The sequence below is a fragment of the Ascaphus truei genome, chromosome 5 (genome assembly GCF_040206685.1).
Source record: "Ascaphus truei isolate aAscTru1 chromosome 5, aAscTru1.hap1, whole genome shotgun sequence".
NCBI classification, from domain to species: Eukaryota; Metazoa; Chordata; class Amphibia; order Anura; family Ascaphidae; genus Ascaphus; species Ascaphus truei.
This window is the reverse complement of record NC_134487.1, coordinates 125,667,622-125,811,800: the sequence shown is the minus strand read 5'-3', so window position 1 is coordinate 125,811,800 and position 144,179 is coordinate 125,667,622. Positions and strand designations below refer to the sequence as shown.

The 144,179-nt window shown below is 41.7% G+C and overlaps 1 long non-coding RNA gene across 1 annotated transcript; it reads right to left on the bottom strand.

Moving 5' to 3' along the window:
• Positions 1–35,114: 35,114 nt before the first annotated feature.
• On the bottom strand, positions 35,115–124,237 carry LOC142494439 (uncharacterized). Its single transcript, XR_012801437.1, has 3 exons — positions 124,195–124,237; positions 122,184–122,340; positions 35,115–36,565 (listed from the first exon to the last, which is right to left on the bottom strand). It is a non-coding gene; the product is annotated as an uncharacterized LOC142494439 (long non-coding RNA).
• Between the last annotated feature and the right edge of the window lie 19,942 nt (positions 124,238–144,179).

The following is a 144,179-nucleotide window of genomic DNA, read 5'->3' as shown; positions in this document are numbered from 1 at the left end:
CTCAGGGCCGTATCCTCTCCAATGGAAAAAGAATTGAATGGTTTTTCTAGAAATTCTTGAGTCCACAATGGTCTGAATCTCATACTCTTGTTGACCCTGAACGAGTCGAGGAGCCGGTGGTGTAGAAGAAGAATCCGGAAAACGAGTACTCTGGAAGGCGGGTTTTAAAAGGGAGACGTGAAAAATGGATGGAATCTTCATAGAGGATGGAAGTTGTAGGCGAAATGCCACTGCGTTAATTCTCTCCAAAATTGGATAAGGGCCCACGTATCTTGGTGCCAGCTTGAGTGTAGGTCCCTTTAGTCATATGTTTTTTGAGGACAACCATACCTTGTCTCCTGGCTTCAATTCCACATTTTACAAGCGATATATTGACGATTCTTTAATAATTTGGAAGGGTGATGAACACACATTATTTTCTTTCATTGATTATTTAAACACTAATGACCTAAACATTAAACTCACTTTTGAACAAAATCTTAACCACATTCACTATTTGGATTTGGTCCTGTACATTGACAACAATATGCATATACAATCAGATATTTACCGAAAGGAGAACTCCAGGAATACACTCCTATGTGCACAAAGCTGCCATCCAAGATATTTGATTAGAAACATTCCTGGAGCTCAGTTCATGAGACTAAAAAGGCTGTGCTCTGACGACGAGGTGTTTCTATCTCGATCAGGAGAGATGTCTAAAAGATTTCTCGCCAGGGGGTACTCCGCCAAAGACATTGGAGCAGCTTTTGACAAAGCAAATGCAACAGACAGAAAAACCCTTATCTGTAAAAGGAAGAAACCAGTCCCTAGTAGAAGGAATGCCAACACCTATAATGAAAGAAAAAGTCCTTATTTTATTACCACATTTAATCAACAATCTAAACAGATTTGTGACCTCATTCATAAGCATTGGCACACCCTATTGCTAGATAAAGATATACGCCCAATTGTTGAAAGTGGACCTAGGTTCACATATCGCAAAGCCAAAACATTGGCATTTCACTTGTCACCCAGCATGTATAATAGTAGGTCCGGCCTCCCAAATATTGGTATTATTCCAAAGGGATTTTTTAAATGTGGAAAATGTGCCATGTGTCAACATGCGTTTCCAACAAATAGCATCATGTGTAAATATAACCTAAATAAATATAAAATTAAGACCTTTCTAAACTGCAATACCAGTTATGTTATATATGTACTTTATTGCAAATGTGGATTAAGCTATGTGGGCCGTACAACAAGGCCGCTAAAAACAAGAATAGCAGAACATGTGCGCCTTATCAGGAAAGGTGATTTACTTCACCCAGTATCAAGACACTTTACACAATGCCTTATGGGAGGCATTGGAAATTTCACCTTTTCTGCTATCGAACACATCCATTGCCACCCTAGAGCGGGTAATAGGGAGAACACACTAAATAAGCAGGAGATGTTTTGGATATACACTCTCGATACCCTTCACCCACATGGCATAAATATCGATTGGGAGTTAAAACATTTCCTCTAGCCGTGTGGAGTGAGGGGTATAGAGGGTGTGTGTCCACGCTACTGTGATCCCACATACTGCTATTTAGACTAAAATTATATCTATATGACATAAATCAAGAATCAAGTTCTTATGATTGAATCTTTGTACTAGGTGTAATCTCCAATATACGTCCATGTAAGGATATTACACACTGTTTGCAATATAATCCTTACTAATAAGTATTTTAACTTATTAGCGAATGTATTTAGCTATTCTTATTACATATTATATATTGTCTCTTTATCAAGAAATATTGCAACTAAGATTGTAACTTTTGTTACATTATATTAGAGTATGTATAACTATTTGTCTCCATAACCATATGTGTGCTACAAAAATATTATATACTGGTCCGTGCTTTACATCCAATTGTATATTATTGTTTTTAATTATGTTTGTATGTTATTGTGTATATATATGTTTTAACCATGTATCTCACGCAGACTTGTTTTTAATTATGTTTGTATGTTATTGTGTATATATATGTTTTAACCATGTATCTCACGCAGACTCAATATATGTTTTAACCATGTATCTCACGCAGATGGTCCGTGCTTTACATCCAATTGTATATTATTGTTTTTAATTATGTTTGTATGTTATTGTGTATATATATATGTTTTAACCATGTATCTCATGCATGTATCTCACGCATAAACCCAAACACTGTTTCAACATTAACCTAATTGAGTTTCATAGTTCTTTCAATCTGAACTACCAATCAGATTGGGTCTCCACCTATTTAAGGAGTCTGTGTGATAAGGGTATTATACTCTTTGATAAAGTCCCGGAGAGGGACGAAACGCGTCAGAGTGCCCCTTCTGAGATGTACAGCATGTACTATTAAAGCTGATTTTAAGTCTACCTGTTCCTGAACTAGACTTTATTGCTGTGACCGCCTTCTACCTTTCTTGGTTTCAATATATAGAAGGTTCTTATGATCAGTTAGGATGGTGATTGGACTCTCCTTACCCTCTAACAAGTGTCTCCACTCCTCAAGAGCAAGTTTGATGGCTACTAGCTCTCGGTAACCGATGTCGTAATTCTGCTAGGTCTCAGAACATTTCTTGGAAAAGAACGCGCAGGGGTTAAGTCTAGCTTGAGGAGACTTTCTCTGAGACAAAATGGCTCCGACCCCTACGTCAGACGTGTCCACTTCTAGGGTAAACGGTAGGCTGGTGTTTGGGTGAATCAAAATGGGTGCAGAAACGAAGGCTTCCTTTAAGAGTTTGAAGGCCTGAATGGCTGTGGATGGCCATGAAGTAGCATCTGCCCTCTTCTTTGTCAAGGCAATGATGGGGGCGACTGTGGACGAAAAGTTCAGAATAAACCTACGGTAGAAGTTAGCAAAGCCCAGGAATCTTTGAATGGCTTTGAAAGAAGTACAATGTGGCCAGTCCAGGACTTCTTTAAGTTTGGTGGGGTCCATGGAGAAACCAGAATCAGAAATGATGTATCCTAAAAATGCTGTGGAGGTTTGGTGAAATTGGCATTTCTCCAACTTGGTATAGAGGTGATTCTCGCGGAGGCATACTAGTACCTGCTTGACATGGTTGATGTGTTCCAGAAGAAATTTAGAAACAATTAGGAGGTCATCGAGGTATACAATAAGGAAGTGATTGAGAAGGTCCCTGAAAAAATATAATAAAATATATAGCATATAAAAATATTACTTGTGAGCACAATCACATGTCTTAGACAGGTCTGCAACCCTGCCCTTCACCATTATCACCTAGGATACAGTGCTTCCACTGCAGAAAGTAATTCTGGGAAATGACATGCAAATGAGTACACAGTGACTCCTTTTGTTTCAAGACCACATTAACATGGTTAAACCCTTAAGCCAATGCTTACTGATTTAAACGCAGCTTTTAAACATAGCCTTGGATGAGATGCAAAGCCAGTGAACCCACTCACAGACAGACTGTTTTGACCGTGTGGGTCTCATCAGTGTGAGGTTGATTGTACTGTCTTTGCAATTTGAGACATGAGTAGGTCTTCACCACACATTATTTAGGTTATGGAGGGCGAAAAGGTGACTAAAAATCCTCCACCATATAGCATATAAAAATATTACTTGTGAGCAGTGTGCTCATTTGCATGTCATTTCCCAGAATCCCTTGCTGCAATGGAATTACTATATGCTTGGTGATATTGGCGAAAGGCAGGGTTGCACACCTGTCTAAGACATGTGAATGTGCTCACAAGTAATATTTTTATATGCTATACGGTGGAGGGTTTTTAGTCACCTTTTCCCCCACAATAACCTAAATAAATAGTATATATATATATTTGCATATTAAATGATTTTATATTTTATATTCCAAAATAAAAAAACCTTTGCACGAGTTTTGACAAAACCAAATCAAAAACCGAAACAAGGAAATATTTTAGAACCATACCCAAAACACAGGTGCACACCTTTAGTTTTTAATACATTGAAAATACGCCTTTGAACTAGACAAGCACATTTATTAATAACATGTACCAAGACTGGTAAAGGAAATACGTGGGTCCTAAAGTTAGAGAAATGAAGGCTCACTGTCTAACTTGTTACTTAGGTCTCCATTGTCTGCAACAGATTTTTTTTTTTTTAAATAAATCTTTTCATTCCCAGCTATTATTTTATTTAGAAATGTTCACGACAAGCAATTTTTAGCTATTCTTATCACATTAACTGCTTTTCATGGCTTGATGTAATTGTAACCCTTACCAGTAAATTTGCATGTCCTTAATATTATACTAGCTTGAGACAAACCACATTGATTCGTACAAACAAGAAAATAACCAAGGTTCAGCAAAGTACTATGATTCAGTGCCTAAATCAACAGTTAAAATAGTATATTACTCTTCTTAGTTGTTACTTATATTTCGAGTACTCCTCCAATGCAAACATGGCATACTAATCTATCTGGCATACTTTAATATGTTTAAGAAAGACACGTCAAGACTTGTTTTTCATGTTAGTTGAACATGTGCTAAAAAGATCGACTTAATAAAAGAAAACCTGGCATAAATATAACACATGCATGAAGACTTATAGAGACTAGAGATGGGCGTAACCGTCCAAAATCCGTTCCCCAGAATTTCCTGGACTTTGCCTTCAAAATCCGTTGGCGGTGTAAGATGCACAGACGGATTGTACCGACTTCTATCCAGGTGAATTAGTTACAATCGTCCTAAGTGGCTCTGTTGTGCGTCTTTAAATTAACCCCCCCCCCCCCGTGCAGGATTTGCATAAAGCAATTCAGCGGATTAGGTTTGTTTCTAATCCGTCGTTATACTGTAAGGAAAATGTACGATGGATTATTTCGTTGTACAGTAGGAATTTTTTAAAACCACCATCAGAGTAATCTATCATTAAAAATCATACCTGGAACAGCATCATGCCACGTGACGCGGCCATGTGGCCACACCCACTTATCTGCACAACGATTTGAGAGAGAAGATGAGACAGAACACAGACAGGAGTTGGCTGCAATGAGAGGGTGAGACACACACACACACACACACACACACAGAGAAAATCAATTTTTTGACAAATATTATTTTCTTCTTTTTTTTTTAAAAATAACTGTTTTTTTTATAATGGTGGTGGTGGTGGAAGTGGCAACCAGGGCAGGAGGGGCTCCTCACGTGAGACTGAGTAGGTCAACTGTTTTATGCGCAGTTGGCAATGTGCCAGAAGAGTCTTAGTAGTGGTTGATGTACCAGTGACTGCTCCTGGTACCGGCTGCCGGAGTATGCAGAGTACTGGGTGTCACGGGAGACCAGGTTTATCAATACCTTTTTATACTGGGATCATTGATTGAGCAAAGCAAGGCGGTAAAATAAATTGTAATTTATTTCACGAAAAGACACACACAATGTAACACAATTTAGAGGGTTAACACACTTTTACAGGGAACGGGGCTAACAAATAAATCTATCCTTTAAACGAAATTCACTAAAATGACCTCTGTAGGAGCCCTTTCCAATGAGTGGTAGGTACTCATGAAAGTCCTGGAACTGATTTCGGCATGCAATGCCAGGCGCAACCACTACGTTCTTCAGAAGTGGGACTTAGAAGAATTCTTGAGTCAAAATCTTTGAAGCCGGCTCGCGTCTATTCAGTACAGAGCATCTTTGAATTTGCCGCTGTTGGTTTTGCGATGGAATCTCCGCTTCTCATTGGCTGCAAGTCTCCTTATGGGTTTCAGCATCCCATTCACAAACCTCTACAGCCTATCAGAGCGTGGGAATTCTCCTGCCCGCCAATCATCAATTTGCCGGTATTGTAAAGCTGGAAGTGCACCTTTTTCATTCTGCAAAGGGGCATGCGCCAACCTGGCACCTCTGCCTCTTTGCATCCTGAACCCACCCGCCGTCCAGGCTCCACAGAGTCTGGGTTCTGACAAATGGTGGCCGGATAGCCCTGTGTTAGCCCAGGATCCGGGTACTCAAGCAGAACTGCAGTACCCCTCCTGTTCTAACACCTTGGCATCTCTGATGCTTTCAAGTCAAGACTCGGCACAGACCCATAGGCACCAAGCTTGGTAGCCATCTGGTCTCTCGGAATCCATGACTTGGAAATCCCACAGTTCATTTACAGGTTATAAGTACCTATCCCTATTAAATATAACTCTTTAATAAAATATACTGTGTCCTGTCTTGTGTGTGATAAAGATGTATAAGTCCCTATTCTGGTGTCAGGGATGGAGTGAGAGTATATATTTCCTACCCTCACTAGCCTTATTCTTGGCACACTTTAGAAATAACTTTTAAAACTTTTTACACACAAGAAATCACTCTCAGCTTTATCACATAGCTGGAGCATCACCATAAACCCTATACCAGGTTCAGGGTACCAGGGTATGTATCTGGGCACGTCCCCTTATACTAGGGACTCCTCTTTATACATGGACCCTGTGTATTATTGCAGGTATACATTAACCCTTTCATGCCCGTTTACCTTGTCTGGAAGATGCTGCAGCCAGAATCCTGGCGGTGAGTCTTAATAACGTAAAAAAGTTTACATATTTAATAAAAGAATAGGGAGGGGTGAAATAGGCTCACTCACAAACGGAGAATAAAATGAAGCATTAGTGAACATAATGTCACCACCAACTCTGTAAGTCCTCGGTTGAAGTCCAGGCTGCGTATATGCAGCGTTGTGGATCCCAGGATCAGCTGGGGGTTTGAAAATTTGCAGCACAAACATCGGTCATTCAGTTGTAGTGTGAAGAGCTGCTATAGTAACAACTAGCGCACTCAGCCTCCAGCAGCTCAGGACAAGATCCGGCCATGATCCAACTCGTCCTGTAGTATTGACGTAGTGACACTGCTTCTTTCCTGACGTGTATCATCACTCTTCGGCGACTTCTTCAAAGGAGTATTAATGTCTAGTGAACTTGTCGCAGTGAACTTGTGCCCCCCTTCTGCTGCCCCAGTCTGCACATGCGCAGTATGCTACTTCCGTTTCATAGGAAGTCACAACTCAACCCATTTTACCCTATGAGATTTTCCAATGAGCCACCGCCAGCTAAGAAGTTTCACTTCAAAAAAGTTATTCTACCTAAATATATCTATATCAATTGACACCAGGACAGGAATAGAGATGTATGATATATCTATATTAGGCCAATCTATGTTTCACATACAGAAGAAGTTTAGACTAAGTGATTTGCAATAGAGAATACAATTTTTCTCACATTTCATTTAGCTTCTTGTAAATATGCCAAACCATGTAGAGCTACTAGAATTAATGTATTCAGTTAATGCAATCGGACAGATTGCATATTAATTTATATTATCAACAACAGTGAACACAACCTTGAAATACAAAAACAACTGTGATGAAAATGTAATATGTAACGACTCGTTAATATTATCTATGTCAATGATTGTTGATAAAGGAAAATAGATGCAATTTGGCATATTGCATATGATTTTGAAAGTGGCCAATACTGCAGCCTTGAAATAAAAAAAACTTTATTAATTTAATTTAGCTAATAAAAATGAGGTGTAATATTTACAATGTCTATGATTGACTTTGTTTAGAATCAAAGGCCATTAACGCAACCTTCACTTGAATCATAATAGTAACCATAATTGTATGTATAAAATAAAATAACAAAATAACAAAATAATACCGGCGCCTATAAGCAATATTATAAATCACCTAATGTGATCACTGACCAATGTACAGTCCAGCCCTTTAGAATCCAGACAAGGTCACAGAAGTCTTGATAGATGTCTCATAGCATGTGGGAAAATGCAAAAGAGAATATCATAGTGGAACACTGATATAAAAACTAAAAAATAAAAAATAATAAAACGGAACACAAAAACAATAACATAAAACACAGAATAGCTAAACATATTTATTTATTTATAAAATATTTTACCAGGAAGTAATACATTGAGAGTTACCTCTCGTTTTCAAGTATGTCCTGGGCACAGAGTTAAGACAAATAATACATGTTACAAATACAGTTACATAAATGAACAGGGTATACATTATATACAAGACATTGCATGCACAGTTAAAGAAAATATATATTATGGGCGTATGAAACAGTTACAGACCCGATTAAAATGTGAGACAGCCTTAGATTTGAAAGAACTTAAACAGGTGGTGGATGTGAGAGTCTCTGGTAGGTTGTTCCAGTTTTGGGGTGCACGGTAAGAGAAGGAAGAATGGCCGGATACTTTGTTGAGCCTTGGGACCATCAACAGTCTTTTGGAGTCAGATCTCAGATGTGCTGCATGTGGTAGGGTTGAGGAGCTTGTTCAGATAGGCGGGTAGCTTGCCCATAAAGAATTTAAAGGCAAGACAGGAAAGGTGAACTTTGCGCCTAGACTCGAGTGATGACCAATCTAGTTCTTTGAGCATTTCATAGTGATGTGTGTTGTAGTTGCATATACTGTGACATTTTAATAACAATAAAAAAAATCATTTAAAACATATTTGCACAAGCTACTGGTGAACTCCTCCAGGGGGGTTAAAACGGGAATCCTACTCACAGAATTGTGGAAGGTCACCAGCATTCAGCAGCATCAGCTGCATGGGTGATTTATAATATTGCTTATAGGCGCCGGTATTATTTTGTTATTTTGTTGTATTTAATTGACTTGTATGTCACTTTTTATCAGGCTGCCTAGCTCTTTATTTTTAAGGGTAATTTGTAATCACATTCAGTAATTATATTGATAAATTTTAAGGCATTAGCGCTTTATCAAAATATTTTTCTTTTTTCATGATTGCATGTATGTATAACAGGGAATGTTCCATAAGTACCTGTTTCTCTCCACATATTTTATCTGCTGTGTAAGTCCTGTTAAGTTCCAGGCATTAGCAGGTTAATCTATGGCCAGTGCCCTCCTTTCTGCTTCCCTTGAAAGTGAAGGAAGGTAGGTGGTGACTCATGGCCCGTGTACAGCCCCCTTGTAGGTGGGTACAGTACATGAGCCTGCCCCTTTCAGAGTTTTCTTGGGGAAGTAGCCAAAAGTTTGTCGTCTTTTCCTCTGCTCCTCAAGGATTGAAAAGGGAAAGTCTTTTTCCGCAGCTCCTCAGAGAGTGAGGACAGAGAGGGTCCTTGTCCTTTGCTCCTCGGGGAGAGAGGACGGAGCTGTCAGACTTCCCCATGGCGGGGCAAGCATGCTCGTTCTAGGCTGGCTGGCCTAGAGACCACCAGGATCAGAGCCCTACTGATGGGTATGCACCCTCCAGAATTCCTGGGGTATTGGAGAAAATTATATGCTGCAAGGAAGAGCTGCTGCAGCATGTACTACAATAAAATCCGTTCGAAGATACCTCAGCCTCTGGTGTCAGTTTCTGGGCAGGAGGGGTATGATAGTGCAGTGATGGGGACTGACACCCACACCCCATGGGTTCCATCACAGCTGGAGGCGCTGAGACCAACCCAGAAGAACTCAGAGACCTGTCCGAGCCTGTCCTGTTCCTGTCTTATTACCATCTAGCAGACAACTCAGTACTCCTGTAGCCTACAAGTAGAGCACCACACACACCTGGTAATATGCCTATTCCCTATCCCGGGTCCCTAAGTGAGGTTGCGGGGGGCAGGGGGGTGGGGGGAAACCGTGTTACATATGTATATATTTATATAGTGCCATCATGTATATGGCACTTCACAGCAGTAATACATGTGACATAATAATATAACGCATAATTGAAACAAGCACTTGAGACATAAACGTAACATTAGGAAAAGGAGTCCCTGCCCCAAAGAGCTTAAAATCTAAGTGGTACGTGAGAAGAACATACAGAGACAGAAGGAGGGTGTTTTCTTAAGGGTGTCTGCAATGGGCCATGGTTGATGTATGAGGAGTATAGTATCAGCCACAGAGCTACCTACAGTATATGCTTCGTTAATGGGGTGTGTTTTAAAATGGGATTTAAAGGTGGAGAGGGAGGATACTAATCGGATATTGAGGGAAAGGGCATTCCAGAGGTGTGGGGCAGTCAGTGACAAAAGTTTCAGATGGGAGGAGGCTTGAGATTCAAAAGGGATAGACATAAGACATCCTTGAGCAAAATGCAAGAGTCAGGCAGTGTATAGCGAGAAATTAGGGCTGAGAAGTAACGAGGGGCAGACATGTCTTAAAAGTGAAGAGGAGAATTTTGTGATTAATTATGGGATTTGATAGGAAGCCAAATGAGTGATTTCAGCAGGGGAGATGCTGAGACAGTTTTAGGAGAGAGTAAAGTGATTCTAGCAGCAGTATTTGGAATAGATTGAATAGGAGACAGGTGAGATGCAGAAAGGCAGGACAGTAGACGGTTACAATAGTCAACACGGGAGAGAATGAGGGTCTGCGCTAGCGTTTTAGCACTAGAGCAACAGAGGAATGGGCATATCTTTGCAATGTTATGGAGGAAAAAACAACAGACAACTATACAAATATATTTGAAGGAGCTTTCAAATGAACTATTTAACCCAAGGACAGTGTAAATGACTCGGGTCATCCCTTAAGGCTGGAGGAAAGGAAATTTCACCAGCAACAAAGGAAAGGTTTCTTTACAGTAAGGGCAATTAAAATGTGGAATTCATTACCCATCTAGACTGTGATGGCAGATACAATAGATTTGTTTAAAAAAAGGTTGGACATCTTTTTGGAAAGGTATACAGGGATATACCAAATAAGTAAACATGGGAAGGATGTTGATCCTGGGAGTAATCCGATTGCCAATTCTTGGAGTCAAGAAGGAATTTATTTTCCCCCTTATGATACAGTATATCATTGGATGATACAGTATGTCAATGGGGTTTTTTGTTTGCCTTCCTCTGGATCAATAAGTAAGTATAGATATAGGATAAAGTATCTGTTGTTTAAATTTAGCATAAGTTGAACTTGATGGACGCATGTAACTCATCTACGATGTAACTATGTAATTGCTATGTAACTATGTAACAGGCTTTAGCTACATTGTGAATGTGAGAGGAGAATAGGAGGGAGGAGTTAAATGTGACACCTAGGCACCATGCTTGTGATACTGGGTGTATGATAGTCTGGAAACAGTCATGTAGAAACGGGCAGTAGGGCCAAGCTTGGGAGGAAGTATGAGGAGCTCCGTCTTTGACATGTTAAGTTTGAGTCGACAGAGGGCCATCCAGGATGATATAGCGGAGAGACATTCAGAGACTTTGGTCTATACAGCCGGTGTTACACAATGGATGTGATAAGAGAGAATATGTATAGAGAAAAGAGAAGAGGTCCCAGGACAAATCCCTGGGATACAACCATAGAGAGATTGATAGAGGAGGAGGAGGCGTTACCAAATGAGACACTTAAAGTACAATGGGAGAGGTAAAAGGAAATCCAGGATAGGGCTCTATTATGGATACCAAGACAAAGAAAGTACCACGGTGCTCTCTCTAAAATGATAAACAAAAATAAAACGGGTACGATACTACCGTGATAGAGGACCCTTACATGCACCCATATACTGGTGCACTACAAAGGAGTCCAATTGTTACGCTGTGCTCACCACAGACAAGTAAGGACCCCGAACCTGAGGTGAGATGGGTAACAACTGCACCCACAGCTACGGGGACACGCCTTGAAAGTGGAAAATAGGCGTCTGGAACCGTCTGGGAGTATAAGATAGAGTAAGATACTCGCCAGACGAGAAGGGAGGTTCCAGAAGATAGTTGGTACCGAGAGCCTGGGGGCCAGAGCCGGGAGGTAGGTCAGAATCTGCAAGCCGAGGTAAAGGGGTTCGGGGAGTCCAAGAGGTCAGGGTGCAAGCCAAGGGTCGAAGTCCAGAGCGGGTCCACAGCCAAGCCGGTACGGTACACAAGGGATCACTAGAGAAGACAAAAAGACAGGAACTGAGGCAGGCACGACCGTGGGTAACACAGGTCACACAAAGCTATGCTCAGCCAAAGAAGGAACGGCTGAGAAAGGTGTAAATAGGAGGAGGGACCAATAGGAAGAGGGGGAGTGACGAGGGAGCGGCCTCAGGGAAGATAGGGATTGGTGGGAAGGATATTGACACAGCTGCGCTAGATGTGAAGCTTGTGGGTGGTTCCCGCGCATCAGGCATGTGCACCGCGCGGGAGAGACGCACACGGCCTGAGCTGGGGGCGGGAACTGCTCCTGAGGGAGGACGTAAAAGTTCTCGGCCATTCAGTAGCCGCTGCGGAAAGCGGAGGAGAAGGAAGATCCCGCCCGCGGCGGCGAGGAAGCAGTGCCAGAGCGGAGGCAGGTAAAGTCACGGGAGGAACCCCCTTAGAGAGAGGTGTTCCCCCGGACCTTACAGTACCCCCCCTTGAGGAGCGGCCTCAGAACGACTCCAATATGGCTTTTGGGGAAATTTAGCGTGAAAGAGTCTCAGCAGTCTGGGAGCATGTATTTGATGGTAGGGTACCCAAGATCTTTCCTCTGGACCAAAGCCCTTACAGTGAACCAGGTTTTATACCGAACCCCTCGTCCTCCTGGAATCCAGAATAGACTGAATTTCAAACTCCTCCTGCCCCTGAACTATGACTGGCTTAGGGTCAATCGGTGTCCTATGGAACCGCGGACTGTGGGACACAGGTTTCAGCAGTGACACGTGGAACGCGGAGGGTATCCTCATGGATGGAGGAAGTTCCAGACGATATGCCACAGGATTGATCCGTTCTATTACTGAGAATGGACCGAAGAACCTGGGAGCCAGCTTGTGGCTTGGAGTCTTCAGTCTAATGTTCTTGGAGGAGAGCCAGACCTTATCCCCTGGTTTGAAGACTGGTGCCTGACGGCGGTGACGATCTGCCTGTGCCTTTTGTCTGTAAGTTGCCTTTCTTAAAGCCTCTTGGATCCTTTTCCAGGATTCCTGAAGATCCTTGATTCGGTCATCGGCCGCTGGAACCCCGGAAGGAACTGAGGTGATGGGCAGCTGACCCGTGTGAAAACCATAATTAATGAAAAAAGGGGATTTCAACGTGGAGCTGTTCTTTAAAGAGTTATGGGAGAACTCTGCCCACGGAAGTAAATCTACCCAATTGTCTTGGCTTTCTGCGATGAAGCATCGGATGTATTGCTCCAGAGTCTGATTTGTTCTCTCGGTTTGCCCATTAGTTTGGGGATGATACCCGGAAGAAAAATGGAGGGTGATATCCATTCTGCGAGCGAAGGCCCGCCAAAATTTTGAGACAAATTGTGTACCTCCATCGGATACGATGGAAAGAGGATCTCCGTGGATGCGGAATATTTCCTTAACAAAAATGTCTGCCAGGGTGGGGGAATTGGGTAGGCCTTTGAGAGGAACGAAATGGGCCTGCTTGGAAAAACGATCCACGACAACCAAAATGGTGTTCATCCCTTTAGAGGTTGGAAGTTCCACCACAAAGTCCATGGACAGATGTCTCCATGGGCGTTCTGGTATAGGGAGGGGTTGTAGAAGGCTGTACCGCTTTTTACGAGTGGTCTTAACCTGGGCACAGATTGGACAGGTTTTTACGTACTCCGAAATGTCCTGCAACATGGTTGGCCACCAAAAGGTACGACCAATGAGGTCAGAAGTCCTGCTAATGCCTGGATGACCAGCTGACCTAGAAGAATGACCCCACTCAAGAATCTTCTTAAGGAAGCGTGGAGCTGCATACAGACGGCCGACCGGCACCTTAAGGCCCCTCAGGAGATTAGATTGTGCTGCCATGACCTGATCCAGGATATCAAAAGAGTTGGCCGAAATAATATATTTGGAGGGTAAGATTGCCTCGGAGATAACTTCAGAATTGTCCTCAAACAGGAATTGACGTGAAAGTGCGTCAGCCTTTTTATTCTTTGAACCAGGAATGTAAGATATGAGATAATTAAATCTCGGGGAAAAAAGAGACCATCGAGCCTGACGTGCCCCAAGGCGACGTGCACTCTCAATGTAAAGTAAGTTTTTATGATCAGTAAAGATCGAAATTGGGGTCTCCGTTCCCTCCAGAAGATGTCTCCATTCCTGAAGGGCGAGTTTAATAGCCAGGAGCTCTCTGTTTCCGACGTCATAGTTCTGTTCTGCCGAATAATTTTTTTTTGAAAAGAACCCACAGGAATGAAGTTTGGCCTGTGGGGACTGTCTCTGAGAGAGAATGGCGCCAGCACCGACGTCGGATGCGTCTACCTCTAGGGTAAAGGGAAGCCCGGGGTCAGGGTGACGCAAAATAGGAGCAGAAGTGAAAGATTTTTTGAGAGAGTCGAAAGCTTGGAGAGCTGCAGGAGACCAGACTGCTGTGTTAACTCCCTTTTTGGTAAGGGCAGTAATGGGGCCCACAGTAGAAGAAAAATTCTTGATGAATTTACGATAGTAATTCACAAATCCCAAGAATCGCTGTATGGCTTTCAGGGAAGTGGGTTGTGGCCATTCTAAGACAGCCTCGAGTTTGACTGGGTCCATAGAGAAGCCAGTGCTAGAAATTATATATCCAAGAAAGGGAATGGAAGAAAGATGAAAAGAACATTTCTCTAGCTTAGCATAGAGGTTTTTCTCCCGAAGGCAGGACTGTCAGGAATCGACGTTCTCCTCGCTCCCCACACAGAGCACTCCCTCCCCGCAGGGAGCCCCTGGACACACAAAACAATCCTGCCTTACCGGCCTCCACGGCTCCTCGCCCCTGCCGCCGTCGCGGGATCACTCCCCTCGGCGATTCCTCTGCTCGGAGCCGGGCGCGCCCACGCCCTCCTGCACGCACACCTGCACCATCCACTGGCTCGGTTCACATGCGTACACGAGTTACGGAGCACGCTCAGTCTGCACACTCTTATTCCCGGCCCCCGGACCTCAGGCTCCGCCCCCGCACACTGCACGGGCATACTCAGGTTACTAACAAGACTCACCTGGCCTGTTATGCCTGCACCAATCTGCAGTGTCTCCCTGCAGCTCTTCCTGTCCCGCCTCCGTTCCAAATTGGACCATCCTGCTTTATCTAGCTCCTCTCTGCTCTCAGTCTTTGCTCGACATAGTCTCTGTATGGAAGTACTTCTGGATTCTCTCAGTGTTTTCACAGGTTCTGATGCAGCTCATTCGACTACCCCCTCTGGCTCTCGATCTCGGCACTCCTTGGACAACGCTCACTCTGGTAACCCCTTGAACACGGCTTGGACTACGACCTATCTCCATTCTCCACTCCCTGACTTCGGCAAAGCATCATTCACTCTATCTCTACAACCGGTACCGGCAAGTATTGTCTACCTTACTACACCTGGCCTGGCAACGCTTCATACCACACTCTGGACACGCTCCCTTTGCTGCGGGTGGGTGTATTACCACTTCCCCCTTCAGCTCAGGGGACGGGTCTGGTCTGCGGGCAGCACCGGCATAACATTATGTCGAGCCCACAAGACGCAGACCAGACCGAACTTCAACAGTTTCTCTCCAATCTGCTTCAGCAAAACCAGGCCATGGCGGATCAAATTGTGGCACTTAAACGCCAGGTCACAGTACTCTAGGACAGGGTACCGACCGCGACCCCGCCAGATGTAAGCCCCCACTCCGCAAGCGCAGTTAGCAGCTCAGATGTAAGGATTCCTCCCCCCAAGCCTTATGCAGGTGAACCGCAAGATTGTAGGGGTTTCCTAAACCAGTGTGAGGTGCAGTTTGAAATGGCCCCCCATCTCTACAATACTGATCGCAACAAGGTAGCCTACATTTATAACCTCCTCACTGGCAGCGCCCTGGCCTGGGCTTCCCCGGTTTGGGAGCGACGTTCTGACCTTACCCAAGATTACCCGGCATTTAAAGCCGAGTTTCAACAAGTATTCGATTCTCCCGCTCGTCGGCAGATGGCATCTGTTTTTCTCCTCCAGATCACTCAGGGACGGCGACTGGTGACGCAGTATGCTGTGGAATTCCGGACTCTAGCAGCCGAGACTAACTGGGGACAAGAGGCTCTTGTCTCCGTGTTCTGGCAAGGCCTGGCAGATCCCATCAAGGATGAACTCTCTCGCCAATCCATGCCGGATCAATTGGAGGTCCTCATTGATTTGGCTTTTTAGTGGATCAACGTATCCAGGTACGCCGCTCAGAACGTCAGCGCACTCGCGTCCATAACTTTCAAGTTCCGTTCTCTAGTACTCCCAGCAACACTCCTGCTCCCCCAAGTGCTACCATACCTCTTCGTCCTGCACTGGACTTGCCAGAGCCAATGCAATTGGGGGTGCAACGCATCCGCACACCGATACGGCAGTTCCGCCACACCGGGGGATTGTGTTTCTACTGCGGATCCATGGAACATCTGGTTCGGGAGTGCAGAGGGGCTCTCTCTGGGTGTAGTGTCTCCACTTCCCCTTTCTAAAGGTGAACTCCCTAAGAAACTTACATTTCCAGTCTCCCTTTCAGGCGATAAGTTCAAGACTTCTACCGCCGCTTTCATTGACTCAGGAGCTGGAGGAAACTTTGTGGATCTTGAATTCGCCAGGTTAAACCGCATACCACTCGTGAGAAAGAAGGTTCCCATCGCACTCGTCGGTATCGATGGACGTCCTCTTACCCCGGCCCACATCTCCTTAGAGATGGCTCCCTTGCTTCTGTCCTCACATCTGCACAAGGAGATCTTAGTTCTCGATGCCATTCACGCTCCTGGGATACCCATCACCCTTGGTCTTCCTTGGCTACAGCTTAACAATCCTCTCATTGACTGGACTTCTTCTGCTCCCATTTCCTGGAGGCAGAGGTCAGACGAGACTCATCAACTGCTGGCCAATACCTCTGTTCCCGAAGTTATTCTACCTTCCGTTTACCATCAATTCCGGGACATTTTCAATAAGGTACAGTCAGACCTCTTGCCGCCACACAGGACTTACGATTGTCCGATCGATCTAGTTCCAGGTTACTCCCTACCCAAGTCCAAGACCTACCCCTTGTCGTTACCAGAATCTCACGCTATGGATGAATATATCCAGGAGAATCTCAAGAAAGGCTTTATTCGTCACTCCAATTCCCCAACAGGGGCTGGGTTTTTCTTCGTCAAGAAAAAGGACGGGTCGTTGAGGCCTTGCATCGACTACAGGGGTTTAAACCACATCACTATTAAAAATCGTTACCACCTTCCCCTTATTACCGAACTGTTCGATAAATTACAGGGGGCCAAGATTTTTTCCAAGTTGGATCTGCGTGGTGCCTATAACCTGGTGCGCATCAGGAAGTGGGATGAATGGAAGACAGCCTTCAACACGCGTACTGGACACTACGAAAATCTGGTAATGCCTTTCGGCTTATGTAATGCTCCCGCTGTCTTCCAGGATTTCATCAACGACGTCTTTCGTAAGGTACTCAATATTTTTGTTATTGTATACTTGGATGATATCCTTATTTTTTCCAAGGATCTCCAGGACCATATACACCACACCTCCTACGTCCTTTCCCGTCTCCGTGAACACCATTTGTACGCCAAACTGGAGAAGTGCACCTTTCATCAGACCTCTACTCCGTTCCTGGGGTATATCATTTCCGATGAGGGGTTTATGATGGACTCCGGTAAACTTCAAGCAGTCACTGAATGGCCAAGACCCAACTCTCTCAAGGCCATACAACGTTTTTTAGGGTTCGCTAATTACTATCGTAAGTTTATACAGAGTTTTTCCACCATTGTGGCACCCCTCACTGCGCTCACCAAAAAAGGAGCTGATCCTTCTGCTTGGTCATCCTAGGCCATCTCCGCCTTCAAGACACTCAAGGAAGCCTTTATATCTGCACCTATTCTCCGTCATCCCAACATCGAACTTCCCTTCGTCCTGGAGGTCGACGCTTCTGATTGCGGCGCTGGTGCTGTTCTTTCCCAGAGACCCACGCCCCAAGATAAGTTACATCCCTGTGCATATTTTTCCAAGAAATTCTCGTCTGCCGAGAGGAACTATGACGTGGGTAACAGGGAACTTCTGGCCGTGAAGATGGCTCTTCAAGAGTGGAGACACCTGCTAGAGGGGTTGAAAGAGCCGTTTACTATTCTCACGGACCACAAGAATCTTCTTTACATAGAGAACGGTTGACGCCTTGGTCTACGACAGTCTCGTTGGGCTCTTTTTTTTTCTCGATTCGATTTTCACCTTTCCTATATCCCCGGGACCAAGAACGTAAAGGCAGACGCACTCTCACGAATACATTCTTCTGAAGAGAGGCCAGAGGAATCTTTGGAGACTATCCTTCCACATGAGAGGATTCTCGCCACGTCTTCTTTTAAGAATCTTGACAAGATTTTGCACTCCCAGAGACGCATTCCCAAGGACTTGGTCGTTCCTGACAACAAACTCTTTGTACCATCCAAATTTGTTCCAGAGGTCCTGTCTTGGGGTCACTCCTCTAAATCTGCAGGTCATCCAGGTTTTAAGAAGACTACTGATCTCATTCGTCGGAATTTCTGGTGGCCAAGGATGTCTCAAGATATTCTGGAGTTTACCCGCGCATGCCCCACGTGCGCTCAAAGCAAGACTCTCCGTCAAAAGCCTCAGGGTTTTCTGTTACCCCTTCCAGTTCCCGACCGCCCCTGGTCCCACATTTCTATGGACTTCATCGTGGAGTTGCCCAGGTCCAGAGGAATGAACACTATCTTGGTGGTCGTGGACAGGTTCTCGAAGATGTCCCATTTCATTCCACTTAAAGGATTACCCACCTCCCCCGCCCTTGCTGATATCTTTACGGAGCAGATTTTCCGGATTCATGGGATCCCTTCGTCCATTGTTTCTGACAGAGGTTCTCAGTTCGTATCCAAATTTTGGAGAGCTTTCACGAAGAGATTGGGCATCTCTTCTTCTTTCTCTTCCGCCTATCATCCTCAGTCCAATGGACAAATGGAGAGAATCAATCAATCCCTGGAGAAGTACCTGAGATGTTTTATATCTGATTTCCAGGATGATTGGGCTCAACTCCTTTCTTGGGCAGAGTATGCCATCAATTCTGCAAAAAATGAGTCCACCCGGGAGTCGCCCTTCTTTATAAATTATGGGTTCCATCCTCCCTGTCTTCCCATCCCCAACATTCCTTCTGGAGTACCAGCCGTAGATGAACGCATTTCTTCCCTCCAAACCGCATGGTCCAGGATTCAGTCTACCCTTCTCAACTCCTCCCACAGATCGAAACTACAGGCCGATCGTCGTCGTCGTTTCGGCGCCCAGTTACAAACCAGGGGATTTGGTATGGCTATCCTCTAGGAATATCCACCTCAAGGTACCATCTCCTAAACTGGCACCTAAGTTCCTGGGTCCCTTCCCTATTTGTGAACAAATCAATCCCGTGGCATTCCGGCTCCAACTACCACCCAGTATGAAGATTCCCAAGGTCTTTCATGTGTCCCTCTTAAAACCATTTATCTCCTGTCACTTCTTTCCAGATCAGACTCGTAAACTGGATCCCATTACTGTACAAAATAACGAGGAATACGAAGTTCACTCTCTTTTGGATTCTCGCCTATCCAGGGGTCAGCTCCAGTTCTTGGTGCAGTGGAAGGGCTTTGGCCCTGAAGAGAGATCCTGAGTACCTTCATAGGATATTCATGCCCCAGCCCTTCTTAAGTCCTTCAGGAAAAAGTTTCCATAGAAACCGTTCTTGGACCGTCCTGAGGCCGTTCCTGAAGAGGGGGGTACTGTCAGGAATCGGCGTTCTCCTCGCTCCCCACACAGAGCACTCCCTCCCCGCAGGGAGCCCCTGGACACACAAAACAATCCTGCCTTACCGGCCTCCATGGCTCCTCGCCCCTGCCGCCGTCGCGCCCACGCCCTCCTGCACGCACACCTGCACCATCCACTGGCTCGGTTCACACGCGTACACGAGTTACGGAGCACGCTCAGTCTGCACACTCTTATTCCTGTCACCCGGACCTCAGACTCCGCCCCCGCATACTGCACGGGCATACTCAGGTTACTAACAAGACTCACCTGGCCTGTTATGCCTGCACCAATCTGCAGTGTCTCCCTGTAGCTCTTCCTGTCCCGCCTCCGTTCCTAATTGAACCTTCCTGCTTTATCTAGCTCCTCTCTGCTCTCAGTCTTTGCTCGACATAGTCTCTGTATGGAAGTACTTCTGGATTCTCTCAGTGTTTTCACAGGTTCTGACGCAGCTCGTACGACTACCCCTCTGGCTCTCGATCTCGGCACTCCTTGGACAACGCTCACTCTGGTAACCCCTTGAACACGGCTTGGACTACGACCTATCTCCACTCTCCACTCCCTGACTTCGGCAAGGCATCATTCACTCTATCTCTACAACCGGTACCGGCAAGTATTGTCTACCTTACTACACCTGGCCTGGCAATGCTTCATACCACACTCCGGACATGCTCCCTTTGCTGCGGGTGCGTGTATTACCACTTCCCCCTTCAGCTCAGGGGATGGGTCTGGTCTGCGGGCAGCACCGGCGTAACAGGGAAAGGACTAATTTGGTGTGCTGATTGTGGTCAGAGAGGGATTTGGAAAAAATAAGGATATCATCGAGGTATACGATAACGAAGCTGTTGAGGAGATCACGGAAGATCTCGTTGACAAACTCCTGGAAGACTGCTGGGGCATTGCACAGGCCGAAAGGCATGACTAGGTATTCATAATGCCCACCCTGGGTGTTGAAGGCGGTCTTCCACTCGTCGCCCTGACGGATGCGGACAAGGTTATAGGCTCCGCGGAGATCAAGTTTGAAAAAAATTGTTTCCCCCTTTAGACGATCGAAGAGTTCGGAAATGAGTGGCAGGGGGTAACGGTTTTTGATCGTAATTTTATTAAGACCTCTGTAATCAATACAGGGCGCAAGGAACCATCCTTTTTCTTAACAAAAAAAATCCAGCTCCAGCTGGAGATGAAGAATTGCGGATGAAACCCTTCCTCAAATTATCCTGGATATACTCGGTCATGGCCTTGGTCTCGGTATGGATAGGGGATAAGAACGGCTCTTGGGTAAGGTAGCACCGGGAAGGAGATCAATAGGACAGTCAAAGTCTCTATGGGGAGGTAACACCTCAGAACGTACCTTATCAAAAACATCCGCCAGGTCCCAGTAGACCGTTGGAAGGGAAGTTTTATACTCTGCGGGTAATTCCACTCCAGCTAACATCCGTTTGGGGGGAAGACAGGTCTTAAGGCACTGGGGGGCTCCATCGTATGGGTTCTTTATTAACCCAATCTAATTGTGGGTTATGAAGTTGCAACCAGGGGAGTCCCAGAATCACATCTACCGATGGAGTGTGGATCACGTCCAAGATTATCTTCTCTTGGTGACCGTCCTCCGTGGAGAGGGATAGAGCACAAGTCTCCAGGGAAATAAAAGCTGGTTGGAGTGGATGCCCGTCTATGGCCTCCAGACCAACTAGAACATCCTTAGATCAGAAGGGAATCCCATTCCTATAGGCAAAACTCTGATCAATAAAGTTTACCTGAGACCCAGAATCTATAAATGCGGAGGCGGGATCAGGGAGTTATTCCAGGCCAGAGAGATAGGCAGCATTGTTCGAGTGGGATGTACTTTAGAAGAAGAAAGAGGATAAGAAATTACACCCAACGAGACCCTCTCATAACTTATTGGGTCTTGGCGTTTCCCGGCCGCATAGGACAGCGTACCAGCAGATGACCGGGATGACCGCAGTAATGGCACAGTCCACCATCTCGTCGACGCTGTCTCTCAGACGCGGATAGCCGATGACCTCCGAGCTACATAGGTTCAGGCTCATCCATGGGTTGGGGAACATAATGGACGAGACTGCGGCTGGTAGACCGAGAGGAGGTGGTACGAGGAAGAGCACGTTCAAGTCTTCTCTCTCGTAACCGCTGGTCCACACGGATGCAGACCGCAATGAGATCTTCCAATTTGGTGGGTCTCTCAATAGTGGCCCACTTGTCTTTGATGGCGTCCGACAGACCCTGCCAAAAAGCTGCGGAGAGTGAGTCATCGTTCCAAGAGGTCTCTGCCGTGATGGTCCGGAAGTCCAGAGCATACTCGGCAACAGGATGGGTACCCTGGGAAATATGGAAAAGAGAAGAATCGGCCGTGATTTGGCAACCAGGCGTATCAAATACTTAATAAACAAAAATTGTGAGGCGCTACTTGTGAAGGTGAAAATATATATATGAATCTCAAATATTGTGATAATTTACTAGAGTGCTCAAATATTAAGAAAAATGGCAAACTTTGCTGCTCAACCCTCTTAGGAGAAGATCCAGTTTTCTCCTATTTAGAATGGTGTGGAGAAACTTGTGGGGAGCGCAGGTATCACCATAAACATGTAAGGGAAAGAATATCAAAATAGTGCAATATGTCTAAATGAATACAGCAATCTGAACAGGAATCATGAATGGGAACTCACATTATCCCAGTGGTATTACAGCCTGTATTTGGCAGTAGATGTGGTGGGTAGATTCAGCAATGTGCAGGGGGGTCTTGCTTGTACACACTCCCAGATGATAGCAGGACGAACCCTCAATGGAAATGAAAATAAAGACAATTCTAGTGCAACACTGTATGTTCACTATGGATATATTGAAAAGGCAATAAGTATTGCACTTACATGATCAACATGTGCATCAAATACTTGCCTGAATTCTCGAAGAAAGCGAGAATAGTCACGTGTCATGGCAGGGTCCCGCTCCCAGATGCTAGGGCCTTTCCATTCAAGAGGGACATAATATAGGCCACCCTTGAGCGTGCAGTAGGAAAGCGCGAGGGAGATAATTCAAATTGAATCTCGCACTGATTGAGAAACCCTCTGCACTCGTGGGAGTCCCCTGCATAGCGGTTGGGAGCCGGGAGACGAGGATCCACAGCCACGGGAAGACTGGAGAGGGAAACGCTGCAGCTGCCATGGGAGAGGGACCTGGGGAATGCTGCAATGACGAGAGTCTAGAGAGCTCTTGCGTCATGGAGGCAAGCTGCACCTCTAGCTGGAGAAGTCGCTGCATGGGGCTTGGTTGCTCAATCTATTCGGGGTCCATGTCCATTGGGCTGAGCATAATGTTACGCTGTGCTCACCACGGACATGGAGGGACCCCGAAACTGAGGTGAGATGGGTAACAACTGCACCCACAGCTACGGGGACATGCCTGGAAAGTGGAAAATAGGCGTCTGGAACCGTCTGGGAGTATAAGATAGAGTAAGATACTCGCCAGACGAGAAGGGAGGTTCCAGAAGATAGTTGGTACCGAAAGCCTGGGGGCCAGAGCCGGGAGGTAGGTCGGAATCTGCAAGCCGAGGTAAAGGGGTTTGGGGAGTCCAAGAGGTCAGGGTGAAAGCCAAGGGTCAAAGTCCAGAGCGGGTCCACAGCCAAGCCGGTACGGTACACAAGGGATCACTAGAGAAGACAAAAAGACAAGAACTGAGGCAGGCACGACCGTGGATAACACAGGTCACACAAAGCTATGCTCAGCCAAAGAAGGAATGTCTGAGCAAGGTATAAATAGGAGGAGGGACCAATAGTAAGAGGGGGAGTGACGAGGGAGCGGCCCCAGGGAAGATAGGGATTGGTGGGAAGGATATTGCCACAGCTGTGCTAGATGTGAAGCTTGTGGGCGGTGCACGCGCTTCAGGCGTGTGCGCCGCGCGGGAGAGATGCGCTCGGCCTGAGTTGGGGGCGGGAACTGCTCCTGAGGGAGGACGTAAAAGTTCTCGGCCGTGCGCGCGCATGCGCGCATTCAGTAGCCGCCGCGGGAAGCGGAGGAGAAGGAAGATCCCGCCCGCGGCGGTGAGGAAGCAGAATCGGAGCGGAGGCAGGTAAAGTCACGGGAGGAACCCCATTAGAGAGAGGTTTTCCCCCGGACCTTACACCAATATCTGCTGCTCAACCCCAATGATCTTTCCGTGTTCCCCAAGTGGATAAAATAAATAAAGAGGAGATTGGGGGAGCGCAAAGGGGCTTGTCCTTCTGTTAGTTCTCTCTTCAGTATCTCTGCGCGCTTTCGATCCTGTGGATTCCTGACGTCTAAAGCGATCCAGTGGCGGCTGCTGTCTTCGTACTACAAGCGGTGTTCCACCTGTTCAAGCATCTTACAGCTCATCGGAAGCTAAGTATTTGCTTAGCAAAGTGATTGCTTGTAGTGAATTTTCACATGTCATCAGGAACTATGTTTATGCACACCTCAGTGGGGCTGCTGTCATCGGATTATAAGTAGTGCTCATGCCAGCTAAGTCAGCACAGCCAACACACTGTGTATTGAAGGCTTACAATTGGCATACTACTGTGATTGTACTCAGTTACCCTTCACACATGTTAAGGAATGGGACTTCTGTTTACATTCGGAGCGGCTGATGTGAACTGATTACTCTGGACGGTTGTTAATTAGTTACTCTACTTATGTGTGGCTCTTATTTTTCATGTTTGACTTACCTAAGATAGTGTTTCTTTGTTTCTTGGATTATCATTGCAGAGCCTATAGAACGAGCTTTCACAGGACCCTTGGTATAACTTTTTGTTACCGCCAGGCAGTAGTTTTAGGGTTGTGATGTTTCAGTAGCTACAGTATTTTCATGTGACCAGCTGGTCTAGGTGGTGGGAGGGTGATTGCATGCCTCACCACCTTTACATTATTGCTACCCACCACTTTCCCTGTGCCTGAGATTAGTTATAGCTAGTGGTTTGAGTCCCTATTGGGGTACTATTTTCAGTTACACATCAATTTCAGAGGTATTAGAGACTGTTTTATATTACGTGTTTCATGTGACGTGTTCATTAATAAATGCTCATACTTTTTGTATACTTCAGTGCTTATTGTGGGATACTCTTTCTTTTGCGTTACACACACACGTGTGTACACACATGCACACGCACGCATATTCTAAGTGACACCGCTTTGCATTTTGTCACAAAATGCACCGTGTGCAGTCCATTTACAAGTTGAGTGGACAAGGATATTCTTATCAAATTGGGAACTGCAACAGTGCCCGCAGCAACAACACCACAATGTTCATCACATTACTCAGCTCCTCTTTCAAATCAATACTCATCTCATCATGTCACCATTGACTGAAGTAGTAGCTGCTTCACTTGACTTTGTCTCATTCAGTCATCATCTTCTGTTTGCTGCTAATGCTACTACAACTTTTCATACAATGAGGTAGTTCAACTTGTCAATATAAGAAGTGACATAAATAATGATCTTTTCAACACCGGAGCTTTTCCTCGTCATCATCACCATGATGATGAGACATTCTTTAAAAAAAAAAAAAAAAAAAAAAAAAAAAACTACTGAGAAGCTGTGAGTAAGAGCTTGATTTCGGACTCAGTTACACATGTACCTTAATTTTATTGTACCGGTTATGGTTTTTTTGTAGGGATAGCTCCCTTGTTGTTTATGTTACTCTGTTATTTATAATAATACAAATATTTATTTTTGTAATAAAAAATGTAACATTGTCTACAGTGAGCACACTTTTTTGGACCAACATTCATATAAATGATATGCACATTCCTACTGTACATTGAGCTACTGTAGGAAACACGTTAATTAAATACACTGGCGACACACTTTATTCGAGCTCGGCTAGTCCCACGAATTCGGGTATACCCGGGTGTATTGAGGTTTGTGACTGTTTTCTGCCCGAGTGCATTGAGGTATTTTCCAGGCAGGGATTGAAGCATTTTATTCCCGCTGGCTGCAATACTGCACAGTATATATATATATACTGCATTACAATTCATGAATTTATGCCATCTGGTAGACATGCGAAGCATTGCAGCCTATTAAATCCTAATCATTATCATTTAACAGATCAGCCGCCCGTCAGCCAGGCATGAACCCAGGCTGGGAAGGCAAACGCAACGGGGCTTGTCAGAGGTGAGGAGCGGCGCATTCCAGGTATCTGCCAGGTACATACTGGGTATTTGCTCGAATAAAGTGTGTCGGTGCAGTAGGAATGTGGCAACCTTTATATGGGTTGATGGGTGTTCAATTGTGCGGACAGTGTATCTCCTTCACCTAAAGATGTGGAGGATATGCATCAATGGCAACCTTATCATCTGGGATGGGTATGAGAAATCTTTTTGTACATTTGTAACCAAATGAAATGACGTATACAATTTAAAATTTAGTGGCGTAAACAGTGTCACTGATATCCATTTTTTAGACCTGGAGTTCTATGTTGAAAATAGTTCCCTGTGTACCAAGACTCACTTTAAAGAAATACATTTCAATTCAAATATACAGTACATCCTACAAGTAGTCATGAGAAAAATGGATTGATAATATTCCATGCAGCCAATTTATCAGACTTACGAGAAATTGTACTGAACATGATCAATTTGCCGAACAAGCATTATTTTTTAAGGGTAGATTTCTACAAAAGGGTATTAAACAAAATCTTATTGATATATTACTCAATAGAGACAGTAAAATAAGTAGAAGATCAGGTAAAGCTGTAGAACAGATCACAGATACTGTATATCCATCAATTGCAAATAACATCCCATAAAAAATGTACCCATGTTGAATACTGTCAATTTAAAGGCTGTTGATGCTAAATCCAATCACCCTATATTCATTACCCAATATAATTTGGCTCACAAGGAAATTAGATGCTTAATACTTACTTAATTTAGTGTTACATATGTATATATTTATATAGTGCCATCATGTATATGGCACTTCACAGCAGTAATACACGTGACATAATAATATAACGCATAATTGAAACAAGCACTTGAGACATAAAAGTAACATTAGGAAAAGGAGTCCCTGCCCCAAAGAGCTTACAATCTAAGTGGTACGTGAGAAGAACATACAGAGACAGAAGGAGGGTGTTTTCTTAAGGGTGTCTGCAATGGGCCATGGTTGATGTATGAGGAGTATAGTATCAGCCACAGAGCTACCTACAGTATATGCTTCGTTAATGGGGTGTGTTTTAAAATGGGATTTAAAGGTGGAGAGGGAGGATACTAATCGGATATTGAGGGAAAGGGCATTCCAGAGGTGTGGGGCAGTCAGTGACAAAAGTTTCAGATGGGACGAGGCTTAAGATTCAAAAGGGATAGACATAAGACATCCTTGAGCAAAATGCAAGAGTCAGGCAGTGTATAGCGAGAAATTAGGGCTGAGAAGTAACGAGGGGCAGACATGTCTTGAAAGTGAAGAGGAGAATTTTGTGATTAATATGGGATTTGATAGGAAGCCAAATGAGTGATTTCAGCAGGGGAGATGCTGAGACAGTTTTAGGAGAGAGTAACGTGATTCTAGCAGCAGTATTTGGAATAGATTGAATAGGAGACAGGTGAGATGCAGGAAGGCAGGACAGTAGACGGTTACAATAGTCAACACGGGAGAGAATGAGGGTCTGCGTTACCGTTTTAGCACTAGAGCAACAGAGGAATGGGCATATCTTTGCAATGTTATGGGGGAAAAAGCAACAGTCAACTATACAAATATATTTGAAGGAGCTTTCAAATGAACTATTTAACCCAAGGACAGTGTAAATGACTTGGGTCATCCCTTAAGGTTGGAGGAAAGGAGATTTCACCAGCAACAAAGGAAAGGTTTCGTTACAGTAAGGGCAATTAAAATGTGGAATTCATTACCCATGGAGACTATGATGGCAGATACAATAGATTTGTTTAAAAAAAGGATGGACATCTTTTTGGAAAGGTATACAGGGATATACCAAATAAGTAAACATGGGAAGGATGTTGATCCTGGCAGTAATCCGATTGCCAATTCTTGGAGTCAGGAAGGAATTTATTTTCCCCCTTATGATACAGTATATCATTGGATGATACAGTATGTCAATGGGGTTTTTTGTTTGCCTTCCTCTTGATCAATAAGTAAGTATAGATATAGGATAAAGTATCTGTTGTTTAAATTTAGCATAAGTTGAACTTGATGGACGCATGTAACTCATCTACGATGTAACTATGTAATTGCTATGTAACTATGTAACAGGCTTTAGCTACATTGTGAATGTGAGAGGAGAATAGGAGGGAGGAGTTAAATGTGACACCTAGGCACCATGCTTGTGATACTGGGTGTATGATAGTCTGTAAACAGTCATGTAGAAACGGGCAGTAGGGCCAAGCTTGGGAGGAAGTATGAGGAGCTCCATCTTTGACATGGTAAGTTTGAGTCGACAGAGGGCCATCCAGGATGATATAGTGGGGAGACATTCAGAGACTTTGGTCTGTACAGCCGGTGTTACACAATGGATGTGATAAGAGAGAATATGTATAGAGAAAAGAGAAGAGGTCCCAGGACAAATCCCTGGGATACAACCATAGAGAGATTGATAGAGGAGGAGGAGGCGTTACCAAATGAGACACAAAGTACGATGGGAGAGGTAAAAGGAAATCCAGGATAGGGCTCTATTATGGATACCAAGACAAAGAAAGTACCACGGTGCTCTCTCTAAAATGATAAACAAAAATAAAACAGGTACGATACTACCGTAATAGAGGACCCTTACATGCACCCATATACTGGTGCACTACAACAGAGTCCAATATCTGCTGCTCAACCCCAATGATCTTTCCGTGGTCCCCAAGTGGATAAAATAATTAAAGAGGAGATTAGGGGAGCGCAAAGGGACTTGTCCTTCTGTTAGTTATCTCTTCAGTATCTCTTCGCGCTTTCCATCCTGTGGATTCCTGACGTCTAAAGCGATCCAGTGGCGGCTGCTGTCTTCGTACTACAAGCGGTGTTCCACCTGTTCAAGCATCTTACAGCTCATCGGAAGCTAAGTATTTGCTTAGCAAAGTGATTGCTTGTAGTGAATTTTCACATGTCATCAGGAACTATGTTTATGCACACCTCAGTGCGGCTGCTGTCATCGGATTATAAGTAGTGCTCATGCCAGCTAAGTCAGCACAGCCAACACACTGTGTATTGAAGGCTTACAATTGGCATACTACTGTGATTGTACTCAGTTACCCTTCACACATGTTAAGGAATGGGACTTCTGTTTACATTCGGAGTGGCTGATGTGAACTGATTACTCTGGACGGTTGTTAATTAGTTACTCTACTTATGTGTGGCTCATATTTTTCATGTTTGACTTACCTAAGATAATGTTTCTTTGTTTCTTGGATTATCATTGCAGAGCCATGTGATTCCAGCCATTTGAAATTCATGGGTATTTAATCCATTTCCAAAGACAAGGAGAAAAGAGATCTACATTTACTAAAAAGAGAACAGTTTTGGGTATATACCGTATACGTTTCAAACTAGATCTCCAGGAGGCTTCAATGATCACCCAGTTATGTAAACTCTGTCACCCTTCTGGATGATATATGACATTAATTCAATAAACTTTATTTACAAAACCATAGGGTAAAATAATGGATGTTAAAATCGAATAACAATACAGATATGATCCAAGTTACAGTACTCAATTAAGCACCGGGATCTATTGAGTATATATTGGAATTAGGGATTACCGTGCTGTCCGTGCTCCTATTGGAGTTGTTAAAATATCAGACGTAATGAACCCACGATTATATTGAGGGTAAATGGGAGAACCTGAATGCCACTTTATCTACAGTATTTGTTCAAATAGAAATTATGTAAGGCACCTAATTATGGTTGATGCTAACAGCTTTCTAAGATCTATGTGCCTACCCACACTGAAATCGTATGATATATATAACAAAGTCAATACTGTATTGTAGCTACATCCGTATAAATAGTTGGGGTCCAATAGTTGGGGAGAGACTGTGGATGTATGACAGTAGCCATGAGTCTATGCTATTGGGGCACTTAATTTAAGAGGTGAGTTTTAAGGTTTGTCGTAAAGGTGGGGAGAGAAGGAGCTTGGTGTATGCTGAGGGTGAGGGAGTTCCACAGGTAACGGGCAGTGAGGGAATTTTTTTTAAGATGGAGAGAGCAGAAGAGGTGAAAGGGGTGGAAAGGAAAAATCAAAGCTGATAATTGGGTGGAGCTGATGAGTGGAGAGCCTTTACCTTCCCCTGTTTATTCACTTAACTAGGGGGCTCCATCATTGTCGTAATGTACTGTAGCTACAGTAAAGGCCCTGTCACAGCTTCCTCAATCCTCTACATGTTGTTTCTTATTCATTGCTATCTGTTAGGCTTTGGACTATCTTTGCCAATTGTGGGGACCAATCCCAGGGCAGCAATAGGGTGTTTGCAATGGCAGAGTAGAACTCCAACTTCATGTAGGTTACTCAGCAACCCCTCATAGAGCAACCCACACAAAAGTGCTTACACTGCTACCTACCAGACACACCAATGAGGAGAGGCCAAACAGACACAGTAACCATATCCAAGGATGAGGAAAGTGAGAAACCACACAGTATTTGTGTACAAATATGATTTTATTCAACTGAAATCACTCCATACTGAAAGTAATTTGATTACTAACAAAAAATATTTTGTTTTGCAATTAGTTAGCAATGAGGTGTAAGGAGGGGCAGAAGAGTGTAAAGCTTTAAAAGTGAGGAGGAGAATTGAGTGTGAGATGCGGGATTTGATAGGAAACAAGGAGAGGGATTTCAGCAGGAGAGACACTGAGACAGATTTAGGAAAGAGTACAGTGATTCTGGCAGCAGCATTTAAGATTATAAGGGGAACAGGTGAGAGACAGGAAGGCCGGACAGCAGGAGGTTACGGTAATCGAGAAGGGAGAGAATGAGTTTTGGGATAAAATATGATGAGCTCGGTTTTTGACATGTTGAGTTTAAGGCGTCGGAAGGCCATCCAGGATGATATCGCAAAGAGACATTCAGAAACTTTGGTCTGTACAGCAGGTGTAAAGTTAGGAGTTGAAAAGTAAATTTGTGTGTCATCAGCATAGAGGTGATATTTGAACCCAAGAGATGTGATTAGATCACCTAGAGAGAGTGTGAACAGAGAGAAAAGGGGAGAGGTCACAGGACAGAGCCCGGGAGTACCCCCACAGAGAGATCAATAGAGGAGGAGGAGGTGTTAGCAGAAGAGATACTGAAAGTATGATGGGAGAGGTAAGAAGAGATCCAGGATAGAGCTTTGTTACGAATACCAAGAGTATGGAAAATGTGACGGAGGAGAGGGTGGTCCATGGTATCAAATGCTGCAGAGAGTTCTAGTAATATGAGCAGAGTGTAATGACCTCTGTCTTTGGCAGCATGGAGGTTATTAGTTATTTTAGTGAGGGCTGTTTCAGTGGGGTGAACAGTATGGAAGCCAGATTGTAGAGGTTCTAGGTGAGAATAGGTGGTGAGAAAATTGAGCAGGCGAGAGAATACAAGACGTTCAAGGAGTTTAGAGGCAAAATTCAGGAGGGAGACAGGTCGATAGTTAGAAAGACAGGTAGGGTCAAGCTTGCAGTTTTTGAGTAATGGTATGACTGTTGCATGTTTGAAGGAGGAGGGAAAGGTACCAGAGTAGATGGAGGAGTTTAAAATGTGTGTGTGCGTAGGGATTATAGTAGGAGCAAGAGGTTTTAGGAGATGGGAAGGAATGGGGTCAAGAGGGCAAGTGGTAGAGGGAGAAGAGGAGATCAACAGTGACACATCCTCCTCTGTGACAGCGGAAAAAGAGTCAAGGAAGGCAGGAGGAGAGTTAGGAAGCGGTGTAGGGTAGGAGGAGAAACAGAGGGGATGTTCTGACGTATGGATTCCACTTTTCCTTAAAATAGTCAGCAAAGTCATGAGGTGAGATGGAGGAAGAAGACGAGGCAGCCGGGGTGGTCTGAGTAGGGAGTCATAGACCAGAGAAGAGTCGACGTGGGTTAGACTTGTGCATGTTGATTAGTGAAGAAAAGTAGGTTTGTTTAGCTTGAGAAAGGGCAGAGTTGAAACAGGATAGCATACATTTGTAGTGAAGGAAGTCTGTGAGCGTGTTAAGAGGAACGAGGGCAGGAATGCAGCATGCACGTGTGGGAATTTAGCCATGGTCTGGGGTTAGAAGGGCTAGTACAGCAGAGAGAAAGCGGGGCATGTAGATCAAGAGAGGAGGATAAGGCAGAGTTGTAGTTCCTGACCAGTTTGTCAGAGTCTGGAGCAGAACTGGGAGAGGAGAGGGAGGAGCGTAAAGTGGAATCAAGAGCTGGTAGGTTAATAGAGCGCAGGTCTCTGCAGAAATTATGGGTAGATGGAGATAGAGAAGTGGAGAAGCGAGAGAGAAACTGAGATGAGGTGATTGTCAGGGAGAGGAAAGGGAGAAATCAGAGAGAAAAGTTTTTAGTGAAAACCATGTCTAGGTAGTGGCCATCCTTGTGGGTGCTAGGGGCTGTCCAAAGTTGAAGGCCAAATGAAGAGGTTAGAGAGAGAAAGTGGGAAGCACAAGGGAGAGAGTGATCATCAATGTGGCAGTTTAAGTCCCCAAGGAGAAGAACAGGGGAGTCTGAGGAGAGAAAGGAAGAGAGCCAGGATTCAAAGTGAGAGAGAAAGGCAAAATGGGGATGAGTAGAGGTAGTTGGGCAATAGGTGACCACCACGTGGACAGGGAGAGGAGAAAAGATCTGGACAGTGTAAGCCTCAAAGGAGGGAAAAGCAAGAGAGGGAGGAATAGGAAGGCAGAGAGAGGTAAGTAGGAGCCCCACTCCTCCACCCTTGCCATGTGGGAGTGTGGGAGAAAGGCCACCATAAGAGAGGGCAGCTTCCAGAGTAAGCCAAGTCTCAGTTATAGCAAAGAGGAGCAGAGAGTGAGAGAAAAAGAAGCCATGTACAGAGAGGAACTTGTTAGAGAGGGAGCGAGCATTCCAAAGGGCACAGGAGAAAGGGAGAGAGGAGGGAGGGTGACAGGGGATGGGTATGAGGTTAGCACCAGAAGGAGTAGAAGTTGCATATGGGAGGTGAGGACAAGAGCATACAGAAGAAAGGCAGGGACCAGGATTGGGAGAGATATCTCCAGAAGCAAGGAGGAGAAACATGGAAAGAAGAGAATGTGTGAAGAGGATTTGTTTTGTATGTTTTAGTGCAGGGGGTATAGCTGTGTATTTTAAGAGGGTGCAGGTAAGAAAGGAGTTCATGTGACCTGAGAAGTGTTGAAGGAAGGAGAGATGGAGATATATGAATATAGTTGGAGACATAATGAGACTGGTAGAAAGAAGTGAGCAATTTGAGAAGTGAGGTCATAGAAAATATAACTAGTAAAGGTGGCATGGCAGCAATAGTTCAGTGCTGAGATGTGCAGTCTGGTATAGATCATATCCTCCTTTCCAGTGTAGGTCAAATGCAGGAATCAGGGCCAGTAGGTGTTGTGTTGTCCACTTGTTCACTCCTTTTGAACTCCCTTTTATACTCCAGCACTGCTTGCTACTTAAAATGCGCTACTTGAAATATGGCCTGCTTTAAAATCAGGCTGCATGACAGCATAAGGCTGCTGTGCTTTTAGTTATATAGCTCTAAAAAGTTACCTGACTGAATTAAGTTCAGCCAAGCCAGCTTAATTAGCACATGTGAGGCACCTTAAAACAAATGGTATTTCTAGACAGGCTGTTGTCCTGCCAATGTGTTACAAGCTGAATTTGTTTAAGAGATATCAAGTGGTGATTGGAGACAGGATTCAAATATGGGGTTTTTACCTAGATTGTTACAAGTTTCATTTACTAAAATACACACATCAAGGGGTGATAGGAGACATGAATGACTGCAGAACTTCAGGAGAAGTCTTTGAAATGCAGCATCGTAGGCCTGCTTTGGTCATATGTAGTGTGATGAAGCCAGTTGATAATGAATGAGATTTATTAGCTACTGCAGAGTTGGTGTTCCGCTGAGGTTTTTTTTATCAGATCCTCCCCAGCTCCTGGATTCACCAAGAAGGTGGCGGGTGGGAGACAGGTCCGGAGGAGGAATAGCTATATGTTTGTGGTCTGGAGGAGTGGGAGGCAAGTGGGAGGTAAGTCCAGAAGAGTGGGGAGTGGCCAGAGGGTCAGGAGGGAGGGAGACAAATGTTTGCCTGAGACGTAGGGGAGGGTCCGGTTGAGTCCAATTGAGGTGTGGGGTAGAGGTTACAGGGTGATCCACTTGTTGATCATTTGGCAAGGGGAGATCCGGGGCAACCTGTTTGTGTGCAGCAGAGAAAGCCAGCTCCTCTGTGCACAGGACATCGAATCAGGTACTTATATGTGCACATGGACCTGTTCAGCAACTGTGTGTGTGGAGAATATTACTATTATTTAGCCTATAATTGTAATAATCCTCCCAAAATAATAGGGAATTACTGGTCATTAATGTCCTTGTTGGGTTATGCCTCCTCAATCCTGGGCATTATTGCCCAATAATGCCCTGTTGTTTAGGGATTACTAGTAATTAACCCCACCTCTGTGCTGTACATTTGATTTTAAGCTCCTCGAGCACTGAAGGGGTTAAAGTTGTATGTAGTAGAGCTACAGTTAATACCATGTTGGCACCTGCATCGTTTTTATACCACTCTTCCCTTTGCAGTGAGGAGCTCCAAAAGAACAGGTGTCTCTTCTCAGATGGTGGTCCTGCAGCTGGGTTGGCAGCAGTATCCAAAAGATCCTTATTTGTCTTATCCATGGGAAACATATGTGGACCACATGTACTAAAAAAAATTAGCATAGCCAAATTAGACTTTGGTCACACAAATCTTTTACATTTCTGGAAGGTGATCAACATTATATTCGATCCTCCTAACACATGGAAACCCCCTTATCCCAAAAGGGAAGACTTTGTGTCAGATCACACAATCACTGCCTATATTTTAATAGTTTATATCTAATGTGTGTGATTTTGTTACTGTCCTTAAGTATTATAGTGGAAAACAAGAAAAGGAAAAATATAAGTTTATACAGTGAATGACTGTACCCTTCTCTAGGCCCATATTTAACTTTTGTTTTGTTACAGAGACAGCGGATACACCGAACACCCTACAGTAGTTTTTAAAAGCTGTAACAGAACAAATAGCAACTCAGCAATATTTACATAATTATTAAAAAAGTGTTAATTCCCAATGATTTCTTCACTGTATTCAGGGCTTATGGCTAGAAAAAAATGTAACTTACTTCCACTGGTCCATTAATATTGCCGTTTGTTTACCACAGGGGCCACGGCAGAGGTAAAGATGTCAGTCAGCGCTCTGTGATTTCATAGATAGAACGCATAGTTCATTGTTTAACATGAAGTTTGATGCATTGCTCCATGTTTAATCCTTGATCGATACAATATAAATTCAAACAGAATTGTGGATATTTTTTTTATTTCTAACTAGAATAAGTAAATATTAATTTAAAAAAAATAATATTATTTATAATAGCCATACTGTGAAAACATTACATTTTGTTCACTATACTGTATATTCTAACATCTGTTCTACATTAAATAGATATTTGGTTGATACATAGCACTTAATTCTGCTCTAACAATATAAACAGATTTTTTTAAGGTTTATGCAAAGTCCATTTTGACGCACGTTATTCTTTTCTTGGGGCATATGAAAATATTTTTTGTTTTTGGACATACCATATACATCTGTGCAGTGCGCTTCTGTGCAACAAAAGAGAAAACTAACTTTTGACCCTGATGGTACATATTGAGAAATGTCATGTTGAAATGTCAATGTCAAGGAACCAAAAACATAGATTCTAATCTCATCTGGGTTTCAAATTCTTATGTGCTGCGTACCGCGCACTATACTGTAATTGTAAACTGCTTTGAGTACCATTGGGAGAAAAGCGCTATATGAAATAAAGTTATTATTATTAATACGCGCACACGCGCACACGAGAAAAAAAAGCATTTGCGACGCTTAGTTCATAGGCATCAATCATAATTGTATCTTCATCATCATTTATTTTTGTAGTAAAAACACTCCTTTTAGGGGGCTATGAAATACGTTACAGTTAGTTTAAGAACAAACTAAAATTATTCACAATTTTGTACAGTAAGTGTAAGAAATTCTATCTTCCCCCTCTTCCTCATAAGAATAGAGTGTTTGATAGATTATAGACAGATGCTCATGGCTAGTTCTATAAAAATGTAGGACTTTCAAAAGTTAGACAATGTTGATATTTCCTTATATGTACAGTAAGATGCTATGAATACAATATGTCAGATAGACAAAACAGCTTTAGTCCTTAAGGGAAAAGAAATTAAGTGGAGGCGCAGTAACAAGTAAATTCAACTTTATATTAACCTATGAAGACCATATAAACATGAAAATTGCACATAAATTACACTAGTGCATAGACACAAACTAAACAAGCACATCGATTAAATGTAGTTCTGATATAAATAGAATTGTTATAATGATCAGTTCAAGAAATGAACTGATAGTGGTGTGTAAAAGGACAGAGATATTTCCTGTTTGGGTGGATGCTGTCTGGATTGCAGCTGTTGGCTGTCAGTTCCTGTGAAGTCCTTCCTCTCTGGGGCTAACACCAGATAGTTCCTGCTTCAGGGCTGGATCGGGCGTATACACTGTTGGGACTCACTTCCTCCATGAGTAAGTGGGGGTTGTGGGTCTCCTTGGCATGCGCCGTCAGATGTACAGTCCTGGTGTCTACAGGTTACCTCCTCCGGTTAGACTTCCAGTCACTAGATTCCGGTAAGGACAGGCAGTAGGCCGGTCAGCCTAATCAGCAGCAGGATATTCACCTCACGGCTTCCTCTGTCACTCTGTACACTGGACTCAATGCTGGCTCCTCCTACGCGTTTCATCACATGATGTGACTTCGTCAGGGATTTGTAGTAAAAACACTCCTTTAAGGGGGCTATGAAATACGTTACAGTTAGTTTAAGAACAAACTAAAATTATACACAATTTTGTACAGTAAGTGTAAGAAATTCTATCTTACCCCTCTCCCTCATAAGAATAGAGTGTTTGATAGATTATAGACAGTTGCTCATGGCTAGTTCTATAAAAATGTAGGACTTTGAAAGTTAGACAATGTTGATTACCTTATATGTACAGTAAGATGCTATTAATACAATATGTCAGATAGACAAAACAGCTTTAGTCCTTATACAGAAATACACATAGAATAGGAAATACCTACGTATGTAGTATTTTCTGTATAAGAACTTAGTCTGGGATCGAAGTTAATGAGAAACATCAGAGAAGAGAAACAACAGAGAAAGGAGGAGTCACAAGAGTTACCATCTAGAAGAATAAAAAGCTTCTTTATCTGCCAACACATGAATGCTGATATTTATTAATCTCAACAGAACATAAAGAGATTTATCAGTTAGACAGGAAAAACCAGAAGGAAGACATAAGTCTTTCACCATGCCTGAAACAGTGGTACAGTCGACCTCTGAAGCCGTACATGGGAAGGCCTGTCCCCCCAGCGTTGGGTGCAGTACCCTTGGCACAGAGAAGTGGACCCTCCCTTAAGGCCTGAGATCATAACCCCCAAGCCACCAAAAGATACTGCAGATAGACAGGCCCTTGGCCTTGAAAGGTTTTAAAGGCCGTGACGGACAACTTGAACCTAGCATGGAAGATCGCTGGAAGCCAGTGCAGATCGCACAGGATGGGATTAATATGATCAAAGCGAGAAACTCATCTCAGCATCCAAGCTCCAGCATTCTGCACAAGCTGGAGCAACCTTGTCAGGCACACCTGCCCTGTTGCATATAAAGCATTCCCGTAGTCCAACCGTGTGGACCCAAAGGTATGGGCCAGTGACTCGAGGTCCATAGATGACAGAAGTGAACACAAATTCAGAAGCAGCTTCAGAAATAAAAAAAAACAGTCTTAACAACTAAAGGTGCAAAAGTTTTAAAGCTATACAAATATATTTACAAATTCACTCATTTGATATTTGGTTTACATATGGATATACAAATTAAAACCCTTTGCCCAATTACCTGTATATGAGAAAATAAAATTCTGCTTTGGTAACCAGTGTCCAGAACATATATTGCTTAACAGGTGTCAATAACAATGGCTCACTATGGCAACAGTCTCTATTTCATCTATACAGTAAATCCTCAATGATAACAGTAATGCATTTTACATACTATTTTAGCATGAGTGATATTCAGCATAGTTACCAAGAACATTCAGCATCCTCTAAATAGCCATCATTATACTAAGCAAAGTGACTGCTAAATGCATTAACAGTTTCCATGTGGCCATTAATAATGCTTCTGTCAGTGACCTACCTTGGTTAATAATTTCCTTCTGAATTGCATTAAAGTGGACTTTTTACTCACTTCCAATTTTTGCTACATGGATTTCTTTGGTTTGTAACCACAAACTAAAATATTTTTTTATTAATGACGTATGCTGGAATGTATGTGTTGGTTTGCAGTTACATTGTACTACATTAAAATTCAAGCAACCAACATTTGTTAGAAATGGTTAGCATAGACATTTGAATTTTAATCATAATTGCATATATTTTTATTCATGAAGTTAGTTTATAAATTTGAACACAATATAAAATTAGATTGTTTAACTTTAGCTGTATGTAAGAGGGAGTGTGCATGACCAGGGGGCTGGGTAGTCCTCTGGTCAGGTAGAGGTTCTTATTTAAGTAAGGGGGCAGGTGTTAGGGTGTTTAGAGAATGGGTGTCCACTTACCAGTAGAAACATGGAGGGGGATAATCATTTCCCTTGTCAAGGAGTCTGGAGGGTATTTGTCACAATTAGTACAGTGTGTGATAATACACAGTACAATAGCAGCTAAGAGTAACAACTCTCCTGAAGCTGTATTGTAATTAAATGCCATTTAGAAAACAACTTGTCAATTTGAGAAAGCCAATAATCCTATAATAATTTAGATTCCAATGTGATTGTCACAAAAACATGAATGACTGAAAAAGACACGTGGCAAGTTTTTTAATTGATGCCGTTATTTAATTATTTTAGGAAAGTTGTGTAATTATTAATACAGAATGTAATGGTAATATAAATAGCTTCCAGAAAAACTGAATGATTCACTTAAACAAACACCAGGGATTCAGTCAAATGTGATAAGGGGCATCAGAGTTTGATCTCATGTTAACTGCCTTTGACTTGTACTACAGTTAATGTCCTACTGTCTCTGCACGTTCTCCCTACCTACCAATTAGACTGTAAGCTCCTCGGGGCAGGGACTCCTCTTTCTTAATGTTACTTTTATGTCTAAAGCACTTATTCCCATGATCTGTTATTTATATTATCTGTTATTTATTTGATTACCAAATGTATTACTACTGTGAAGCGCTATGTACAATAATGGCGCTATATAAATAAAGACATACAATAAAATACAATGTGGGAGTAAACTCCCACCCCACCTATTGGAGCTTAGTGAGCCATCCTCCTGCAAAGTATCTCCATATTTATTTCCTTGATTAGTATCACATTGTACAATAGAAATAAATTATTTTATTACTAAAGTGAATTATATTTTATTAAATATTGATCAAATTAAAGCACCATAGAGATTATTTTTTTAGAGGTATGTGCTACATAAGGTATCATATAAATAAACTCTGCTTTTAAAAAAAGAGGTTGGTACATGTCCACTACTGTATTATGAAAACACCACTAAACAAATGCGAGTTCAGATAATATATTATGTAGCGCACTTTGCCCCGCCCTATGGAAGATATGGCAACTACGGTGTGTGTGGTGCGTTACCTGTTTTTCACAAAAGACCTGAACCTCTGCCGCTGGGAGTCTGGGGTGTATCTGGTTCTTATGGTGACATAGCATCCACCCGCAAGGGATTCCGACTTGGCGGGATGAACTCTTACAGGAACAATAATAATACACGCACACAAATATATATATATATGTTAACAACCTTTACTGAGCACAATAATCTTGGTACCCTGTACCCCACAGTAATAAAGCCCCCAGAGTGCTCTGGCGCGCGGCGCATGCGCGGCATACATGATTCCTATTGGTTAGATGACGCGACATGACGTCATATTGGCGCGAAAACGGGGCGGGCAGCTGCATTTAAACTGGTGATTTTACAATGTACAGCACTTCTTGAAAAAGTTCTCAGGAACGAAACGCGTTGAAGTTTGCTGCTGTCCCACATCCAGATGATTTACTAATAAAGGATTTTTATTGCAAGACCTGCTCTTTTCATCCTTGCTGTGCGCTGCAAACCCTGGCTATTTGTAATATAGCCCCCAACCTGATACCAACAGTGAGTGTCCCCAGAGTACATTGGGTGCCAGGCACCAATTCCCTGATGTCCCTTTCCCAGAGTCAAGGCCCGCCCAAAGTGTTGAAGAAAGCGCTATCCCGTGGAGTATTATTGCACTTGTTTAGGTACCTGCCCGGGGGTCCAGCACCCGGGTATTGCAGAATGACAAAGAGGATCCGTCTGATCCAACGTTGTCATCCGCGATGGCGTCCACCTCCGCGTAGGGTGAATTCCAGCATGGATAACATCACCGTACTTTCTTTACCGCGTAGCTTGTCTGGTCCTAGACCACAGGCCGCAGTCACTGCGTGGCATCTCACCGGTGCTGTACCTGACTATATGCCGCTACTGGGGAAAGGTCCCTAACTATGGGCTTTCCCTATAGCTGCCACAATCTACAGTGAATCGGGGCATAACTGGGGCCTAAGAGGGAAGATCTGGCCTAGTCCGGGGGAGCATTGCTCCCTGGACACTACCTGCTCCTCAGAGGTCCCTCTTCTGACTGGTGTGCTCCCAAACACGCCAAATGTATCAATAGTCCAGCAGGGGAGATCCTCGCAGCCCTATTGGCCTGTCCTTGACACCTGACTACATGCGCCTCTGCACTATGGGGCTTGTAGTCCCCGTGAAGCCCTATCTCCCTAATGGCCGCCTCGTGCTATTGCATTGCGCATGCGCCAGTTGGTAATGGCCGCCGGGCTCAATATGCCATGCGCGAACCTGAGCGAATGCTCTCTCACAAGATTGCAGCGCCCTATGACGGGAGCCACCGGAACCTCCGGCGAGCCCGTCGCCGGCTCACACTTGCCCGCAACACTACCCGCTTACTCACAGGTAAGGGGGAGAACCGGAGGGGGAAACCCAGGCCACATTATGTTTATCTTCCAGTAGAGAGTGTGTTCTACTTGGACTGAAACACATAACCTAGGCATAGCTTAAAGAATGAATAAGAGATGGGAAAATTAACAGGGAAAAATCCAAGGCTCACCAAATTTATCCCTAGTCTCAAAGCCAGAGCCGAAAATGAGAGAATCTCAATTCCCAGCTTTTCATCCACAGCAGCTTCTCTCCCACCTCATGATCTTCAGCTTCCCTACCAGACCTGCAAGCTCCTCCCCCAAACCGGCAAGTACTGCCCCATCCCAGAGCTCCCCTGTTTGTCCTTCTCTGTACGTCCCTTGAACAAACTCTGCATATCCCTCCATCACTCCCAGAACATTTCCCCATTTATCACCCATCTCCTTTACACATAACCCCTATCATCCCCTGTGGCACATCTCACATCCCTCATAATCTTCCCACAGACCCCTGTACAACCACTCTATGCATCACCCTACAATTTAACCCCAGATATCCCTCTGTGACGATATGGGCAATGAGTCTCTTATAATAAAGGTGAAACCTAGCCATTGACCTATTGTCTGGATGAAAATACAGGGTTGCCCTGTATATACAGTGGTGTGAAAAAGAAAGTACACCCTGTTTGAATTCTATGGTTTTACATATCAGGACATAATAACAATCACCTGTTCCTTTGCAGGTCTTAAAATTAGGTAAATACCTCAGATGAACAACAACACGTGACATATTACACGGTGTCTTGATTTATTTAACAAAAATAAAGCCAAAATGGAGAAGCCATGTGTGAAAAACTATACACCTTAAAGGCAAATGAAGCACAGCCATTCTGATTAGCTGGCATCATTCCCTTTAAGATGACGTTGCTAAATCCAAGATGGCCGGTGTCACAAGGTATTTCAGCCAATCAGAGTGTGGAATTGGTTCCCACGATCTGATTGGCTGAAATACCATGTGACGCCGGCTTCGTGACGTCATCTTAAAGGCAAATGAAGCACAGCCATTCTGATTGGCTGGCATCATTCCCTTTAAGTGATGTCATGTCAAAAAAAAAAAATTAAATTCGGAACATGGTTTTAATAGCCAATCAGATGGCTGTTAACCATTTGGAGGCCTAATGTGACGTCACAAGCCCTATTTAAGGCTGTGACGCCTCATTTGAGCCCAAGAAGACGACGAGACAACATCGGTTGGGATCTACCATGGGGCTTTTTGGATTACAACAAGAAGATAGAAGATTAAGGGCCTCATGCAGTAAGCGTCGATTATGTGAAATCGGCAATCTTACCGATTAGTCATGTTATTGGCGTTTTTTCCTCTCCGTATGCAGTAAGTGCCGAATACATTCAAAATCAACCCGAAAACAAATCCGCCCACTCTCACGATGATTAGCCGATCACACACAGGTGTATCGGCGTGCGTGGCGGGGTGCTGATAGGTTGCCCAATCACAAATCTTGCTGAATCAGGCGAAACAAGCATGTTTTGGATTGCGCGCCATATTTAAAGGCAACGTGTACTGCTATTCATTCTCTGTGTTGTTGGGAGTGAGAGAGAGAGAGACGCACAGAGCTGGCTGTTTGAACATTTGCATATTGACTGAGAGACTTGTTGTGTATTGGGTGAGCTTTGTCCATTGTTGTTTTGTTTACATCTTTGTCTTGTTTTATATGTGGAAGTGTTTCGTGTGATTGGCTGTACATTTATTGTCTGTTTTTTGTGAGTGCTGGAAGTATGCCCGCAAAGCGTGGGAAGAGTGATGCTGGTGGGAGTGGGAGTGCTACTCGTGGGAGTACGCGTCGGAGTGAACGTACTGTTCAGGGGAGTGATGTTGCTGAGAGTGAGAGTGGTGTTGCAGGGAGTGGGAGTGCTGTTGCTGGGAGTGGGAGTGCTGTTGCTGGGAGTGGGAGTGCTGTTGCTGGGAGTGGGAGTGCTGTTGCTGGGAGTGGGAGTGCTGTTGCTGGGAGTGGGAGTGCTGGTGCTGGGAGTGGGAGTGCTGTTGCTGGGAGTGGGAGTGCTGTTGCTGGGAGTGGGAGTGCTGGTGCTAGGAGTGGGAGTGCTGGTGCTGGGAGTGCTGCTGGTGGCGCAGTTGCTGATGGGGTGGATGGTGGTGGCGTGCTTGCTGGTGGGCAGCTTTTGGAGGCTCTTCCATTGGAAGAAGGAGAGTCCAGTCAGCACCAGCCAAGCTCTGACCCTAAACCTGCTCGGAAGAAACGTGTGGAGAAGCCACGTAATCCTCGCTTCAATGACCAGGAAAATACAGCTCTTGTCACTGGCATTCTGGAGCACTATGACAGTATATATGGACATTTACTAGGTAAGTGTACATTTACATTTATTATTCAAATACATGTGATCCTAGGTCATCTGAGTTTTGTTCATATGCAAATATGGCTTCACAATATCTTTCTATGTTAATTAGTCTGGAAACACAGCTTTTTATCATGCCTTACAAGGACAACTAAACACAGGCGGTCAATTTGCCATAACTGCATACAATATGAATGCAACCTTGCTTACATGTATAGGTTTAGTAGTGAATGCTCATGTGCTTCACATATTACACATAAAACAGCATGTTTGCTATCTCTTGGAACAGCTAGCAGTGTAGGAAACTGGTGCTTATATTATTATTCATTTACCTCATATATTTTATATGTTTTTCAAGGGCGGACAAGTTCAGCAAGAAGAAAAGAAATGTGGGACACAATAGTCATTGGTGTCAATGCGTGTGGGAATCATGTGAGGGACAAGCGGAATTGTCACAAGAGATTTGATGATATTAGGTCCAAATTGAAAAAGAAAATACAACACCAACGCGTGCATGCTACTGGCACTGGAGGTGGGCCCACACCACAACGTCTCATATTAAGTCCATTGGAGGAGCTGCTTCGGGCAAAATTACTTCCCGTCGTCGTGGAAGGCTTACCTGGTGACCGTGATATAGGAATTTACCCCTCACAATTTCCACCAGGTGAGAAATATTACTGTACTAGGCGTGTCGTTGCTTACAGTTATTTTGCATAGTTACACTGCTTTTTATACTGTCTTCACAATATAAGCATACCTGCATCTATATATGTATATGTCTGATTCTGTATACATATATATCTCAAAATAGACATATATGTTGTAGTCCTACTAAAAGCAGTAACTAATATAGCACGTGCCATTGCGTGGTCATTTACATGTGAATTCCCAAAATGCATTGCTGCAGTGGAAGCAATTGATGGTGGGCGAAGATGGGGAACAACAGGGTAGTACACATGTGTAACACATGTTAATGAGAAATTATTACTAGCTACAGGTACAGAACAGAAATATGTAGAATATTATTGTGTATTTTATTTATTTTACTCCGACAAACATGACATTACTGCCTATTTTAAGCATGCATCAAATATATTGCATGCAACGGCCTACAAACATCACTTGCACTAACACATCTATAGTTGTTAATGAAAAGGTCCATTTTTGATTTAAGTCATATACAGACAGCATAATGAGGCACACGTATCATATTTTATGTCATTGTTTTCATAACTTAAAAACTGCACACGACTATTTAGCTCATCTACCATTGTGTTAAAGCAGCTGCAATTAATATCTCATCACAGCATACACTTCAACAGAGGGGGTGGGGTTCAGCACACACACTAATTACAGCCTCATTTTAGGGGCAACTTAGTTCACACCATTTTCACCTGTTTCAAGTAATTTAAAGGTGTGGCTGATTAGGCTTTTTGGGGAAGGGAAAACCGTTCTTACAACCTCACTAGCACAACTGAAGTTAATCACACTCATTTGAAAGCTTCACTTTAGCTACTAAATGCCCCAACAACTCATTACTTATCAAACCGTACGTCACACATTAGTTCACTCATATCTATAGTTGAACTACTATCAACGACACATTATCACACACTGCATGTGTTGTCTTGTTTAGTCACAGCCACATTCATGTGTGCCACATCTTATATTAATGTACCACACATATCCTCTACCAAAAACAACACTTTTTGCAATATGACCACCTTCATGATAACCATTGTGAATGGTCATCTCATGATAGTTATGTACATTATGATACTGATATCACTACATAACATATGATTTTTATGTAAAAATTTAATGTATTTTTCCTCACGCATTACTGCAGAACCATAGTATGTTGTATGTTAGGGAACTCAAAACTTCTAAGTACACAGGCATGTACATTGTTATTACAACTATTTATGTTCACTTTCACACACACATTTTGGGTTAAGGAAATGATGCTGTTAGATACTCATAAATACAGAACATACAATAACTGTTTGTTCAATATTTACACATGTAAATGTAAAACTTATGTTATTGTTATATATAGTTGCCCCTGAAGGACATGTGTCACCTGAGACTGAACAAGTGTCTTCACCTGGGTCAGCCAGCTCAACACACCTAGAAGGTGAGTGTATCAGTTGGTGGCCATATAATATGTGCTCTTCTATATGTTATGTTGTCATGTTCATTATTTGTTTTGCACATCTTCTTTAAATAGGATTACTTCGTGTCAGTGAAAATGAAGTGTAAGGCAACTTGTATTGTGTTAGTGATGTTAACTATCATGTAGGAGTTTTGAGTTTACAGCAAGTTTTCATTCACTCATATTTCATACTGAGTCCAAACATTATTCTTAAGTCAAGGTAGTTTTTAATGTGAGGTTATAAAACGTATGGAAACATGTTAGTTGTTACTTATGACACAGTACAATTACATAGTAACACAGCAGAGATTAACATGACATTTAATAATTTGTACATTTATTTGTAGAACATGATGAAGAGGATTATGATGATGATGATGATGACGCCACCGCCATACACACACAAATAGAAGCAAGTGACCATGAAGACGTTCCAATTGAAACTGTTTTACCGGCAAATCGTCCAGCAAATACGACATACGATGCAATTGTAGCTTCTGAGGGAAAAATTGTGGAAGCAGAAAATCGTCGCCATTCTGACTTCATGACAGTGCTGGAAAGGATGATTGCACTGCAGGAAGAAACAGTTTCACAATTGGCACATCTCCACAGAGTCTTCATTGAAGTGCCGAAACAGTTGCAAAAAATCAACACCTCATTCGAAGCATTAGTTGTTCAGCAAACACAAGCTAATTACTGGAGAATGACTAATGTACCACAATTCAACACCTCCCAGCCAGGATCTGTTCATGCAGGTCAGTTTTCACCACATTCATCTGATATTCATTCACCAGGCCCAAATGTTACCGGTCAAGTAGCAGACATTGCTGTGCAGGTTCCTGATGACATCCTACCGCTGCCATCTGTACAAATTCAGCAGCAGACACCTACAAAGGAGCCCACAAAAACAAAACACAAGCAGTTACTACTGACCAGTTTTTGGTCAAAAACAACAAAAGACACACATGAAACAGACCAACCATCACTTGTGCAGTGTCTACCAACTTGCTCACAGTCACTACCCAAAAGCCCTGTAGGTGAGTCACTGGCCAAAAGCCCTGTAGGTGAATCGCTGCCCAAAAGCCCTGTAGGTGAGTCACTGGCCACAAGCCCCGTAGGTGAACAGTCACTGCCCAAAAGCCCTGTAGGTGAGTCACTGGCCACAAGCCCTGCTCGTGAAGTGCCAGAGGCTAGTCAAAGTGGCTCTGTTGTGCCTAAAGTTGGTGGCAAAAGAAAAAGGAAAATTCAAGAGACAACAAGCAGGCCTGTTACTCGCTCGCAAAAGGAACAAAAAAAATAAATGTTATAATTCAGAAAATATGTCTTTGGCCTTGTTTTGTTGACTTCAGATTATCTAATTACTATTGTATGTATGCTGAAGACTGTGTTGTTTCCAAACTTTCAAGTATGTTCTTGTACACGTGAAGTTTTGGAAATGTGAACACTCCTAATTAATGAATAGTGTTATAAATATTTATGTTTTAATCGTCTGTTCAGTAATGGTCCACCAGGAGCCAGTTGCTAAGTTTAGAGAAGCTGCCATTGACTTAGCAGCAAAACATTGCATTTGGGTGTGTTAATTGATGTAATCATTGCATGTGCATATTATTTTCATGCAATTATAAAAGCACCTATTTAACTGCAAACATCTTTCTTGTACGTGTGCAGCAGGATTTTGTGTTAAATATTACTTACCTTTGCTGGCCATTGTAATGTTGTCCTTTAATCATTTATGTGTTCTTGTTTCAAGAACATCTCTGAATTGATACTAATATATATGTAGTATGTATTGATATATGCACACACACACACACACACACACACAGACACACACTGTGTGTGTGTGTGTGTGTGTATATATATAGTGCTATCTAAACTGGTAAAGATGTATTTACAAAAAACATACACTTCATGCTTCCTTGTGAAAACACAGTATTTTTATAATACAGGCCTAATGTTTGACAACTATACTAAGTGTGAGCCTCTAACATTATTGGGCGCAAACAAATGTTTATTACTTAATTCACTCATGTTTATCACCATTTAAATAGGTTTCATACAAGGCCTACTTACTGCCATCAATATGTTGTGTGTACTCCAGCAATATTTAAAAAAAAAAAATATATATTACTTTTTATATACTGTATATATATAATATATATATAAAAAAAAAAAAAATAATATTTTTTTATATATAATATATATATATATATACATATACACATACACATACACATACACATACACACAATATACATATAGTACAATATACACTTTATATATATATATATATTTATGAGATAGATATATTTATATATATATATAGATACACACGTATTTAAACTCATGCAGACAGGGACTTAACCAGACTTTCAAATACACACAGAAATGTATGTGGGAAAAAAACATTTCATTTTGCAGGTGTGTGTATTTACTGATATGGCTGTCTAAGCACTATTTTCACACAGTGGTCTTTGTTATTTTGCAAGAAAACTCAATGTTACTGAATGAAAAGTGTACTAATGTTTTCAAAAACGAGATAAAAAAAAGGATACATGTTTGTCCCACATGCGGCTATCACTAACCACAAATGTTCAAGCAATTATAACTAGAAATCCAATTGGCGTTTGAAATAAGGAGTTACAGTTTATACTTTTGTTGACCTTGAAAAGGAAACACAGCAATTTGTTAGCCACTGAGCAGTTTCATTTTGATGAGCAAAGAACAGATACCTGCACACATCTTTTGTGCTACTCTGCAATGGCTGATGAATTGGTGACAATTATGAATCCGAATTTAGGTTATAAATACATGATTTCAGAAGCTATTTTATCAACTTGCGGACATCAAGCAAGCACACGCCAAATCTATGATTTGATTCGAGCAAAATATCCTTATTACCAAAACCGTCGGCATGCGCGCAATTTTAATTCATCAATAAGATTCACTTTATCAACAAATGACTTTTTTGAACGTGTGCAGGATAAGCTAGAACACAACTATGGTTTCTGGAAGATTGCCAAAGAAAAACATTTCACCGTGAAAGAAGGCACATATATTGTGGTTAAAGGCATATTTATTCCTAATGCCAATAGCAATGGATCCGCTACTACTGTTCCGTGTGAATCGATAGCTGCTGCAATATCTGCACCCTCCATTCCTGAAACCCACATTGTACATGAACATAACTACTATGATTCTGTACCAAGCCTTTCAGCTGAAAATGCATTGGAATGGGTACCCGAAGAAATGAACATACCTCCCGACCAATTGTTTGAAGAAAGCAGTGGCGATTCCTATGAGCGCTTCATGGAGGAGATGTGTTTCATACTGGATTCAGCGTTTGGGTCAAGCGTGGATGAAAATGCCTTGCATTTCTGGAGTGACCAGTTGCAGGCAGACGAAGAGTTAATTCTAGAAGAATGGTAAATATAACAATCGTTATGCGTTGACTCTGCGTTTATATTTTTTTTTTTGTCTAACCACCATTTTCCCTTTCAATGCGTGGATACAGCGTAACATAGCAGACTGCATAACATGTAGCGATCACAAACAAATTGTTTCCGAATACAATATAGTAGAACCTGAAAGAGTAGTACACATTGCTGACGGAATAAATATACGTACTTTCCTATCACTTTAAACATATTAGCAAAATTTTACCATAACTCTAACACATACCTGTTTTGTTATCATGCTACATCTACAACATTTAAAAGCGGGTCCACCACGTATGACGTGGGACCCTTGTCATGGCCCAAGGCGTCCTTAAAAAGGATTACGGATGTAAGTCCCGCCCCCAAGCGACGTGCGCGCCTCAAAGCCTATTGGCTGTCATGTTTTGTTATAGTAACGGTAACTGCAGTGTGTCATACAGTGGGGGCGTACACTGGGCGTTAGCCGAATGTTAATTGAGTGGGAGGAGTGTTAGCGTGCGTTTCACGCTGGTTTAACATGACGTCACACGTATTGCATTTGCGCATTGTGTTATCGGCCGTCCTTTCTGTCCAAACACGTCTGTTTAAAAAGAATACAGATGTACTCGTTTAGAACGAATGTAGTTTCGTATTCATTGTATTTGAAATAAAGATTGTATGTTTAATCATATTTTCAACCTGTATTGAACGCACAACGTACGCTTTGTTTTGCGCATGCGCAAACAGTTAGTGCAGCCAAGCCTGAAGTGCGTGCGCACACTAAGATGTGCGCGCACATTTTTCAGTATACAGGCAACGTTCACATCATATACATAGTTATGCCTGCTACAAATTTAAGGAAACATTACATACTGATGTACACTTGTACTTCTAAAATATAAGTGAGTGACGTGTGTATGTACACAATCATATAGAGCTGTGTAACGCGTTGTCACGGATACATATATAGTAAGGTGCCATCTTTGACCATCATGTGTTTGCTGTATTTCAGAGATGTCGGGGAAGATACAATCGGATCAATGTATGATTTCAGAAGAGTCTACCTTTATATGAGATGATTGTGAGGAGGAGCCACCGACTACTATACTACATATGGAACTAATTTTATATTGCTTGCAGCGCTTATTAACAAACAATTAAAAATGTGATACACTTATGCCTATATTGCATAAGCACTTAATTAACATAATGATGTTGCAAAATAGTGCCTCATGAATTTTTATTGAGTGTTCTTTAATGACTACTATCATTTTATGGCATGGTGTGTTTTATATATAACAACCATTCTCACTCTGCTAACACATTTGTGTATTCTATTGTGTAATGGAACGTATGACTGTCGAAACTATGTAACAATAATAATAAGAATAATAAGAATAATTATAATATGAGCATGTTCATGTATAGCGCTGCTAGTTGTACACAGCGCTTTACAGACACATTTTTCAGGCTCAGGTCCCTGGCCCGTGGAACTTACAATTTATTTTTGGCCACCTGAGGCACAGGGAGATAAAGTGATTTGGCCAAGATCACAAGGAGCCGACACCGGGAATTGAACCAGACTCCCCTGCTTCAAACTCTCAGTGCCAGTGTGTGTCTTTACTCACTGAGCCACTCCTTCTCCCAATGTAAAGGACACTTACAACCAACTAGCCCTTTATTGTTAAAAATCTCTTGTTACATGGGTATGTTGATAAAATGGTTTGGGACTGTAGCAATTAATGTTATTGGCCAGATGTTGTGGTCCCCTACAATGCATGATGTTCTGAATATGACATAAACATCATGTAATGAAGTACGTTTCTGTGTATATTTCATTAACCTAACTAACTATAGTTTACTGTGTTTATTAAACTTTCTAAAAATACATCGTATAGTCAATATGATGATATAAGCTACCATAATAAAGCTGGTGTTATCATTTGTCGGTGTTATACATGGATCCTACACAAATTGATTCAGACACAAACAGTTGTCTTAAAAAGTGTGTATATGCTAATGTGCACGTGATTGACGTTACAATTGTGAGAATACTTGATAATTATCATCATGATAATGATGAAGTGACGTGAATTATATAGCAAAAATATTACCAACATTGTCATATAGGTAAATTAGAAATGCTAAATGACAGTAACATTTGCAACAAAATAGTGTTTTCTGTTCACAGTTTTACACTTGGTACATGTAGGACACATCCACACACGTGTGACTTATACATACACATGTCACAAATTTAAATTCATGTTGACTATTAATTCCTAGCATTAAAAAACACCTACATTGCTAAATATAAGATGTAGTACGCATTGTTGTGATTACAGGCATTCATGCATGGAGTGTTATGATCAGTCAATTTCATCCGTGATGAATGAGCTCCCGTAAGTAAACAAATAAGTACAGTTATCCCCTTTTCTCCAAACAGCTCTATATTACATGAATGGAATTTATAAGGAAACATACATAAAATGTGATAAAATGTGAGTAATCATTTTCTAATACAATGCACATGAAAGCTCAAGAGTAGCTAAATGCATATACATGATACAGAAAGTACATGTATGTTACATTTGTCTTTAAAACAATATGTTGTGTTTTTACTTCAAAAAATTATAGGAAGATTGAGGTAGGCACATCTTATGAGAGATGTCAGCAAATATACATACCATGATCAGTCATACTGGAGATATACCTATAATGCAAAGGAACAATATATAAATTGCAAACATTGACATGCCATCTTCAGTACCGTAAACAACACAGCAAAGTGTGTATTTGGTGTTAAATGTGCAACACCATGTATATTTAATCACATTCAAAATGTAAATGAGCCTGGTGTACACATCATATGGATGTACATGTTACACTGCACCAATAACATTGTATGTAAGCATACTAGAAGCATGAATGAGTATGGGCATAATATGTGTATTGTGTTAGCATAAGGAACAACACAATGCTAAAATATTAGTGCTTTGTTACCCCAGTTGTATTCACATACACACAACTAAAGTACAATTGAAGAGGGATTATATAACCTGTGCAACAATAACATACCGGTGCCACATCCCTTTGTGCACACAGCAGAGAAAAGAAAGGTGTGCAACCCATATTCATCTGTGTCCTAACAGAAGGTTATATAAAAAAACATTATTGTTAAGATAACATAATGTAAGTATAAAAGTAGAACTTGGAACATATATGTTTTTACTTACAAGAAAAAAATGAATTGATGAGATTCTGGCGTGTCTGGCCACCACTGGCTGTTTGTTCATTTTCAGCAGCTACATGGGTGGGATGCTCGTCTACCAAAGGCTCAGCTAGGTCTGATTGTACATTGTGCCTGAGTGCAACATTGTGCAAAATGCAACAGGCAAGGATAATATCAGAGACTTTTTGAGGCTTGTATAGAAGAGCCCCACCAGTTCTGTCCAGACACCTAAATCTGGTCTTGAGTAGGCCAAATGTCCTCTCTATAACAGATCTTGTAGATATATGGGCTGCATTGTACCTCTCCTCTGCTTCAGTTTGAGGGTTTAGCACCGGAGTCAAGAGCCACGGCCTAATTCCGTATCCTGAGTCACCTATAATGAATGGAGCACACATAAGCTGACATTAGTGATCAAATTGTACAATGCCAACATTCCTAAATAAAAATGTGTTTTGTGTTATAACATGTAAATGTGTACTCACCCAGCAGCCAACCATGTTCAAAATGTCCCTCTTCGAACGCATGGAAGACTGAAGAGTTCCTCAGGATAGAGGAATCGTGACTGGAACCAGGGAATTTGGGTACCACATGCATTATCCTCATCGTCGCATCACATACCACCTGTACATTGAGTTCTTCCGATTGCGGTACACATGCTCACTCTGACTAGGTGCAATCAAAGCAACATGTGTGCAATCGATTGCACCCAGCACACATGGTATCCCTGCTATATTATAAAAGCCAGTCCTGACTTCCAGCCACTCTGTCGCCTCTGTAGGAAAATGAATATAATTCCTAGCGCGTCTATTGAGTGCATAGAGAAACTGGGTCAAGGCCCGCGAGAATGTAGATTGCGAGACCCCGCCCACTATGCCCACAGTTGTCTGGTATGACGCGGCAGCAAGATAATGTAATGAGCACAGCATTTTAACAAGCCCAGGGACTGCACGACCTCTGGCTGTGAAAAAATCTAAATCTCCCCTTTCTCCTGATAAAGAGCTAAGATTGCTGCTGAACTCAAACGATAGCGACTTACAATCTCCTCCTCACTCATCCCATCTAACAGGGTTCTCTCCCTGTACAGACGCGGACGAGGCACAACTTGTCTCCTCTGTCTTCTCCTCTGATCTCCTGTCCCTCTCCCTGTCCCTCGGCCTGTCCCTCTCCCTGTCCCTGTCGTATCCGCGTCACTGTCCCTGTCACTGTCCCTCGGTGTGTCCCTCCCTTGCCCTATATGATTGTCTTCATCATCAAGCATGTCATAGAAAAGAATGTTCCTCCGTCTCCTAAACAATCTCAACATTTTTAAATGAGTAGCTGTGAATGAGCAGGTAATGGGCGTCCTTTAAATAGGTATGTGATGATGTCAGGTGACATAGTAAAATGCAAGGTGTTACATTAACATAATAAAGTACTTGTGTGGCAAGCTGTGTGCAGTTGTTGTGTGTATTCTGCAGGGAATGATGATATTTGCCAATGATGTGACGTGATGCTTTGTACAAACATTGCTTGCAAATAAATAGTTGCATGTGCAATGCATGTAAAACTTGTGAACGCAAGAGTCAGTCATGTAATGAGACAAAAAGGCTGAGATTGATGTGGGAAAAGTTTTGTGTAACATGTGTAATTAGCCATGTTATTGTGACATGTTGCCAACAATGAATAGTCGTGTGCATATGCATGCATTTCTGTAATGAGGATAGTTGCTATAGAATGAGTTTACAAGGTGTCCCAATGATGAATTACTGTACATGTGCGTATAAGTTAGGTTGAAGTGCTTGTAATGCAATGGTTATAATGTAAATATGCAATGTGATTGCGCGTCCAATAAGTGACGTCATGAAAATAGGGAGGACCAAACCTAGATGTAAACATGAGAATTTAGATGTACATGAAGGTTTAAAGATGCGTGACACATTACAAGCATTGTGTAATGTAAAGGAACATGAATATACGGTGTATGTGTGACATGTGTGACATGTGTAACATCATGTAAACAATTGTCGATCAATTCAGTAAAATGTGTGCTATGATGTGAGGTTCTCCTTTAAGAGTTGAGTATAGTATTTTCCCTTGCCACATCATCACATGATGAGTAATGTGACCCGCAAATGCTGAAAACATGTAAAAGTATAATGTTATGCAAATAATACACGTCAGCCGTGACACAATGCAGGGAATGCCCCCCACACTGTAATGCAAATGACGTTTGTATTGTGAGCAATGAAACGTAAACAGTACTATACTGTTATACGTCCCCGCTCCATTGACTCCATTGATGTACAGAAGATTTTTTTTTTCTAAGTGCCGTTCCAGCAGCCTTAGCGATCGTTCTCCCGTCCAAACTGCCAACTTTAGTTGGCGGGAGAAATCGGCCATAACATCTCAATTTCGTAGTGCCGATCAGCCCCGATAAGCTGATTTTTTTTGTTGAATCCAGCCGATTTAAAAAAGTGGCGATCAGTGGCGAAAACAGGCTTATCGGCAGCCGACTGGCCATAACAAAATAATCGGCTCCGAAACCTGGCGAAATCAAGCACTTATCGGCGCTTACTGAATCTCAAACCCAATTTTGGCTATAAAATGGTGATAATTCCCTTATCAACGCTTACTGCATGAGGCCCTAAGAAGATCAAGAAATGGTTACAGATGAAGATAGAAGAAGGTGATTAAAGAAAGAAAAAAGAAGATTTGGTACCTGATCCGGATCTTCATGGCGGATGGCATTAGATGCTGTTGGAGGGCTTCAAGGTACGTGAGCTTCCTGATACCCCGGGAGTCGGAGGGCCACCGCTTCTAATGGTAAGTAATATATTGAATGTTTGTAAATGTCTCTTATTACAGGTTTATTCATTGAATGTGTTTTTTGATTTTTTGGGGGAGGCACATTGACTGATAATATATTAATCTGTACCACTTTAGGGTACAGATTAATACATTATTATGACAATATTTGGGGGGCATTTCTGGCTTGGTATTGCTGTTGGTTTTTTTAATTTCAATTTCTTATGTGGATGTGATTGTTTGTTTTTTTCCTGCTTAATGGTAATAAAATGTTTGCGATTGGTGTTCGTTTGTAGTTAATGTTGTATTATGTTAGCTAATGCGTTTTATGCGCGAGTGGATTTAACCCCCGGGCGAGTAAATATTGGCCCAAGCAGCACACGTTTGGTACTAGGTGGCGAGAAGATTTTTTTGTGTGGCGAGTAGATTTTTTGGTGATTTGTCAACCACTGTATATATATATATATATCTCAATCAATCAATCAATCAGTCAGTCCAGAAAACCAGGCACTCACATATGTGTAGATACAGGTGGTACTAGGGTGCAAATCGTTCAGGTGTCAGCAAGGCGGCACATCTGATAGATGAAAAGAGGTCATGCACTCCAAAATTCAAAGGTGATGTTTATTCATCAACGTTTCGGCTCCCAACGGTGCCTTTATCAAGGTTGATAAAGGCTCTGTTGGGAGCTGAAACATTGAGGAATAAACTTCACCTTTGAATTTTGGAATGCCTGTCCTGTTTTTTATTTATATATATAATATATCTGGAAAGTAGATAGATAGATAGATAGATAGATAGATAGATATCTACACACTTTCCAGATTCCATTTTTTCCCCCAGTTTTGTTTTCCTTTAGTGTTACGATAAACCCTGTCAGTTTTTCCGTATTTTGGGCTCCTGTCTCTTGTGCGTTTCCATGCTAACATTTGAACTGAAATTAAATAAGAGCAAATGCACATTTTGGCAACCTGAACTTGACTTTTTGGACAGATGGTTAGTAAGGAAGGCATCATGCCTATTCCAAAAATAACTAAGACGCGTTTTGGGGTATGATTATTTATTTTGTGATGTTTCAGAGGTCACCTACCTATTGAGAAAGATGCAGCATGGATCTGGGGATTAAAACAACCAAGTGCTTTAACAAAAGTCCAACATTTTATATTACAGACACCAGTTCTTACATATTTTGCTCTGAAGAAATTAAGCTTTGTCAGCGCAGATGGAAGTAGTTATAGTATTTGAGGGGTCTTACAATTGAACCTTGGAAATATGCTAAAACCAGTGACTTCTGTTTATGCACTGCTGCAGATGCTGAGAGACTTAAAAAAATGTAGTGTCTGGGCATCTGAAAAGTTCAACCAATATCTGTGTGGACTAGAGTCATACAGGCTCATCACAGATCACAAGCCACTGGTACTACTTATTAATGGTAAAATCCTGGATAAAGCACCTTTATGTTGTCAGTGTCTCTTGATTAGGATATAAAAGTTTAGTCCAAGAAAGGAAAAAATGGACCTGGGAAATATCTTTTAGTCACTGGCGCCCTTTTAAGGCATCCTAATAAATGTTTGAAAATATTAGACTTGAATGGTGACATTCAAGCTTATATTAATGCTGTGGGGACCCAATGATTGATTGCAAAGTACAGAGGGAAATAAGAAGTGCTAATAAGACAGGTAATCAGCTGCAATTGTGTGCTTAATGATGTAAGGTATGGTTGACCAAACATGCAAAACAGTGGCACCATTTGCAAGAGACTTATTTGTAGAGGAAAGATTGCTGAATCCCAAGGCCTCTAGACACATGGCTGCCAAATTGTTATTCCCAAAAGCATGAGGACACAAATATTGGATATAATTCACCAGGGCCACATAGGACTAAAAAATTGCAGCGAAAGCTACAAGAGCTCAATCTTGTGGCCAGAAATATGTAAACAAGTAAAGCAAAAGGTTATATAAGGTTAACATTGTAATACGAACAAACCCAGTCAGGGCAAAGAACCTTTCATTGAACAGTGTTACCGAAACCACCCTGGCAAAGGTTGAACGCAGACATTCGTGAACTTAAAGCAAAACATTTAATTGTTGTGATGGATTGCTATTCTAGATGGCTGGAAGCATTACATTTGCCAAAGACCTCATGTGATGCTATGATAATTAAGCTGAAAAGCATATTCAGCATACCATTAACCCTGGTAACTGACAACAGACCTCAATTCATCTCTAACCAATTTAAAGGCTTTGTTAAAATGTATGGTTTTGATTATGTGAAACACCATCCCTTACTATTCACAAGCAAATGTAATGAGCGCGAGAGCAGCAAAAACTGCATAAGCCATTTTGAAAGAACATGAGGACTACCTTGCCATGCTGAGCTAGCATGCAATACCTTTTGCTGCAATAAGAGAGAGCCCAGGAAAGCTAATAATTGGATATTATTACTTACCCCATGCAATCCCTTTAGTGCTGCCAGAGCGGTATTTTGGGGATCCCCAGAAATATCAGATATTTTTGACCCAATCTCATCTTCATTTTTTAGGCAGACCCATGTCTTTTCTTGACCCAATCATAGGTAGCATTAATTATATTCTATTTGGGAGGGGATGTGGCCACATGGGCTATCCCGTTAGTGAATTTAGACAGCCTACTGCTATACAATCTAGATCAGTTTAAAGCAGAATTTCAGCGAATGTTTGATAGACGAGCTACTGTATCGTCCTATCAGCAGATAACCAACTTCTTACCCAGTTCAATTGTTTGGAACTAGAATCCGCTTGACCTGAAGATAAAAAGGATTCCCTGTTTTAATTAGGACTCAGAGATGAGATTAAAGATATTTTTTGTCAAGTTGGTTCCGAACCCCATGACCTACTCAGGGTTAGTGGACCTAGTTCTTCAATTGGAACACCATTTAACAGAACATGAGGGATGAAAGACGGAGAAAGAACTCCAAAACTAATAAGAAAGCTTAGATTCAGTCCGACATTAAAACAATGTTGATCAAATAATAAAAACAATGTGAGTAGACGCGGTCAAAAAAATGAAAAACATCATATTAGCAAAGCTATTTGTTTCTTGACATCAAGGACGGTGGGTTAAAAATGGAATCCTACTCACGACAAATCGCTCAGTCATGAGCCAGGTAAGCAGAGGGTAGCGGTGTAAGAGCAGGGGATTCAATGAGAAGAATCCCACAGCAAATCAGATTTTCCAGATTGCCAACTGACGTTGGATTTGAATTCACACACTTTGTGACATTATCAATATTTGTCAAGCGCCATAAGAGTCGTTTTTCCAGCTCTGTTCACTTTCTGATTTCCCAAGAAAATCAGCTGACTTTTTAGGCAGCTGATGGACTAAGTTTTGGTCAAAGGACACTGAATTTTTATTTCCCGTGCACTTTGAATGTTTTTGGGCACGTATTATCTATATATGTTATAACTAGCGCCTTACACTCATTTTCACTCCACAGACATTGTACACGATCAATATCCAACACAATGTAAATTCATTGTTTACACAGATTATATTAACATCCTCAGAAGAAATAAAAGACATTTCTAGTTGATATATTAGGAGTCAGAACAGTATAAAGAGAATAAGAACTACCGCATACAGTAAGTACAGTAGAGATGACTCCAGATTAAATAAACAATATACATAGCGTTTTCAACCTAATGGAGGCTCAAGATAAAATCAGTAACATATAAACCATCTCACCTGAAGACAGCATTGTGAAAACCAGATCGGGAAGCATAGTAAAGCCAACAAAACCAATGGACTCACGGATAACGTTAATGCAGGGCCGCAGACAGACTTCCCGGGGCCCAGGACTACAGTTCTGACCGGGGTCCCCACCCCCCACCTCTGTCAGCAGTGTTTCGAGACCCATTTCACACCTCGTGAGCCACCTCATTTCACGCCCCGCGAGCCCCCTTTATTTCCCTCCCCCTTCCCATGTATTTCTTTCCCCTCCTTTTCAACTCACTCTCCCCCCATCAATTACCCCACGCTCACTCAATCCTTGCCACCCCACCTCACATGTATTTCTCTCCCCTGCATCTCACTCCCTCTTTTCCACACTCACTCACCCCCTCTCTCATCTCACTCTCCCCCCTCTGTAAATTACCCTACTCTCACTCAATCCCCCTCCTCACACAATTCCCCCCACAAAATATATACCAAAAAGCTTCCCACCCCAAATACATACAAAAAATCTCCACCCCCAAACATATACAACCCCCCACCTCCCCAAATATATGCAACCCCCCAAATACATACAAAAAAAACCACTTCCCCAATACATCTATAAAAAAAACAATATATATATATATATATATATATATATATAACTCCTCCATACATATAAAAAACCAATACATATAAAACCCACCTACATACATATCAAATCCCAATACATACTATATAAAAAAGATCCCAATATATATATATAATTCTAAGTTTTACGTTTGTTTGTATGTCAGAAGCATCGATATATCACAAACGGCACCACGTAGCACAACAAAACTTTCACTGTACATTGTGCTGCAGATTTGTAGGTCAGTGCAACTATTTTGAGCTTCCAATGTGACTCACCTCCCAAATTATGGACATTCTAATGTACAGCAAATCTCTTAGTGCAGGAGCAGGGGGCGGGGGGCGTGGCTACTAAGGGAGGGGGAGTGTCAGTGCTTCAGTGCTGTGTGTCTGATGTGAGATGTGCAGGGGAGATGTGCTGAAGGGGGGAGGGGGGAGAAAACAGAGTGCGTGGAGGGGAGAGAAAATGGAGTGAGTGGAGGGGAGAGAAAATAGAGTGAGGGGGAGAGAGAAAACGGAGTGGGGGGGAAGAAAAGAGAGTGAGTGAGTGAGGGGGGAGAAAACTGAGTGAGTGGGGGAAGGAGAAAACGGAATGAGTGTGGGGGGAGAAAACAGAGTGGGGGGAGAAAACGAAGTGAGTGGGGGGGAGAAAACGGAGTGAGGGTGGAGAAAACGGAGTGAGTGGGGGGGGGGTAACAGAATGAGTGGGGAGGGAGAAAATGGAGTGAGTGGGGGGGAGGAAACAAAGTGAGGGGGGAGAAGACAGAGTGGGGGGAGAAAACAGAGTGGGGGGAGAAAACAGAGTGGGGAAGAGAAAATGGAGTGAGTAGGGGGAGAAAACAGAGTGAGTGAGGGGGTGAGAAAGCGGAGTGAGTGAGGGGGTGAGAAAATGGAGTGAGTGAGGGGGGGAGAAAACAGAGTGAGGGGGGGAAGAAAACAGAATGAGTGAGGGGGGAAGAAAACAGAGTGAGTGAGGGGGAGGAGAAAATGGAGTGAGTGTGTGGGGGGGAAACAGAGTGAGTGGGGGAGGAGAAAATGGAGTGAGTGTGGGGGGGGGGAAACAGAGTGAGTGGGGGGGGAAACAGAGTGAGTGGGGGGGAGAAAATGGAATGAGTGGGGGGGGAAATGGAGTGAGTGGGGGAGAGAAAACAGAGGAGTGGGGGGGAAATGGAGTGAGTGGGGAGGGGGGAAACAGAGTGAGTGGGGGGGAGAAAATGGAATGAGTGGGGGGGAAATGGAGTGAGTGGGGGAGAGAAAACAGAGGAGTGGGGGGGAAATGGAGTGAGTGGGGAGGGAGAAAACAGAGTGAGTGGGGGGGAGAGAAAATGGAGTGAGTAGAGGGAGAGAAAACAGAGGAGTGGGGGAGAAACAGAGTGAGTGGGGAGGGAGAAAACAGAGTGAGTGGGGACGGAGAAAACAGAGTGAGTGGGGGAGAAAACGGAGTGAGTGGGGGAGAGAAAACAGAGTGAGGTGGGGGAAGAAAACAGTGTGAGTGAGGGGGGGAAAGAAAATGGAGTGAGTGAGGGGGGGAAAGAAAATTGAGTGAGTGAGGGGGGAAGAAAACAGAGTAGTGAGGGGGAAAGAAAACAGAGTGAGTGAGTGTGGGGGAGGAAACGGAGTGAGTGGGGGGAGAAAACGGAGTGAGTGTGGGGGGAGATAACAGAGTGAATGTGGGGGGGAGAAAATGGAGTGAGGGGGGAACGGAGTGAGGGGGGGAACAAAGTAGGAGGGGGTAAATGGAGTGAGGGGGGAACAGAGTGGGAGGGGGGAAACGGAGTGGGAGTGGGGACACAGAGTTGGAGGGGGGAGAAAGGAGAGAAGGGGATAGAGAGAGAGGGTAAGGGAGAGGAAGAGCGGGCCGGGAGAGAGGGGAGGGCGGGAGAAGGAAATGGGGGGGGTGAGAGAGAGCGAGCAATGGGGGGAGAGAGGGGAGTGAAGTTTGTAGAGGGAAAATGGAGACACAGAGAGACACACAAACACAAAGAGACACAGAGAGACACGAACACAGAGACAGACACACATAGACAGACACACACACACACACAGACACAGAGACAGCCCCCTTCCCTAATAGCCACCCCCGCTCCTGCTCTAAAAAAATTGCAGGACAGCTGATCGCTCATGCTTGGAGAGCTGGTGACGTCACCGCTCTCAAGCATGAGCGAGCTCAGCGGCAGCATGGCCGCAGCCTAAAGCAGCGTGGGGAAGTGTGCCGCCAGTGGGGGGTGGGGGTGGGGAGATGTGCCGGCAGCGAGGGGAGATGCGGCAGGAGCGGGGAGGGGCTGGGAGGTGTGTCGACAGCGAGGGGAGATGCGGCAGCAGCGTGGGGAGATGTGCCGGAAGCGGGGGGGGGGGGGTGGCTAGGGGCAGGGGTGGAGGAGATGTCCCGGCAGTGGGGGGAGATACATTCCCCGGGTACAAAAGCTAGTATATATATATATATATATATATATATATATATATATATATATATATATATATATATAAAAAAGACCCCAATGCATATTAAAAAGTCCCCAATACATATAAAAAAGCCCCAATACATATAAGAAAACAATACATATAAAAAAAACAATGCATATAAAAACAACTAATACATATAAAAAAAATATTATATGAAAAAAAGCACCAATGCATATAAAAAAACCCAATACATATTAAAACCAATACATATAAAAAATCCAATGCATATAAAAACAACTAATACATATAAAAAAACAATTTATATGAAAAAAAAGCACCAATGCATATAAAAAAAACCCAATACATATAAAATGACACCAATACATATTAAAAAAAAACAATACATATAAAAAATACATAAAAGGAGGGGGTCTTTTTAATACTTTTTTAGGGTTGGGGGTCTTTTTATATGTATTAGGGGGCTTGGAGGAATTTTTATATGCATTTGGGGCTTGGGGTATTGTTATATGTTTTGGGGGTATTGTTATATGTAGTGGGGGTATTTTTATATGTATTGGGGGCTTGGGGGAATTTTTATATGTATTGGGGGGCTTGGGGGAATTTTTATATGTATTGGGGGGGTTGGGAGAATTTTTATATGTATTGGGAGCTTGGAGGGTTTTTTATATGTATTGGGGGGGCTTTTGGGTATTTTTATATGTATTCGGAGGCTTGGGGGAATTTTTATATGTATTGGGGGGCTTGGAGGAATTTCTATATGTATTGGGGGGCTTGGGGGAATTTCTATATGTATTGGGGGGATTTATATATATATATTGGGGTGTTTGGGGGAATATTTATATGTATTGAGGGGCTTGGGGAAACTTTTATATGTATTGGGGGATTTGGGGGGATTTGTATATGTATTGCGGGTATTATTTTATGTATTCAGGGGTTTGGGGGAATTTCTATATGTATTGGGGGGCTTTGGGGAATTTCTATATATATTGGGGGGATTTATATATGTATTGGGGTGTTTGGGAAAATATTTATATGTATTAAGGGGCTTGGGAAATTTTTTATATGTATTGGGGGACTTGGTGCAGGCTGTCATCATTGCCTGGAATCAGCTGTGGAGCGTAGGGTCGGGAGCGGGACTGCAGAGAGTGCCGGGGGGCATGGCCAGAAGCCCAGAGGGGTGAATAAATTATAGCCTTGGACGCGCGCTGTGTAAGCACCTCCCGCACGCGTCCCGGCAAGATGGCGGCCGCATGACCTAACGCCGGCCGGAACGGAGCAGCATTGCGGAGAGGGTACCGCTGCGGGGGTAGAGGGGCAGCAGCAATGGCCTCCGAACAAGGTAAGGAGGGTTTCCGAGAGCCTTGCTTCCTCACACAAATGGAGCCTCAGCTTGTAGCAGTGTTTGATAGACGCTCGTCCTCGCGGTCGTGATCGCGTGTCCCAGCACCCACACTGATGATGTTACTGAAAGGCTGACTACACACCGGTCGGCAACAAAGATCGGCTCCTCCCTACGCATTTTGTAACGCTATTGGTCACTTCAAAAATAAATAGACGATACCGTTCTGTGGCTAACTAAATGCTTTTATTTGTGCGAGCTTTCGAGATCTCTGATCTGTTCTTCTGGCGATGGTACATTGAATGAAGCAAGGTTTAACGTAACAATAGGGCATATAAGAATGATATCTGTGACTGAAACCTAACACCCCCTCCCCCCCTGTGTAGTATGCGATTTACGACTTGATGTTTTAAATAGTCCCTGAATTTTAGTGATGTAAGTGTGTGTGTGTATGTATGTATGTAAATATAAATTTGTAGAGAGCCCACAGTGTTTACAGCGCTTTACAAAAGGTGTGTGTGGAGTGGGAGTGTATATCAATGGTGTGGGTAGGTGTGGAAATGTAAGAGGCTGTAGCATTACCAAAAGTGTGTGTAGATACGATGTGGTCCCTATTGGTATATAGGGATGGAATTACATAGAGTATTTGTATGTGTAGGAGACAGCTGTGTGTGCATACATATAGCACAGTATGTATAGACATGGCCTTTAGCACTCATGGGAAGAGAGTTCTCTTGTGTCAGTAGTGACTCATGAAACTGCGGTCTCAGTTTAGGCCACCACTAAATGTCCTGAACAGTTGCATAAATTCGTATTCATGCAACTGTCTCTCTTTCGGTGTTCTAAGATTACCTTTGAGCATGGCCACCTTCAGATCGTTCATCTTATGGCCAGAGTCAGAGAAATGTTCGCCAACAGGACTGTCTCTTGTCCCGCGTGTGTGCTGTGGCGAAGCAGATTCATTCTCTTGTTTAGCCCCTGTCCCGTCTCACCTATGTAGGAGCAGCCCCCTGGGCATTTAGTGCACATGATGAGGTACACAACATTGCTTGAGGGACAGGTGAACCATCCTCTGATTTTGTACTCCAGATTCCTTTGTGGTATTTGTATTGTATCCGCTGTGTGGAGCATTGCGCAGGTTTTGCCTTTTACGTCCTGGCATGGTCTTATCACACATTCAGTTGTACTGTTGAATACTTTACTCCTCACCAATATTTTCTTGCGATTATGAGGTTGTCTGTATGATAATAAGGGTGTTTCAGGGAAGACCTGTTGCAGTCTTGTATCTTCCTGGAGAATGGGTTGTAGCTCCCTGGCGAGCTTGCGTAGGGCTCCTAGGTGTGGGTTATATGTGACCACTAAAGGTACCCTGTCGCTTGTCTCTTCCTGTCTGCATTCAAGGAGATCACTTCCTGGTATTCTGGTGGCTTTGTGGATTTGCTGGTCTACAATTCTGTGGTTATATCCACGGTTTTTGAAATTCGATCTTAAGGCTGTGATATATATATATATATATAGTGTGTGTGTGTGTGTGTGTGTGTGTGTGTGTGTGTGTGTGTGTGTGTGTGTGTGTGTGTGTGTGTGTGTGTGTGTGTGTGTGTGTGTGTGTGTGTGTGTGTGTGTGTGTGTGTGTGTGTGTGTATGAGAGAGAGATTTTGTTGTTTTTTTCACTAAGTAGAATGTTTTATCAAGCAAAAAAAAACCAACCACTTTTATACATGTCTATCAGCCAAATAGTAAAGAAAACAATGAAGACAATAAGCTTTTGTAACACCTCCCAATAATTCCTAACGGGCTGTATGATGATGAATGTGTCCGCTGCTGTTTTAACCTACTTCTTAGTCTCTGAGCAAGGCAGAAGACTCTTGAGAGGACAAGGAGGAGGATTAACTGGCTTCATTTCTGAATGTGATTATGTAATTTAGTTGGTGGATTATCTGTTCTCAGCAAACTGGGGAAAGAAAGGCTTTTGGCAGCTGTTTTCTGCTCTGCAGTGAATTGTTATTATTATCTAACAAACTTAATGACATTGTAAAGAACATGAAATACTTTCAATATGTTATTGTTTAAGAGATGAGCCCATTTAATACGTTATTAATAATAAACCAACCAACCTGGTCTCGATGTTGTCTTTCATGACAAAGGAATAATTAATGATGTCTTATTATTCTCCACTGCAGAGAATACTAGTGTTATGGTTTTGCTTTGTGAGTTTTAATATCTATGTTGAGGGACATTGGTTTGTGAGAAATTGCTCCATGCTCCTAGAGACCCCTCCCTGCATGGGAAACAAACTCCAGTATTATTAAATACAGTATACAAGAGAGGAGACAGCTAACATGAAGGTTTACATTGGCACCCAAATCTTCATTTAGTTACGTCTGTTTTTTTTTTTTCGTGGAAGTTTCATGTGTCAATAAACTTCCAGGGTTATGCCCGCCCGGTAAGTCCATTATGGCATCATCCAAGACCTGCAGAGTGCACATTTAAAATAGTACAGTAAAGTATAAATTACAAAATGAAATATTTGATCTTATGCAAAGCCATGTGATTCTCGGTTCTGTCAAGATTTACATGACAAATAAAATATATTTTTTCTTATAAAGCATAGAGTTTTGCAGGCATGCCCACTAGAGCATACAACCTAATGTTAGTGCCTTGGATCACAAACAGCTGACACCAGATGTTGGACCAAGCTCCCCTGCCTCAAAATTTCTACCTGTATCAGTTGCTGTACTCATTGGGATAATCCTTCATCTCCCTCAGAATTGTGACCTCAGAACCTATAATGAAAATCCTTATTTTTATTACTAAAACAACAATGTTGTTGTTGTTTTTTTAGAAGAGCAGGACATGCTCCAGGGGCAAAATACTAATATTATAATCATCTGTATTAAATCTGGATGATTGATGCATTATTTTTTTTTTTTTTTACAAAACTCCAACTCCTACAGTATAAATACAGTATTTTAAAATATTTTTTTAAAGTATGTCTGTAAATATTGTGAGCCGAGACTTTGTAGGTGTTCGATTTCCTCTCTTTAGTGTGATTTCACTGTATTCAACAAGAGTTTGCACAGGCACAACTCCCGCCTTTCTCCCTGTCTTACCAAAAGAGAGTGGGATAAGGGTAGAGGACACACTTGATTGACAAACACTACCTCCTTCGGCAGGTTGCATACTGTAAAAAGAGGTTTTGTACTTAATTTTCAAAGAAACAAAAACAACCAAATATTTTCTTTGAGAATGGTTACATTTATTTAAGAAAGATAATTAGATTGTTGAATTCTTTTAAAAAAAATTATGCTTGGCTGACCGACTGCGTCAAATATAAGAAACTTGATGAATGCTGTAACTTTCTTTATTTAAAGCAGCTGCAAACAGAAATTATAGGTCAAGAAAAAATATACTACAGTATGGGCCAAAAAAATTTTTTCTGATCATTTTCATGGTCCTTTGGTGTCGATTCCCGGTGCTGAAAAGTGTTCATCTCTATTCAAGTGAATGGGACCAGAATACTGGATAGAAAAGGAAAACAGCTTTATGACATTTTGAACAAGGGCCATAGACCCTAGAGTTTACTTGGCAATGTTCCCTTAGTGAAGTATTCATAGGATTAGCTTATATTTGTAAAGCAGCACAATAAATTGTACTTTTTGGCTACGGCTTAATTCATTTAATTTTTTTTGCGAGTAAGGTACCAATGGTTTCCCAAGAAACTGTCTCACTTTATCTAAAAATGTATTCATTTGTTAGAGGGAGAAGAATGAGGGTTACGCATTGTAACGTGTGTTTTGGATTGCAATACAAAGAGATAAACAGTGCAGTATATAAAATCGACAGTTACTGTAAATGCACAGATGTTAAAATAAAATAGGAAGAAGTGCACACGGCTCCATAGTGTTGTAAATCAGAAATAAGTTCACATAGAGCTTATGCACTCACACGGGTAAACACTGCACCTGACGAAGGGACCACCCCCAAACATTGCCTTTTCTTTTCTGTGACTCCAATGATTCATTGATGAGTGTGAATACAGATTATTATATCCACTCACAAGAGTAAAATATATACAGTGTTTATTAATAGAGTGTGTATAAGTAATCACCGAGACTCCACCGTTGCTCAGCAGTTTCTGTCTGCTGGAGACTCCACTCCCCGGATCACAATGTGATGATGTCAGCGCTGCTCCGCAAACCCAATTTATTCGCAATGGCAACTTCATCATGTGTTGGTGGAGTCACAATATATGATCTCTTAAAGCTAATTGAAACCAATGCAACTAATTCAAGTGATGCCCCATGCAAATGATCGGCAATGTTAAGCATTATAAAAAAAAATACAAAATAAATAAACACTACACATCTATACAAACATACAGTACATTCTTTATAAATATTTAACTATACTAAGCATATAAAATGTATTTTAAAATGGTGAGAGAACAATTATAAAAATATAAAAAGAACAAATATGAGGTATAAATCCTAACAGGTATGAATCAACAGTTACTTGTATGTATTTACAGCAGGGCCCCGCTTCTCGGCACCCCACTGTTCGGCGATCCGCTGATACGGCGGCACCGAAAAAGGGCCAGCCATCTTTGATTCCGAGTCGCGCATGTGCAGAACAGGCGGTTGCGCCGGCGCGCATGCGCAGACCGTTGTCTGTGCACGCATACCGTAGTTTGCGCACGCAGACCATAGGCTGCGCATGAGCAAAACGGCGAAAACGCCGTTCTGTCCATGCAAAGAACTGAAAATCGCCGGATCCGCTTTCCGGCGATTTTCATTATACGGCGGGCCCCTGGAACGGAACCCGCCGTATACCCGGGGCCCTGCTGTATATATAATAGGGTAACCATATGTATGTATATATAATAGGGTAACCATATTTGTCCCGGGAAAAACCAAGACAAAAGTCACGCATGAGCAGTCACGAGTGCCGGGTGCGCATGTGCGATCAGTGTTTGCAGGCCGCTTATGCCCATGCATGATCGACACTTGACGGTTGCGCATGTGCACGCACAGCCGGTAAGCGCCGATCATGCATGCGCATGAGCGGCCAGCATGTGCCAATCACCACACATGCGCACAAGAGGCCGGCAAGCACCGATCACGCATGCGAAGCCAGTGTAGAGAAAACACCTGGACAGTGGCCAGAAAAGTCGGGATCCAGGACAAACAGCTAAAAACCGGGACTGGCCCACCTAAACCGGGACATCTGGTCACTCTACTATACACCTGTCACGGTTGTGCTCGCCACAAACTCGGGTCGGACCGCGTGGCTGAGGTAGGGTTGTAAAAGCACCGACCTTAAACCTCGCAGGCTGATCCGGATTGCGCAGTTCATAGTCGTACGTAGCAGGGTCTGGATTGGAGAAGACAGCATCGTCGTTGTACAAGCCAGGGTCAGGATAGGAGACGTCAGAATAAACATTGTCCAAGCAGGAGTTCGGCAACAGGGAGTCAGGAGAACCCCGCTTCGGCTTATGAGCGCGGGGGGGGGGTCTCTGCGCGTGCGGCGACCATCCCATGGTACTGGTCTCAGGAGGTGGAAGATAGACCAGATTTACACACCGCCTAGCTGCACGGTTAAACCACTGCTACAGCGCAAGAGTCCTGAGCGGGCTAGGGAATCCTCTGTAGCAGCGCAGGAACCAGGACACGGCCTCTCTAGATTAGGGAAAGAGTAGGCCCCAGGAACCAGGAAGCTGTAGATACACAGGGAGAGCTCCGCTTCAGTGTAGGAATCCAGGAGACTGAAGGACGCAGGGGTGAAACCTCCGCTTCAGTGCAGGAATCCAGGAGGCTGAAGGACGCAGGGGTGAAACCTCCGCTTCAGTGCAGGAATCCAGGAGGCTGAAGGACGCAAGGGAAAGCTCCGCTTCAGCACAAGGGGAACAGGAAGCTGAAGGACGCAAGGGAAACCTCCGCTTCAGCACAGGAGAACAAGCAAGAGCATGTGGCAGAACAGTTGGTGACATCCGGTAAGGACTATGCTCGGCAAGGAGCATTATGGGAAGGCAATACTTAAAGGCCAGCAGGCCAATCCCCAGCGGGGGTGTGAAGGTATTGCTCCAATGAATGAATGCAAGTCTAGGTTGCATAATAGGCTGCACAGCTGCAGTAGATACCAGAGGGAGTGTGTATAGCTTTGGTGAGTGAATCCAGGCTGCAGCAAACATCAGGAGAGCTGTTCCAGAACTGCACCGGTCTGCAAGGTAAGGTAACCAGTAACCCGCGGAGCGGATTCCTGACAACACCCAAGTAGTACCTTTGTAACTGATGAATAACATCGATTTTAAAAGCATTATGTACATATATACTGTACATAGAAAATACACATATACCGTATGTGCCCGATTATAGGGCACCCCTGAATATAAGACAACCCCCTCATTTCGGTAGTAGCTGGAAAGAAAAAAGTTTACACACACATATATACACACACACACACACACACACACACACACACACACACACACACACACACACACACACACACACACACACACACACACACACACACACACACACACACACACACACACACACACACACACACACACACACACACTCACAAACACACACTGTGTCTGTGTCTGTCTCTGTGTCTCTCTGTCTCTATCTCTATCTCTGTGTCTATTTCTTTGTCTCAGTGTCTGTCTCTCTGTCTCTGTGTGTCTCTGTGCCTGTCTCTGTTGTTTTGAGATTCCTGTCACAAGCAACATGGCTGCTTCAGGCCCCCAAGGTGGAGCTTCCTCCATTTTACCCTCCTATCTCATACATCCGACTGCTGATTGGCTTTATTGTTGCCTTATAATCGGACAAAAACGGTACTATATATCACAAAACATAAAGAGCTTACAGATGTCTCTAAGGACTAATCATATAAAAATAACAAATATGAGGTACTGTATAAATCCTAACAGATGTACATTAATCCACAAACAGTTCCATATATGTATATATATATATACATATAAATATACGATACCGTTCGCACGGGAATCAGCAGATAGCACTCAGGTTTGTGAAAAATAAACATATATTGTAGAAAAAATGACACAAATAACCAATTTGATTTTGTGTAATTTTTCTACAATATATGTTTATTTTTCACAAACCTGAGTGCTGTCTGCTGATTCCCGTGCGAACGGTATTGTGTATTTATCTACTTATTATGGGACATGCACCTACCTAAAAGAGTTATATTGGAGTGCCGGCTGTTCATCTTTCTCTATGTATGTATGTATGTATGTATGTATGTATGTATGTATGTATGTATGTATGTATGTATGTGTATATATATATATATATATATATATATATATATATATATATATATAACAAAGAGCAGCAGCCAGCACTCCAAGCAACAAATGTAAAGTCAAGGTGCATGCTCCATAGAAATCAATATAGAAACCCTGTCTTCCCATAAGAGAAGGCACAAAAGCAGCAACACTCAGATATAGCAAAAAGACATGTATTAGCAGTGACAAAACAGCACACTATAAACCCAACGTTTCGGTCCTGGCAGGACCTCACTCAGGGGATTGCTACAAGACAATGACACCCAGTGAACATATATACCCCATAGTTCACCATGTGAGGACAATTAGAGGCAGCTAATTGTACAATCCTGGAGCTCCACGAGTGCAATCAATGTATGAGGTAGCATGGCGGCCATCTTGGAAATCAGGAGACAGAGCAATGTATGCTATCGCACATGTGCAGATGAGTACAGGCTCCCCCGGTGGACAAAAAAATCCTAGCATCCAATGTTGCTAGGAAACGCATGTGTGGCGTCATAAAGTCCTGGGAACAGAGCTCAAAGTAAAGTTGCGCATGTGTAAGGCTCTGTGACAGCACCAGAACGTCACGCCGATCTGGTACCCCATTCAGTGTCAATTGCATCAGCGTGGCAGCTCCCTAAAGAAAATGACAGTGAAGGAACAAGTGAATCAACACATAAGGGGAATAAAAACTATTTCCAGAGCTGAGGGTGACTGTTTAAATGGCAAGGGGAGGGAGGGCAAAGGGAGGGAGGGCAAGGGGAGGGAGGGATAACAAGGAAAAGGAGGAGGTAGAGCAAAAACATGCATATAAATTAGGCAATTGTAAATGGCATACTGGTTAAATATTAATATTCAGTACTGCACCATTGGGGAACAATAATGCAAAGTCCTGGCAATGGAAACCTAATTATGATTATCTATGCATTAATGAAGAGAAAAGGACACAGAACAAAAATTCAAAAGATGCAATCACAAAAAACATCCTAATTTGAAATCTTCATTTTGTCCTCGCGGAGCCATTGTGTTCAGTTCAAAAATCATGCGAGTTTCAAGTTGTAACAGCAATTTGCCCATGTCTCTTCCACGGGGGCCAGCATGTGCTTGCATGATGGGCATGCTTGTGATCTTTAAAATGTCTCGCTACCGGTTGCAGTTTGAGATCCTCATTATTCGTACTGTCAAGTAATGCCTTCCTGATGGAGGAGCGGTGCAAGCTCATACGCTCCTTCAACATACGTGTGGTTTTACCAATATAATACAGGTCACATGGACACCGGATGATGTATACAACGAATTTACTCTCACAGTTCATGTAATCCTTTATTTTAATGTTTTTTCCACTGTGTGGATGGACAAAGCTTTTCCCCAAAATCATGTGTTGACAGTTTATACAGCCATGAATCTTCGTCAGCAGCAGGGTAGGTCCCTTGTAAACAACAGTGTCAAGAAAGACGATCTGCTCATTGCTGTAGTTGAGGGTAAATCTTATGTTTGACGGAATAGAGTTCAGGTATTCCAAAAATTGCAACAGTCTGCTTCAGAGCCATCCCATATCAGGAAGAGATCATCAATATATCTCATATATGTCCTGATATTATTAGCATATGATGAATCATACAGGATATGGGTTTGTTCATATTGAGACATAAACAGATTGGCATACAATGGGGCCATGTTAGACCCCATCGCTGTGCCCATACATTGTAGAAATAATTTTTCTCGAATTTGAAAAAAATCTTATGGAGCACAATGTCTATAAGCAGAAGTAAAAATTCTATTGGCGGATCAGTATAGCCAATGAATTTGTCTAGATGATCCTTTACTGCTTCCATACCCTCAACATGCCCAATATTCATATAAAGGCTCGAAATGTCCAATGTGACCAGGAGGCAGTTAGTAAGGTCAAAATCCAAGGCTTCCAATTTATTAATAAAGTCAGTGGTGTCTTTTATATAGCTTGGCGTACTGACCACAATCGGCTGTAGATGAAAGTCACCCCCTCTCTCAGTATATTGACTTTCATCTACAGCCGATTGTGGTCAGTACGCCAATGAGCAGATCGTCTTTCTTGACACTGTTGTTTACAAGGGACCTACCCGGCTGCTGACGAAGATTCATCATAAAGCAACGGACAGAAATACCCTACTTCTGGCCAGAAGTCACCACCCTGATGCTCTGAAGAAGGGGTTGCCGTATTCTCAATTTCTTAGGGTCTTGAGGATCACCAGTAGGAGTGACGAGTGTGAGGAAGCGCTACAGTGTATGACACACAGGTTCCTTGCAAGAGGTTATAACCACAAAGAGGTTAAAGAGGCCTTAGCCAAGGCAAGAAGGTTTTCCCATGATCAACTCCTCAAACCAACCATCTAAACCAGCACTTCAGATCGTTTTGGGATTAATACCACTTTTAGTACTTCATCATGTACTATTCGTAGAAGTATCATGAAACACTGGCACATCTTGGAAAACAACAAAAGGATTGGGAAAACTTTCACCAAACCACCATTATTCTGTTACCGCAGGGGCCGAAACATAGGTGACCTATTGACACAGGCAGATCCGGTATCCAAGTATGCCAGCCCTACGAATTGGCTCTCCAAAACTCCCGGTGTACACAAATGTCATGGCTGTATAAACTGTCAACACATAATATTGGGGAAAAGCTTTGTCCATCCACACAGTGGAAAAGCCATTAAAATAAAGGATTACAAGAACTGTGAGAGTAAATTCGTTGTATACATCATCCGGTGTCCATGTGACCTGTATTATATTGGTAAAACCACACGTATGTTGAAGGAGCGTATGAGCTTTCACCGCTCCTCCATCAGGAAGGCATTACTTGACAGTACGAATAATGAGGATCTCAAACTGCAACCGGTAGCGAGACATTTTAAAGATCACAAGCATAGCTTGGCAACGCTACGATGCATGCCCATCATGCAAGCACATGCTGGCCCCGTGGAGGAGACAGGGGCAAATTGCTGTTACAACTTGAAACTCGCATGATTTTTGAACTGAACACAATGGCTCCGCGAGGACTAAATGAAGATTTCAAATTAGGATGTTTTTTGTGATTGCATCTTTTGAATTTTTGTTCTGTGTCCTTTTCTCTTCATTAATGCATAGATGCTCATAATTAGGTTTCCATTGCCGGGACTTTGCATTATTGTTCCCCAATGGTGCAGTACTGAATATTAATATTTAACCAGTATGCCATTTACAATTGCCTAATTGATATGCATGTTTTTGTTCTACCTCCTCCTTTTCCTTGTTATCCCTCCCTCCCCTTGCCCTCCCTCGCCTTGCCCTCCCTCCCCTTGCCATTTAAACAGTCACCCTCAGCTCTGGAAATTGTTTTTATTCCCCTTAAGTGTTGATTCACTTGTTCCTTCACTGTCATTTTCTTTAGGGAGCTGCCACGCTGATGCAATTGACACTGAATGGGGTACTAGATTGGCGTGACGTTCTGGTGCTGTCACAGAGCCTTGCACATGCGCAACTTTACTTTGAGCTGACTTCCCAGGACTTTATGACGCCACACATGCGTTTCCTAGCAACATTGGATGCTAGGATTTTTTTGTCCACCGGGGGAGCCTGTACATGTGCGATAGCATACATTGCTCTGTCTCCTGATTTCCAAGATGGCCACCGTGCTACCTCATACACTGATTGCACTCGTGGAGCTCCAGGATTATACAATTAGCTGCCTCTAATTGTCCTCACATGGTGAACTATGGGTTATATATGTTCTCTGGGTGTCATTGTCTGGTAGCACCCCCCTGAGGAAGGTCCTGCCAGGACGAAACGTTGGGTTTATAGTGTGCTGTTTTGTCACTGCTAATACATGTCTTTTTGCTATATCTGAGTGTTGCTGCTTTTGTGCCTTCTCTTATGGGAAGACAGGGTTTATATATATATATATATATATATATATATATATATATATATATATATATATATATATATATGAAAAAAAGAAGAAAGAAAAAGCGCCCGATCCTTGTGTAGATTCAGATTTAAAAGGTTTTAATTTTCATAAACAGACGATTGCCAACTCACACTTTGTCAGTTTAAAATATGCAATTTATGGGACAAGCCCATGCACCACGCTGATGTCCAAGTTTCAGATGTCTTCCATCTGCATGCAAATATAGCTGCTGTGAGTCAGCTCTGCTCTGGGATATGCTGCCGGTACAACTTTTCTCCTTCACCTCTGCAGGGATAGTAGGTGTTTCTGGCTGTATTCAATCTTCCACCGATCGAGTAGCAGGATGCAGGAACTGACGTCTGTGCTCTGGAGCTTGAACTGCTTGGCCACCGTAGTTTCCTGTACCACATGACCCTACGCGTTTCATCCGTCTCAGCGGATTTCATCAGGGGATAAACACTGGTAGAGGTGACTGAATATTTATACTAATGCGATCCAATAAAATATGTAAATATCAGTCAACCTAAATCAATTATATTTAAATAGAGAACATCTGTGCTAGGTATTCTGGCCTAATAGCAGAGTATATACAAGGACATAATATATATGATTAGATGATAACATACATTTGTATATATGACAAGTAGACATAAAATATACAAAGCCATAATATAAAATAAACAAATATTATAAACGACATATATTATCAAAAGCATACATTTTACCTATAAATTGGTTTGTTTTGCTATAACTTTACTACAAAAAGAGGATTGAGGTTTACAAAAATACCTACATTTGATACAGATGTTGATTTTAAAACCAAATGGAATGATGCAATGGAATCATGTTCATTTACCTTAATAAGATTATTAATTAACTATAGGGAAGATAAATTGAATGTGATTGCAAAAGAAAAAGAAATATTCAAAAGATCATGATTCCATTTATAGAAACGGAAGAATTCCTAGAATTAGACAAATTGGTTGATTCACGAGTACTCAAATATGAGAAAGAAATCAGTGAACGTAAAAGTAATAAATATGAGAGAGATCAAACTGATTACGCCACAGATAAAGTCAGAGATTGGAGACGACATGATAGAAGAGACAGATCCAAACATTATACTCCAAATAGATATTATAAGAAAAATAATTCAGATAGATATAGAGATAATAGCAAAGATCACAGTAATACCCATGTGACACCCAAAGAAAAGGTATCAAATACTAATAAAACTGAAAGGAAAACCCAAAAATCCCAATATACCTGTCCAGTGGAAAACAAATTTGAGGTTCTCCAGGATGAAGGGGAAGCACATGGGGAAATTCTGATAGAGAAGAAAGATTCTGATAAAAGTAGCGGTACTATACCAAGGGCTCAAAATAAAGAAAATACCAAAAATAATTCAGTAAATATTATTTCTAATGTTAAATCACATACTGCTTCTTTTTTAGAGTTGGTGACACAACAAGAAAACCGAGAGAAAGGGAAATCCTATCCACTATGGGATCGAAAACCAACATACCACTCGAACACCCCACAGCGAAGAAAGAGAGGCAGCGAGGAACTCGAGGAGGGAAGCGCGAGCAAAGAAAGAAGGAGAATAAGTTAAGAGCCAGCAATCCAGAAGGTCACGGTATATTTAATTTATCCACATTTATTTTATCTAGTAATCACATATCACTTCTGGCTAAGGGGCTTTCATTTGCACCCAGTAGTCTTCCTGATAGGTTTGATCTATTTGTAGATCTAAACAAATATATCAGGAAGATTACATTAATGAGACACTTTTCAATGCAAAATAAGGAACAACAAAATGTGTTCAATGCCAAGGAAATTGCTTGTGTCGATGCAATGACTACATTACTTATAGAAAATACACAGGTAGAAAACCTAACACAAATACAAAGTCTAAGTCAACTGACAACATATGAAACTGATTGTACATTTCAATCAATAACACAATCTGATCATACGGTATCTCAACTAGTGACAACTACAGACCACATAGGGGAGCAAATCATCCAAAATTCAATACGTATTAATCAAATTGATAATGAAAAAGTAATACACTCTCCATTTACAGCTAAATCTACATTTTCCCATACCATTCTAAGGGAGCTTTTATAGAAACCTTTTATGCCATGGTACTCAAAGATTTCGAATCTGTGTGTCAAACCACAACAACTATATCGAAAAGAAATTTATCCAAAGAGGAAAATTTGGCACTGAAAGAACTTAGTAATATGAGTAATCTTGTTATCAGACAGGCAGATAAAGGAGGTGGGATAGTCCTACAAGATAGAGTGGACTATCTCACAGAAGCATATCGATTATTGGGTGATCATACCTCCTATTGTATTTTGGGTAAGGACCCTATGGAGGATTTTCAAATTCAATACAAAGATTTCCTTACGAAAGCTCTCAATATGAACATTACTAGTAAAGCAGAATTAGTTTTTTTATATATACGCTCACCACGAACACCGATATTTTATCATATTCCAAAGTTACATAAACATACTACAATACCTCCTGGTAGACCCATTGTTTCAGGGGTGGAGTCGATGACATCCAGCGTGTCACAATATGTAGACTATTTCTTACAACCTATAGTTAGCAAATTAAAATCTTACCTTAGAGACACGCTGCATGTCCTTGACTCCATCTCTGAAATTAAATGGAAACCCACATACATCTGGGCTACATGCGATATAACATCATTATATACATGTATCAAACACAATAAAGGTCTACAAGCTATAAAACATTTTTTGGATATTGAAGAAAATATATGTCCAAAACAGTCTATTTTCATTTTACAAGCAATCACTTTTATTTTAGAACACAACTATTTTCTTTTTGAAAATCTATATTATTTACAGGTCTGTGGGACGGCCATGGGCACCCAGTTTGCCCCCAGCTATGCGAACCTCTACATGGGTTTGTGGGAGGAACTCCACGTTTGGGGTGATGCGGATCTGGGGGCGAACCTGGTTTTCTATGGCCGTTACATCGACGACATTATTTTAATTTGGGATGGACCCATGGAGTGTCTGGAGAATAAACTACAATCCTTTAATCATAACGACATGGATCTCAAATTCACATTTAATATAAGTAAGAAGAATATAGTGTTTTTGGACTTGGAATTAGAAATTGGTGAGGACTGTATGATTATCAGCAAAACACATTTTAAAACAGTGGCAACCAATGGTTACCTGCATAATAGGAGTAACCATTACAAAAAATGGCTTGACAATATCCCCAGGGGCCAATTTCTCAGAGTCAGGAGAAATTGTTCTCTTGACTCTGATTTTTTGGTTCAGGGGGAATTGTTAGTCAAGAAATTTATATCTAAAGGTAACGACATTCATGTCATTCTGGAGACATTTAAACAGGTTGGTGCCCTGGATCGTATAGCTTTACTCAATAAATCCAAAAAGAATTATCAAAAAGAAATAACAACTATTGAGAAAAAAGTAGTTATACCAACAAAATCTCCTTTGTTTATTACTACATTTAATAATGCAGCAAAAAATATTAGTTCTATCCTAAACAAACATTGGAACATCATGCGAAGAGATCCAATTATTGGTTCAAAATTACCATCTAAAATTCCAAATATTTATAGGAAAGCCAGGAATATAAAAACTTTATTGGCACCTAGTCGTTTGAAACCAAATTCAGTTCCTCAAATAAAAAGGATACAAAAAAGTGGCAATTCAACATGTGGTCGAAGTAGATGTTTAACTTGCAAACATATATATAAAGAGGATAAGGTCACATTATATCATAATAAAACTACACATGTAATAAAAGGTCAAATCAATTGTCTATCCACATTTGTCATATACATGATCATATGCCCATGTGGCTATCAGTATGTGGATAGAACTACACGTACACTAAGCACGCGTTTTTTAGAACACAAACACAATATTATTAATGGTATCACGACCCACAATTTATCAAAATTTTTTTAGAAATACATAATAAAGATCCTTCTTCTATTTTGGTGATGGGGTTAGAAATGATACCCTCCACTTTGTTAAGTGGAGGTAGGTTTAAGAGATTAAATTTACATGAGACATACTGGATATACATATTAGACACCCTAAGTCCAGGTGGTCTTAATGATTGCATCGACACAAGCACTATTGTATAACACCATTTTCAGATTATACCAGTTTTGGGTGTATTCAGAGGTCTGGGTTGAACATGTTATACATGTTCCCTCTGTTTCTCCCAGATGGTGTATCTTGAATAGCACCCTTAGTCAGGTTCACATTCCTATACACATTGGTAAATTTATACATTTATTCATTCACAATCACTTATAAAATTGTACACAGATTTTCATTTACACTCAATTTTAGAATTTATATTCAATAGACATTTATCACAAATATACTATATTATCACACTAACACAAATGATATATATATATATGTATATATATATATATATATATATATATATATATATATATATATATATATATATATATATATATATATATATATATATTGTTTATTATGGCATCAACACAAATCAGTAAGTAACTGAACACTTCCATTTGATTGCTGGCTTCTTGATATTACATCTCCAGTTTAGATCTCATGCTGATTTGCTCGTGCTCTCCCTCCTCCTTCTTCTCTCCTTCTCTCTCGTTGTTTAGGGGTTCAGAATCTAACCGGTTATAGTAACTTATCCATCTCTCTGGGATAGATTCTTATCTAGTTCTCTCTCTATATCCCTAACCATTTGGTTTTGATCCAATATGCTCAATTGAGACAATCTGATTCTTTCTCTACTATCATGATATTTGCAATTGACGACTGGTTATAAATAATAAAATCAATTATTCTATCTAATGAATTTACATACACAATTTCTATTAATGAAATCTCTATCCATTATTTCATCTAGGTAAAAAGTTTAGATTACTAACCATCAAGATTCATCCTTTCCATTGCCATCTTTTAATAGATAATTAATGCTTTTATAATGTATTTAATACTAACTTAGCCTTTTTTCTATATATAATATGGTATGATTTTATTAATTATTTTATCTAATTCATTGTATAAATTTGTAGTAAAGTTATAGCAAAACAAACCAATTTATAGGTAAAATTGATGCTTTTGATAATATATGTCGTTTATAATATTTGTTTATTTTATATTATGGCTTTGTATATTTTATGTCTACTTGTCATTTATACAAATGTATGTTATCATCTAATCATATATATTATGTCCTTGTATATACTCTGCTATTAGGCCAGAATACCTAGCACAGATGTTCTCTATTTAAATATAATTGATTTAGGTTGACTGATATTTACATATTTTATTGGATCGCATTAGTATAAATATTCAGTCACCTCTACCAGTGTTTATCCCCTGATGAAATCCGCTGAGACGGATGAAACGCGTAGGGTCACGTGGTACAGGAAACTACGGTGGCCAAGCAGTTCAAGCTCCAGAGCACAGACGTCAGTTCCTGCATCCTGCTACTCGATCGGTGGAAGATTGAATACAGCCAGAAACACCTACTATCCCTGCAGAAGTGAAGGAGAAAGGTTGTACCGGCAGCATATCCCAGAGCAGAGCTGACTCACAGCAGCTATATTTGCATGCAGATGGAAGACTTCTGAAACTTGGACGTCAGCGTGGTGCATGGGCTTGTCCCATAAATTGCATATTTTAAACTGACAAAGTGTGAGTTGGCAATCGTCTGTTTATGAAAATTAAAACCTTTTAAATCTGAATCTACACAAGGATCGGGCGCTTTTTCTTTCTTCTTTTTTTCTTAGGTATCGTTGGGAGGTTGGTGAGCCCAAGAATTAAGCTGCCCAGGACTTCAAATTCAATTTTAAGGATTTGTATGGACATCATTTATATTGATTCTATTTTTGTCAACAATAGAAAAGAGACTTAGGGCCTCATGCAGTAAGCGTTGATAAGGGAATTATCACCATTTTATAGCCAAAATTGGGTTTGAGATTCAGTAAGCGCCGATAAGTGCTTGATTTCGCCAGGTTTCGGAGCCGATTATTTTGTTATGGCCAGTCGGCTGCCGATAAGCCTGTTTTCGCCACTGATCGCCACTTTTTTAAATCGGCTGGATTCAACAAAAAAAAACAGCTTATCGGGGCTGATCGGCACTACGAAATTGAGATGTTATGGCCGATTTCTCCCGCCAACTAAAGTTGGCAGTTTGGACGGGAGAACGATCGCTAAGGCTGCCGGAACGGCACTTAGAAAAAAAAAATCTTCTGTACATCAATGGAGTCAATGGAGCGGGGACGTATAACAGTATAGTACTGTTTACGTTTCATTGCTCACAATACAAACGTCATTTGCATTACAGTGTGGGGGGCATTCCCTGCATTGTGTCACGGCTGACGTGTATTATTTGCATAACATTATACTTTTACATGTTTGCAGCATTTGCGGGTCACATTACTCATCATGTGATGATGTGGCAAGGGAAAATACTATACTCCACTCTTAAAGGAGAACCTCACATCATAGCACACATTTTACTGCATTGATCGACAATTGTTTACATGATGTTACACATGTCACACATGTCACACATACACCGTATATTCATGTTCCTTTACATTACACAATGCTTGTAATGTGTCACGCATCTTTAAACGTTCATGTACATCTAAATTCTCATGTTTACATCTACGTTTGGTCCTCCCTATTTTCATGACGTCACTTATTGGACGCGCAATCACATTGCATATTTACATTATAACCGTAGCATTACAAGCACTTCAACCTAACTTATACACACATGTACAGTAATTCAGCATTGGGACACCTTGTTAACTCATTCTATACCAACTATCCTCCTTACAGAAATGCATGCATATGCACACGACTATTCATTGTTGGCAACATGTCACAATAACATGCCTAATTACACATGTTACACAAAACTTTTCCCACATCAATCTCAGCCTTTTTGTCTCATTACATGACTGACTCTTGCGTTCACAAGTTTTACATGCATTGCACATGCAACTATTTATTTGCAAGCAATGTTTCTACAAAGCATCACGTCACATCATTGGCAAATATCATCATTCCCTGCAGAATACACACAACAACTGCACACAGCTTGCCACACAAGTACTTTATTATGTTCATGTAAAACCTTGCATTTTACTACCTGTCTGCTACCAAGCGCAATCAGCGCATCTGAACAGCTTGCTACGGAGCAAATTTCAGGAGCAAGGAGGATTACGGGACACCAACATATCAAAGTGGATTAAGGGTGAGCATTTTTAGCATTGCCTCAGCCCTGGGGTACCCCCTCCTTTTTTCCCAAATCTGCCCGGGCAGTGCACAGATTGCAGGACTGAGATTTATCATCAGGCTACTCCCGTTTTTAACCCCTTGGAGACCCATCAAGTGCAATTGCACATACAGCTTCAACCACATAGTTTTTTCTTTTTTTAATAATATTATATGCATTAATTCTTATGCTGTTGTTGTCCTAGAGGTTCTGCCCTGGGACTAGATGTTTTAATAAAGTTATATAGTTTGACCTCAACCCTATACTGACTGCGCTTCTAACCTTTTCTTTGTTGCTATGTACCTAGCAGGGACTGGAGGTTCCCTGTTTTAAAGAAGCTGCTTCACCTATTGGGTAGTGTTTGTCTCACTCATATATACATCTCCTTTTGCAATACCCTATACGCACCGGACTGGTTCATGTCACATGTGTTTTTTTTTTTTTGTTTGTTTTTTATATATATATTTTTTTGTTTTTTATATATATTTCATCGTTAATCTTGCTCATTGCCCATATCAAGAGTAACACCCCATCTGGCGCATTATTATTGTTCTTTTTTGTATGTTCCCATCACCTCAAGTGCTGCCATATTGGTTGTTAATTCTGAACTATTGGGCTATTATTCCAATTGGAATATTATTAATATTATTTATTTTTTATTGAACATTTTTTAAAGGGAGAGGGGAAAAAAGTCCCTCTGTAAATATACCATTTACTAATGGCGAGTTTCAGAACAGGAAGCGATAGATTGAATAGAAGAAATAGACATCTCATTGGTGAAAAACGTATTAATACCACAACTATTGTAGAAGAAGATGTATGTGATCTCTCTTCTGAGTTTGTCAGATTAGAGAACCTCCTGAAATTGGAGGCTCGCCATTGGTGGGATGTATATTTTCTTAAAAAATACCTACAAGAGGGAAGAGCCCCACGAGGCCTTAGGCTGTTGAAAGACCCCACATTTGAAGATCCTGAATTTACAAAATCTTGGAATGAAATCTTAGATGTTAGTACTTTTGCCCTTATGAGATTATTGATCACATATAGGGAAAAGGTTTTGGAAAATTTAGCTGTGGAAATAGATCAGCTACAAAGTGAATTAAAATTGTTTAGCGATACAATTGAATTTAATGATTTAATGGAAATTACCGATATGAACTTAGAGAGATTTGAAGAAGAACTCATCTCTTCAAAAAATAATAAGTTTGATAGGGACTATATAGATTATTCCACTAACAAACAAAGGAATTGGGGGAAAAAACATGAGAAAAATTATAAATTCAAACCCAAGCAAAATATAAAAAATCAATATCATTCTCGGGGTAGGTCCTCCCAAACTCCAAACGGAAGGGCCTACCCGGTCATTGAACAATCATATAAAAATCCCAACGACCTAGGGAGGAAGGCAGCTGTCCCTCAAAAATCAAAAAGTAGAGAAACTGAGAAACCCAACCATAGGCTCTTGAATACCAAATCACTAATATCCAAGAGAGGAGTTTTTTCAACCCCTAAGGATTTAAGTCAGGATTCATTTAGACCAATCTCTGATACGTTTAGAATAAATGAGGTCTCACATATTGAAGGGAACCTAGGAGCCAGACCAAAGACAAGATCTGGCTTTGTGGAAAGTTTCAGAAATACTCCAAGTGAGTCTTTTTTAGAGAAGGGAAGGAGCGGAAAGAGGTTGGTGTACCCAAATCAAAAACAGAAGAAAGACCCAGATTTAAAAGAAGCTCGGGAGAAGGAAATGCTACTCCTGGAGAAGCGAAAGAAGCAATTAATACAAACACAGAAAGATCTAAAAAAGCTAGAAAAAGAGGTAGCAGAGGGGGCAAGGAGGTTCAAAGAAAAAGACAATACAAAATAGCCAGAGAAACATGTAAGGGAAGTATCTTTAATCTGTCTAGTGTTCCACTTACAGTGGATCAGAGTAGAGTACTGGAGAAAGGCCTCTCTTTTGCCCCTACCAGTGGACCAGTTTTATTTGATTTATTTATTGACCTACATAGGTTCACCAGGAAATTAACATTAAAGCGACATTTCTTAAAGAACGGTATCAAAGGTGTTCCTATTTACGATAGTTCTGTGCAGGCCAAAGAAATTGAATGCTTAGCTTCAATGGTTGCACTTTTGGAGGAGAATGAGGGGCCTCTGGAAACTGAGTTAAGTTTGAATTCAATGGGAAATCAAAACAGAACAATACATTCTAATTTTAAACCCAGGTCTAATTTTAACCCAACTCAATCTAAAGGTCCCAATGTTGAGGTATTTTTTAATCTAGTTCTGAAAGATCTGGAGACCCTATGTGAACACCCCCCCAAAACAAGACAAAACCTTACACCAACAGAGACAAAAGCTGTTGATGAATTAAAAAATAATCAAAATATTATTATCCGCCAAGCAGATAAAGGTGGAGGGATAGTAATTCAAGATAAAATTGATTATGTAGCTGAAGCCCTTAGAATCTTAGGAGATGGGGAGGCATATTCCACCCTCAAAACAGACCCGTTGACTATTTTTCAAAAAAATCTTTTACTCTTATTAAGGGATGGGAAAGAATTGGGTGTAATAAATCAGTCAGAGTTCAAATTTCTTTATGTGGAAAACCCTAGAACACCAATAATGTACCACCTACCAAAGATTCACAAGAGTATTACAAACCCGCCTGGTCGCCCGATTATATCGGGAATAAACTCTCTTACCTCAAACCTGTCCGAATTTGTTGACTCGTTCCTCCAAATACATGTAAAAAATTTGAAATCTTACACAAGAGATACCAAACATATTTTGGATATATTGGAGAATTTGAAATGGGCTGATGATCTAATATGGGTAACGTGTGATGTCACTGCACTGTATACAAATATCATCCATGAGAAGGGAATAGAAGCAGTTGACTATTTTTTAAAACAGGACCCTTGTATGAGCAATGAGCAACGATCGTTTATAATAAAAAGTATTGATTTTATCTTAAAAAATAATTATTTTATATTTGATAACAAATTTTACATCCAGAAAATTGGTACGGCTATGGGGACAAAGTTTGCCCCTAGCTTTGCCAATCTTTTTATGGGTAAGTGGGAAATAGAGAATATTTGGCAGAACAATCCCTTTTTTAAAAACATCTATTTTTATAAACGGTTCATAGATGACCTTTTAATAATATGGAAGGGTACAGAAGAAGAGCTTTCACAATTTTACATTTATTTAAATAATAACGAAGTAAACCTACAGTTCACTCATGAACATCATCCGGGTACTATCAATTTTTTGGATCTAGTTTTATTTAGTGAGGGGGACAAGATTTTAACCAAAACGTTTTTTAAGAAGGTAGATGCCAACAGTTACCTTGAGCGGACCAGTAACCATTCTAAGGCCTGGATCAATAATATACCCTATGGGCAATTTTTAAGAATTTTTAGAAACTGCTCAAAAGAATCAGATTTTATGGAACAAGCAGATGCACTTTATATGAAATTTTTAGCCAAAGGATATAAAAAAGATAAATTGGACGCTGCACTTTTAAAAGTGAAGGGACAAAATAGACTATGTCTGATACAGGATAAACAAATTACTGAAAATCCAGAACAGGCAACAATTAAGGATTCGAAAGATGTAGAAAACTGTTTATTCATCACAAAATACAATGGGGCCTGTAAAGATATAAAAAAGATTCTTACAAAACATTGGGGTATTATTTTAAATGATCCCATTATAGGAAAAACATTACATAACAAACCAGGAATTGTCTTTAAGAGAGCAAAAAACCTGAAGAATGTTTTAGCTCCCACTATTTTAAAACAAAATAAAATTGGACTGAATAAAATAGAAACTCAAAATACATGGTTACCGACATGCCCAGTTGGCTGTTATAAATGTGGTCGTACTAATTGTTTAACCTGCAAACACATTAAAAATAAGTGTATAGAGTTTGTGTCCAAGGCTACAGGAGAAACATTTAGAATAAAACAGTTTATTAACTGCAATACGACATATGTTGTTTATCTGCTTAGTTGTCCCTGCGGTCTTTATTATATAGGCCGCACGAAGAGAAGTTTAAAGGAACGTTTTACCGAACACAGGCGAAACATTTTAAAAGGCTTCCTTGGACATGGGGTTTCACGTCATTTTTTAACAGCCCATAATAAAGAATTAGAAGGTCTATCCATTATCGGTATCGAACACATTAACCATACAACCATGAGGGGTGACAGACTTTTAAAACTTAGGAAACAAGAAACTTACTGGATTTTTAAATTACAAACAATGAGTCCAGCAGGTCTAAATGAAGAATTGGATCTTTTAGCTTTTCAGTAACTTTTATCTGTCTCATTAACCATTTATTGTTTAATATTAAGAGTGTCTCTATGTTGAATTGATTTTAAGATGTTCTAAATTGTATCCACAAGTGTTTAATATATTATCTATCCATTTTATGCATTGATTGATATTTTTTTTTTTTTTTTTTTTTTTATTGTTGTAATAATGAAATTAGTGAGTCATTTAAGTATACATATATTTGAGGGTTATACAAGGTGTTTTATTTATTTATTTAAATTATCATAATACATATTAAGGAAGTCATTTGTTTTTACAAATACGAACACCAAAAAATCCACAATAGAATACAAGTTTAAATAATATTTTATTAACCAATTTTTAGATTTGTAAACATTTTAATATACATTGCAATTATTTTCTTTTTTTGTTTTTATGTTTTTTGTTTAAGTAGTGTTTTTTGTGACATGAACCAGTCATTTGTATCATGAGCACCAGTCCTTTAAAATAATGGCTTTATTGAATCATTATGTAAGCCTTTTATCACATTATATTGTGTCAATGTAATCAACATGGCTATAAATTAAGAAGGCACTGGTGCAAGGATATCCCTGACGAAGCCCTTTGGTGAAACGCGTAGGAGGAGGAGCAATAGGGTGTTGCTACCATTCAGTACAGTGGAGTTGTTGCTGACATCACACGTTGGGCTCCAGCTGATCGCAACCTGTTTGCCTGGTGATCGGCAATTTGAAGGAGGAGGAGAGCTGACAGACGAAGCCCAGAGACTACCGGGAAGGGTCTGTGCGTCACAGCCGGAAGTGACATCAGACCCGGACACCCGGAGGGCTGTCTGCTACCAAGCGCAATCAGCGCATCTGAACAGCTTGCTACGGAGCAAATTTCAGGAGCAAGGAGGATTACGGGACACCAACATATCAAAGTGGATTAAGGGTGAGCATTTTTAGCATTGCCTCAGCCCTGGGGTACCCCCTCCTTTTTTCCCAAATCTGCCCGGGCAGTGCACAGATTGCAGGACTGAGATTTATCATCAGGCTACTCCCGTTTTTAACCCCTTGGAGACCCATCAAGTGCAATTGCACATACAGCTTCAACCACATAGTTTTTTCTTTTTTTAATAATATTATATGCATTAATTCTTATGCTGTTGTTGTCCTAGAGGTTCTGCCCTGGGACTAGATGTTTTAATAAAGTTATATAGTTTGACCTCAACCCTATACTGACTGCGCTTCTAACCTTTTCTTTGTTGCTATGTACCTAGCAGGGACTGGAGGTTCCCTGTTTTAAAGAAGCTGCTTCACCTATTGGGTAGTGTTTGTCTCACTCATATATACATCTCCTTTTGCAATACCCTATACGCACCGGACTGGTTCATGTCACATGTGTTTTTTTTTTTTTGTTTGTTTTTTATATATATATTTTTTTGTTTTTTATATATATTTCATCGTTAATCTTGCTCATTGCCCATATCAAGAGTAACACCCCATCTGGCGCATTATTATTGTTCTTTTTTGTACATTTTACTATGTCACCTGATCATTATACCTATTTAAAGGACGCCCATTACCTGCTCATTCACAGCTACTCATTTCAAAATGTTGAGATTGTTTAGGAGACGGAGGAACATTCTTTTCTATGACATGCTTGATGATGAAGACAATCATATAGGGCAAGGGAGGGACACACCGAGGGACAGTGACAGGGACAGTGACGCGGATACGACAGGGACAGGGAGAGGGACAGGCCGAGGGACAGGGAGAGGGACAGGAGATCAGAGGAGAAGACAGAGGAGACAAGTTGTGCCTCGTCCGCGTCTGTACAGGGAGAGAACCCTGTTAGATGGGATGAGTGAGGAGGAGATTGTAAGTCGCTATCGTTTGAGTTCAGCAGCAATCTTAGCTCTTTATCAGGAGATAAGGGGAGATTTAGATTTTTCACAGCCAGAGGTCGTGCAGTCCCTGGGCTTGTTAAAATGCTGTGCTCATTACATTATCTTGCTTCCGCGTCATACCAGACAACTGTGGGCATAGTGGGCGGGGTCTCGCAATCTACATTCTCGCGGGCCTTGACCCAGTTTCTCTATGCACTCAATAGACGCGCTAGGAATTATATTCATTTTCCTACAGAGGCGACAGAGTGGCTGGAAGTCAGGACTGGCTTTTATAATATAGCAGGGATACCATGTGTGCTGGGTGCAATCGATTGCACACATGTTGCTTTGATTGCACCTAGTCAGAGTGAGCATGTGTACCGCAATCGGAAGCACTACCATTCACTCAATGTACAGGTGGTATGTGATGCCACGATGAGGATAATGCATGTGGTACCCAAATTCCCTGGTCCCAGTCACGATTCCTCTATCCTGAGGAACTCTTCAGTCTTCCATGCGTTCGAAGAGGGACCTTTTGAATATGGTTGGCTGCTGGGTGAGTACACATTTACATGTTATAACACAAAACACATTTTTATTTAGGAATGTTGGCATTGTAGAATTTGATCACTAATGTAAGCTTATGTGTGCTCCATTCATTATAGGTGACTCAGGATACGGAATTAGGCCGTGGCTCTTGACTCCGGTGCTAAACCCTCAAACTGAAGCAGAGGAGAGGTACAATGCAGCCCATATATCTACAAGATCTGTTATAGAGAGGACATTTGGCCTACTCAAGACCAGATTTAGGTGTCTGGACAGAACTGGTGGGGCTCTTCTATACAAGCCTCAAAAAGTCTCTGATATTATCCTTGCCTGTTGCATTTTGCACAATGTTGCACTCAGGCACAATGTACAATCAGACCTAGCTGAGCCTTTGGTAGACGAGCATCCCACCCATGTAGCTGCTGAAAATGAACAAACAGCCAGTGGTGGCCAGACACGCCAGAATCTCATCAATTCATTTTTTTCTTGTAAGTAAAAACAGATATGTTCCAAGTTCTACTTTTATACTTACATTATGTTATCTTAACAATAATTTTTTTTTATATAACCTTCTGTTAGGACACAGATGAATATGGGTTGCACACCTTTCTTTTCTCTGCTGTGTGCACAAAGGGATGTGGCACCGGTATGTTATTGTTGCACAGGTTATATAATCCCTCTTCAATTGTACTTTAGTTGTGTGTATGTGAATACAACTGGGGTAACAAAGCACTAATATTTTAGCATTGTGTTGTTCCTTATGCTAACACAATACACATATTATGCCCATACTCATTCATGCTTCTAGTATGCTTACATACAATGTTATTGGTGCAGTGTAACATGTACATCCATATGATGTGTACACCAGGCTCATTTACATTTTGAATGTCATTAAATATACATGGTGTTGCACATTTAACACCAAATACACACTTTGATGTGTTGTTTACGGTACTGAAGATGGCATGTCAATGTTTGCAATTTATATATTGTTCCTTTGCATTATAGGTATATTTGCAGTATGACTGATCATGGTATGTATATTTGCTGACATCTCTCATAAGATGTGCCTACCTCAATCTTCCTATAATTATTTGAACTAAAAACCCAACATATTGGTTTAAACACAAATGTTACATATATGTACTTTCTGTATCATGTATATGCATTTAGCTACTCTTGAGGTATCATGTGCATTGTATTACAAAATGATTACTCACATTTCATCACATTTTATGTATGTTTCCTTATAATTTCCATTAATGTAATATAGAGGTGTTTGGAGAAAAGGGGATAACTGTACTTATTTGTTTACTTACGGGAGCACATTCATCACTAGCATAGACACACTTTTTAAGACAACTGTTTGTGTCTCTATCAATTGGTGTAGGATCCATGTATAACACCGACAAATGATAACACCAGCTTTATTATGGTAGCTTATATCATCATATTGACTATACTATGTATTTTTAAACGATTAATAAACACCGTAAACTATAGTTAGTTAGGTTAATGAAATATACACAGAAACGTACTTCATAACATGATGGTGATGTCATATTCAGAACATCATGCATTGGAGGGGACCATAACATCTGGCCAGTAACATTATTTGCTACAGTCCCAAACCATTTTATCTACATACCCATGTAACAAGAGATTTTAAATATAAATGGCTACTTGGTTGTAAGTGTCCTTTACATTGGGAGAAGGAGTGGCTCAGTGAGTAAAGACACACACTGGCACTGATAGTTTGAAGCAGGGGAGTCTGGTTCAATTCCCGGTGTGGGCTCCTTGTGACCTTGGCCAAGTCACTTTATCTCCCTGTGCCTCATGCGGCAAAAAAACATTTGTACGTTCCACGGGCCAGGGACCTCAGCCTGAAACATGTGTCTGTAAATCGCTGCGTACAACTAGCAGCCCTATACATGAACATGCTCATATTATTATTATTATTATTGTTACATAGTTTCGACAGTCATACGTTCCATTACACAATAGAATACACAAATGTGTTAGCAGAGTGGGAATGGTTGTTATATAAAAAACACACCATGTCATAAAATGTTAGTAGTCATTAAAGAACACTCAAGAAAAATTCAAGAGGCACTATTTTGCAACATCATTATGTTAATTAAGTGCTTATGCAATATAGGCATAAGGGTATCACTTTTTTAATTGTTTGTTAATAAGCGCTGCAAGCAATATAAAATTAGTTCCATATGTAGTATAGTAGTCGGTGGCTCCTCCTCACAATCATCTCATATAAAGGTAGACTCTTCTGAAATCATACATTGATCCGATTGTATCTTCCCCGACATCTCTGAAATACAGCAAACACATGATGGTCAAATATGGCACCTTACTATATATGTATCCGTGACAACGCGTTACACAGCTCTATATGATTGTGTACATACACACGTCACTCATTTATATGTTACAACTACAAGTGTACATCAGTATGTAATTTTTATTATCATTTGTAGCAGCCATAACTATGTATATGAAGTGAACGTTGCCTGTATACTGAAAAATGTGCGCGCACATCTTAGTGTGCGCACGCACTTCACGCTTGGCTCCACTAACTGTTAGCGCATGCGCAAAACAAAGCGAACGTTGTGCGTTCAATACATGTAGAAAATACCAGTAAACATCACATCTTTATTTCAAATACAATGAAGATGAAACTAAAATCATTCTAAACGAGTACATCTGTATTCTTTTAAACCAGACGTGTTTGGACAGAAAGGACGGCCGATAACACAATGCGCAAATGCAATACGTGTGACGTCATGTTAAGCCAGCGTGAAACGCACGCTAACACTCCTCCCACTCAATTAACATTCGGCTAATGCCCAGGGTACGCCTACAAACACTGAGCCGCACGCATCACACACTGCAGTTACCGTTACTATAACAAAACATGACAGCCAATAGGCTTTGAGGCGCTCACGTCGCTTGGGGGCGGGACTTACATCCGTAATCCTTTTTAAGGACGCCTTGGCCCATGACAAGGGTCCCACGTCATACGTGGTGGACCCGGTTTTCAATGTTGTAGATGTTGCATGATAACAAAACAGGTATGTGTTAGAGTTATGGAAAAATGTTGCTAATATGTTTAAAGGGATAGGAAAGTACGTATATGTATACCGTCAGCAATGTGTACTACTCTTTCAGGTTCTACTATATTGTATTAGGAAACAATTTGTTTGTGATCGCTACATGTTATGCAGTCTGCAATGTTACGCTGTATCCACGCATTGAAAGTGAAAATGGTGGTTACAAAAAAAAAAAAAATTTAAACGCAGAGTCAACGCATAACGATTGTTATATTTACCATTCTTCTAGAATTAACTCTTCGCCTGGCTGCAACTGGTCGCTCCAGAAATGCAAGGCATTTTCATCCACGCTTGACCCAACCGCTGAATCCAGTATGACACATATCTCCTCCAGGATGCGCTCGTAGGAATCGCCACTGCTTTCTTCAAATAATTGGTCGGGAGGTAGGTTCATTTCTTCGGGTTCCCATTCCAATGCATTTTCAGCTGAAAGGCTTGGTACATAATCATAGTACTTTTGTTCTTGTACAATGTGGGTTTCAGGAATGGAGGCTGCAGATATTGCAGCACGTATCGATTCAAACGGATCAGTAGTAGCGGATACATTGCTATTGCCATTAGGAATAAATATGCCTTTCACGACAATATAAGTGCCGTCTTTCAGGAGAAATTGTTTTTCCGGGGCAATCTTCCAGAAACCATAGGTGTGTTGTAGCTTATCCTGGTCACGTTCAAAAAAGTCATTACTTGATAAAGTGAATCTTATTGAGGAATTAAAATTCCGTGCATGCTTACGGTCTTGGTAATAAGGATATTTTGCTCGAATGAAATCATCGATTTGGCGTGTGCTTGCTTTCTGTCCGCGACTGTTCAAGATGGCTTCACAGATCATGTACTTATACCCTAAAAGGGGATTAATATTGTTAACGAATTCATCAGCCATGTCTGAGTAGCACAAAAGCTGTGTGCAGGTCTGTGTTATTTGCTCATCAAAATGAATGTGCTGAATGGCTAACAAACTCCTGTTTTTCCTTGTCAAGGTCAACAAAACTAACTACTTTGACTCCTTATTTCAAACGCCAATTGGATTTGTTTGTCTAATTGGGTTAACAGTTGTGGTTTGTGATATGGGACTGTGGGAGAAACATTTCTCCTTCTTTTATCTCGTTTGTGAAAAACATCCCTAGAATTTGAATGCGTTCACATAGGGTTTTTTTGAACACTAACAAAGACCACTGTGTGAAAATATTTCTTAGCCAGGCATATCAGTACAAACACACACCTGCAAAAAGAAATGTTTTTTCCCCGCTTACATTTCTGTGTGTATGTGAAAGTCTGGTTAACTCCCTGTCTGCATGAGTTTAAATACGTGTGTATATATATATATCTAAATATATCTCTCTTATAAAAATATATATATTTATATATTATATTTTATTTTTTTTAATATTGCAGGAGTACACACAACATTGATGGCAGTAAGTATACCTTGTATGAAACCTATTTAAATGGTGAGAAACATGATTGAATGAAGTAATAAACATTTGTTTAAGCACAATACTGTTAGAGTCTCATACTTAGGATATTTCTCAAACATTATGCCTGTATTATTAAAATAGTGTGCTTTCACAAGGAAGCATGAAGTGTTTGTAAAATACATGTATACCAGTTTATATAGTACTATATATATATATATATATATATATATATATATATATAGATATACACACACACACACACACACACACACACACACACACACACACACACACACACACACACACACACACACACACACACACACACACACACACACACACACACACACACACACACACACACACACACACACACACTCAGTGTGTGTATATATATTTTTATACATTCTGAGATGTTATTGAAACAAGAACACACAAATGATTAAAGGACAAAATTAGAATGCCCAAGCAAGGCAAAGGTAAGTAATAATTTACACATAATCCTGCTGTACACGTACAAGAAAGATGTTTGCAGTTACTTAGGTGTTTTTATAAATGCATGTGACTAATATGCATATGCAATTCTTACATCAATTAACACACCCAAATGCAATGTTTTGCTGCAAAGTCAATGGCAGCTTCTCTAAACTTTGCAACTGGTTCCAGGTGGACCATTACTGAACAGACGATTAATACATAAATATTTATAACACTATTCATTAATTGAGTGTTAACATTTCCAAAACTTCACGTGTACAAGAACATACTTGAAAGTTTGGAAACAACACAGTCTTCAGCATACATACAATAGTAATTAGATAATGTGAAGTCAACAAAACAAGGCCAAAGACATATTTTCTGAATTATAACATTTATTTTTTTTGTTCCTTTTGCGAGCGAGTAACAGGCCTGCTTGTTGTCTCTTGAATTTTCCTTTTTCTTTTGCCACCAACTTTAGGCACAGCAGAGCCACTTTGAGTGGCCTCTGGCACTTCACGGGCAGGGCTTGTGGGCAGTGACTCACCTACAGGGCTTTTGGGCAGTGACTGTTCACCTACGGGGCTTGTGGCCAGTGACTCACCTACAGGGCTTGTGGCCAGTGATTCACCTACAGGGCTTTTGGGCAGTGATTCACCTACAGGGCTTTTGGGCAGTGATTCACCTACAGGGCTTTTGGGTAGTGACTGTGAGCAAGTTGGTAGACACTGCACAAGTGATGGTTGGTCTGTTTCATGTGTGTCTTTTGTTGTTTTTGACCAAAAACTGGTCAGTAGTAACTGCTTGTATTTTGTTTTTGTGGGCTCCTTTGTAGGTGTCAGCTGCTGATTTTGTACAGATGGCAGTGGTAGTATGTCGTCAGGAACCTGCACAGCAATGTCTGCTACTTGACCGGTAACATTTGGGCCTGGTGAATGAATATCAGATGAATGTGGTGAAAACTGACCTGCATGAACAGATCCTGGCTGGGAGGTGTTGAATTGTGGTACATTAGTCATTCTCCAGTAATTAGCTTGTGTTTGCTGAACAACTAATGCTTCGAATGAGGTGTTGATTTTTTGCAACTGTTTCGGCACTTCAATGAAGACTCTGTGGAGATGTGCCAATTGTGAAACTGTTTCTTCCTGCAGTGCAATCATCCTTTCCAGCACTGTCATGAAGTCAGAATGGCGACGATTTTCTGCTTCCACAATTTTTCCCTCAGAAGCTACAATTGCATCGTATGTCGTATTTGCTGGACGATTTGCCGGTAAAACAGTTTCAATTGGAACGTCTTCATGGTCACTTGCTTCTATTTGTGTGTGTATGGCGGTGGCGTCATCATCATCATCATCATAATCCTCTTCATCATGTTCTACAAATAAATGTACAAATTATTAAATGTCATGTTAATCTCTGCTGTGTTACTATGTAATTGTACTGTGTCATAAGTAACAACTAACATGTTTCCATACGTTTTATAACCTCACATTAAAAACTACCTTGACTTAAGAATAATGTTTGGACTCAGTATGAAATATGAGTGAATGAAAACTTGCTGTAAACTCAAAACTCCTACATGATAGTTAACATCACTAACACAATACAAGTTGCCTTACACTTCATTTTCACTGACACTAAGTAATCCTATTTAAAGAAGATGTGCAAAACAAATAATGAACATGACAACATAACATATAGAAGAGCACATATTATATGGCCACCAACTGATACACTCACCTTCTAGGTGTGTTGAGCTGGCTGACCCAGGTGAAGACACTTGTTCAGTCTCAGGTGACACATGTCCTTCAGGGGCAACTATATATAACAATAACATAAGTTTTACATTTACATGTGTAAATATTGAACAAACAGTTATTGTATGTTCTGTATTTATGAGTATCTAACAGCATCATTTCCTTAACCCAAAATGTGTGTGTGAAAGTGAACATAAATAGTTGTAATAACAATGTACATGCCTGTGTACTTAGAAGTTTTGAGTTCCCTAACATACAACATACTATGGTTCTGCAGTAATGCGTGAGGAAAAATACATTAAATTAGTACATAAAAATCATATGTTGTGTAGTGATATCAGTATCATAATGTACATAACTATCATGAGATGACCATTCACAATGGTTATCATGAAGGTGGTCATATTGCAAAAAGTGTTGTTTTTGGTAGAGGATATGTGTGGTACATTAATATAAGATGTGGCACACATGAATGTGGCTGTGACTAAACAAGACAAGACATGCAGTGTGTGATAATGTGTCGTTGATAGTAGTTCAACTATAGATATGAGTGAACTAATGTGTGACGTACGGTTTGATAAGTAATGAGTTGTTGGGGCATTTAGTAGCTAAAGTGAAGCTTTCAAATGAGTGTGATTAACTTCAGTTGTGCTAGTGAGGTTGTAAGAACGGTTTTCCCTTCCCCAAAAAGCCTAATGAGCCACACCTTTCAATTACTTGAAACAGGTGAAAATGGTGTGAACTAAGTTGCCCCTAAAATGAGGCTGTAATTAGTGTGTGTGCTGAACCCCACCCCCTCTGTTGAAGTGTATGCTGTGATGAGATATTAATTGCAGCTGCTTTAACACAATGGTAGATGAGCTAAATAGTCGTGTGCAGTTTTGAAGTTATGAAAACAATGACATAAAATATGATACGTGTGCCTCATTATGCTGTCTGTATATGACTTAAAGCAAAAATGGACCTTTTCATAAACAACTATAGATGTGTTAGTGCAAGTGATGTTTGTAGGCCGTTGCATGCAATATATTTGATGCATGCTTAAAATAGGCAGTAATGTCATGTTTGTCGGAGTAAAATAAATAAATACACAATAATATTCTACATATTTCTGTTCTGTACCTGTAGCTAGTAATAATTTCTGATTAACATGTGTTACACATGTGTACTACCCTGTTGTTCCCCATCTTCGCCCACCATCAATTGCTTCCACTGCAGCAATGCATTTTGGGAATTCACATGTAAATGACCACGCAATGGCACGTGCTATATTAGTTACTGCTTTTAGTAGGACTACAACATATATGTCTATTTAGATATATATATATATACAGAATCAGACATATACATATATAGATGCAGGTATGCTTATATTGTGAAGACAGTATAAAAAGCAGTGTAACTATGCAAAATAACTGTAAGCAACGACACGCCTAGTACAGTAATATTTCTCACCTGGTGGAAATTGTGAGGGGTAAATTCCTATATCACGGTCACCAGGTAAGCCTTCCACGACGACGGGAAGTAATTTTGCCCGAAGCAGCTCCTCCAATGGACTTAATATGAGACGTTGTGGTGTGGGCCCACCTCCAGTGCCAGTAGCATGCACGCGTTGGTGTTGTATTTTCTTTTTCAATTTGGACCTAATATCATCAAATCTCTTGTGACAATTCCGCTTGTCCCTCACATGATTCCCACACGCATTGACACCAATGACTATTGTGTCCCACATTTCTTTTCTGCTTGCTGAACTTGTCCGCCCTTGAAAAACATATCAAATATATGAGGTAAATGAATAATAATATAAGCACCAGTTTCCTACACTGCTAGCTGTTCCAAGAGATAGCAAACATGCTGTTTTATGTGTAATATGTGAAGCACATGAGCATTCACTACTAAACCTATACATGTAAGCAAGGTTGCATTCATATTGTATGCAGTTATGGCAAATTGACCGCCTGTGTTTAGTTGTCCTTGTAAGGCATGCTAAAAAGCTGTGTTTCCAGACTAATTAACATAGAAAGATATTGTGAAGCCATATTTGCATATGAACAAAACTCAGATGACCTAGGATCACATGTATTTGAATAATAAATGTAAATGTACACTTACCTAGTAAATGTCCATATATACTGTCATAGTGCTCCAGAATGCCAGTGACAAGAGCTGTATTTTCATCCAACCAAAATTTTCGATCCAACCAAAATACATCCAGGAATATGTCACGTAGGTCAACTCCCAATAAATCAATTCTGAAATCCAGTAGCATGGACTATCAGAGTGGTGACTCTGAATTCTCTGATGGGGAGATCACCTCCCATTCTGTATCATTTGTAGACATGGAAAATAGATCTAGCAATACACAGCGGGAAACTATCTCACAGCCTAGAGATGAAAGACGTCCTTCAGAGGGTAACCAAGCGAGAGGAGACTTTACAATAGGGAGATCAAACGACACATATCAACAAGAACAACAGTCAAAAAACTACCAGATGTTCAGAAAAAACGAAAGGGAACCAGGAGGGGGAAAAAAAGAGGCGGGGGGAAAGCGAGCCAACAAAAGGAAGAAGAACTATTAAGTGTTGATAATGTCATAAATATTTCGGGTATAGAGTTGTCGGAGTCTGAGATTTCTCTCCTGAATAAAGGTTTGAAATATGCCCCTACTATGGACATCGACCTCTTTGGAACAGTGGTCGATGTGCATAAGTATGTTCGTAAGTTAACTTTAAAAAAATTCTTCCATCATGGGGAGGAATCTAACACTCTGACAATACCCGATCCGAACTCTTTTGAGAATTTACTTGACACTAACCCTACTTCGGTAGAAACTTCTACCCCCCCGACTCAGGTATTTCTGGACTCTTTCCGTGATGTTTGTGCCCTTAGAGATTTGGAAGATCTCGCCGAACAGGGTAACAATGAGGAGATATCACAAGATCTCACACTGGGGGATTGGGGATCCAATCTCAAAGAAAAATCGGTTTTCTATCCCACTTTTGTAAAGGGCCCTTACCTTTCTATGTTTGAAAATTTAGTAATTCGTGATCTTAGGATTTTGGCCCAGGGTTTTTCATTCTCCCATAGTGGTTATGATAATCTCAATAAAGATGAACGTCTTGCGATCAAAACATTGCAAGACAATCCTATGTTAATTATTAAAAATGCGGACAAAGGGGGTGCCGTGGTGGTTCAGAGTAGGACAGACTATCTCAGGGAGGCCTTTCGCCAACTTGGGGATGTGTCCTCCTACTCTGAACTACCTCGGGACCCAACTGAAGGATTCCTAAAAGAGTTAATGGATGTCATTGACTTGGGGACAGCAACACACATTTTGAATAAAGATGAAGTAGGTTTTTTGATTAATCCACATCCAGTCATACCCATTTTTCACCATCTCCCAAAGATCCACAAGACATTGGTTGACCCTCCTGGTCGACCGATTGTCTCTAGCATTGGATCTTTGGGAGATGGTTTATCTCGTTACGTCAATTCTTATTTGCAACCGTTTGTTAGGATCTTACCTTCTTTCATTCTGGACTCAGGTGATTTACTGACTCAATTGGAAGAGATATCTTGGCAACAAGACTTTCTTTGGGTGACCATGGATGTGGTCTCCCTATACTCAATTATAGAGCATGAACTGGGGATGACGGCTGTACGCCATTTCATAGAATGTCCGGGAAGCTCAATACTTATGACCACATTTATTATGGAATCTATTCTTTTTCTTCTCACGCACAATTATTTTCTTTTTGAGCACCAGTTTTATTTACAATCACGGGGAACGGCAATGGGGACAAGTTTTGCCCCCTCCTATGCCAATTTGTTTATGGGGTGGTGGGAATATAACTTTATTTATAATAGCACGAATAATTTTAGACACAATATTATTTTTTACAAGCGTTTTATTGACGACTTGCTTATTATTTGGCACGGGAGCACTGACACTTTAAAATTATTTTTTAATTATGTAAATGACAACAACCTAAATATTAAATTCACAACCAACTTCAATGCACATCACATTAGCTTCCTGGACATTCTATTATTCATTGATATGGATCAACAGATACAATCGGATACTTATAGGAAGAGCAATGCGAGGAATTCTTTGTTAAGAGCAGACAGTTGTCACCCCAGGTCAGTAATTGCTGGAATACCAAAAAGTCAGTACCTCAGACTGAGGAGAAACTGTTCCACTCTTAGTGGGTTTCTGGCTCAGTCTGGGGCCCTGACTGATCGATTTGTAGAAAGGGGCTACAATAGGGAGACCCTAAAATCCACATGGGAAGAAGTAATTAAAATAGACAGGAAGACATTGCTTCCCAGTAAACGTTCCAGAGTGAGGGATGGTGGCCGAAAGAGGTATTCGAATGATGGGGATAAAACATCTCCCTTGTTAATCACCCAGTTTAGCAAAGCAAGTGGACAAGTTAATAGTATCATTAATAAACACTGGGGATTGCTAAATATGGATCCCATTCTCCGCCAATACACGGAGAGGGGACCCAAGATTGTGTATAGGAAGGCCAAAACCTTGGCCACATTCCTATCCCCAAGTTTAATTTCCACTCCGAGCAACATCACACATATCACTGCAACTAAGGGATCCTTCAGATGTAATAATTGTAACATATGTACATTCATGCAACCCTCCAGATGTATCTTTTCCCACAGTCCACAAAGACGATTTACTATCAATACCTTCATCAATTGCAACACATCTTTTGTAATATATGTCATCAGTTGTGGCTGTGGGAAGAGATACGTCGGCAGGACAACAAGGGCCCTCAAATTACGGATCCAAGAGCACTGCAGGCTAATTAGGAAGGGAGATTTGATGCACCCTGTCTCTAAACACTTTGCTGAATGTAAAAAGGGGGGCATCAAAAACTTCACTTTTCAAGGAATAGAAAGCCTTAAACAAAAGGAAAGAGGCGGTGACCTTATAAAAAGACTAGACTGTAGAGAATCTTACTGGATATTCATATTAAAGACACGTTCCCCTGAAGGGATTAACATTGAATGGAAGCTTAATCATTTCTTGACATAATTAATTCTGAATGAGTATTGACGACAATGTCTCTAGAAAGCTACTTTGAATATGTCTTTTCTGTATATTCCCTTGATATGACTTTTGTAAAAAATTGGAACTTGTGGCTAATAACTTTATTGATAAGTACTAATGTATGTGGGAATATATAATCAATCATTTGTGTATATATATATATCCTTAGAGTCATCAGATAATTGATATTGATGGAAATCCATATTTACTGAGGCATGTACAAATTTAATTGGAAATCAATTGGTGATTAATACCACTTAACACAGATTTGTATATAGATATAAACAGATAGGAGTGTCATGCTTATGTTAAAATGACAACCATGTAGGAATCATAATGAGTAATTCATAGGAATTTAGAATATAGATATCCTTTGCATCATATGGGGTTAAATAAATGTGTTTTTAACGTAGGTGTAGAAATACAAAAGATACATTTTCTAGATATGTGAAATATATGTTTGTAATCAATGTTATGTTTTGTTATTCATGTATATGTCAACTTAACAGCAGCATGATGCTGACTCTTTTGTTTGATTGTTGTGTCCCTGTATAGATGTATATACACTTAGAGAAGTATGTGTGTTACACATTTTTATTACTCTCTGCCTGGCCAAAACAAGGGTGCTCGTCTCCTGAGATCCCTCTGTGGTGAGACCTTGTGATGCTGGGCAGGGAGGTGTTAATAGCTTTTTGTCCATGTATCGTATGAGAAGGAGTTTTTCTGCTCAACAGGGGTGACCCGCATGCGCATGCGCGGACGGCCGAGAACTGTGTGAGCCGCATCTCGCGAGAACTGGTCTCTCACTGTCTTGCGATGCATACCAGCTCACTTGGCACTGATAGGCTATGTCCCGCAGAGGGGCTGGGCAAGTCTCTGCATGTCCTGACGAGTGTGATGTGGGATCACACCAATTGGCTAACATGGTCAGTGACGTCATCGGTCTATTTGGCGCCAAAGCAGCATCAGCTGCTATTTAAATGTCCTGCACTGCACATAACACACTTCTTGACAAAGTGCCTGTGGTGCACGAAACGCGTCGAAGGTTGTAACCCCCGTTTTTATGGAACCCAAATAAAGATTTTTTGCCAGACCTGCTCCTCATCCCTTTCTTGGCTGTGCGCTGCACACACACCATTTTGGACTTTCCTCACCAGGATACAGCTGCACGCCGCTGGAGATAGCAACTGGAGGCTTTATTACTGTGAGTACTTTACCTGAGGCCAGCCCAATGAGGTAAAGGAGGGTGTTTCATGCACCTACCCCTACCTTCAGGGTGACTAGAGCCCCATCATAGGTCTGTACTAATTATCAGCATTGATTATTCCCCAGTTAGCCTCTTCTCCTTTCAACAATATATAGTTTCATGTACTTGAGCACCATAAATTCATCAATATTTCTGTTCTGTACCTGTAGCTAGTAATAATTTCTGATTAACATGTGTTACACATGTGTACTACCCTGTTGTTCCCCATCTTCGCCCACCATCAATTGCTTCCACTGCAGCAATGCATTTTGGGAATTCACATGTAAATGACCACGCAATGGCACGTGCTATATTAGTTACTGCTTTTAGTAGGACTACAACATATATGTCTATTTAGATATATATATATATACAGAATCAGACATATACATATATAGATGCAGGTATGCTTATATTGTGAAGACAGTATAAAAAGCAGTGTAACTATGCAAAATAACTGTAAGCAACGACACGCCTAGTACAGTAATATTTCTCACCTGGTGGAAATTGTGAGGGGTAAATTCCTATATCACGGTCACCAGGTAAGCCTTCCACGACGACGGGAAGTAATTTTGCCCGAAGCAGCTCCTCCAATGGACTTAATATGAGACGTTGTGGTGTGGGCCCACCTCCAGTGCCAGTAGCATGCACGCGTTGGTGTTGTATTTTCTTTTTCAATTTGGACCTAATATCATCAAATCTCTTGTGACAATTCCGCTTGTCCCTCACATGATTCCCACACGCATTGACACCAATGACTATTGTGTCCCACATTTCTTTTCTGCTTGCTGAACTTGTCCGCCCTTGAAAAACATATCAAATATATGAGGTAAATGAATAATAATATAAGCACCAGTTTCCTACACTGCTAGCTGTTCCAAGAGATAGCAAACATGCTGTTTTATGTGTAATATGTGAAGCACATGAGCATTCACTACTAAACCTATACATGTAAGCAAGGTTGCATTCATATTGTATGCAGTTATGGCAAATTGACCGCCTGTGTTTAGTTGTCCTTGTAAGGCATGCTAAAAAGCTGTGTTTCCAGACTAATTAACATAGAAAGATATTGTGAAGCCATATTTGCATATGAACAAAACTCAGATGACCTAGGATCACATGTATTTGAATAATAAATGTAAATGTACACTTACCTAGTAAATGTCCATATATACTGTCATAGTGCTCCAGAATGCCAGTGACAAGAGCTGTATTTTCATCCAACCAAAATTTTCGATCCAACCAAAATACATCCAGGAATATGTCACGTAGGTCAACTCCCAATAAATCAATTCTGAAATCCAGTAGCATGGACTATCAGAGTGGTGACTCTGAATTCTCTGATGGGGAGATCACCTCCCATTCTGTATCATTTGTAGACATGGAAAATAGATCTAGCAATACACAGCGGGAAACTATCTCACAGCCTAGAGATGAAAGACGTCCTTCAGAGGGTAACCAAGCGAGAGGAGACTTTACAATAGGGAGATCAAACGACACATATCAACAAGAACAACAGTCAAAAAACTACCAGATGTTCAGAAAAAACGAAAGGGAACCAGGAGGGGGAAAAAAAGAGGCGGGGGGAAAGCGAGCCAACAAAAGGAAGAAGAACTATTAAGTGTTGATAATGTCATAAATATTTCGGGTATAGAGTTGTCGGAGTCTGAGATTTCTCTCCTGAATAAAGGTTTGAAATATGCCCCTACTATGGACATCGACCTCTTTGGAACAGTGGTCGATGTGCATAAGTATGTTCGTAAGTTAACTTTAAAAAAATTCTTCCATCATGGGGAGGAATCTAACACTCTGACAATACCCGATCCGAACTCTTTTGAGAATTTACTTGACACTAACCCTACTTCGGTAGAAACTTCTACCCCCCCGACTCAGGTATTTCTGGACTCTTTCCGTGATGTTTGTGCCCTTAGAGATTTGGAAGATCTCGCCGAACAGGGTAACAATGAGGAGATATCACAAGATCTCACACTGGGGGATTGGGGATCCAATCTCAAAGAAAAATCGGTTTTCTATCCCACTTTTGTAAAGGGCCCTTACCTTTCTATGTTTGAAAATTTAGTAATTCGTGATCTTAGGATTTTGGCCCAGGGTTTTTCATTCTCCCATAGTGGTTATGATAATCTCAATAAAGATGAACGTCTTGCGATCAAAACATTGCAAGACAATCCTATGTTAATTATTAAAAATGCGGACAAAGGGGGTGCCGTGGTGGTTCAGAGTAGGACAGACTATCTCAGGGAGGCCTTTCGCCAACTTGGGGATGTGTCCTCCTACTCTGAACTACCTCGGGACCCAACTGAAGGATTCCTAAAAGAGTTAATGGATGTCATTGACTTGGGGACAGCAACACACATTTTGAATAAAGATGAAGTAGGTTTTTTGATTAATCCACATCCAGTCATACCCATTTTTCACCATCTCCCAAAGATCCACAAGACATTGGTTGACCCTCCTGGTCGACCGATTGTCTCTAGCATTGGATCTTTGGGAGATGGTTTATCTCGTTACGTCAATTCTTATTTGCAACCGTTTGTTAGGATCTTACCTTCTTTCATTCTGGACTCAGGTGATTTACTGACTCAATTGGAAGAGATATCTTGGCAACAAGACTTTCTTTGGGTGACCATGGATGTGGTCTCCCTATACTCAATTATAGAGCATGAACTGGGGATGACGGCTGTACGCCATTTCATAGAATGTCCGGGAAGCTCAATACTTATGACCACATTTATTATGGAATCTATTCTTTTTCTTCTCACGCACAATTATTTTCTTTTTGAGCACCAGTTTTATTTACAATCACGGGGAACGGCAATGGGGACAAGTTTTGCCCCCTCCTATGCCAATTTGTTTATGGGGTGGTGGGAATATAACTTTATTTATAATAGCACGAATAATTTTAGACACAATATTATTTTTTACAAGCGTTTTATTGACGACTTGCTTATTATTTGGCACGGGAGCACTGACACTTTAAAATTATTTTTTAATTATGTAAATGACAACAACCTAAATATTAAATTCACAACCAAATTCAATGCACATCACATTAGCTTCCTGGACATTCTATTATTCATTGATATGGATCAACAGATACAATCGGATACTTATAGGAAGAGCAATGCGAGGAATTCTTTGTTAAGAGCAGACAGTTGTCACCCCAGGTCAGTAATTGCTGGAATACCAAAAAGTCAGTACCTCAGACTGAGGAGAAACTGTTCCACTCTTAGTGGGTTTCTGGCTCAGTCTGGGGCCCTGACTGATCGATTTGTAGAAAGGGGCTACAATAGGGAGACCCTAAAATCCACATGGGAAGAAGTAATTAAAATAGACAGGAAGACATTGCTTCCCAGTAAACGTTCCAGAGTGAGGGATGGTGGCCGAAAGAGGTATTCGAATGATGGGGATAAAACATCTCCCTTGTTAATCACCCAGTTTAGCAAAGCAAGTGGACAAGTTAATAGTATCATTAATAAACACTGGGGATTGCTAAATATGGATCCCATTCTCCGCCAATACACGGAGAGGGGACCCAAGATTGTGTATAGGAAGGCCAAAACCTTGGCCACATTCCTATCCCCAAGTTTAATTTCCACTCCGAGCAACATCACACATATCACTGCAACTAAGGGATCCTTCAGATGTAATAATTGTAACATATGTACATTCATGCAACCCTCCAGATGTATCTTTTCCCACAGTCCACAAAGACGATTTACTATCAATACCTTCATCAATTGCAACACATCTTTTGTAATATATGTCATCAGTTGTGGCTGTGGGAAGAGATACGTCGGCAGGACAACAAGGGCCCTCAAATTACGGATCCAAGAGCACTGCAGGCTAATTAGGAAGGGAGATTTGATGCACCCTGTCTCTAAACACTTTGCTGAATGTAAAAAGGGGGGCATCAAAAACTTCACTTTTCAAGGAATAGAAAGCCTTAAACAAAAGGAAAGAGGCGGTGACCTTATAAAAAGACTAGACTGTAGAGAATCTTACTGGATATTCATATTAAAGACACGTTCCCCTGAAGGGATTAACATTGAATGGAAGCTTAATCATTTCTTGACATAATTAATTCTGAATGAGTATTGACGACAATGTCTCTAGAAAGCTACTTTGAATATGTCTTTTCTGTATATTCCCTTGATATGACTTTTGTAAAAAATTGGAACTTGTGGCTAATAACTTTATTGATAAGTACTAATGTATGTGGGAATATATAATCAATCATTTGTGTATATATATATATCCTTAGAGTCATCAGATAATTGATATTGATGGAAATCCATATTTACTGAGGCATGTACAAATTTAATTGGAAATCAATTGGTGATTAATACCACTTAACACAGATTTGTATATAGATATAAACAGATAGGAGTGTCATGCTTATGTTAAAATGACAACCATGTAGGAATCATAATGAGTAATTCATAGGAATTTAGAATATAGATATCCTTTGCATCATATGGGGTTAAATAAATGTGTTTTTAACGTAGGTGTAGAAATACAAAAGATACATTTTCTAGATATGTGAAATATATGTTTGTAATCAATGTTATGTTTTGTTATTCATGTATATGTCAACTTAACAGCAGCATGATGCTGACTCTTTTGTTTGATTGTTGTGTCCCTGTATAGATGTATATACACTTAGAGAAGTATGTGTGTTACACATTTTTATTACTCTCTGCCTGGCCAAAACAAGGGTGCTCGTCTCCTGAGATCCCTCTGTGGTGAGACCTTGTGATGCTGGGCAGGGAGGTGTTAATAGCTTTTTGTCCATGTATCGTATGAGAAGGAGTTTTTCTGCTCAACAGGGGTGACCCGCATGCGCATGCGCGGACGGCCGAGAACTGTGTGAGCCGCATCTCGCGAGAACTGGTCTCTCACTGTCTTGCGATGCATACCAGCTCACTTGGCACTGATAGGCTATGTCCCGCAGAGGGGCTGGGCAAGTCTCTGCATGTCCTGACGAGTGTGATGCGGGATCACACCAATTGGCTAACATGGTCAGTGACGTCATCGGTCTATTTGGCGCCAAAGCAGCATCAGCTGCTATTTAAATGTCCTGCACTGCACATAACACACTTCTTGACAAAGTGCCTGTGGTGCACGAAACGCGTCGAAGGTTGTAACCCCCGTTTTTATGGAACCCAAATAAAGATTTTTTGCCAGACCTGCTCCTCATCCCTTTCTTGGCTGTGCGCTGCACACACACCATTTTGGACTTTCCTCACCAGGATACAGCTGCACGCCGCTGGAGATAGCAACTGGAGGCTTTATTACTGTGAGTACTTTACCTGAGGCCAGCCCAATGAGGTAAAGGAGGGTGTTTCATGCACCTACCCCTACCTTCAGGGTGACTAGAGCCCCATCATAGGTCTGTACTAATTATCAGCATTGATTATTCCCCAGTTAGCCTCTTCTCCTTTCAACAATATATAGTTTCATGTACTTGAGCACCATAAATTCATCAATATTTCTGTTCTGTACCTGTAGCTAGTAATAATTTCTGATTAACATGTGTTACACATGTGTACTACCCTGTTGTTCCCCATCTTCGCCCACCATCAATTGCTTCCACTGCAGCAATGCATTTTGGGAATTCACATGTAAATGACCACGCAATGGCACGTGCTATATTAGTTACTGCTTTTAGTAGGACTACAACATATATGTCTATTTAGATATATATATATATACAGAATCAGACATATACATATATAGATGCAGGTATGCTTATATTGTGAAGACAGTATAAAAAGCAGTGTAACTATGCAAAATAACTGTAAGCAACGACACGCCTAGTACAGTAATATTTCTCACCTGGTGGAAATTGTGAGGGGTAAATTCCTATATCACGGTCACCAGGTAAGCCTTCCACGACGACGGGAAGTAATTTTGCCCGAAGCAGCTCCTCCAATGGACTTAATATGAGACGTTGTGGTGTGGGCCCACCTCCAGTGCCAGTAGCATGCACGCGTTGGTGTTGTATTTTCTTTTTCAATTTGGACCTAATATCATCAAATCTCTTGTGACAATTCCGCTTGTCCCTCACATGATTCCCACACGCATTGACACCAATGACTATTGTGTCCCACATTTCTTTTCTGCTTGCTGAACTTGTCCGCCCTTGAAAAACATATCAAATATATGAGGTAAATGAATAATAATATAAGCACCAGTTTCCTACACTGCTAGCTGTTCCAAGAGATAGCAAACATGCTGTTTTATGTGTAATATGTGAAGCACATGAGCATTCACTACTAAACCTATACATGTAAGCAAGGTTGCATTCATATTGTATGCAGTTATGGCAAATTGACCGCCTGTGTTTAGTTGTCCTTGTAAGGCATGCTAAAAAGCTGTGTTTCCAGACTAATTAACATAGAAAGATATTGTGAAGCCATATTTGCATATGAACAAAACTCAGATGACCTAGGATCACATGTATTTGAATAATAAATGTAAATGTACACTTACCTAGTAAATGTCCATATATACTGTCATAGTGCTCCAGAATGCCAGTGACAAGAGCTGTATTTTCCTGGTCATTGAAGCGAGGATTACGTGGCTTCTCCACACGTTTCTTCCGAGCAGGTTTAGGGTCAGAGCTTGGCTGGTGCTGACTGGACTCTCCTTCTTCCAATGGAAGAGCCTCCAAAAGCTGCCCACCAGCAAGCACGCCACCACCATCCACCCCATCAGCAACTGCGCCACCAGCAGCACTCCCAGCACCAGCACTCCCACTCCTAGCACCAGCACTCCCACTCCTAGCACCAGCACTCCCACTCCTAGCACCAGCACTCACACTCCTAGCACCAGCACTCACACTCCTAGCACCAGCACTCCCAGCACCAGCACTCCCACTCCCAGCAACAGCACTCCCACTCCCAGCACCAGCACTCCCAGCAACAGCACTCCCACTCCCAGCAACAGCACTCCCACTCCCAGCAACAGCACTCCCACTCCCAGCAACAGCACTCCCACTCCCAGCAACACCACTCGCAGCACCAGCACTCCCACTCCCTGCAACACCACTCTCACTCTCAGCAACATCACTCCCCTGAACAGTACGTTCACTCCGACGTGTACTCCCACGAGTAGCACTCCCACTCCCACCAGCATCACTCTTCCCACGCTTTGCGGGCATACTTCCAGCACTCACAAAAAACAGACAATAAATGTACAGCCAATCACACGAAACACTTCCACATATAAAACAAGACAAAGATGTAAACAAAACAACAATGGACAAAGCTCACCCAATACACAACAAGTCTCTCAGTCAATATGCAAATCTTCAAACAGCCAGCTCTGTGCGTCTCTCTCTCTCTCACTCCCAACAACACAGAGAATGATTAGCAGTACACGTTGCCTTTAAATATGGCGCGCAATCCAAAACATGCTTGTTTCGCCTGATTCAGCAAGATTTGTGATTGGGCAACCTATCAGCACCGCGCCACGCACGCCGATACACCTGTGTGTGATCGGCTAATCATCGTGAGAGTGGGCGGATTTGTTTTCGGGTTGATTTTGAATGTATTCGGCACTTACTGCATACGGAGAGGAAAAAACGCCAATAACATGACTAATCGGTAAGATTGCCGATTTCACATAATCGACGCTTACTGCATGAGGCCCTTACACATATTTTTTATAGGTATTTTTTCTTTTTTATTGTTTTTGTTGCCAACATACATTTTTTATATTTTTCATTTTTTATATATATTTGACAAATTTGTGTATCCACTCTATATTGCAATTTGCCTGGTTTCCTGCAAAATTACAAGCATTGTTATATATCTGTGCTGGGTATATCGTTCTGCAGTGTGAGGTCTGTTTTGTAGGGTTATACTGTAGGTGTGTATTAATAGGGGCGCTGTCATTTATTTTCATTTTATATATATATAAAACAAGAAAAAAGACTGCGCCTATCAGTATGATATGAAATGAATATATGATAATTAGAGTCCCTAACATATGGGCTAATATCTCTATATATCATGTGTACCATACACGTTCAATATTTATTAGGCATGTGTAAAATTACAATGATTATACCTTTGTGTATATAGGTATACAGGTTGCAAGCGCAAGTTAACCATCTGTTTGCTGGCGCATATATGTTTTTTCTATGAGATACACAGCTGATGCAGGTTAATTAGCCCCGGTTCACGGGCTTTTGTATTTTAAATGCTTGGTCTGCAGTCACCTCCCCCACTCCCAGACGAAGCGCTACCACAGCGTGAAACGCGTAGAGGAGGAGGCTGTGTTGTAGCCTGCTGTTTTTAGTGTGTGTTTTTTCTTAATAAAGCCTTTTTGTACCATTACCGGAGTTGGAGTCAAATGTCACTGTCTGCTGTGGCCCCGCACACTTCCCTTCACCTTCACTTCTTTGAGTATGTCCAATAAATCTACATCTTTTTCATGACACCCCATCACTTATGGAATTCTGACCAAAATATTGTCTCATGTAGACAGAAAGTTGATGAGACAAAAGTGATTGTTCACGGATATGAAAAGATTAAGGAAGCACTAACTGAAATCACAAATGACCAGGAGCAGAGGGATGTTGTTCGAAATGAAGCTGGCGGCCATAAAGAAAAGATGTGCAGTTTAAAGATTGCAATATACAGTTCATTTTGGAATGACATTTTGGAAAGGTTTAATGCAACAAACCACAAACTTGTAAGCGTTCCTGTCTAGGGTTTGACTGGAATTCACCCTTACATGGCTGTAGAGGTTCCTGGCAAACCTCTCAGTGGACTGAGTAATTGGCTGCCGCTGTTCCTGAACTTGCTTTGTTGCTGCCTGCTGTGCAGCTCAGCACCTATTGGCTGTCCTTGCCATTTAGGGTCAGCCTCTTCCACCAGGAAGGAGCTGAACATAATTCATTGCAACCTGTGCTTGTCACAAGCACCCCTGCTTTGCCTTGCCTGTGGCTATTCTGTGCTGAATCTGCAATCCGGACTCGGCTTCGTGGCTCCAGGTTTGTGTTTAAGTATTCCCACTTCGGCCCTGCGGTCCGGTTCTGGCTTATGGCGAGCACATCTGTTACAAAACTACAGGATCCAAAAATGGTTCTGCAGTCTGAAGTAACAGCACTAAAATCTCTGAGAACTTTTGTAGAATCAAAGAGATACAAGTTCGATGAATATGAGGATATGGCAAAGAGAATGTCTGGAAATGAAGAGTATGTTGTTCAAGTTCGATCTCGATTGAGAAACGTGCACCTCAATCCATTGGATTAAGGACAAGCAAAGGAAGTAAAGATGTCAGCCATAGAGAAGTTCCATACATCAAGCTTAATTTCAATTGTCTATCAGTCAGTTACATCCTTGACAGAGAAAATAAGTGCCTATGACAGTGTCTGTGAACAGTTTGCCTTCCTTAGACAGCTTGCATTGCTGAGCATCAAGATTTGCTGCGTGAATTCAAAGACAATATTGAAAAATTTTCCTTTTAGAAAGTGCAAAAATCCATTTTCCTTCAGTTGAAAGCATTTCAATGTATGGTTCCTAAATGTGTTGCATTATAAATATAACCTGTCATGTACGACCCCCTGTTAGCACGCGACCTGCATACGGGAGAAGGGTTAATACCGACGCTTGCAAGCGCACCCAGTCTTCACCTCCGCAAAGGTCCGTCAAATGGACAATATCCCCTCTTACAGGATCAAGGATCTATACACAGCCCGCAACCTGCCCCACTCTTCACCCACTCAGGGGTCCCTCAAATGAGTTGTATCTCTCCTCAAGCCGTCCCAATATACCACCGCCACGAACAGCACACAAGTGAGCATGTGACTTTAGATGTGCAACCAGGGTTATTACACATGGCTACTCTAGCAACCCCCCTTTCTCCTCTTCAAGGAACCAGCGATTTAGTATTAACCCCTACTCAATTGCACATCATAACCATCCACTGCCACCACCTAAGGTTATGCAGATATGATAAAAGATCTTAGACTAAAATATCCGCCAGGGCCTCAGGTCCCTGTTTATTATAGGAAACACTATGCACTTTAACACAAAATCAGTTGTAGTAACATGTGCCCGAATTCGTAAGATATTCTCTCCAGAGCGCGCATTTGTTCATTCAGAGCCCAAAGCATTACTTATTAAATGTTATATAAAAATACAGTGCTTAGATTACAGAAAAGGTATTACAAAATAAACATACAGTTATTACAATATAAGGCAGAACAGCTTCTTAAAATAAAATGATAAACATAAATGAAAATCTATACTTCACCACATGACATAGATTTTCCCCAGAGAGGTCGCTGGTAAGAAACATTGAAATATCCCATATCCGGTCTCAAAATACATACTCCTCTGTAGATATCTACACCCCACCACACTTGCTCAGCCTTAAATACAGTTATTTCCCAATTGAACACAACCTAAACCCAGCCCCTGTCATAAATCAGTGGTGAGGTTGACAGTCTTCACCAGAGTAAAACTCCTCCCACCCCAGGACGTTTAAAAAACTGCTTTTCCTATCTAAATGTACTAATAACTTCAGTTCTGTAATACTTACTGGCACGCCAGACATATTAATACATTCTGGCACACATGCGCTCCCAATAAGACTAAATATAACCGTGTAATACTAAAATTAAGAGAGATATTAATATATGTCGTCATGTGTTTGTAATCATTATTTGCGACTCGGTTCCACAGATACACACATGTTACTTTCAGCATGTTCAGCCGAGGACATCTCATGATATTCTTATATTTAATAAGGTCACTCATTCTGATACCTTCTGTGGCCACACCCCTGGCCCCCATAAAACTCCTTGTCAAGAAATGCTTTGAAGCTGGGCCTCCTGTGTAGAGAACGTTTGTCCCAGGTGCTATATTTCACACCCAATGCTCCAGACATGGGCCTAGCTGTCTCTACCACCAATATACACTTATTGCATATTAGGTATTAACATACACCAAACCCCCTCTGTACTTTTCACACCCAACTTCAATCAAGCCTTTTCAAGCCCAGATATTTCTGAAAAGACACCACACATATTTGTATTTTCCTAAAACTGTAAATCATTAACCCCTTAAGCCCCAGAGGGATTAAAAATACCTAATATCTCATGACATTATCATGACGTAACCAATTGAATTTCTTACGTTTTATCAAGTATTTGTTTTATTTTGATGTTCGTGCAAAGAAATCAGTTTAAAAACCCTGAAAAAGTTTAGGCACATTGAAATAAAAAAAGTTGATTTTTGACAGGGGGCCTCCGCAATTTATTTGCTCCTGGGCTCCAGGGTTGCCACTGAAACACCCTGTGTCTGCAATCAGCACAGGACATGGCCCCTTTAAGAATTAAATTCCATTGGACCATTTGACTGTGCTTAGCGAGTGGAATGACAGTTGGTGACAGTTGGAAAGGGATTGCTGAGGGGACTGGTGGGGCAGTTTGTTTTGATATGGTGAGGCTGCTGCAGAACACTCTGCAAGGGCCTGACCGATCCATGGATGGAGGAGACTGGTGGATTTTGCTGGCCAGTACAAAGTACAGTGACACCTCAGGGAGCCCTGCAACAGCTAAGAGGAGAAATATCAGGATTTAACAGCCAGAGGAAAGAAGGAGAGCCCCCTGCATTGAAACACAGGTTATGTTTTCAAATTAACTATAAGAAGCAGCAGCCTGCATCTGTTTGAATCCAGAGCTGATCAACAGGGTATGTAAACTAATATGCAGTGACTGTAAGATATATAAAGACAGAGGTGCAGCATTAGTGATTCTTTTTTAGTAGGATTGCAGAAATACTGTGTGATTATGTGTAGCCCTGTGTATGTATCCCTGTTCAAAATGATAGATAAAGTAATATAACGTTTGTTATAATTCCATACAGTTTTGTTGTGTCTAATTACTCCTGCATCTCACTCTCTATACCACCCACTATAAGAGTTAAACCCCAAGTTACAGGATTCAGACCGTCACCTCAGTGACAGGTTATATAGTCTGAGGTAAAGTAAAGAGGGGTTACATTGGAGGCGCAGCTGAGATTTTCACCAAAAGGGCACAGCATGGCCACGGGGCCACCAGTAAAGATTATATCAAAATGAATGAACCATTTGGGAATAGATGGACTCCTAAGTGCGAGGAGGCTTTCCAAGCCATAAAAGCCTGCCTGATGAAGATGCCAGTACTAGATTTTGCAGATCCACAAATGCCCTATGTGCTGCTTGTAGATGCCAGTTTGGATGGACTGGGGGCAGTGCTATATCAAGAGCACCAAGAGAGACTGAGACCAGTAGCGTTTGTGAGTCGAGGGTTGATACCGTCCGAGAAAAACTACCCAGTACACAAACTGGAGTTTTTGGCTTTGAAATGGGCGGTAGTGGACAAAATACATGACTATCTATATGGAGCAGCGTTTGTAGTGCAAACAAACAACAATCCCCTTACGTATATTCTAACATCAGCTAATCTAGATGCCACAACTGTGTGGACTATTATTACTACTCGATATAGTCCTGCTGTTGCAGTCCATGACCTGCCCCCTAACCGACTGGTACAGCAGCGGCAGCTCTTATTCGAGCAAATGCCGCTGGCTGTATGAGGCTGGGAAGCGGGTAGCCGCGGCGCGTGGCGGCGCACTGTGACGTCACAGTCACATGCGCGCCCGGCTTCCCCGTCTTCCCCGGCTTCCCCAGGCTTCCCCGACACCCCTGGACATCAAATTAAGGTAAGCGGGGGTTCGGGGAAGCAGAGGGGCAGAGCAGAAGGGGTACAGGGGTCCGGAAAGGTGTGCAAATTGCGCGCGATGAGGAGGGGGGGTGAGTGGGGGAACGCGGCGGCGCGCGTGCATTACTGGCGGCAGCTGGGGCAGATCCCGGCATGCCGCCGGTATTTGTTGCAATAAGATATGTCGGTACTGTACATAGAGTAAAATAATTATTACTGAAGGAAGGGAAGAACTTGTGAATGAGATGGGTGCAGCCACCCCAAAACCATTGAATGTAATTTCTGCCCCTTCCTCCAAGGCCCTATTATAAGTGGTGGGACAAATACTAGACAGAGTCATGAAACCCATCAGTGGGAATAGCCCCTATCAACTAGTAAGGACAATCTCCGGGTTGAAGCCTATCCCTGTAGGAGAGGATGATTTAGAAAATTGGATGGACACTGCTACCCAAATTGCACATTGAACAAAAGGACCACCCCAGATCAGTACACGATGCAACATATAGAAAACGCATTGGATTGCCTCACTGGGAGCAAGTGGTTTTCAGTTTTGGATCTTCGCAGTGGATATTATCAGATCCCAATGAGCCAACACGACAGAGGGACCTGGAAAGGGAGCATGCGACTCCACGCGAAGAGAAGCTCCATGACTAACACACCCACAAGCATATGCGGGCACCCCAATCTGCCAATTGGGATTTTTGTCCCTTCTGCCCAAGTGACGGTGTATATTGAATGAAATCCATGCAAGGTTCTTCTGGATAGTGGATGGCAAGTGTCTATAATCTTCCAATCATGGTACATCTGATATCTGCGACACCTGCCACTGCAGCCGCTGAATGGACTTGTTGTGTGGGGCCTCTGTGAAGCTAGCTATCCATACTTGGGCTACATGGTCGTGAAGTTGGAATTTCCCAAGGAAATTGCTGGGATAGCTGGACACCATGAAGTAGTGGCACTAATATGTCCTGAAGCCCATGAAGGAGGAGAAGCCGGAACCATAATAGGAACAAATGTGAACATCTTCAGCAGACTAGCGAAGTGGTACCAGACTGCTGGGGGAGATGATTACGATTGGACATTGACCATTCACCATATGTGTTTGAAGGCCTAACGACGAGCCGAGAATGAAGCCACTAACAAGTCTTTTGACCCCATAGTAGAAGTCCGTTGGGCAGATCTTTGGTCGAAAAAAGTGCCTCCCCGCCATGTACAGTATGTTGAATTGAAGGGAACGTGACCCTCCATCAAGAAGTAAAAAGTTCCATCATAATTATGGAAGACCCTGCCTGCTGACAATTTCCTGGGGGACTATTAGTAAAGGCCAGAGTGCTGTCCATACAGAAAGGAAAAACAGATACTATAGGAGTGGAAGTGAGAAATGAGACTTCCCATGATGTGTGGATACGAAGAGGCACTGTGATAGCTCACCTGTACAGTGCTGAAGTGACGGAAGACCGGAACAGCATTCCAAGAGGCCCAGCATTAGACACCATAAAGGCGTTACGCATGCAATCCTCAGAGGCGACAGTAACCAATTATCTGGATGTCCTGGAAAGTGCTTATGGGACCACAGAGAGTGCTGATGATCTGTATTATAAGTTTAGGAATTCTCTACAACAGGATGGGGAAAAGTTCTCTGAGTTCTTACACATAATACCAGAAAACATCTTTAGGAGTCACTCACAGAGTCTCACAGACTTCAAATTTCCCTTGATCAGGAACGGTATGCGTAGCTTCCTCTAGCAGAAAGTTCCAGCAAGATGTACTTCATTATCTGTGATATCCAAAATGAATAACATGTGCCGCTTTAGTTTGGCTGCTTTCCTTAGACTTTTCAAACGAGCTTTGCTTAGCAAACAGGAATCAGGAACTACTGAATTAAGAATCAAGTCATTGGTCAGTTCTTTGAAGCATATGGTCTATGAATATGTCTACCATTCATTATTCAAAGTAAGATTCCTGGACTATATACCGTAGAACAGGGGAGCGCAAACTTTTAGTGCTGCACCCCACTGTCTCTCTCCCTCCGGCTCTTGCGCCCACCCCGCCTACCTTCACCCGCATCAGATGATGCTGTGGGGTCATGTGACATCACGTCACGTGACCCGCGATGTCATTTGACACGTGTGACGTCACATGGCGTTGTTGCATCAGATTGCGCCGTGTTGCCATGGCGATGCGTCACTGAGCGTCTGAATCCCGGTAAGTAAACAGTTGCAGAGGCCTCACGAGATCCCCCGGCATTTAATTTAAATGCCTGGGGGAAGAGCGCACTATCTCTGCAACTGCCCGCGCCACCCCAACAAAAGAATGAATCCACTGGGTATTCACCCTGTTACCTAATGTTTGGACGGAAAGCTCAATTGTCAATTGACCTGTGTTTTGCAGTGTCGGCAGAAGGCACATCTCCAACCACTTACATGCAATATGTACAGAAACTCAGAGACCAGTTACAAGAAGCGTACAAGCTGGCCACTTCTGCAGCTGACACAAATAATCATGGAAACAAAAGCCGTTACGATAAAAGAGTACTCGGGCAAGAGCCACAACTGCAGGACAGAGTCCTTAGCCGGAATCTGGGGATACCAGAAAAACACAAAATAGGAAATCACTGGAAAACCGAGCCTTATGTGGTAGTAGAGAAGCTAGAAGGACTCCCCATCTATCGAGTGAGGCCTGAAATAGGAAATGGACCACACAGAAATCTACATAGAAACCACCTCCTGCCAATAGGTCAGTTAGTGCGCTGCCTTGAGAGTGAAAACATTCCAAGAGAACCGCATAGGCCCAGGAGAAGTGATCAATTGAACAGAGGACCGGGTTCTGGTACAAATCCAGTTAGCCAGGTAGGCAAAACAATGATGAGGAGTCTGAACAAGAGGAGGGGTACCCCGGGTATGGAATGTTAGTGCACTTGGCAAATATTTTGAACAGGGAAGAACTGCCTGCTAACCGGGTCCCTAAATACAATCAGTAGGGTCTCAGCATTTAGAAAAAAAATGTTATTTTTTTTAACTGGATCCCAGAGCAGAGGAATTTACCCCCATAGGTCCTGATGAATCTGTGATAGATGACTGTGAGTCTTCCCCTAGTGCAGGGCCTGCAATATCTGAGTCATCGGTACCATATGAGTCCCCTAAGGTGGAAAGGAAAGTAGACATCATACCTCCCGCATTAGCCTCACGTCCTACGAAGGAGACTAGATCCCCCATGAGACTGACCTATGACTTACTGGGAGTTTCGACTGAGGTCCCTATGGTAAGTAGTGTTCGATGGGTAGTACCCATGACTTTGGAAATAGGAGATATTGGGGAATGTAGAATATTCTGGGGTAACAAGAATGCTATCTGTCAAAACAGTTTGTGTGTCGGATCTACTGTACCAATAATGTTATGTACCTAGAGAGAAGTTAATTGTTAGATTAGATAAATATATTGTTGGTTTAACATGGTTGATGGGGACATCAACATTTCAGCAGGGGGGGTGTAACCCCCTGTGTCTGCTATCAGCACAGGACATGGCCCCTTTAAGAATTACATTCCACTGGATCATGTGACTGTGCTTAGCGAGTGGAATGACAGTTGGTGACAGTTGGAAAGGGATTGCTGAGGGGACTGGTGGGGCAGTTCATTTTGATATGGTGAGGCTGCTGCAGAACACCCTGCAAGGGCCTGACCGATCCATGGAGTGAGGAGACTGGTGGATTTTGCTGGGCAGTACAAAGTACAGTGACACCTCAGGGAGCACTGCAACAGTTAAGATGATAAATATCAGGATTTAACAGCCAGAGGAAAGAAAGAGACCCCCTGCATTGGAACACAGGTTATGTTTTCAAATTAACTGTAAGAAGCAGCAGCCTGCATCTGTTTGAATCCAGAGCTCCAGCAAAAGGTTACTGTACAAATACCCTGTCTGATCAACAGGGTATGTGAACTAATATGCAGTGACTGTAAGATATATAAAGACAGAGGTGCAGCATTAGTGATTTGTTTTAGTAGGATTGCAGAAATAGTGTGTGGTTTTGGGGTAGCCCTGTGTTTGTATCCCTGTTCAAAATGATAGATAAAGAAATATAAAGTTTGTTATAATTCCTTACAGTTTTGTTGTGTCTAATTACTCCTGCTTCCCACTCTGTGTACCACCCACTGTAAGAGTTAAACCCCAAGTTACAGGACTCAGGCCCCCACCTCAGTGACAGGTTCTATAGTCTGAGGTAAAGTAAAGAAGGGTTACACCACCACTCCGGGTTTGACCCGGAGACTACAGGTTTCGACCACGTATCTCTGGACTATAGGTTTACAGTACCTGTGAAATCTCCGGGCGGGGCCTTGGCTCTTACCTTCTCCAGCTGCTGCAGTGGCATCTCCTTGCAGGGTCCTGTCAACATTGCTCTGCACCGTCAAATGGCATTGCGTTGCCATGACAACAGGCCATCACAGCGACATGTGGCGTCACGTTACCATAACAATGGGATGTCACTTTGTCATGGCAACGTGATGCCGCATGGTGACATCATATGATGTCCTGCTGTCATAGCAACGTGGCGCAATTTGGCGTCCCATAGCATGTTGATGGGACCTTGCAGGAGGAGATATCGCTGCTGAAGAAAGTAAGAGAACGAAATATATAAATAAAGTAAATACATTTTAAAAATGAAATGTAATTGCAAAAAGTCTCCGGTTCAGCCTTCAATGGAAGTTGGCAACCCTGCTCTGCCCCTACAACAGTAAATCCAGCCCTGGATGTAACTGTATGTTCAGCGAGTGCTACTACAGCCAGAGTTCCCCTCCCCCACCTCCACGTAACTTTACTGGCTCTCTGATAAGGACAGGGTGGGAGAAGGTTAAAGAAAACACTTGTTTGACAAACATGCAAAGGCCCCTGAGAAATTCAACTTGTATCTAATCTCCAAAAAATGAAAGCAGCCAAAGCATTGCTATAAACATTGTTGGATTTCTTTAGTGAAGCCAGTGGTAACATTTTTGTTTTCTGGTTGACTATGTGAGATTGCACATTTATAGGCTACTAGTACAAGATATCAAAACCTATGACATGTCTTTTTTCTATGCCCAAATCCATTAGTAACATCCTGTAGTGTTTGGATCCATAGAGACAGATCATTACGGCTTTAGAGTGAGCTGTTTTTTCTCTCTCTCTTTCTGCACCTTTTCTACTACATTTTCACAGATTCAGACGGCCTGAAACTGGCATGGTAAGAAAGCATGCAGATGTCATTTTGTACGCTAGCAGTACTTACGTTATTTGTGGGATATTTACTCAACATGTTTCTTGGGAAAACTAACAATTGGCTGCTTCCTTGTGTGATGTCACTTTGTGTTCAGCAAGTGCTTAGGCTGCCAGAGTTCTCCCTCTCTCACCTCCCCTGAACGTTATTGGTTCTCTAATAAGAACAGGTTGGGTTTAGCGCAGGAGTCCCCCAACATTTTTGTGCCTAAGGGCACACTTGAGAGTTAAGGAGAGAGTGGCGGGTGCCAACCAATTAACGCACGCACATGCAAAATACCGTGCACTTACCTTGGTGGGAGTCCTCATGTACCGGTATAACTCAGAATATCACAGAGTTTCTCTTGAATTTAATGGTGATATCAGTGCAGTGTATCAAAATGTATTCCAACATATCACATTGAAGCGAAAAATGAAGTACGCGAGATCTGTAAATGACTGTACTTACTGTTGTTATAACAAAATTCCAAAACACTATTACGACTACAATACAATACAGTTTTCCGTTGTACATTTTATCCTAGTTCTCTGAGCTGTTACTGTAACTTATAGACAAGCTATTGTACAGAGATGACTTGTTTAAAAGCTGTTTGAAAGAGGCTTAGGGGCCTAACCTAGTAGCTTCGATAAGTGACTTATCGAGAATTTTGGGAACTTCTCGAATGAGTTTGCAAGTGTAGCTATTCAGAAAGCTACTGTCAAACTCACTCAAGATGGGCTTCTTCCCGATCGGTCGCGCTGTCGCACAGACAAACCGTGCGGGAGATCAAAAAATGCTCAAACTCAATTTTTTTGTGAAATCAAGCTATTCTACAGTAGTAGCTCTGAGATTCACATCGCGGCTGCCACTCGCAAGCAACTCGCAGGTTCTGATCTCGCCACCTCAAGGGAGGCGAAATGGGATCCGCGATGTTACTCTATAGAAAATATTTATTTTTACTGCATTGGATTGAAGCCGGATGTCTCCGGAGCTGCCCCGCATTAATTCCAGCTCTGGGGTGAAGGGGTAGAAGCGGTGAAGGTGGTATTTGGCCCGTTGCGGGTATTTAGGCATACTGGGAGGGTGGCAGGAGGAGTTAACCTCTTCATTACCATAGCGGTCACTACTGCTAAGGTAATTATGGGGTTAACCCCTACCGCTACCCACCCGGTAGGCATAAACATTCACGGCAACTCCAACCTTCACCCACCACATTTACCCCCAATAAACATTAAAATACAATACAAACAAAAATACTAGCCCATACACCCATTGATTGCCAGTGTGGTTACCTATCCCCTCAATGGGAGCAAAGATAACCCCAATAGCAATGAATTGGCACACTACTTCCCACCCCCCTCTACCTCCAACAATCCCCCCCCCCCCCAACACATACAGTACAGTAATGGGCAAAATCCCTATTATCCAGATCTGGATAATAGCGCATGTGCCCATTAAAAATAAAACATTATCAAGCCAGCATAAAGTAAATTAAAGTTGTACTTACCCCTGCTAAGATGAAGGTTACCCTCATCCTCATCTCTGTCCTCCTCATCCTCCATGGGCAGGAACATAAAAAAAACTGCCCACTATTCCCTTAATATGGGGTATGGTGTGCTGGTATCCCCGGTATCCCCACAAAGTTTAAATGTCCCGGTCACGTGACGAGGGAGATTTAAACAACGCAGGGTGATACCGGCACCCCATACTGGGCCTGTAACTTGGGAAGCAGGGTGTCCCTGAGGCTGAAGTAAATGCGGTTCAGCTCCGGTGAGCCCCTGTTTCAATACTGTGTTAAAATAAAAACAGTGCGATCGCCTGTAAGAGCTGTGCAGGGAGATGCAGCTCTCTCAGTGCAGCTCTTACACACTGCAGGCAGAACGCAGTGGCAGAACTGAGAAAAAGACAGCGATAAAGACACTGCTATCTCGAACGGTATTGGCCTTTTCCTACCTCACGGTTTCTGACTTGCGATAACTCTTTCTGAATACCGTGATAACACAAATGTCAGACCATGAGGTAGGGTCAAGCCAAAATGATCGATTTGGCAGTGATAACACCGAAGCTAGTACAAGAGGCCCCTTAGAGTTATATCAAATGTCGGCATTATACCACATTACAATGTTCTAACAATTTGACTGCTGTATTTTGAGTAGAGTAAAACACAATGCAATACAGTATATTATGCTGGGGAAAAGATATGTGAAATAGTGGGTAATGAATGATAATCTTAGACATATTTATTGAAGAGAATCAAAACAAAGGTGGTGCCTATGGGAGTGTACAGTAGTCCAAGGATCTGAATGGGCTCTACTGAAAGAATCACGTTGAAGCTGGACTCTTTTCCTGATCCCACAGCAAATTTCTTCCCAGGCTGCTTTTATGGAGAGGTACAGTATATGGTCATTCAGGGTGATAAAGAAAATTCAGAAGCATTGAGAGAAAGCCAGTATTCAATACATTTCAGACAGAGAAACTATTTGTGTTGGACATAGCTTGATTTTAACAATGACTGCCATTGTGTGGAGTAAAATATAATTTAAGAGTTATTAGGAAAATTAAAGTTACAGAATCATTCTACTTAAAAATATCCATGATATGCTGTGTAATTCTATCTTACAGTGCAAAAAAAAGTACGCTAAAGTAGAAGTACTGTACAGTTTTCAGGAACATGATTATAAGTTAGGATGGAGTAATATAAATATTTTGTTTTAATATTACATGTTTTAATTCAGAAAAAAAATCCTCTAAAATGGGGTTAGAAGAGAGAACCATTTAGCATTTGTATATACTCTACTCTAGTATATAAAACAAATTGAAATGTAATACACATTAGATGTTATTTACTATGTGCAGTGTGATATAAGAATTCATTAATTTTAGCTTTCATAAGGTAGCCAGTTGAAAGTTTAATCTCATATATTCATCTTAAAGTTTTTCTATGAACAAAGTTAAAATTAACATACTGTACTTACAAACTTTTTTTTTTTACATATAGCCCCTCTTCCCCTCCCAATCGCAGATCGGGCCCCCTAAGGTGTTCTGGGGTCTGGCTATATGTCTCTGTGTGGTGCATACCTGCTGGCAACAGGAGGGCCTGAGTCTCCCGCGATGACATGGGGCTAACAGGAACAGGTTACTGGGGTGGATGCCTTCGATCTGGTTTAATGGTGCAGCGCCTCCATCTATAGTAAGCCCCAGGAATGCGGGGTGAAATCCTTACAACAGAGATTCCCTATAGGGATGAGAGATTCCAGTCTCACACAGGGTTTGTCTTTAAAAGCAGCAGTCTTTATTCTCCAGGGCAGTAGCAACATCCGACAGGTACAGTTCATACACAGTCCACCAACTGGTCTCCCTTGTGATGGTCCTCCCTGCCACCACTCTGGATCAAGGGCATCCAGAGTGGGGCTAACTCTTCCCTCACCCCCTAAGCAGGGTGAGAGGTACTTGGTCCACCTCACTAAACTATAGTTGGATCAGCTCTACTCATATATGTATGTTAAAACTCATGTTCTTACACTTGGCACACATTTTTTTCGTATTCTCTGTGTGATGTGTCATGTATATATACATTATATATATTTATGTAAATGCATTAAGAATCGTTTGTATCTAGTATTTGTCTTTCACGGCAAGAAAAAGTTTACCGACAATTTTGATGCATTACTTCTGCACAGGATTGCTATATTTATATATATATAATTTGCAGGCAGAGAAACTGTGATCCTTAATCTAATGGCGGCTTAAATGTCCCTCGTCACATGGGTCAATAAGAAGCAGTGACGTCATGTGGTGCAGTTTCCTATTGGCCCAAGTGACCTGTACCTATAAACTCTGCAGAGATACCAGCACCCCCTTCAGAGGTAAGTATCTCTGGAAGCAGAGGATCCCCAGAGCCGAAATTAATGGTGTTCAGCTTCGGAGACTCCCTGATTTAAACCTGTAATAGAAAAAATGTATATATTTTTTAACATTAACCCATATTGCAGCTTTAATTAGCAGAGCAATTCAATTCAATATGGCTTCCATAGGGATAGAATATTATTTCTCCCTTCTCCCTAATAATTCATGTTACAAGATAGTTTTAACTTGTTATTGGTTTTAGCATGTCGTTCATTTTGTTACCTCAAAATGCAATCAGTAATCCTGAAGACAGCATTAGTTTCATATATATGTAACCCATGTTCCCCCACCCTAAGAAGGAATCACTGCGATTACCTTGTGGTGGTGCTACAGTGTCGGCCACCTTTAGTCTCCTGCAGCCGCCACCGCGGGATTTTTAAAAGCACGGGCAGACGTGGGCTTTTTTCTTTTGGTTTCGGCGCCGCGGTCGCTTTCAATGTTCAGCGCCATTAGCGCTGAACAGGAGATGCGGCTGGCGCTGAACAGGAGATGCGGCTGGCGCTGAACAGGAGATGCGGCTGGCGCTGAACAGGAGATGCGGCTGGCGCGCGGCCAAGTTCGGCAGAAACAGCGAACATCCCCGTATTAATACGGTGATGTTGGAAGTTTAAGGGGGCCGTGACAGTATCTGTTGGTTCACAGGCAGGCAAGAATATAACTGGGGCGCTCCCTCTTAAACTTGTATACAGTAAATTCACAGATACAGTAGGACAAACCGAATGGTACAATACTGGCCTGAATTGAGGATGCTGCTCAACCAGAGAAGGAACATCCCTTGATCCTCACCTCTACACACAACACAGCACAACACAGCACCTCTACACACACCACACACACACACACACTCACACACACACAACACTACACCTCTATACACACACAACATACACACACACACAACATACACACACACACAACACTGCACCGTTATACACAGCACCTCTACACACAACACAGCACCTCTACACACACACACAAACTGCTGCTACACACACATGCTACACCCATAAACACTGCTGCTGACACTGACACACACACACTGGAGCTCTATACACAAACACACACACACACACACACACACAGCACCTCTACACAGATATACAACAGCACAGCACACACACTGCTACTAACACACACACACACACAAACTGCAGCCACAATGAAACTGCAGACAGCCACTTACTGTACTTATTTGCTTTGCAGACTCTCTCCACCCCCCCCCCCCCAATTCAACTGAATCTGCTCAGAAAATCTGTCAGCTCGGGAGGGGGAGAAGTCAACCCGTGGCTGATACGTCCTGACCAATCCCCTGCCCTGTCTCAGAGCTGTTACTTCAATCAGACAAATCCCCTGCCCTGTCTCAGCTGTTCTGAAAGCTGATTGGCTAGAAATAAACACATTGAAAACTTCATATTCTGCTGCTTAAATTCCGGCATTACTGATTGGATAATGCCCGGAATTTTAACCAATCAGAGAGCAGGGTTTTCAATAATGCTCTGAATTTTACTGCTTTAGCCTATAATTATTCACACACATGCGCTGTTCACAGTGCTGTTAATAATAGATAAAAGCTCTCTCCTGAAATAGAGAGAAAGGAAAGGGGAAGGGGGTGGCTAATGGATAATACATAACAATGCTTAACTCACACAGCCATGTGTGAGAATGTTGCACATCACTGGGGTCTTATAGCACTCTTTTAGAACTTTCTATCAGCCTCTCGTTCTTTAACTCTTTATCTGTTATGTGTAGACACCCAGCGTCCTCACTGTATGCCCGGATAGGATGACAAATAGCCACAAATATAAAAAATGCAGTTCATTGTTAAAAAAAAGAGTATCAAATCACTCACATACAGTATGGTATACTCGTCCCGGCTACACGCAGCTTCTCTTGGTGCCCTGGCAACTACCATCAGGAACCTGACGAAGCATTGATTAATGTGAAACCCGTTGTTCCGACTGGGATGTGGAGTAAGTTTGTCGTCGTCGACAGCCACCGTAGTTCTGCAGAGCGCTCTGTCTACAGTCCCGCCGACCGGACGCGGGAGCGGGAGCAAACTGCGCCAGGGCGCCAAGAGAAGCTGCTTGTAGTCTCCCCCCTTCCTCCCTTCCCCTTTCCTTTCTCTCTATTTCACGAGAGAACTTTGATCTATTATTAACAGCACTGTGAACAGGGCATGTGTATTAATAAGTATTGTACACACTATCTTTATTTATTTATTTTTCTCTTTTGCACTCACAGAAAACTACTAGGTTCACAGGACGGCCCTAAATATCCGCCGGTGGTAGTGGGGATGAACAGGACAGGTTTAGGTTTATTTCTCAGTTCTTCACTCGGTGCAGGGCCTCCATTCCCCGCAGGCCCCAATTGAGCTGGGTGCAGTCCCTGCAGGAAAGCTCTCTGGTACTCCCCATGATTAACTGCACTCTCAGGCAGGAGTATATAAAACAGGAACAGTCTTTATTCTTCAAACTGATCAGCATACAACAGGTACACTTGGATAGATCCTGGACTCAACCCAGGGAGCTTGAGGCTCCAAAGGTCTATCTCTAGCTCCATTATTCCCTGATGTAATAAGGGGTAGTTGCCCCACTCCCCTAAGGGACAGGATCTCTCCAAAACTCAGCTCCATAACCACAAAATTTAGAACCTGCAGTCACTTTTGTACCCAGGGGGAAGATCTGAGGTCTGAGCCCCTGATAGGGCAGCACACAGACCCTAAGCCAAACCTGACCCCCCCCCCCCCCTGTCACTCAAGGGAGCTGATTACTGCAGGGAAAAACCGGATTAACCCAAACACTGCCTGCACTGGTACCAGGGATTATGTGTTAGGCAGGGCAGATTAGTAGCCAAGAGGATATATGATATATGGATATATATATATATATATATATATATATATACACTGTATGTAGTGCTGCTGCATGAATCTGGCCAAATTGAAAAACAGAACACGTAAAATAAAATAAAAAATACATTGAAATCCAGCAAAATGAAATACAAGCTTAATCATTTCCAAATGGATCTTGAAAATATTTGGATATATTTCTCTTACACAAAACATCTCAGCGTTGTTAGAATGTTGTACTTGTTTCCAGTAAGCTTGCACTTTAAGCTGTAACAATGTGGTCTGAATAACTTTAGAACATCCAGTTCTCATTTTCTTCATAAAAAGTAAACCCCTGACAGTTGTTATAAAGACGAAATAGAGACCACAATTTAGTGTGAACCTGGCACCCGTGTAAAGAATACAAAAGCTAACTGTTAGGAATAATGAAGAGACACATGATATGTTTTGGGCTCATAATCAGAATGGCTGCTTTTAAATTTTCCCAGAAGCCCTCAAGGTGCAATTACGTAATTCACGCCATAGCTGCAACTGCTTGTGCAAGAAAATGTGCAACCTTTAGTACAATAGCAGGTGAGAATGTGGAAGCCTCTATACAGATATGGTATATACTGCAACATTTGAGCACGTAAACAGAGCTGAATCTTCCAATCCAATGAATACTGGGTCATTTAAGGTGATTTTAAACTTTTTTTTTATACTAAATGTTTTGGAGAAAGTATCATTTAATGCAATAGTATAGTAAGTAGTTCATTTTATTCGCCACAATTGCTTTTGATTTGTGCTCAGTTGACATGCTTTTAAAAATGTTTTCTTACTGATTCATCTTTATTAAGTTGATCTCTGTATCTAGCTATAATACAAACTGTTGGGGGTATTTAGGTCACATCAAAGCAGCAATGCTCCCAGTTTCTCCCATTTTTCTTATGTATCCAAACCCGTTGTAGGCAATTTGGAGGCGGCGTCTCACCACGACCAAGTGACCACCGGTGTTTAGCCGCCACTCACCTCACCGCAGGGAAACTCAGCCGCCAGACCTTACCCTAAAACCCCCTAATCTTAACACCTAATACTAACGCTACCCCCTACCATAAAAATCTTAACCCGTACCCTAAAACCCCTTATATTAGCTGATAAAACCCTTTAAATTTGCCTCTTAACTTAATGCTAACCCCCTATAGTTAACCCTTAACCGCTAAAAGCACTAAAGTTAACCCCTACCCTAACACTTAACAGCCCATAAAGTTCTCCCCTACCCTAACTGCTTAAACCCCTAAAGTTAACCCCGTACCTTAACCACAAAAACCCTTAAAGTTATCCCCCACCCTAAAACTGTGGCAAAGAGTCCCTCTGCGACTAAACGCCGCAAGGGACTTGGTCACGGCAGGATGGCCGCAACCAAATGTCCCATTTCGATCCAAACCATAGGGTCTCCTGATATAATATCACCTCTTTCCTACTCTACGTTGAGACACCGCCTCCATCCCAAGCTCAGAGGAATTATACAATTTTAAGATTAGTGAAGTTGCCTTACAACACTATGACCACTGGTAATCTCCCTACTAGCAAGCCTAGCCCTATGGCGCCATCGCTCTACCCCTCTTCCTCTTCTCTCCCCCCACCCCTACATATCTCTCCCCCTTCCCCCCTTCTCTTGAACCCATCTCTGACCCGCTTCTCTCTGAAAACTCCCCCTTTTTCCCCCCTCCCCTCTTTCTCTTACAACTCTTCCCCTATTCTCTCTCACTTCTCCCCCATTTCTCCCTTCTTATCTGCTATCACCCTTCTCTCCACCTCCTATTCTTCCCCCCTTCCCTCCTGCCACCCTCCTTCTCTTCCCCCTCTCCCCTTCTCACACTGCTCCCCCTTTTCCCCCATCTCCCCCTTCTCTCCCTCCATTCTCTCCCTCGATCTTCTCTACTTCTCTCCCCTTCTCCCCCCATTATCTCCCCCTGCCCCCCCCCACTTTTCTAACCCCTCTCCCACCACTTCTCTCTTATCCTCCTCCATTCTCTCCACCTTTTCTCCCCCCTCCCTCTTCTCTCTGCCTCTCCCCCCTTTCCCCCATTCTCCTTCTCCCCCCCTCTATCCCACTCCCACATTCTCTCCTCCCTCACTCCCCCCTTTCCACCCTCCCTGCTCCTCCTCCTTTCCTCTCCCCCTTTTCCGCCCACCTCCCCCTCACCCATCTTCCCCCTCCCCCTTTTCTCCCCATCCACCCTCTCCTCCATTGTCTCGCCCCCCCCAATTCTCCCCCCACCCCTTCTCTTTCCCTTCTCCCTCCATTTCTTCTCCCCTCCCCCACTCTCTCCCCCATTCTCTCCCCCATTCTCTCTCCTCCCCCATTCTCTCCCATTTCTCCCCTCTCCTCCCTTCCCCCTGTTGTGTCTTCCCTCTATCCCCCCTTTCTCCCATACTCCTTCTCTCCTCCCTTTCTCTCATCTCTCCCCCATTCTCTCCCCTTCACCACTTCTCTCTTACCCCCTTCATTCACCCTATCCCCTTCTACCTCTCTTCTCTCCCATTTCCCTACTTTTCTCACCCCTCCTCCATCTCCCCCTTTCTTTCACCCCTCTCCCCCTTCTCTCACTCGTTTTCTCCCCCTTCACTCACCTCCCTGCCTCCCTCCCTTCTCTCTCACCACTTTCGTCACCACTTTCGTCCTTCTCTCACACCCATCACCCTCCTTCTCTCTCAACTCTCTCGCACTTCTCTCTCACCCTCTTGTCTCCCTTATCTCTCAGCTCCCTGTAACAGGGACCTATCCCTGTTTAACTGCCTCTAAATTCTCTGAGGAATCCAGCAGGGAGCTGGTTAATTGCAGCCAGGCATTTTACCAGGCTCCACCTGGCTAATCAGAGCTCTAGAAAGCCCCCTGTGAGAAACTGCCAGACAGAGAGATTCCTTAGCACCCAATGGTGACGACACAGGAGAGAGATAATGTTTGAGCACAAAGGTTGTGCTGAGATCAAGATACCCGGACACCACTGACCTGAAGGGCCACCTGCTTAAGGTACCGCTTGAGACTTTGGGGTGGTAAGCTGGTAAGGGGCTTTTCCTCTCAGTCTTGTAAAGAGGTACTGGGGAAGTAAGTTAGTCCTTACACAGGGATAGGTGTTTGTTGCTTTGTTTATATTATTTTTGTATGCTGTACAGAGTTTAAAGGAACAGGCTAAATAAAGCCATGTTTTCATTTCACCCAAATCGGTCTCCATTGGTGTACCTCTGCACACATCTCTTACACCCCCTTCTCTCAGTTCTCTCTCTCCCCCTTATCTTGCATTCCAAAGTCCTACCTGATGTGTAAGTAGTAATTCAGAGGCAATAGGGGGAGCCATCCTACGCAGTGGTTATGGAAGTTGCTAAACTTTCGATTAGGCCTATCTTTCATGTTAGGTCCCATCTGGTTTGGCTGCCGCCCCCACCGCTGTTCTCTCTTGCTGCCGCCGCTGCTCTCTCATGTCACTGCTGCTCTTGCAGCTAAGGCGAGAGAGGGTGGGCCGGAGAAAATGTTTTAGTGGGCCGGATGTAGCCCGCCAGACATAAATAAGATTTGGGGATCTAACTTAATAAAACACTTCTTTATAAAATAAAACATATTTGAAATCAAGAGAGTCTCAAGACTACCACCACACAGAAAAATACAGAATAATATAAATATAAGAAACTCAACACCCCACGTTCCATTTGTTGCACAAATTATCTTGTAATAATTAGAAATGCTCACTTGGCCTGGTGTTTTAGTTTTGACTAAAAAAAATGGGGGGGTTGGATTTCTTTTTTCCCAAAGTCTGTACATTTTAGCTCTAGTTCTAGTTTTGGATTATGGCAGAATCTGCTGTAAAATAAACATATGAAAGCTCATCAGAAAGAATAACCAGAATCATCATTCAATTAACAAAGAGATGCAAGCTTCAAATTACCCAAATGTATGCTTAACAGACAATGAAGTGGAAGACTTCTACCATGAGATCAACTAATTTAACAACAAAGAAAATTACCACCTCAACATCATTATATGAGATTTGAATGCAAAGATTGGTACTGAACCGAAAGATAAAGCTTTAGTCAGTAACATCAGGGATGAACGGGGGGGGGGGGGGGGGGAGAAATAGGTGATATTTGCTAAATGCAAACACCGTTATATAATGAATTCATTCTTCAAGAACAATCTAAAAGGAAAATGTATTTATTTATGAAATATTTTACCAGGAAATAATACATTGAGAGCTACCTCTCATTTTCAAGTATGTCCTGGATACAGAGTTATGATAATACATGGGTGCATTACGTGCCCTTGGCTGTTGCCAAAGGCTGTCCGCATCTAGGGCGACGCAGATGTAGGCTGAACGGGTTCTGAATTAATTCAGCTGGGCTTTGAAATTCCTTTGTCCATTCATATACACATGGAATGGACCCAATGGAATAAAGAGTTACATTGACTATGTTCTAGTTAACAGGAAACATATGATTGAAGACTGTACTTAGCCATTTGGACACAAGAAGTGATCGCCGATTGATTCGCTGCAAATTGCATTTTAATGCGAAGATGGAATGTAGAAAACGGATATAAAGCAAGACAAAAACAATCAACATCAAGAACCTCAAGAATAACAGAAGAGAATTTCAACTAGAGCTGAAAGGGGGTTCATCTTGTTCAAGATGCATGGCGATACTACAACAAACATTACTGAAAAAAAATATTACGATTGTAGCTGAATGCATAGAAGAAACTGAAGTAATCGCTATAGAAAAAAAGGATAAGAAAATATCAGATGGGATAAAACAGTTATTGAAGGAACAACCAGAAATTATGCAAGAACAAAAATGTAATACAGTATACAGAGCTATACATGACGATCCGCAACAGTATAACTGAAGATTTAAGAAAATCTAACTGCAATATGGTGAAGGAGACTATAAAAGGTAACACAAGTTTAAATAAGAACAAACAGTGACCTCGAGAAGTACAGATGAATCATTCTTCCATTCACTTTCCTTAAGAAGAAAGTGTTTAGCCAGTGTATTGTACCTGTGCTCACACATGGACCATACGTTCCATATTACTGTATATATACTCCGAAGCGGCAGGAGCGTCTTTGGCAAAAAAATAGTTATAACCTTCTCCTGATAAATTTTTAACATGTTTTGGCTAATTATATCAAACAAATCGGCAAAAGTATTGAGGGATGTGTCACAAAAACAGCCTTGAAGCAAATCCAAAATGCAGTAAAAAGTGCCAGGTATATATACGAGAGGACACCATTGCTGGCTCGAACGTCACCACTGGCTTATGAGGGCCTATCTCATAACTGCATTGAAATACCGCTATACTTGTGAGTGGGCATTTGTCTGGTTTTAAATGTTCCATAAAATTATTGTTAAACTTTAATGCACTAGGTGTGCGCCTGTTTTCTTTTCTTTTTTCTTTCATAGGTATTCCTAGGGAGTTGTGATCCCTCATAAACGGGCTGCCTATACCTGGATGCATTTATCTGGAACAGGACTCTGTGACTTTTAAGGTTTTAAAAGTTTTTTGGAATTTTTTTTTATTTTTCTAATATTTTTTACATTTTTTCATTTAAATATTTTTTTTTTTTATTCAGGTTATTTCCCATATAATAACTTATTTTTCCATATATATTTTTTATAATAATTTTGTTATATATACTTTGTATTAAAATCATTACTGTTATTACACATTTTATCTTAGAACTACATAGGGTTTTTTATATACATATTTTTCTACCTTAGCCACCCCATAGGTTGTATTAACGCAGTTGGCTACTTACTCACAGTTAGGCAGGTTACTCCATTAGGCGCTCCTTTATTATTTTTGTTTTGATATATATATATATATATCGATGATGACTTCGATGACGCGTAGGGCGTGGCTAAAGCAGAGCAGGCATTTTTCCCACTGAGAGCGGATTGAGAGGAACGCAGCTTGTGGGAGGCTCGGCGAAGCAGATCAGTGGATACATCGTTTGGCTCTATTGGTGGTGCAGCAGCTAGAGGCAGGCAGGCGAGGCCTCGGTTTCCTGGAGGGACTTCCGTTTTGTGCGGGACACCAGACCGGGTGAGCGTCACTTCTGGTAGAAGGAGACCGCGCACGAGAGGACACCATTGCTGGCTCGAACGTCACCACTGGCTTATGAGGGCCTATCTCATAACTGCATTGAAATACCGCTATACTTGTGAGTGGGCATTTGTCTGGTTTTAAATGTTCCATAAAATTATTGTTAAACTTTAATGCACTAGGTGTGCGCCTGTTTTCTTTTCTTTTCTCTTTCATATATATATATATATATATATATATATATATATATATATATACATAATGCCTGGCATATTTAAAAAGAAATCCATAATGTATTAACCTCTTACTGTAGTCCAAGGGGCCATGAAGGTAACTAAGGGACAAAACACCTAACTGCCTAACAATTTACCCATTGCATATCATAGCGCTATAACCACTATAGTAAACGAGGGGTTATCCCCCAGTCCCCCAAGGGGCCTAACCTCTCTCCCTGGAGTACCTAACTCCAAGAACTCAAACACATACCCTCACCACCCCCCCCAAATAACCTGGCCCCCCTCTCTAGCCATGAATAATAGCCCTATTAGTCAGATGGCCAATAGATAAACAAAAACCATATACAATCTAAAAAATTCATACAATAATATTAAATACATGTAAACCATACACATACAACAATTACAAGGCATAGAAAATTGTAAACTAACCCACTGAGTGTCAGTTCAAGGAGAAACCAGGTAGCCACATTAGAATTCAATGGATGCATTAACTAAATGATGATCACTTAACACCTCCATGTTAAAGACCACCATCCTCTTCAGGGCTGGAGTCCCCAATAACTAACTCAACAGGTAATGCTGTCAAACCATTAAAGATTTTAAAACATAAAAGCAATCCACAGCTTGATAGCCACCCCACCCCCCAAAATAAAACAAGAGAAACAATTATAATAATGCATGACCTGATGGCCCAATGGCCTAAATCCCCCCACCAAAATCCCTCCATGTGTAAGGCCACCATCCGCTTCATATTGATAGCCCCCTAGAACTAATGGATGCTACCCAACCAATACAGTAGGAAAAAAACATAAAAAATAATACAACGCCTGATTCACAATTTTTTATTTAAACAAAGCCACAAAAAACACAATCCATGGCTCGACAGCCCAAAACCCCTCCACCATGAAACCATAAATTAATCCAGACCCAATGGCCTATTTGTAATTCAAGGCCATCAATGGCCTGGCAACGTGGGATTCTCAATTTGCTTCATGCCCTGTATCCTCCTTAGTGGCTTCAAGAGTCTTCATCTGTACTGTACGTTTTTTCTTCTTTTCTTCTTGACATATTCTTTCTTCTATCATTAGCCACTGGATGTGGCCTCTCCCGTCACATTTGGAGTTCTCCAAGGCCAGAGGGCTTAGGCAGAACATGTGTGAAATGGTCACATGTTACTGCAACCAATAAGATTGATCGGGCATACAGTAACTGGACAAGCTTCAATGGCAAACATTTTAAAAAAAAAAATAACAAACCAAAAAAATGTATTCCTGGTCTAATTCCCCAGTTACTTGAAGATTCTTCTTTGGTGCGTATTTTTGAATTTTTTTTTTTCTTCATCTGTTCTTGTTAACATCTTTTTTCTTGATCTTCATCCACCGGATGTGACCTCTCTCTAAATTTATGGTGTAATGCGAGGACCCTCGGCTTTTGCGTATAGCAAGTTGAAATGGCACCATATGGTAAAGCAAACAATGTAACACGTGTTTGCCTCCATTCTTAATGACATTAAGAGCTTACCCAACAAAAGTGATGGAAAGCACATAGAACAGCAACCAACCTGGTATCATTTCCACGTGTTATGCGCAAAAGTCCCGGACTTTTGCATTACGCTATAAATTGATGGAGAGACCAGATTTGGTGGCTGAAGATCAAGAAAGATGTCAAATTGAACATATGAAGAAAAGAAAAAGAAAAGGAGATCTTTCAAAAACATCCATATAGACATATATTTTGTATGTATTATATATATATATATATATGTAGAGGTATCAGTACCGTGTTAGCCGAGCTTCAATAATCAAAAAATAAATAGATGATACCGTTCATATCCGCTCCCACTCCACACACACCTTTTGTAAAGCACTGTATATACTGTGGGCTCTCCATTCATGTTAATTCACACTGATACACATACACACTCTTTCATCACTTGCTTTCAGGAACCTTTTGACACCTCCAGCCATAAAACACATCCACACCGGGGGAAGGACCAGCACAGATAACATTCCAATAGACACTGTATATAGTATAGCTTTTGCTTGCTTCATTCATTGTAACATCGCCGGAAGAAGAGATCAGTGTATCTCGAAAGCTCGCACAAATAAAAGCATTTCGTTAGGCACAGAACGGTATCATCTATTTATTTTTTGATTATATATATATATATATATATATGTGTGTGTCATATTTGGAATGTTTATATTTATTGCTATGTTGATTGACTTTTTTATATTGATCCACAGCCCTATTATCCCTAATGGCCATAAGAAACATAGGCAAGATGGGCCTAATGCCAGCCTGTGGTAGGCGATTAAAATTAGCGGTACATTTTGGTAGGTATCGCATTTTGATGAGTAGCATCAAAATGAGTAAAATTGTTTTATTTACTCATTTTAATGCTTTGTCCTGCTACTTATAAGTAATATGTAAAAAATGTGTTGATGACTTGTCTAAAATAAAGTATTATATAACACAGAAAATTGAGTTATAAAGCCATATGTCACATAGGGGTCTATGCACTAAGCAGCGGAAAATTGCATTCGCCAGGGGTTCGAATTCGCCATGTTTTTGGCGTGTTGCCCTCGCTGTATGCAGGAAGGGCCGAATCCCTGGCGAATCAATGCGCCACCACCATTTGAAAAAATGGCTAGTTGCGGCGCAAAGTGCCTTTTCGCCGCGCCGATGGCGGGAAAAAAAATCCGCCAAACAACTTGCCGTTTTTTTTTTGCTTTTCGCCAAGTTTTCGCCCCTTACTGAATCAGGGTATGCATTTTTGGCATAAAACGGGCGAGAATTGCCTTTGTGCCGCTTACTGCATGACCCCTATAGTTTCCACAGGATTAAATGGCAATGATAACACATTATGATAACATATAATGGCAAAATACCCCACCATAACAAGACTGAGGTTAAAATAATAACGCTTTCTACATTTGTACCTCAATTTTGGTATATTGAAGATTGATGAATCTATTCTAGGCCATAGCGAGTGATCCATATAATTTTCCCATTTCCAATTGTGCTTGAAGACTGTTTCCTTGTAGTGGCTCAAACACAGGGCAATATGCTAAAGGACTAGGATCACATAAACCAGGTTTAAAATCATGTTTAAAAAGTCTTATAATTGCTTATAGTGTGGCTTACTGCTTTAGGAAAGTTAAAAACATATACATATATATATTGTAAACTGTCTTCCCCTTCTTTTTTTTTTTTCTCTTTATGGACTGTATCCAAATTATTTTGATCACATACAGTATATTTAGAATTTTTTTCCAAAGAAGTTTGGAAATTAGTATTTATTAGGTGTAAAGTTTGCAAATCAGGAACAAATTTGCAACTCTCCATCTGTTTTAATACAACTGAACTGTACTTTAACTTATTCTAAATCAACTTACATTAAAAATAAAATAAAAAAGGTCTATGACAATTTGCAACTTTGTATTATTTATAACGTTTACTGTCTATGCCAGGACTGTCAAACACACACCTGCATGCAGCCCAAATATCCTTGTCCTACGACCCAGAACCTTTTTCGGTCGTTATGAAGTTTTTTTGGCCAGGAGGGAAAGTGGTAGGGAGGTTCATTAGCCATGACTGAGAGTGGGAGGCAGGTTGATTGGCTGAGACGGAGAGTTGGAGGATTTCTAGATAACCAATATTCATGTTTTTTCTAACCTCTACCAAGAACAAAAGTAGGGGGGTTGCCATCCTATTTTATAACAGTGTTCTCTTTAGCCTTGATAAACTACATGCCGGCAACGAGTGAAGAATCCTAATCCTGGTGGGCAAAATTGACAGACTACCAATGACGTTGGCAAACATCTGTGCCCCCAACACGGATAGAGACAAGTTCCTCTCAAAAGTGTTCGATGTCTTAGCTGATCTCAGGTAAAGACAGGTGGTTCTAGGGGGCGACCTAAAAATGGTTATGGACCACAGCCTGGACAGGTCAGGGGTAGCAGGCACACACCCTTTGATCCCAAGGGACACAAGAGCTCTCAAAGAGGCCTGTGTAAAATCAAGTTTATTTGAAGTATGATGCCCCCTCCACCCCGTAACTATTCCCATTTCTCAACCGTACATAAGACATAGTCTCGCATTGACTATTTATTAGCAGATAACTGTCTATTGCATAACGCCACACAGGCACACATCCTTCCTATCACATGGTCAGACCATGCTGTAATACTTGAAAAGATAAAAGGAGAGCTAACATACATGTCCTATTAGAAGCAGAAACCAGAAACCAGTGGCTATGAAACACTTTTATTTAGAAATGCACGTGAGTGTATTTCATATACTATTTTTAAAAGTAAGTGAAAGTTCTAAGCAATATCACACTATTGTTTTTCCTCTTCTTTTTCGCTCCCCTTTCTTTTCTCCTACAGTATAATCCATGTACCAGAGGATTTTAATGTTAAGACTAGAGAAAATTCTTCCTCTGGAGTGCCCTTTTCTCTGGAGACTAAATTACTCTGCATTCCAGAGGTCGTGTCGTGGGTTAGGGATGAGATAAATGCATACAGTTCTTTGGGATATATCAAATCCCAGTAGCAACCATGTGGGTGGACCCAAAAGGTTGTCATAAGAGGCTTCCTGATTGGCGTGGTCAGCTACAGGAAAAAAGACAGATCCCAGAGGATCTCTGTGCTAACATCTAAATTAACAAATTAAACAAAACACATAAAGTAGACAATAACCCAGCCACACTAGAAAGTATAATCCAACTGAGAGGTGAATTAAATCTTTGCCTTTACAGACAGAGCAGAGACGGCAATGTGGTGCACCCAGAAAAAATGTTGCCAGAAAGGCAACAAGGCCAATATCCTCTTAGCCAGATGATTAAGAGACCAAAAGGGCCAGAACAACATCCATAAAATCCAATGGTCAAACCGAGTACTCTCTTTTGATCCCAAAGAAATTCTCTTTGAATTCTATCAATACTACGAAACACTAAAGGAATCTCCTTCCCAGAATCTTTTATTTGTTCCACACTCTTCCAACCAATGTGTTTTTTGGCTATTCAGGAGGAAGGTTGTTGGTGCAGAGAGAGAGAGAAGGGATCTGGGGGGTGAGGGGGAGAGGATGAAGGGAAAGAGAGGGGGAAAGGGTGAGAGAAAAAGAAAAAGGAGCGAGAGAGAGAGAGTAGGGATGGGGAAAAGAGAGAGTGGATGGGGTTGAAATAGATAGAGAGGGGATAGGGGGAGACAGAAGGGAGATGAGGAGACCAAGAGAGGGGATGGGGAGAGAGAGGGAAAGGATGGGGAGAGAGAAAGAGAGAGAGGGGGATAGTGGAGGAGAGAGGGGGAGAGGACGTGAGAGTGGGAGGTCAGATGGGGAGTGAGGGAGGTGATGGGGGAGACAGAGATGGGGTTACGATGAGATAGAGAAAGGATGGATGAGGGGAAAGAAAGAGGGATTGAGGGGGGAGAGGAAGTGAAATGGGGAGAGACAGAGGGTATGAGGGAAAAAGAGGATGGGGAGGGAGAGGATGGAGGAAGGGAGAAAACACAGGGAGAGAGATGATGGGGAGAGAGAGAGAAATAAAGAGAAGGGGCAGCACTAGAGTGAGATGGTGGGGATAAAGAAAGAGAGAGAAGATGGGGAGAGAAGGGAGATGGGGAGAGAGGGAGGGGATGAGAGAAGGAAACGGAGGATGAGGGCAGAGAAATAAAGAGGAGATGGGGCAGAGAGGTGAGGGGGGATAAGGGGAGAGAGGATGGGGGAGAGAGAGGGAATGGGGGAGAGAGTAGGAATGAGGGGAACAAGAGGGGGTGAGGGAGAGATGTGATGGGGAGAGAGAGAAGGGATTGGGAGAGAGAAGGGATTGGGAGAGCGCGTGCGTACGTGCACGAGAGAGAGAGAGAAAGAGAGAGGAAAGGGGGAGAGAAACAGAGAGGGGATGGGTTGAGAGACATAGAGGGTGAGTAGAAAGAGATTGGGGAAGAGAGAGAAAGAGGGGATGGGGATAGAGAAAGATTGGATGGTTATAGAGAAAGAAGGGGATGGGGGTGAGAGAAGGGATGGGGAGAGGAAAAAGTGGGAGAGAGCAATGGGATAGGGAGAGAGAGAGAGGGGATGGTAGAGAGAGCGGATGGGAGGAGACAGAGAGGGAATGGGGAGAGAGAGAGGATCGGGAGAGTGGGGTTGGGGGAAAGAGAGGGTGTTGAGATTAGGGAGAGGGGATTTGGGGGGAGAAAGAGGGGATGGGGGAGCGATAAAGAGGGGATGGGAGAGAGGGAGAGGGGATGTGGGTAGCGAGAAATAGAGAGGGGATGGGGGAGTGAGAGAAAGAGAAGGTGGTGTGGGGGAGGGGGGAGAGGGAGAGATACCAGTGACATTTACATATTTTTTTATTAGGGAAGATCATGAAAAAAAGTGTACTCATTGTTATAGTGGCTATTTTTTTAAATTTGTTTTTATTTATAAGATGTTTTACCAGGAAGTAATACATTGAGCGTTACCTCTTGCTTTCAAGTATGTCCTGCGCATAGAGTTATGATGACAAATACAGTACATGGTTACAAATACATGGTTACATTAAGTTAACAGGGTTGTACATTATATAAAGGCATTGCATTAATAGTTAAAGATAATATACTGTATGTTATAGGCGTATGTAAGTTATAGGCCATATTAAAATGTGGAATCACTTTATTTTGAAAGACTGGAGGCAGCGTTGAGAGTCTCAGGTAGATTGTTCCAGTTATGAGGTACACAGTAAGAGAAAGAGGAGCTGCTGGATACTTTGTTGACCCATGGGACCATGAACAGTCTTTTGGAGTCAGATCTCAGGTGATAAGTGCTGCGTGTAGTAGGGGTGTGGAGCTTGCCCAGAAAGTATTTCAAGGCAAGACAGGAAAGGTGAACTTTGCGCCTAGACTCAAGTAATGGCCAATCTAGTTCTTTGAGCATTTTGCAGTAATGCGTGTTGTGTTATTTTTCCTTCTGCCCCTCTGATGATGCGGCCCGAGTCTTGCAGTCGGATTTAACAATTGGCCCCCAAGCTATTCTGAGTTTGATAGGTCTAGTCTAAAGTATGTGATCCAGTAGCTCATTATGTGGATGTCAATAGATGGCACTGCCACCAGACCACAAATGCGGGAAAAGCTACTCATAGTAAAAAGTCAATTCAGCCTCTTGTTGACTTTCAAGGCAATTGTAAAGGTACTGCAGGGAAAGCAACGGTGGGCAGCCGTTGTACTAACATGGAGCCGCTGCCTGTCACCTTCACTGAAGCCACTAGAATGCTTCTTTCCTGTGACTCAGGGAAAAGTTATATCGGTATATTGGACTTTATTTTTTTATATTTTTGTGAAGTATATCAAGAGAAAAACTTTTGCTTAAATAAAAATATTACTTTGACACCATGGTTTACATAGCTATATGTGGTTATATTATATATGTAAGCTGACTGCAATAGCACCAAATACTGTACATTTTGTTACAATGAAATATTGAAAAATAATATTGGGTGCAGGACTGAAAGGTTGTGTATTTTTTTTTTTTTAAAGACAAAAAAATTTTTTTAACCTAAAACCACAGGAACAACATTAAATCAATGTTATGGTACAGATCCAGAAGACATTATTGCACCCGCTGGCGTGCTAAAACAAGATTTTTTTTCTACTGCGTTAACATGTGTCAACTTACAGAGCGTTGTGGATGTGTGAATAGCAAGTGTTTCAATACATCATTATTGTCACCAGGTGGCGCTGGGAGTAAACTCTAGTGCAAATCCTGCAATTTGTTAATGGCATCATCCATTGTATGCTGTATAATCCGTACAGTTGCAACGGGACACCTAACAGCAAGAGAGCGCATGTCCAAACACTTTTAATATACAGTACTTGGTTTTGTTTGTACTCTATTCAAGCATGACAGATCATAGGTTAATCCAGGCTCAGATTGGAGGCGCCCCAGCACCCCTTAAATGGAGTGCTAGGACTAAAACAGCTTGGGAACGGCCTAGGAGGCTGCTTGAGCCCATTAGGCCCGTTTATCCTCAATTTAAAACATTGAGGTATAAAAACCGTCAGGAATCGCCATGGATCTGGCTACTTTGGGGTATAAAAACCATCAGGAATCCCTAAAGTAGCCGGACCCATGGCGATTCCTGACATTTTTTATACCTCAATGTTTTAAATTCATGTTTTTGCTGTACGTGCATATATTACCTTCTATTCCCTAAATAATTATTATAATAATAATGCACTGAGACAGTTTGCTCTTGTCTTCTTTTTCTATTCTCAAGACTAACACAGTGCCTTTTTTTTTATAAAACAAAAGACATTTATATTGAAGTGTTTTCTTTATTGTAAGAATTTGAGACATTACATAGTATAAATAAACCGATAAGTAGAAAAACTTTAATATAAAACTTCAATTTTTAACAAATAACACTGGTAACGGTAACTTCAAATATAATGTAGAATGTTAAGTACAATTAAGCACATTGCTTTACAACATTTTCAGTTCCAGCCTACCGAACGTAGCATTCTTAGTAGGCCATACAATGTGTACCTACGGTGCATTCAATGGAGCATTGAATGGGCACCAGTTTTGGGGCACTCCATTGGAGAGTTTGTAGTTTCTGTGTGACAAAAAGTATCTCTCTCCTTTAATTCAGCAGCAGAGCTCTCTCACCTTGACCCATTATAGTTCACATTGTGAGTCTGAGTCCTACAGAGGTCGTAGGGACCATATTTCTGGAAAATCAGCTTTGCAAACTGATGTGGCTGTGTTAGTGCAACTGATTTATTTTTATGTTTGAGAGTTCAGCCCAGGGAATGTCTTCCAATGCTTCCCCCGGTGATAGGATGGTTCTGACTTCTGGGCAGTGCTATTTTCACCTCTTTAAACCTCAGGAGTGCTTTGGATCATGGGTTCCCCAATGGTGGCTTTAGAAGTGCTGTCAATGGACAGTTGGACACAGAGGGCACATGGGGACAAACTCATCAAATAACAGTGGACTACAGTCGTGCAGTGTTTCTCCTAAGTTGGTGGTTCCATGTTGTGATATTGACTAACTGAACATAGATTTTAACTCACCAACAGCACTTGAAACATTGTTTTTAAATTCCACCAGGAGCAGCACTGAGGAAAGATCTGCATTATACAGTAGTGTCCCCATCATTGTCACAGGAGGCTGCAAAAATGTGGTCTTCCTCATGAGGGATCTCTGGAGGGGCCTCTGTGATGCTCTCATATGCCAATTACTGGTACAAGGTGGGTGATGTGGGGATGTACTGTCCTAAAACAGAGGTCAAAGCTATGTTCTGACTAAATAAAAGTCCTGTACAGGCAAAGCTTGTCTCCTCGAGTACAACTGTGTCAGTGAATACTGGAACAGGGTTGGCTTGTGACCGTGTACTCAAACTATGCCTCTCAAAGTCCTTATCCACTATCAAGGTCTTGGTCTTTGGTTTTGGGTGGTTTCATCCTTTGTTGTTTATTTCCCTTCCTTGCCTTGACCACCCTGTGAGATCTTATAGGTGTCCTTTTTTGAGTTCTTGCTATAGGCACCAGTTTTTGCAATCTCCGTGCAGAGGACACAATCCTATGTCCATAAAACCTTGAAGTTTTCATCTTTAGCCAAGTGCAAATGTTAAGTGCAAGGTGCACTATACGTCTTGTACAGGTCTACTGTTAATTTTAGTACCCACCTACCTGTGTATCCTTATCCATTCGTATAGTGTTAATGCATCCTCACATGTGATTGACTAATTGCTATGACACAACAGTGAATTGGACCTCTTTGATTGCTGCAGACAGAGATATGACACAGAACCATTCTCACCTTCGGCGTAAGTAGCCGTGATGTACCTCAGTCCCAACTGTATCTTTATCGTAATATAATCCTTTGTTATTTACTTCATGACCGCGAAAATTAATAAAGACATGAGCAACAAAATTGTTGTTATGCAAAAAGAAGGAAAAACTATGAGAAATATCTACAGGTTTGTCAAGAATCTAGTGGATGAACTAAGTGGAGAGAATGATGAACATCATGCTAGAGAAATAAGAGCAATTCTCCAAAGTCAGCATGGCTTAAAAATCGCAGATATTCATACAATGAGAAGATAACTGGGGGTTCGTTTTGGCCCCACCAGGTGATATACGGTATTTGACTCTCTTTCTTTATTCACATTAACTCTGTGCCACAAACAGCTTTCCCGGGGGCCCAGGAGTACAGTCTTGACCTGGGCACCCCTGGTTGTTGCGCAAGGTCTCTACCCTCAGGTCCAAAATACAACAGTTTAAAAATATGTCTTTTGTTTTCCATAAAAATAATAAATTTTTATATACGCACACACGCGCGCCCTGTTTGAACTTTTGATTTTCATTTTATTACAAATAATTTGTTACCCTCTTCTTCTTGATTTTAGTTTTAACAAAATGTGTTTCATATAAAAAATGTGAAACAGCCATCTTCCAGGAAGAGGATACTTGCCCAGAGAACTTACCTTTGCCATGCTTTGGTGTGTGTGTGTTTACACATACAAAATTGGTGAGTGAATGAATGAGGGAGAGAGAGGGGCGGTCAGTAAAGGAGGGAGACAGAGGGGCAGTGAATGCAGGAAAGATACAGAGGGGCAGTGGGTGCAGAAGAGGAAGGCAGAGGGCAGTGGGTGCCGGTGGGAGAGAGGCAGTGGGTGCAGGAGGGAGAGGGGCCGTGGATGCAGGAAGGAAGGAAGGAGAGTGAGGAAGTGGATACAGGAGGCAAATACATATAAAAAAACACCCCCAAATACATACAAAACTATCCCACCCCCCGAATACATGCAAAATAAACCCAACCCCAAAAATACATACAACACTCCCCACCCACACCCCAAATATATTCAACCCCCCCACCAAAAAAAATATACAACCCCTCACCACCACCCAAACACATAAAAACAAATAAAAAGCACCCCCCCCCACAAATACAAAAGAGAGTCGGGATAAGTGTCCCGGGCCCGGTGGTTGTGGGGGTCCGGCGGCAGGACAAAGCAGTTGAGCCCAATTTCTGGTGTCCTGGGCACTAAGTTACGTTAAGTACTTTCAAAACGTCAATTTCCAATATGTTTGCAATGGCAATTATCAGAAGTCTGGAATGCATTTAAACAGGAAGATAATTTGAGGGACACAGGGATAAATAGCTAAAGCAGTGAGTGGGGTGATCATTAGCAGAAGGAAGAGCAGCAAGATTCATCCAGGAACCTCAAGACTAGAAGTAGGTTGCTGATGGTTAATCTGAGGAGATAAGTGCTGGGCACAGTGGGAGTTTAGATTCATCAGGTTTTAAATTAACTCTTTAAAATACTGAGACTCTTTAACTGGTGATTAAACTTGTGTTATTGGGATTAGTGAGCAGTTACTGTATATGGTCCTCAAATAGGCAAAGGACAACTTTATACTGATATACCTTACTGCATGTGAAAAGCATGGCCTATAGTGTTTTCTTATCTTATGAGGCAGACATCTAAGCATTTCACATACATACACCCGTAAGTGTGAATGCACTGTAAGTAATACAGTAATCTTTGTTCTGATCTTCAAGGTTGTGTATAAAGTGAAATGTATATATGAAACGGAGAGTGTATAATATATATATATACTGTATTTTCACTTACCAGGTCTCTCCAGATCATCTGTGTCCACCAGTCCAGGAAGTCCCACCACCTGGGACGTGGCAAGTAGCTTGCTCAGGCGTCCCTCTATAGCGATGAGATGAAGGGGAGCAGGTGGTTCCCCTCTTGTCTTCCTGGTGTGGGCCGCATGGTCGAATAGCTTGCGCCTGTTGAGCCAGCACTTCTTAAACATATCCACTGTGCGAACTGTATTCCCCAGGGTATTGATTCTGTTGAGGATCCTGCTCCAAATCTTCTGCTTTTCTAAAGTGCCAGTGAGTGAACACTAAGCCCCCAATCATTTAGAGATTGGTTGTCCACCACTCCATTAATGAGACTCTCAACTTCCTCTTCAGTGAACTTGAGACTTTGAGTTCTGGAGGC